At 48.9% G+C, this 117,669-nt stretch overlaps 6 protein-coding genes across 21 annotated transcripts; 3 read left to right on the plus strand and 3 right to left on the minus strand.

Annotated features, from left to right (window-relative positions):
- Positions 1–563: 563 nt before the first annotated feature.
- Positions 564–9,418, minus strand: COPE (coat protein complex I subunit epsilon). The gene is made up of 10 exons (XM_090027340.1): positions 9,228–9,418; positions 8,876–8,938; positions 7,037–7,137; positions 6,039–6,191; positions 4,572–4,625; positions 3,916–3,997; positions 2,769–2,924; positions 2,111–2,179; positions 1,507–1,581; positions 564–920 (listed from the first exon to the last, which is right to left on the minus strand). Exons 1-10 carry the CDS (start codon positions 9,354–9,356, stop codon positions 873–875), a joined length of 930 nt encoding a protein of 309 aa, XP_089883466.1. The 5' UTR covers positions 9,357–9,418; the 3' UTR covers positions 564–872.
- On the plus strand, positions 9,411–16,373 carry DDX49 (DEAD-box helicase 49). Its single transcript, XM_090027339.1, has 13 exons — positions 9,411–9,665; positions 9,743–9,866; positions 10,423–10,508; positions 10,951–11,072; positions 11,263–11,450; positions 11,598–11,738; positions 12,383–12,458; positions 12,864–12,940; positions 13,485–13,582; positions 13,998–14,072; positions 14,311–14,399; positions 14,802–14,873; positions 15,039–16,373. Exons 1-13 carry the CDS (start codon positions 9,551–9,553, stop codon positions 15,213–15,215), a joined length of 1,440 nt encoding a protein of 479 aa, XP_089883465.1. The 5' UTR covers positions 9,411–9,550; the 3' UTR covers positions 15,216–16,373.
- A 4,683-nt stretch (positions 16,374–21,056) lies between these two features.
- Positions 21,057–63,853, minus strand: HOMER3 (homer scaffold protein 3). Of its 7 annotated transcripts, XM_090027226.1 has the most exons (20): positions 62,629–63,137; positions 62,059–62,204; positions 59,990–60,049; positions 59,509–59,607; positions 58,630–58,729; positions 57,220–57,330; positions 55,634–55,785; positions 55,157–55,332; positions 52,520–52,676; positions 52,030–52,252; positions 50,861–50,976; positions 50,129–50,295; positions 31,772–31,928; positions 31,022–31,153; positions 30,648–30,755; positions 27,174–27,295; positions 26,525–26,681; positions 25,217–25,327; positions 24,060–24,140; positions 21,057–22,947 (listed from the first exon to the last, which is right to left on the minus strand). In XM_090027226.1, the coding sequence occupies exons 1-20, from the start codon at positions 62,735–62,737 to the stop codon at positions 22,759–22,761; spliced, it is 2,673 nt and encodes an 890-aa protein (XP_089883352.1). In that variant the 5' UTR covers positions 62,738–63,137; the 3' UTR covers positions 21,057–22,758. The 7 variants fall into 7 exon arrangements, with proteins under 7 accessions (XP_089883352.1, XP_089883349.1, XP_089883351.1 ...); XM_090027222.1 differs by lacking the exons at positions 21,057–22,947; positions 24,060–24,140; positions 25,217–25,327; ... (3 more) ...; positions 31,022–31,153; positions 31,772–31,928 and adding exons at positions 45,949–48,237; positions 49,914–49,966 and having other exon boundaries at positions 62,629–62,941; positions 63,013–63,138; XM_090027220.1 differs by lacking the exons at positions 21,057–22,947; positions 24,060–24,140; positions 25,217–25,327; ... (3 more) ...; positions 31,022–31,153; positions 31,772–31,928 and adding exons at positions 45,949–48,237; positions 49,914–49,966 and having other exon boundaries at positions 63,013–63,853.
- Positions 63,854–66,457: 2,604 nt separating this feature from the next.
- On the minus strand, positions 66,458–92,194 carry SUGP2 (SURP and G-patch domain containing 2). 6 transcript variants are annotated; one of them, XM_090026914.1, is made up of 12 exons: positions 92,068–92,194; positions 89,124–89,244; positions 81,971–82,086; positions 79,978–81,555; positions 79,177–79,294; positions 77,155–77,663; positions 76,840–76,951; positions 75,581–76,101; positions 74,465–74,604; positions 73,355–73,491; positions 69,863–69,983; positions 66,458–66,724 (listed from the first exon to the last, which is right to left on the minus strand). In XM_090026914.1, the coding sequence occupies exons 3-11, from the start codon at positions 82,077–82,079 to the stop codon at positions 69,863–69,865; spliced, it is 3,345 nt and encodes a 1,114-aa protein (XP_089883040.1). In that variant the 5' UTR covers positions 82,080–82,086; positions 89,124–89,244; positions 92,068–92,194; the 3' UTR covers positions 66,458–66,724. The 6 variants fall into 6 exon arrangements, with proteins under 6 accessions (XP_089883040.1, XP_089883041.1, XP_089883044.1 ...); XM_090026915.1 differs by lacking the exons at positions 89,124–89,244; positions 92,068–92,194 and adding an exon at positions 82,865–83,002; XM_090026918.1 differs by lacking the exons at positions 89,124–89,244; positions 92,068–92,194 and adding an exon at positions 82,657–82,792 and having other exon boundaries at positions 74,540–74,604.
- Positions 82,912–92,074, plus strand: ARMC6 (armadillo repeat containing 6). Of its 2 annotated transcripts, none has more exons than XM_090026920.1 (8): positions 82,912–83,262; positions 84,835–84,991; positions 85,735–85,817; positions 86,577–87,147; positions 87,704–87,849; positions 88,493–88,624; positions 89,503–89,640; positions 90,853–92,074. In XM_090026920.1, exons 2-8 carry the CDS (start codon positions 84,871–84,873, stop codon positions 91,063–91,065), a joined length of 1,404 nt encoding a protein of 467 aa, XP_089883046.1. In that variant the 5' UTR covers positions 82,912–83,262; positions 84,835–84,870; the 3' UTR covers positions 91,066–92,074. The 2 variants fall into 2 exon arrangements, with proteins under 2 accessions (XP_089883046.1, XP_089883045.1); XM_090026919.1 differs by having other exon boundaries at positions 82,964–83,099.
- Positions 92,195–95,568: 3,374 nt separating the features above from the next.
- On the plus strand, positions 95,569–117,419 carry SLC25A42 (solute carrier family 25 member 42). 4 transcript variants are annotated; one of them, XM_090027634.1, is made up of 8 exons: positions 95,569–95,629; positions 105,713–105,832; positions 108,040–108,151; positions 111,267–111,292; positions 112,123–112,289; positions 112,904–113,020; positions 113,153–113,304; positions 113,665–117,419. In XM_090027634.1, the coding sequence occupies exons 2-8, from the start codon at positions 105,749–105,751 to the stop codon at positions 113,988–113,990; spliced, it is 984 nt and encodes a 327-aa protein (XP_089883760.1). In that variant the 5' UTR covers positions 95,569–95,629; positions 105,713–105,748; the 3' UTR covers positions 113,991–117,419. The 4 variants fall into 4 exon arrangements, with proteins under 4 accessions (XP_089883760.1, XP_089883761.1, XP_089883762.1 ...); XM_090027635.1 differs by lacking the exon at positions 95,569–95,629 and adding an exon at positions 95,630–95,706; XM_090027636.1 differs by lacking the exon at positions 95,569–95,629 and adding an exon at positions 96,323–96,342.
- The last annotated feature ends 250 nt before the right edge of the window (positions 117,420–117,669 follow it).

Consider the following 117,669-nt stretch of genomic DNA (forward strand, 5'->3'; position numbering starts at 1 on the left):
CATGGTGTCACATCATACTTGTTCTCCAGTAGATCAGGTCAATGAGTGCTTTTGCTTTTTAGGAACGAACCTGAGCAAACATGCCTTTTACCCAAGCTGGCAGTCACAAGGAGTTAACAAGGGACATAGGCCAAGATGCAGTTCTGCCCTATCCCCATGTTGTAGGAGACTAGATTTTACTACCAACAGATCAACGCTGACCCACTACTATTAGGGTACTCAGGTGTGGCTATTTTTACTTGGGGGAAACTTCACTTTCCTCTCTCAGCAGCAGCATCCTGTGACGCTGCATAAGGAGCATCTCTCTTTTAGGGAAATGCAGAGGCAGGCACTGGTGTTGAAATCAAGGGAAGGGGCAGGTTCTCAGCACCATGCTCTTGGAAAGCCCCAGAGGTAAGAATTGCAAGCGTGGTGGTAACTCAGGACTCACCCACATCCCAGCGGCACTACAGAGAGAAGAATTAATCTATACACTTTATCCGAAAGGAACATCCACCTCATGTATGACCCAACTTGGGGAAGAATTACTTTCATTCCAGCAGGCAAAGTAAGAGCTACGCAGGTCCAGAAAAGGTTTTATTAGGAATGTTTAAGGTACAGTGTTGCAAACTCTTCTGCACTGTATTTTAAACAAGCAGTTCAGGTGCTAGTTAAGTCACAACACAAGCTTAAAGGCCACACATCTCCAAGCAGCTACATGACACAAGCTTGGCATCGTCTCGCTGGCTGCGCGAGACCATGCCACGCTGAGAGATGCGAGACCAACTTGCATGATGAATTCTTCACACTGCCAAAGAGGCTTTGTGCATCACCCTCAAGTTCCCAAGGTACCGCAGCCTGGATCCGCAGCCTGGGTCCCCCTCCCCGAGTCCTCATGCGCTGGGGGCATACTGCATGACCAACCGGTCAAAGTCATTCTCCTTCAAATCAATCAAGAACAAAATAGAGATGCTTGGTTTTCTGCTACTGAAGGATGAATGCCTAGTGGGCCAGAGAAGAGGCTAACACACCTGTAATGTGCAGGCAATACTAAACTTAGAGTAGCCTAAATCAGCTGTTATCAACTTTTTCTGTATAAGAAACTTCCATGCCCTTATCTTACAAAGCTTCCCTCCCATCCCATCCCCTTCCCTAGCAAGGCTCAGCCAGGATCCTCCTCCTACTCAGCCAAACAAGAAGGGCAGAGTGGGCACAACCCTCAGACTGAGAACCCTCTCTAAGCTATAGTTTGTCACAGGTCCAGGCAGGCATCCCTCCTTTGATTACTACTTTGTTCAAATATCTGCAGCTGTCTTCACAACCACAAGGGCTGGAATCTGGATTTTTACTTCTAAACAAAAAAAATGAAAGTGGAAGGATGAGCTTGATCTTCCTGAAACCTGGTTGTGACCTGCTCGAGTTATCAACACTCACAGATGGAGAACCGCTACTGTAAGCGACCTGCTGGGCTAATTCAGGCAATGCCATGACCCATGATACCACTAGATTGGGATGTGAACTGGTTACCTTTGCCTGATACTCCTTTATAAACGGGTGGTTTTTATGTGCATCTTTTAATTGTGACAGGTAGCGATTTGTAACCTAGGAGAAAGAGAAACAGATCACTTATGCACCGAGGTGGGAGGACAGAAAGCCAAGCTGAAACAACAGGCACTTTATAATTTGCTTCCAGAGAGCTTTACAACCTCTCGTTTCCCTCCCACTAACTCCAGGGTGAGTATCACCTCCAGTTCAGATCAGGATAAGATTCTCCTATGTCCTGACCACCAGGAGCCCCAGCATGAATCAAGAGGAGCTACAGATGCTCATCACCTTTGGAAAAAAAAATCAGACCTTAAATGACACGCGCAAAGTTACACTGGGTTGAAGCAAAGCTAGAGCTGGGACTCAGGAGTTGCAGGCTACTGCTCCTGCATTCCTTCACCCCAAACTTCCCTCTCAACCATATGGAAATGCTCAGGTTGAGACAAAGGTACAATACTGAGCTGATAATCTACAACGGGGTCAAAATATTCCAGTTATGAAAGGAGCCTGCAGGACCTTAAAGCCCAAGCAAGCTCACTACTCGGTATCAGGAGGACACTCACATTTAGGGGAGAACTAGCCTCACCTCTGGAGGTTTGCCCAAGTGCTGGGACAGGACAACGAAGTTGATTAAAGTCTCAGGGTGGCTGCTATCCTGAAAACAGAGAAACCAAACATTAGGCCCACCTGACCTGCCTCCCAACCATTTTAACCAGGTGCAACAGATTTCTGCAACTGGAAGCCAACCTCTCCTGAAGAAACCACAGCTCAAAGCACAGGAAGAGACAAGTTAAATGAACAGAGCCACTAAAAAGTAATATGTTCCTTAGTGAATGCAAGATGGGTAGGTGTGTTCTGAGGCAGGCAGATGAAGGCCAAAAAGTTGGCCATCCAAGGGTGGGGATTTCTCTGTAATGTGCAGCCTCATGGAATGAAATATATTATATACAATAAAGTAAGGCCCAGTCTACTCATAACTGGACAACCTGCTTGAGGCTGTCCGGAGCCTCACAGAGAATTCAGAAGGAAACAGGACTTACAAAAAATGCTATGGAAATAAAACATGTTTAGAAAGTTTCCTGGAGGCTGCAAACAAACAAGGTGGGGCACAAGAGCAGAATTTGAGATTAAACCTTTACAAAAGGGTCTTAGAAATGTATACAGGAAGTTGAACCATAAGAACTTGCTGTATCTCAGTTTTTCAATGGGAAAGATTTGAAACCACAGTTACGGTGTCATCCTACCTTGTCCAATGCCTCTTGAAGCACGCCCTCTGCATCCTCCCATTTGCTCTGAGCCATGTAGCATGCAGCTTGCCCATTGAGCAGAAGCAGGGTGGGTGAACTTTTGTCTGCCATCTCTTGGAAGATGTAATAAGCATCCTGTAATTTCTCACCACCCTAGAAAGATTGCAACAATTGATTTCATAGACATTAGGGCTGGAAGGGACCTTGGAAGATGATCGAGTCCAGCCCCCCACCCAAAGGGCAGGAAGTCAGCTGGGGTCATAGGATCCCAGCAAGATAAGCATCTAATTTGCTCTGAAGCTGTTCAATGTAGGTGCTTGAACCACCTCCGATGGCAGGCTGTTCCAGACCTTGGGGGCTCGGACAGTAAAGAAGTTCTTCCCTATGTCCAGCCTGAAACGGTCTTGTAGTAGTTTATGACCATTTGACCTCATCATCCCCTGGGGCGCTCTGGTGAACAAACATTTCCCCCAGATACTGGTGGTCACCCCTGATAAACTAATAGGTGGCCATCAGATCACCCCTGAGCCTGCGCTTTCCCAGGCTAAAGAGCCCCTTTGCTCTCAGCCTGTCATTGTAAGGTCTGCTTTCCTGACCTCTGATCATGCGTGTGGCTCTTCTCTGGACTCTCTCAAGCTTCTCCACATCCTTTTTGAATTGTGGAGCCCAAAACTGGACGCAGTACTCCAGCTGTGGCCTCACCAAGGCCGAGTACAAGGGGAGAATGACGTCCCGGGATTTGCTTGAGAAGCATCTATGGATGCAAGTCAGCATTTTGGTCGCTTTACTAGCCGCAGCATCGCATTGCAGGCTTATGTTCATCTTGTGGTCAGTGATGACCCCCATGATGATCTGTGTTACTGCTGTGCTAAACCAAGAAGAATGCATGCAGCTGTTTCAGGTGAAGGCCTGAATGCTGCAAAAGCAATGCAGCTCCACCACTCAGCTGAATCATCTCTCTTTGATCAGCAGCAGTCTGTGTACCAGACGCAGGGCAGCTGGGAAGTCCAAGATATTTGAGTAATTTACTCTAATGTAAATGAAGTATTTACATTCCTCCAATTTAGTTTGCACACCTTGGCTGAAGGATGTCTGAGGGTATTTGAGTAATACAGCAAAGCACGCTGCTGCCTATAATACTCACTATTGCTAGATTCACCCAGGCAGTAGCCAGCTGAGTGAGGGTGGCATCCTCATCTTGTTCCTGCATCTTCTTTAGCTCCTTGCTGCATGAACACAAACAGAAGTCAAAGAATGTGGAATGGACAGAGTACCGTTTGGTTCTTTAAGATACACACTTACGGCTTGAGAAAGGAGAGAGAGAAGCTTGCTGCCTTTGCATCTCAGGGATTCAGAGTGGTTTGTGACTGGTTCTGTATAGCCGTATCCTCCCCTGTCCCTGAGGCACAATGGTACTGGGCTATCTCCAGCATGTGGGAAGCACCTCAAATGTCAGCAGAAGGCAGTTCTGCCCCCCTTGTAGAAAGCAGTGACCCACTCCCTGGAAGTGCAAATCAATCTCAACCTTATTGGCCAGAGGCTGCCACATTTCTCAGATCCCAGCCAAGCAAAGGCTCCTGTCCACTACACCTATGACCATCAGCTTCAGAAGCTGTCCCATGGGCACTGAATACAGAGCAAAACTGGAACTGAACATTGCAGCCTGTGGGGCTAGGTAGATTAAATCTTCTCAAGAGGTCAGAATCAACAAGCCTGGCAAGCACACATTCTCAAAACAAAAGGAACTGAACATACAAGCTATCAGAGATGTGTGTGGCACATTGGAGAAGGCAACCTTACCGAGCTAGATCCAATCTGTCAAGCTTCAGAAGTATCTGGATCATCATGGCCATGCTGCAGGGAACAAAGGCAATCAGATCTGCAGCCTCTTGGGTACTTGGCTCTTTACATATCCCCTGTACACTGCAGCATCTAGAATCCAGGCATTGTTCCAGGAACTGTCCCCCCCAGAGGCCTGGGGCCAGCAATCATTATGACAGTGTTCCTCTTTTTGCATCAAGGATTACATTCTTAGCTGTCTCCAGTCCTACATCTATTTCTGCTCTTAGGTCTACCTGATCCCCCAGTTAATTTCCAATGAGTGCTTTATAACACATTCTTACCAAGTGCTTATTTCAATTTGTGAAGCATAAAACCAAGATCACCCCCTTTTTATTACAATGCAACCTCATTATAACAAACTCCCTTGGAACCAGGATAAGAGTTCATTAAAAAGAGGGCGTGTGCACTTTAAAAGGATTAGTCAATTTGCTGAACCCTAATAACGAAGAAGTTGGATCCTGCTGTGAGGATTATTAAAAGTGGAGGCTTCTTATACAGAGTAGTACTGTACTGTTAAATAAAAAGTTTGGATTTGCAAGAACAGATTGGTAGCATAAGAGTGATGTTGTAGCCATGACAGTCCAGAACTTACACAAGAGGCAAGGATTTTTTTAGATTGGTATCTTTTATTGGACCAACTATGTAGTTGGGATAAAAGTTAGACGAACTTTTGAATGCAAGGCATTCTTTGTCAAATCTCCGGCAGAGTCCAATAAAAGATATCGCTCTAAGAAATCCCCATCTGTCACAGCAGTAGATCAGCATTTAGTTGCAGTCAAAATTACTGAAGCAGAACAGGAAATCAGCAGACCTCTTTCCTCATTCTGAATCCTGAGGAGTGTCTTGGTGCTTAAATCTCCAATATAAAACACCTGGTCTCATTTAACTCAGTTTCTGTGGGTCAAGTATAACTCAACACTGCTGCAGCCCACAGCATCAGGACACTAAGACAGGTCTTGCCTACAGACACAGCCTGGATATTTGACCCCCCCTCAGACAGTCTGCTACTTAGGATACAGAGACAATGCCAGCAAGTTGAAACAAGCATCTTATTTTACTGTCTTTGCAACAATAAAAAAGCAGGCTGTATTATCTGGGCATGTGGCAGAAAAGTCTGCTCCCACTCACTGACTGCTCCATCACTACAGCACTGGAACTCATCTCAATAACCATGAACATCCAAGATAACAAATCTTGGGTTCCTTAATACACACTGGGCAAGGGTGTGTCTTAGTCCTGGGTGAAGCCAAATCACCCATCATTTAAAAGGTCAGCATCTCACTGAAACAGCATCTGCTCAGTGTCTCATAAGTTCCTAATAAGCTTCAACATAAGTCAACTGTTGCCCATTTGCATGGCAGTCTGTCCTCATATAATGAAGAGTGCAACTTTGTGACCATCCCCGGTTGTCTGAGCTGGACTTACCACTCCAAGCTTTCCCCTTGGTGCAGCGTGCGTAGAGCTGCATCAGGGTTTTTGTCATGAAAATAGATGGAAGCTGCCATGAGCAAGAAAGTTGTATTGGTCACATCAACACTTTTTGCCATCTTCTTGTCCAAATCAGCAACAATCGCATCCCTGGAAAGAAAAGAATAAGGGTTAGGGAATAAGTCACTGACTTGCCAAAACAAGCAAAAAACAATGACCTCAGCAGAAAGACTCCATGGGATTCTTTAAATTAAGTGTTTTGGACTAAATAAACCAACAGTGAGGAAAGAGGAGTGTTTTTCTTGCCCCCAGTACTCAAAAACAAACCACGGGAATTTTACTAAATAGGACCAACAATATAGCAAAGCTGAAGAGTTCTAGTTCAAATTGGTAAGCTTTCAGCAATATAGCCAAAGTGCCTGAAATCAGCTATTGAAAAGTAGTGATAGACATACAGATAGTCCTCTTCTACTGCCAATTAAATTGAGCTGTGCACCTTTAAAATCTCAGTTCAGCTAGCAGAAGTTAGAAGGACAGACAGATAACTAGTTGGATCAACCAGCAGGAACTGCTTAAATAAGAACTGCTCGAGTTCACTGTTATGACTTAAAGTTTGAGTGTATTTTAGTGTGTGCTGCCACTGAAAACACAAGTAGATACCTGGCTGCGGACTGTTAAAAGTGCATCAACATTTTGTTAATATGCTAAAGAATACATTGTTCAACAAACTTCAATACTTGTTTTTATGCCGCATAAATCAGTTTCAGGGCAACGATATTCTGACCCGCTGAATTTGGAGCATGAGAAAAAGAGCATAAACATGGGCCATGATCCTACATAATTTCAAACAAGGCTACATGCCATCAAAGGATTGCCCCCAGCCATATTTCATTACAGGACCAGAGCCACATACAGCAGTGACCAAGGTTATGCTCCCATTATCGAAATTAGTTTTTCCCCTAGAAACCAGATTGCTGTAACAATGTCCGACTTACCTCTGATTCTCACTCGAAAGATATTCTGCAAACATTTTCACTGCCTGGAGTTCAGGGCAAGCATTGGCTCTGATTTCATCTAGCACAACACCATATTTTCTCTGTTGAGATGAAAGGGAAAGAGTCTGTAAAATGTTATTTGGGACACAGGTGTTGAAGATACGGCCCGTGGAGCCCTCTGATTCAGCCCATGGGCCTCAAGTTGAACCAGTATGCCAGGGCGCATGCCCCACATGATGTCCATGCCAGACTGGCCCTACACAGGCACTGCATGCAGTGGGCACCCTGTGCCAGCCCCACATGCCGCATGCAGTGTGAATCCCATGCTGGGGCTGACATGTGCTGCATACAGTGTGCCGGGGGCCAATCAGGCCCACAAACTGGCCCCACAGAGCCAGCACATGGGTCCAGTCCAGTGTGGGCACCTCACAGATTGCGTGCTCCATGCACGGGCCCCAGACCAGGGCTGGCGCATGTTGCACACAGGGTTGATCCAGGGCATGCAGTGCATGTTGTGTCTGCACCAGACTGGCTCTGGTGAGTGGGGTCAGTCTATGGGTCCAGTCCAGCCCACACTCGTTATCCAGCCTATGGGGCCAGATGAGTTTGACACCCCTGATTTAGAACAAAGAAAAATAAGTAGTTGACTATAAAACAATATGGGTTAATCTTTGTCACGTGTTCTGACTTGCTCAGAATCTAAGACAGGCTAGGGAGGTAGAGCAAAGACCACCACTGCACGAGTCGCTATTAACCAGTATACTCCCTAGTGCAACCTGAGATGATTAAGCAAAGAACTTTACAAAACTCTTCCCCAATATTTAAATCACCTAGAATAGGCTGGTCATTTCCTCCCCCCCCCCCCCGTTCCTACACACTTAGGCTCAGACTGAGACACCTGAGTCACAAGAAGCCCTGCAACTTCTCACCTATTGCTCTTCACAGAAAACATGGTTTATTTTACTGCGTGTACAGATCTTTCCTGCAGCCATGAATTACACAGCATGTACTATCCGGCGCCATCCATCATTAACTAAAAACATTGACTTTTTTCTTTTAAACAGGACTGGTTTTGACACCTTCAGGTGCCTACACCACTGCAGCTCTTTGACTTTGAGCATCGCTGCCCCAGCACAGACCTAGCCCAACTAGGTTCCCCGGTACTTCCAGAAAAGGCCTCTAATAAGAATGCAAAATGCTGATTTTATACTGAACATTAACATGAATCACGTAACAAAAGATCAGCTGCACCTTGGATCTAAACAATGGCAACGACAGACTGAGCACAGGGAGGGGCTGCACTCAGGGAGAAGCACAGCAAGGGCAAGGGCAGGAGAACAGGGGGATCGCTATCCTACAATGTTGGCTCTTTGGGACCTCCTTCTTCCATCTCTGATGTAGACCCAGCTGCAATGATCATTTTCCATTTAGATGATCAGGCCAGACACTTGCACCAGGCTGCGATACCTCCATCACATTTGCAGACGGGGCATCGAGTCGTTTGACACACCACGACCAGAGTTTTGAACACCGTGGTCGTGTGTCAAGTCCCCACGTCTCCAACAGAAACGAGTCAGAGCTGCCGCAGCGGATCAAAGCCAGGGGCCTTCGGTACTGGGTCTCTCTCAGGCTGCTTATTTGGGCTCCCAAGGACCCACTGAGGACGGCAACGCCTCCAGCTCCCTCAGGCTCGGCAGGCAAAACCACACGCCCCCAACTTCAGCCGGAGCAACTCTCCACTCGCGTGTAAAGCAAGGTGCAGGCCCAGCGAGGTCAGACTGAGCCTCCCTCCCCACCCCCCACGCAGAGCTCACGACCCCCCCCAGCCCCGCTGCTCACCTGGGCGATGTAGGCGCGGTAGAGGAAGACATCCCGCTCCACCTCACGCTCTGCACTGGACAGCTGTGGGGTGGGAGGAGGGACAATCACTTCAGGGCCGGGGTGGGGGGACCTCACAGGCACAGCCTGGGGCTTGGGGCCCTAAAGTAACATTAGGGGGCGGTGCAGACCCCCATGGTGGTGGGGGCTGTTGGGGGAGGGGATGCTTGACAGGCTCAGCCCCTCCCTCCTGGGGGCGGAAGAGGCATCTGACGGAATTGAGCCCCGCCCCCCCCGGGGCTGTGGGGGGCTATAGGGGAGGGGCCGCTTGACAGGCTCAGCCCCTCACCCCTGGGGGGGGGGGGGGCCGCACCTTGACGCGCTGCGCCTCGTTGATGGCGGCCTGGAAGGCGCCGATGTAGAAGCTGTTCTTGACGTCGAAGAGCTCGTCCGCGTCCCCCGCCGAGCCCCCCCCGGCCGCCGCCGCCGCTCCTGCCGCCATGACACCTGCCCGACACGTCTCCGGAAGCCGCCGCCGCCGGGCGCGGGGGACGCCGGGAGCCGTAGTCTTCCCCCTCACAGGGAACGAGTCAATGGCAAGGCGCAGTGTCACTTCCTGAGCGCCGGAAATGGGGTGGAAGGCGGGGGAGCGGTGACGTACGCGGCGTGCGCCTGCAGCGGGCGGTGGGCGCGGGCATGGCCGGGTTCGGCGTGCTGGGGCTGGCGGCTTGGCTGGCGGAGCAGGCGCGGCGCCTCGGCCTGGTGCGCCCCAGCGCCGTGCAGGCCGCCTGCATCCCGCCCATCCTGGAGGGTGAGTGCTCCCGGGGGCGGCTGCGGGCGGGGAGCGGACCCTGGAAGGGTCTGGACTTCACGTGTCCCCTCGCGCAGGTCGCGACTGCATGGGCTGCGCCAAGACCGGCAGCGGGAAGACGGCAGCCTTCGTCCTGCCCGTCCTGCAGAAGCTCTCGGAGGACCCCTACGGCATCTTCTGCCTGGTGCTGACGCCCACCAGGTAGGGGCGGGTCGGCGGCCTGCCCCGTCACAAGTTTCGTAGTCATTTGGGGCTGGACGAGACCTCGCACATTGCCGGGGCAGGAACGAGCAGGTGACCCCGGGGAGGTCTGGGCAGGCGCTTGCTGGGTGCTGGTCCCTTGCCTGGAACTGCCCGCTTCTCCCTTTCTCTCTTCCTGGTCTGGCACGGAGGAGTAACAGAGCGGGCAGACATTTGCATCTGTTGATGGCTTGGGAGTATCGTGCTCAATGGTACTAGATCAGAGTTAAGGTTCACATGAGTCCAACATCCTGCCTCCCAAAAACTGGTTTGGATTCAGCGTTACAGCATAACTGGGCATCCCCATAAACATCCCATTTCACTTTGAATTCTACTGAGTGTTGGGCCTTGTTGATGTTGTGTGTCAATAAATTACTTTATGAGCAAAGTGGGGGGGGGGAAATCTATTGGTTCTTAGCTTCCTGGTTCCAGCTGTGATTTCCCTGTGACCCTGTCCTTTGAGGTAAGAAGACAGTCCCCATAACCTTTCTGTGCTTTCCCTCGTCCTCTCTCACAGGGAGCTGGCCTACCAGATTGCAGAGCAGTTCCGCGTTCTGGGAAAGCCGCTTGGATTGAAGGACTGCATCGTTGTCGGAGGAATGGGTAGGTGTGGGCCGCCTGTGCCTGGTTCGCTTCAGGGCTGTTTAAGGAACCGCGAGCTGAAACCATACAGTGACTTTGGGGGAATCTGTGCTTGTCCAGAAGCCGTGGCGTTCTCCCTGTTGGTAAAATCTCACATTCAGCACCAAAATGTGGCATCTCCTGGTTTCCCAGACTTGGGTCCTGGCTATCCCTTTTTAACAACCACAGCAAGAAGGGAGAACTGATCCAGATTAGGATCTGGATGGTGGTCTGCTTTGTCACTGAAACAACAGTCTGAACAAAACAATATGTTTGTGTGATTTATTGTTGATTAAAAATTATTACTTTACACATAAGCCAAGTTCAGCACATGTGGCTGCTCGTGTCTCATTGAGGGGACCCACCTTTGTGCTAGAAACGAGGGAAACATTTTACATGTAAACACTTCCTTGCTGTGTTTTAGACATGGTGACCCAGGCACTGGAGCTCTCCCGCAAGCCTCATGTTGTCATTGCAACACCTGGCCGGCTGGCCGATCATCTCCGCAGCTCCAACACCTTCAGCCTCAAGAAAATCAAGTTCTTGGTAAGGTGGTGGTTCAGCTCCTTTCCTGCCTGAAGAATTTCTCCCACATGACCTGCTGCACCTGGGCACATTAGCCTAGGTCAGAACTGGTGGTCCTGGCCCCCAGACCTGTGTTCAGCTCAGATCCTCCTGCCCTGCATTGCTGTTCTTCACAGCTGGGGTTGACGCTTGTTGTTTGCCTGTGGCTAAGGTTTTGGATGAAGCTGACCGGCTGCTGGAGCAGGGCTGTACTGATTTCACCAAGGACCTCGAGGTGATTCTAGGAGCAGTCCCAGCAAACAGGCAGACGCTGCTCTTCAGTGCCACACTGACTGACACACTTAATGAGCTGAAGAGTCTTGCCATGAACAAACCCTTCTTCTGGGAATCTCTGGCAGAGTAAGTCTCCTGCTTTGCTTCATGTTCAGTTCCCCCTGTCCTGATGTTGTCCCTTCTCTTCACCCTGCCATTCCAGCCCCAAATTTGACCCATTGTGGCATCTTGGAATAACTCCCGTGGGGCCTTTTCTCCCCATCCCCAAAACAGAGTGCGAACAGTAGACGAGCTGGATCAGCGCTACCTGCTTGTGCCAGAGAGAGTCAAGGATGCGTACCTGGTCCATTTGATCCAGACATTCCAGGATGAGCATGAGGACTGGTCCATTATGATCTTCACCAGTACCTGCAAGTGAGTTCAGTGCCTCTCACCATGGGCCAGTTCATGTTATGGCTGCTAGGGCTCATCCCCCAGCCTCCTCCTTGTTATCAGCAAAGCCAGAAAAGCATTCATTATTCTAGCCCAAGCTGAACTTAGGGCAAGTCCTTCCCTACCTCCTGAGAAGGCCCCTGCAGGGCAGGCCTTGCAGTACCTAAAAATATAACCCAGTGGAGGGGCCTGGCCTAATTGATTTGAGGGCCCTGCTTTTATCCTGACCAGCAGGGGATGGGAAAGCAGTACATCCTCCTCTCCCCTGGGAAAGAAACAGTGAAGGATTTAATGTATGACATGAAGTTAATCCAAAGTTCCATCCTTCCATATCCACATATCTCCATGGACTGGAAAAGCCTTTAGCGCTCTTCAAAAAGCTTGACCTTTCCCAAGGGCCCTTAGCCAGCATTCCCAGACTCCCAAGAACAGCCAGTGTCCACAGGAGAGTTCATGCTAACTGTGGAGCAGGCATCTGGCTTGCTCGCCCAGCCAAGATGCTGCTGGTCACGCACTGCTTTGTGGTGCTTGGAGAATGAGAGGCTCTGGACACTACCTGGTTGTGCCCTGGTTCGCCCACTCCCATGAGGGCTGTGAATATAACGAGGAAATACTTCCTCCTTCAGGGATTGTCAGATCTTGAACATGATGCTGAAGAAGTTCAACTTCCCGTCGGTGGCTTTGCATTCCATGATGAAACAGGCGAGTGACTTGGTGGGGGTGACCTTTGGGGGTGCTGGGACTGCTGTTGTTCTTCATTGTGATGGGTGCTAGGCCTGCTGAATTTCTGACCAGGGACTTCAGCTTTTCCTCACTCATCTATTGAGCCAAAGGATTTGGGAGCTCTTTGGCTTTTGACTCCTGGTCCCTTCCCTTCTTGCTTCTCATGGGAGGGACCAAGCCAAGCAGAAGGCATATAGGCCTGAGCCAGCCTCAGAAGCCCATCTCTGCTGAGGTACCTCAGCCATCACTTGCCCTCTGCTAGCCTAGCTCCAGACATGCCAATGTGGGCTTGTAGCCAGCTGTTACTTTTCGTGAGGCCGGAGAGAGCTACCCACAGCCCCTGAGGCTACAGCACTCCTAACCTGGATCCTTTTCCTCTTGCAGAAGCAGCGCTTTGCAGCCTTAGCCAAGTTCAAGTCCAGTGTTTTTAAGATCCTCATTGCCACAGATGTGGCTGCCAGGTAAGAGGAGGTGAAACTTCTCCCTCTGATGGTGAAAGTCTTGAGTGAGTTTCCACTCAAGGCAGCTGGTCCATTGTAGGTAGTAGGGGCAGGGTTGACAAATGGACAGTTTTTTGGGATCCTGCCTCTCCCTTCCTTGTCCAGTGCAGAATTCCCCATTGTAGCACAGTCCAGGTTCAGGGCATGTTGTAGAGCTCCTCGTGTAGCTGGGGCAGCTGGATCCTCTGCTCAGCTCCTGCTGTGGAGTACTCTAGCCTGCCAGTTTGCTGGGAGGCAGATTGGCTTGTGGCAGGGGCTGGCTTGCTCTCTGGGCCTGAGGAGCATAATGGGTGTCAGGCAGGTTGCAGGGGGCAGTCTGTGCCATTTTTGTGGTTGCTGGAAGCGCATGTGAAGCAATGGGTAAGTGCACGGAATCGGTTTGCCTCCTAACCGCAGGCCTGTGACTGCCTTGGAGTCTCCAAGGGCTCTCGGTGAAAGCTGAGAACAGGAAATGGGAGTGTTTGTGTTGAACTGCTGCCACACCACCCCTGTGCTTGTGCTCCAGGGGGCTGGATATTCCCACTGTGCAAGTTGTCATCAACCACAACACCCCAGGCCTGCCCAAGATCTACGTCCACCGTGTGGGTCGTACAGCCCGAGCAGGTGAGTGAGAGAAGCTTGCAAGAGGCTCATAGGTAGTGGCAGCTCTGCACAGGAACTAGGTCAGGTGTACGGAAGAACTGTTCCCTAGTTGGGTTTATGGAGGCTCCCTTGTGGCTGCGGGGCAATCTTTTCAGTGCCAGATCAGCTTCTGGCCTCCTGCCGTAGCAGTGCAGAGCACAGGTTCATTTGAACTGAAATCCTACCAGCCCATGGCAGAGGCATCTGTGCATGACCCTCCCTCTGGCTTGCTCCCCTCTGTTACCCCCCAGCCATTAAGCCAGCGCAGATGTGCTGGGCAGATGGTGCTTGGAGTAGTTTAGTCCCATCCGTCTCTTTGCTGTCCTCTTGGCTAGTGCATGGGGGGTGCTGTTGGTCAGGCTCACATGGTCACTGGTGACCCTTTGCTGTCCTCCAGGCCGGCATGGGATTGCCATTACGCTGGTGACACAGTATGACATCCATCTGGTGCATGCCATTGAGGAGCAGATCAGTAAGTGTGGAGCCTGGGTGCTGCCAGAAGGCATTAAGGATGGCCTAGCCTCCGGGGCTCTTGCACCCATGGATGCAGAGTTGGGTGAACTGATTCAAACTCTGCCTTGGGTTGGAGATTCCCACTTCAAGCCCAGATAAATGCAGGTGGCTGCACTGGCTTTGGCAGGGCTGCCTTACCTGTCTGTCCCCTGGCCTCTCCCTGATACGTGCGCTTCTCCTCCTGTGCCCTGGTTTAGAGACGAAGCTGCAGGAGTTCTCAGTGGAGGAGCGTGCTGTGCTCGACATCCTCACCCAGGTGAACGTCACCCGGCGGGAGTGTGAGATAGTAAGTGTGCGCAGCAGGGATCCACCCCTGTGTTCCTGGCTTGGGCAGGGTGTGTGGCCTTCCCCTTGGATGTGCAGTGGGGGGAGTCTGTGGAGCGGGGGGACTGCAGGACTCTCCTGTTTCTAGAGGAAGCTTGGGGGACGTTCCGAGGAGGCAGGGTTGCATCTGCTGTCTTATGCAGCCTGGGAGCACCCCAGACACAGATTGTTTCCCTGATTTGGGAGCACTTGGGGATGGGGAGGGCCTGTCAGCTGCTGAGTTTGCACAGACCTGGCACAGCTTGGGGATTCCCAGCAAATGCAGCAACCCCCCTGGCTCAAACTGCTCCATGGAGCTGGACTGCTCCCCTGGGACCTGCCGCATGCCTGGCCCTCATGGCCCCTTTGCATTTTGTTTTGGCAGAAGTTGGAGGCAGCCAACTTTGATGAGAAGAAGGAAATAAACAAACGGAAGCAGATGATCCTGGAGGGCAAAGTGAGTGCCCCCCCCACCAGCAGGCAGGGTTGGTGCGCGATGTATCCCCAGGACAGGTGCCTGGGCCCAGGCATGACAGGCACCTGGGAAGGGTGAGGCTGGCTGGCTGTGGGAGGCCAGCCTGGCCCCACTACAGAGCATTAGCTCTTGGCGTTTGCCCCTCAGGACCCAGACCTGGAGGAGAAGAGGAAGGTGGAGCTGGCTAAGATCAAAAAGAAAAACAAGCAGTTTCGTGAGAGCGTCCAGCAGGCGCTGCAGGAGCGGATGCAGCTCCAGGTGAAGAGGAAATTGCAGAAGCGAACCCGGCGGCAACAGCGCCTGGCGGCCAAGGAGGAGAAATGAGAGCCCCAGGCCAGGGCGTGGACATGGGCAAGAGCAACTGCTGGACAGCCTGACCTGGTGTGCTTCCAGCACCCTGGAGGCCCAAAACTGCTGGGGGAGGGGTCAATGGTGCTTCTGGGGTAGCCCCTCGTCCTGTTCTAGTCATCTGGAGGGGCTCCTGGAAAAGGTAGGGGAGGTGGGTCACTCAAGCTTGTTTCCCTTTTGTTCTGTTCCCTGTGAAGGGTCTGTCAGGAAACAGAAATGTTGCTGGTCACCAGGAGGCCGTCTCCTGTCTCCTACCCAGGGCTGGTGCTTGCCACTCTTGTTTATAGCTGTGGCTTCCCCCCTGAGCCAGAGTCTAAAAATACTGCGAGCAGCTCAGCTCAGCCCATCGCTGCCTGACCCGGCTCAGGGTGTCTGAAAGGGGAGGAGGGGCAGGGAAGGCTGTGAGTAAATGGGCTCTGGGCTCTTTGTGGTCACACGTGAAGCCTCTTACCTGAACTCATGGATGCTCCTCTTGGATCTGGGTCTCGACCAACGTCCTCTTAGCTCGGCCTCTCTCTGGTGATCCTTATGGATGCCCTGGGCCTCTTTTCTGAAAACAGGTTTCCCTTGCAGTGTCTTGCTTTGGTCGGTCTGAGTCGCTTCCAGCGCTCCCTGGCTCCTGATCAGCAAGGACTTGGCTTTTCTGCCATAGCGAGTCTCTTACTGTCCCGGGGTGATGTCCCCTTGGTCAGTGCCCAGTGGTGGCTCTCATCCTGCTCCCTCCATATGAGCCTGTGGCACAGACAGTGTCAATCAGCAGAGCTACTCTGGACCTGCCTTGCAAATGGGGTGCTCATGCCAGAGCAGCCCTGGACGTCCTGGGATGGGGTTTGCCTGGACGTGCCCTGCAGGGGAGAGGGGGAGTCCTCAGGGCCTGGGTCAGAGCTGAGCCCCTCTGAGGTATGTGTCTGCTTTTGTGCTTCCTTGAAGAGCTGCAAATCCCAGGGGCCCAGCCTTGCCCACGTGCCTGCATGAGGGTAGGGGTTCGGTCCCTCTCTTCTGATTTTAATAGCGAGTTTGATTCTCTGGTGCCTTATGTGCTGGTTGTAGCCCCTTGTGGGGCTCCCGGGACAGTTCTTCCACCCAAATAAATGTTCACTTGCTGTAAGTGTCTGGGTGTCCCCCACTTCTGCCCCTATTGTGGCGGCTGCTGTTTGGCTGGAAGCTGTGCCTCTTGCAGCATTTGGCATAAGGTTGGGGCTGAGCGACCTGCTGAGATGAGGCCGGAGCAACCATAAGTCAGTGCACAAGAAGGCTTTCCCAAGGTATCCCTGTGGCTGTGCCTCGGTGTTACAAGTGCAGTGTGGGGCCTGCAGGTCCAGCTAGGTGCTTTGGGCGCACCTAGAAAGGTGTGGTATGGCCTGGCAGGGAGGAGCCCTGGAGGGAGCTTGCACATGGTTGTGGCAGCTGTAGCCGTGAATGGGTTTGACTGGGTTGCTTGCTCCATGCACACAAAGCGCATGCACGGCCCCATGTGTGCTGCTGGCGAGGCAGTGACGAAACCCTCCCTGGAGCAGGAGGCTCTTGCCTTTCTGTGCTGCCTCTGAGTCTCTCGGCAGCGATCCCCGTCCCGACCAAATACTGCTGTCTGAAGTGTCTGCCGCTCTCCCTGCTGGCATTTTCTCTGTCTCCTTCCAGCATGCAGCAACAGGCGAGGGCTGCATTGTGATATCTTTTTGCTGCCTCCTGTGGCACCTGGAGCAGGTGCCTCTGCACGGGGAGGGGGCATTCTCACGTGCACTCGAGCAGAGGGTCTTGGGAGTGTCTGGGATGGCTTGGGCTGGGATGGGGCCATTGCCCACCAGCTCATGTGTTCACATCTATCCAGTCCAGGGCCCCTGTGCTGTAAATTCGTTAGGTCTCAGCCTGGCTTTTCAGTCCCTCGTTGCCTGTCAGCCCTGCTGACACACCTACCCCTGGCCCTGCAGGCCCTGCTCTTGGCTTCTGTCTGCCATGCAGGTGTTTGCATGTGTAGGGGGGAAGAAATCTGCCCCCATTTTACCGGGGCTGCTGCTGCGGGTGGGTGGCAGAACCCAGGAGTCCCGGCTCCTACACCTGGTCGTGCGCATCTGCGCCGGCCCCTGTGCAGCCATGCCCCACCCCGCCCACCCTGCCTCCCTCCCACTCCCCGCTGCTGCCCGTCTCCCACGTGCTCTGCACGCTCAATTCTTCTGCCCGGGCTCCCCTGAGCTCTTGGAGGGTTTCCCTGCTCCAGTTGCCATGGAGACATTCCAGCACAGCATCTCGGATGCTCTTGTGCAAGCCCTGCGCTGCTGCAGAGCGTGAGGCCACGGCACAGAGGGGGCATGGCCCTGCAGCACGTGGGCACGGTGCTGGAAGCTGGGATGGGGCTGCACGGTCGTGCCCCCCAGTACGACAGCTGTGGGCCCGTCGTGGCTGCCCCTGCCCCTAGAGGCTCAGCGCTGGTTCCTGGACCTTTCTTTAGTCCCATCCCCGGGCACTCATTGTCTTGCCCCTGTCCTCATCCCCGGCTCTGCCTAGTTCTGTAGAGCAGGGAGCAAAGGGAAGTTGGAGGCGGGAGTGGGTTTGGGGGCCCTGTGGCCTAAGCTGGGACAGCAAGGCCTTAGCTGGCGCCTGGTCCCTCCGGAGCAGGCGGTGCAAGGGCCAGGGGAACTCCTGCGCTCGGCTGCAAGGAGGGCAGGTGCCTGCACTAAGCCCATCCGAGAGAACCTGGCAGGACCCAGGTTTCATCTTACTGAGGCAACGGAGCCAGGTGGAGCTTTGTTCCTGCTCCAGCTCACATGGGCCTCTGTCCTGAAAGAGCCCCTTCCTGCTGCCCAGTGGTGGCTGACTCTGGCGGCAGGGTCCTCGGCTGCCCCGAGACTGAGTTCTGCAGGGAGTCCCTGGGGGCCGGCTCGCTGCTCCGTGCCTGGCCATGCCCACACCATCCCCTTGCAAGGTGCAAGCGGGGCTGGCTCCAAATTGGACCCGTCTCTCTGGTGCCACCTGTCCTGCCCTGCGTGCCATGTGGCCGGGCCAGCCAGTAGATGGCAGCTCTGGCGTGCTTTGGCAGCCGTGCCGCGGGCTCCTGCAGGCCCTGGTGGGGAGGAAGCGCAGCCCAGGGTATCTGCTGGGGCAGCCAGTTCCTTCCTCCTAAGCACTGTCAAACCAGAGGGGCAGAGCACCCCCAGCAGCTCCGTCGCTCCCTGGTGCAGTCCACCTGCCTGGACAGCCCCTTGCAGCAGCACCTTCAGCACCGGTGCTCCGGCCTTGCAGGTCACCCCTAGACGTGTGCGGGCTTGGCATGGCTGCACCTGCCCCTTGAGCCCAGCCGGCGGGACTCATCCTGGTGCCCCAAGAGGCATCCCAGGTGATGAGGCTGCTGCTCTGGCCTTCTCCCCTTTCATGTTGAGTCCCCGCTGTGGCTTAGGCCCTTTCCCCTGTCCGCAGTGATTCATGGGCCTGGCTCGTCCCTGGCTCTGTCTCTTAGAGTACTTCTTTTCCCTCCTGGTGCTGCAGCAAAGTAGCCGCTCATGGTGATGGTGCCAAAAGCAGCCTTTGCTTTCCTCATCCATCGATATCCCCAGCAGCCTGGCCCCAGTGGGTTTAATTAACAGCAGCAAGGAGTGATGTCCTTGCTGCCTCCTGCTTTTATTGCATCCTCTTGGCCTGGTGGGAAGCAAAGGGCTGCAGGGACTGGGGTCCAAGCTCCTTTCCCTTCCATTTGAGGGGCTGCATCCCCTGAGCCTGCTCCTTTCCAGTGTGGCTCTGCTTGCTGGCTTTGTGTTGAAAGGGCATCGTGGCGCTGTGAGGGTGCAGCAGGGACAGGCCAGATGCTGAGGAATAGGCCCTGTGCAAAGCTCCGGGTCCCCCGGCTCACGTTCTTCCCTTGCACTGGCTTCTCCTTGCCTTCGCAGAACCTAACGAGACTGCTAATTACCAGCAATTCTGGGAGCAGGGGGCTGAGCTTTGCTGGCGCCCGGTGTTTTATCATGTGGATACGTGAACGTCTCCACCATCCGCGTGTAATTGCGTCTCTGCCGCCTGCAGAAATGGCTGTCCATGTGGGGTGGGGGCAGGGCCAGGAGGTTTACACTGGCTGCACGCTCGCTCGAGCCATGGAGTGTAAACAGACCATCGCAGCACTAAAAATAACCGTGTCCTGCGAGCGGCTGAGCAGCTGAGCTCCTGGGGCTGGCACGGGAGCCTCCACGGGGCCCATCACCTGTTTTCCATTATTGATGCTGCTCGATTACAGATTTGCCCTGGCACTGTTCACCTAACACCCTGCCTGCCCCCACTCAGCTCAGGCCCCGGATTGAGCAGGAGCTGCTGGTGCAGGCCCCAAATGGAGCAACTGCGTGATTTGGCCTCGGTGGCGGGGCCATGAGCTGGTCCCTGGTGTTGAGGGGCTGCCCTGAGCTTCCTTGTGAGCCTCCCTGTCCCTCCCCATTTTGGCTGCCATGCGCTTCCAGCATCTCCCCAGAGAAGTTCCCAGTCTCTGTGCTTTGGGGTCTGAGTCCCAGGGGAATCCACAGGGGCTGGGCCTGACCACTGCTGGGGAATGAATCCCAGCCTGACCTGGCCTCGAAGACACTGTTGCTCTGCCACTTCCCTGGGCCCATCCTCTCCCCTCCCCGCCCCTGTGACCAGCCAGAGGACTCGCCTGAGCATCAGTTTTGGGCAGTCAGTGGAGGTCCCTGTACTGGCAGACGCTGCCTTCTTCTGCACTTTGACAGTAGCTGTGACTGGGAGAAAGGAGCAAAAATAAAAACCAGGGGATGGGGTGAGGGCCCTTGGGCACAGGAGCCAGGACAGGGTGCTGGCAGAGAGCAGTGGGTGCTGTGCAAGACCCTGCTGTGCCTCTGCAATGTTTGCTGCTCCACTGGGGCAGAACAGGGGGAGCCAGTGCCCTGCCACTGGGCAGCTGCCCATTGTGCTCCTGAGTGTGGGGTTGGGGCCAGCATGGAAGCTGGTGTTGGTGGAGTCAGCGCCAGTTTGGAAGAGAGGCACCTCCCGGGACCATCCGGCGCACAGATCCTGTCCTTGGGCAGGAGCCTTCTGGCCCTGGCCCTGGCCCTACCGCAGCTGAGTCAGCTGCTCGTGACTCAGTGGAGCAGGGACGAGGCTCGGCTACTTCCTTCCAGAGGCTGCAAGGCCGGAAAACAGCGGTGGAGGCCAATGGAAGCTCGGAGACGGAAAGGTCCTGGCTGATGCCTGGATCTGCACAAGCAGCTTGTGCATGGGAAGCTGGGGCTCTGGTCCACGCTGTGCACCCCATGAGGCAGGGGCTGGGGTGTGCTGCTGCTAGCTCTGCTTGCTGCGCTGTAATTAGTTAGAGCCACCGGCTTCCTGATGGGAGTGGCAGCATGGCCTGGGCTGGAAATTGCAGTGGAAAAGGCTTGGCACAGAGGCAGAGCTGAGTGCTACCTGCTAGGGATGAGTGTGCAAGTGAGTGTGCAGGTGTGTGGGGAGGGCATGCAGAGCCCAGCAGGGAATCGGGTGGAGTCATGTCATGGCCTCACCTGAGCTCCATGCTGGGGCTTGTGCCTGCTCTGTTCCTCCCTGGAGCCAGTCCTGCTGGGATCTGCACCAGCTCAGCTCCAGACTTCCCTGTGTTTCCCTTGGGAGCTGCCTGCCCCGATGACCTGACTCAGCTAGGGTGCGACCCAGCTGCTGCAGTCAGCTCCGATCAATTGGAAAGGCTGGAGGTGCCAGCCATGCGGTGGGTGTGGTGAGATGGGGAGCTCTGAGGACCCTGAACACATCAGCAACCAGCGTCCTCCAGGAGTTCGTAGCTGACAAAACATGCAAGCCCCCTGCTGACCCCACGCCCCACAAAGAGAGCCGGAGAGAAGGCAGCTTTCCTGGAGCTGAGCTCTATTTCCGAAGGGGAGGGAAGGGAGTTCCCGAAGCACTGGCAGGGGGTGGTACGTGTGCCCTGTGACTCTCCGTCCCTGTGCTGGCTTGTCCCCTGCCAATTCCCCTGTAGCAAATGGGAGCAATGACAGGCTCGTACCCACAACCTCGGTGGTTTCCCACCTAGATGCACCGTGGATCCTGCCCCTACTGCAGCTCTGAGGTCCTGGAGGGTATGGGCCCAACTCCCCTCACTCACGTGGGTGCAGGCCAAGGCAGAGGCTCTTCCAGAGCCCAGGGCAGCTCCACCATGCTCGGACTTGTTCCTTGGGCCTGATCCTTCCTGCCTGTCAGCTTGGTGCTGACGTTCCCTCTCCTGGCGCAAATGGGAGGAGGGCCAGGCCTGCAGAGTCACGCTGCTCTCAGCACAGGCGATTTGGCCTCTACTGCTTGCTAGCACTCTAGGAAGACTCTTCACCCCTTCTGCAGGCCCCCAGAAACCTTCATCGCTACCACTTCTGTCTACACTCGATCTACGCAGCAAAGAGAAAAGTAATAAACAAACCCAGTGACCACCCCCCACCCCATCCTGGGAGGCTGCCAGCCCCCTACATCGACACTGCTTGGGCAGCAGCACAAGACTAAGCATGCTACTAGGAGACTACAGGGTCTTCCAGCTGTGGAAGGTGGCACGGGGCTCCCCAAGCTCCTTCGGGCCCCATCAGAGCCCAGTGCCTGGACAATGTCCCTGAGCACTTGCACTTCCCCAGCATCCCACAGCCCAGCTGCATCTGCCCGGTGGGGAGACCACCGGTGTCCTGTCCAGGCTGCAGCATTGATGGACATGGGGCTGCTCTTCCCCACACATGAGAGCAATTATGATTTGCTCCATTTAATTCAAATAATCACAGCCCTCAGAGGCCTGGCGAGATGCCAGCCTGGCAATTTGGCAGGCATCCCCTGGGGATATCCCATGTCTCAAACCCCCCACCCCCTACCCAACCCTCCTTGTAGTATGGCCACTGCTCTCATCTTCAAAAAGCAGCTTTAAAAAGTAAGAATAAAACCCCGTGGCCTTAAAATTCAGCTACAGAGGTGAAGCCTGCAGCTCCTCACCCCTCTGGAGGATGATCCTGAGCAGCGGTGTAGGGATGGGGATGGGGCCAGGCCACAACCCTTCCATGCTCCCAGGCCCTGGTGCGCACAGATAGTGAACCAAAGTGATCAGATCCTGTTGAAACGTGTGGCAGGGTGGGGAAAGGGAGGACCTGCTGCTGCCCACAGTAAGATAAGCCATCTCCTCCCTGGGCAGCAGAGGCCGAGCAGCTCGTTCTACAAGAGGCAAGTGTTTTCCTACAAAAACTACTGAGAGCTGCAAAGGCAGCTCCATGGCTAGAAAAGGGGCTGTAAAAATGTAGGCAGTGCGGGAGCCAGGAAGGCCGGGGCAGCTGAGTCACTGAGCCACACAGGGAGGGCCAGGCTGTGCCGGGAGCCAGAGGAGCCTGGATGTCCCTTAGGGCTGGTCTTGTGTGGAAGCACTGGCCGCAGTGCTCTGTGTGCAGCAAGTGGCTCAAGCCAGTTTTGGCTCCGGGCAGCGGTGGCTTGTGGATAGGCCCTGCCTGGCTCCAGCTCTGTGCCCCTGACGGCAGTCTGATGGCCCCATCGGGGACCCTGCCTTCCCCACGGGCCTCCTGGCTGCTCAGTTGCTCTCCAGGAGCTTGGCCAGTCCCTGCCGGATCTCACTGAGCTCAAATATCTTGACGTCCATGAGCTCGGCTGCCTTGGTGACCTCACTCTGCATCTTCTCCCTCTCAGCCAGGGTCTCGGCCAGCGTCTGCTCAGAGAGGTGCAGGCGTCGCTCCAGCTCTGCGTTCCGGGCCTCCAGCTCCTGGAGGGGGAGGCAAGGGCCTGGTCAATGGAAGGGCAGCGACGTGGCCCCGCTGAGGTGCCCCCAGGGGCCTGCAGCCACCGCCTTCCCCCTGCCTTGTGCTGCGGCACTGGAGCATGTGCCCTGTCCCACAGCCACCCGTGCCTTCCGGCACTGGCATGTGCGTACACACCCCAGGCAGCCCACTGCCAGCCCTGCAACCCATCTACCAGCCTCTGCAAGCCCAGCAGGAAACTCTGTGCTTCAAGGGGCTGAGCTCTTGGAGCAGCCCGGGCCGCTCCATGCTGCTCCTGCCCATGCCCTGTCTCCTGGTGTTTCAGTTCTGGAGACACCGAGTGTTAGGAAAAGTCCTTTTCCCTCTGAAACCAGGCTCATGTGCCCTGTGCAGAGCCCCAGCCCCATGGGCAGAGATGGACGCAGGCAGCCTCTGAAGCACAAATGGACAGAGCACGAGTGTTTCCATCTGCATCCTTGCCCGCAGGCAGAGAGCAGCTTGCATCCATCCTCCTTGCCCGTCCTTCCTCACTGGCTGGCTGAGCTCTGCTCCTCATGGGGCAGCTGGCAAGAGACTCTGAGGCTCCCCTTCCCACAGGCTGAACATGTCCTCTGCCCAGGCCAGCCCCGCCGAGGAGCTGAGCCTTGGCCTCCCAAGGGGTGGAGGGATCCAGGGCACTCTTCTCCCTGGTCCCTGGACAGGGCAGGCTGCGGTGCAGGGCAGGTGCACAACGGTATGTATGACTGCATCTTTGGGGGCATCTCAGTCCTGCTCCAGAGCCCCCCCAAAGTGCCAGGGGTTGGTCCCCAGCCACCAGCAGCCCCCAGTAATACACAGGACAGGACAAAATCCTGTGATGGGCATCTAGGGACCGCCTCACTGGCCACCTCCACAGAAACCGGAGGTCTGTGGTGAGGAGGGCCCTGAAAGCCCAGGAGAATGAGAAGTGGTGGGACTCTTCAAGCTGCACCCTCCCACTGCTGGAGAACAAGGGGCCGGGCAGGATGGTGGAGCTGGGCAACCCTGCATCTCTGCCCACCCCAGGCAAAGGGAGACTGATCCCTCTAGGCTGAAATGGCCTCCTAGGTTGGGTCTCTCCAGGGGGCACCCCTATTACCTGCAGCTTCTGCAGCATCTCCTCGCGCTCCCCCTCGGCCTCCCACCGGCTGCACTTCTGGCTCTTCAGCATCTGAATTTCCTAAACCACAAAGAAGAAATGAACACTGAACACATCAAACCACAGAGCCACTCCCACCCCCACACAAGGTCAGCAGGGACTCCTCCCTCCACTGCCCTTTCTTCCTGCTCTCTATGGGGAAGTGCCAGCTCTTCCCTGCATCCGGGAAGGGCCTGAGGTCACAGGAGCTCTCCCTGACATTGCTTTGGAAGGGAACTGCTGTGGAGTGAAGTGCACACACCGACCCCCACAGCACGTGTCCCCCACACCCCATGCTGGGATCCTCCACCCAGCCTCTGCCAGGACACAGCCTGGATGTAAGAACATGCAATGAGCAAATACTGGACTCTACACTCCCCGCCCCCAGCCCCTGTAATTAAAGTGCTCCTTTAAATCATTAATTTAAACATTGTGAAAGTGATAGGCAATAACAGAGCTAGAGGCTAAACGCAGCCACTGCTCAGAGCGGGTTGGGGGGCATGGCCAGGCTGTCCGGCAGGAGGCGGGAAGTGGACGATAGGCAGACCCCTACCCATAGTCTTCAGTCTGGGACCCTCAGGGCTTATGCTCATTGGGCTTAGCCTTGCTCTTGGAGCCAGGGGACCCTGTGAGCCTCCCCAGTGCTGATCTGTGCATTGCCCCATGCCTTGCAACCCCAGGAGCCAGGCATTTCCTGGACAGAGCCTGGTATAGCAGCCTCCTACTGCAATGGAAACAAAGGCTGCAGGGCTGAGACACCAGCCTGGGGGACCAGGGCAGGACCTAGCTGATGGGCTGGGAATCAGCCACGTCAGTGAAGGTTGAGGGCTGACACCCTGTATCACCTGGCAGGGCCTTCTCTTATCCAGGGCATTGTCCAGGCATGAACACAGAGCTTCCCACTCCCTTGCACTGGCAATGGAAAGGCCCTGCACCGATAGAGGTGTGGCTGTGACAACATGAGCCAGGGGCTCTGGAGGCCACTGCAGGGCACAAGGCAGGTGGGTGCAGCGGCGACAGCCTGAGATGCACGGGCATCCGTGACGACCGACCCTCCAGGTTTGCCCCTGCATGTGGGGGGCCCAGCTGCTGTGCTGTGTCTGCTCTGGGGCAGTTACCTCGTCCTTTGACTTGATCAGCAGCTCCAGCTCCTCCAGCGTCTGGCTTAGGTCCTCCTTGTTGCTCTCGTTGGAGGAATCCTGAGCTCCCTGCAACTCCAGCTCAGCCACCTGCGTAGACACACACGTGGGATGGGGGATCAGGTCCTGAGCACCTTGTCCAGCCCCTAACAACTTCCCCACTATCTCCTCCCAGCAGCTCGCTGGCACTTCCTCAGCCCACCTGCAGCAACTCAGCCTCAGCTTCCCAGCACTGCAAACCCTGGAGAGCACAAAGGCAAGACCACAGCCAGTGGGTCTTGCTGAGTTAGCCCTGAATGGGGCACATCACATCCTGTCTGCAAACCACTGGAGCCATCTCCAGCAGCCTCAGCCTTCCAGACCCTCTGTGAAAGCCAGTGGAGGAAATTCAGGCAGAACTTGGCCCACGGCCCCTCTGCTTTTGAAACCTGCTGCATGGAGGCTTAAATTATTCATTGGGAGAGGATTCATTTTGAACAGCTCTGCCAATGGCCACACCAGCTGCATCCAGGCCTCAGGGCGGTGCTGACATGGTTGGGCTGGAAACCACACTCCATTGCACGTGGACAGGAGCCAGCATGGGTCATCACAGGCCCAGACCAAGGTAGCTGGGGCCCCTTCCCACCCCAGCCCCCACAGTCTCCTTCTCAGGCCCTTTGTGAACCCCTCCTGGCCACGTGACTCTCACGGCCGCAGCAGCCCCCTCAGCTGACGGCCAGCGCCCAAGCCACAAGATCCCATTCTTTCAGCTGGACAAGAGCCTGTTTGTCTGGCACCGCTGCTGCGGCTCCCACCCGTGCTGACTTCAGCCCACTGAGAGGCTTGTGTCTTGCCTGCCACCAGGCCAGACGGCTGCCCTGGCACAGCATCCAGCAATGAATGCAAAGGGAAAGCCTTAAGTAGCAGAGATGGGAGAGATGCAAGAATGCGCCAGCTTTGTGCTCCCCCTCCCCACAGTTGTGAGGCTCTGCTTTACCAGCCTGCCTGCATATGAGGAGAGGAGCTGGACCAGCCACCTCCCTAGCAACTAATGAGAGCCCCATCTCTCTGAGGGGGAGAAGGGGAGCCTAATGAGCCTTCACTCCAGGGCCAGCACCCCGATGCCTCAATCGGTTTCTGCATCAGCTGCCTTCCTGCGAGTCCCACATGATCCCCCAGACCTGCAGCCCTGTCCCCCATGGATACCTGCGTGAATGCAGGGGACTCCATAGCCCAGAGTCTGGGCCCACATGGGCTTGAGACTAGGTGTCCCCAACCCTGCTCCCTCCAGGGCCCCACTGTGCTCACCCGCTGCCGCAGCGTCTCCGTCTCCTCCTGGTACGCAGCCAGCTGCTTCTTCCACTGGTCCACACTGGCATTGGCCTCGTGCAGAGCAGCCACCAGCTTGTTGTTGTTGTCCTGGAGGGTGAAGAACTCAGCCTCCCACTGGACCTCACTCACTGAGCTGTGGGACGGGACGGAGAATGAGGGACAGAGGGCCCTGCTTGCATGGGGGTCTCAACCCTGAGGGCCTCTGTCCCTGCTGGGCAGGTCACCAAGGAGCCAATGCCCGAGTTACCATGCACTGATCAGAGCCAGCCCTGGCTGGGACCCCACTCCCACAGCCCCCCTGTGCTGTATGTGGACGTCTGTGCCCTCATGACCATTGAGGAGGGGGTCTAGACATGGTGACCAGGACATCCTGGTGGGCCCTGGACTGCCACTCAGGCTGGGAAATCTTCAAGTGGGGTCCTTGCTCCCTGCACAGGGGCAGAGGTGGCTGCGGGAGCCAGGAAGGGTAGCTGGAAGGATTGGGTGCCACTGCTGCTCCAGACAGGTGCAGAGTCAGAGCCAGGGGTCCCTGGGAAGCAATGCGTGTGCCTCCATTGCTCCAAGCCCACTTGAGCCACCAGGCTGGGACCCTGGGGGAAAAGCCCCCATCAGAGCTGCAGCTCACCCCTCGGAGAGCATCTTCTTCAGCCGCTCCTTCTCTGTCGTCATCTCGACGTCGGCACTCTGGCTCCGAAACAGCTTCTCCTCTCCTGGCCCATTGGAGCTGATGATGGGGCTCGGCAACACCTGTGGGGGAAGGTCCCAGCATGTCAGGTAGGTCTGGGCCAGGACATCCAGCACCTCCTATGGGCCAGATCGCTGGGAGGTCTGGGGGGTGGGGGACTCCGAGGTGGGGACCCTGGGGTCGACCCTGGGGTGCTGGGTTCATCTCTTGGGTGGGGAAGGAGGGGAAAGGAGCCTCTTTAACCATGACCATGCCCTCCTGTGTGGCACAGACAGGGCCTGAATGGAGAGATCTCTCCCCACTCTGGGCAGGCTGCCCTGCTGTTGGCTTCAAGGGAGACCGGAGGTGAAACTCAGGGAATCTCCATGGTTGGGGGATTGTGGGGAGAGATTCTCTGCAGGGTCTGAGTGGGACAGGGGACACCTCCTTCCCACTGTGGCTGCTTGCTTCCTTGAGAGCAGGATTGGTGCTGAGATCTGAAATGCTGGGGTTGGCATATTGGACAGGCCAGAGATGTGTTGGGACAGAGAGGAGCCATGCAGAGTGGGGGAAGGATGGGGACAGCCAGGCAGATGGACGCTTGTTTTCCAGTTGGCGAGATCCCTCCCTCCCGTTCAGCAGCTCCGCGAGCCCAGCTGTGACAGCAATCCTAGCGCGCAGGGTCTGAGCCATGCCCCGGGCTCTGTGCCTGCCACACTCATCTTCAGAGCAACGTTACTGCAGGGCCCTCCCTTTTCATTTGCATTTCTTCAAGGCAATGGATTCCTTGGCCCCAACCTCCACCCCCTTCCGTGAATGCCAAAGATGTCACGGCCCGTAACTGGAGCCCCAAGGCCAGGTACGGGGTGCCAAGGCATGGACCAGCGAGGTGCTCCAGAAGTGCAAGGCTGGCAGTCCCATTGTGGTGGCCCCTTCAATGTCCAGAACACCTGGGTTCCTGTTCCCACTCTCTGGGCTAGGAGGCGAGCCCCATGCGATGAGGAGGGGGCCCCTCAAGCCAGGAAAGGCAGGATGATGGGGTATTGTGATGCATACCGCAAGTGCACCAAACCCCAGTGGGGCACAGCCCCTACCCAAGGAGCACACACTGCTCTGCGGCATTGGATCACAGCAACACGTATCAAGATACCCTCCCTGGCTGCAATCTGGACAGAGCACGATGGAGCAACAATGAACGTACCATGGCCACAGATATGTTCTGTAGCACGCAGCACCCCGCTTCCTCCCATCAGCTGCTCCCAGCAGGGAAGGGACTTGGTGCAAAGGTCTGCAAAGACCCCCCTGGGTGCCAGGCTCCAGACCTCAAGGTGGGAACCGGCAGCCTTTTCCTGCAGGGCCACGAGACCAGTGGAGCACCAGCCACCTGATCTGTGTGACTTTCTGGGATAAGGACAGCCACCTGTCTTCAGAATCTGCTGATGCCTAAAAATAGAGGAGGCCGGGCTCCGGGCTGTGCTGGAGCCACCGGCTCTGCGGAAACCCCAGTAGGAAGGTAAAAGGGCAACCTGCAGCATACACCCCACCTCTCCCACAGCATGACTCACCACCCACTTCGTAGACGGGGGCACTGAGGCAGAAAAAGGGTGTGGGAGGGAGGGAGCTCTGCACCTGGGGAAATGGGCAGACTCATCCCTGGGTTCAGGTGCTGAGCATTAGGAGCCCTGATTTGACTGGGGGGTGTGGGGGGGTGGAGAGGCTGAAGAGGATGTGCTGGGCTGATGGGTGCAAGTGGGAGGAGAGACCCCAGCTTCCCACAGTGTGAAGCCAGAGGAGGCCAAGGCTGAAGGGGAGGCAGAGAATCGGGGAGGCCTGGCATGATTCCAGGAGACTGAGCTGCTCTGTGCTCGCCCACAAACAGCAATGTTATCAATTATTTAAGAACGAGGCTCGGGTGTGAAGTGCTGCTAGTGTATGACCCAGGCAAGATGGGCAAAGAGGGAGCACTTGTGTGTGTGTGCGCGCACGTGCAGGCTGGCGGTGGGTGTCAGATGGAGTGTGTGTATGCAAGCCAGTCGGGGAGCGTGTGTGTGCGCGTGTTGTGTGCATGCAACAAGCAAAGCAGTGGGTGCTGGCTGGCGCTGGGCTGTCTGGATGGCGGTCTGCATCTATACAAGCTGGCGGGGGGTTGCTAGGACAGCGCAGCAACTCCTGGAGCAGCCTCTCCAGCTGAGAAGTGCTCTTAAGGCCCTTCACAGCTCACGAAAACTCCTTAGTGGCCCCCCAGCTGAAATAACTGCTCACCCGTCTTAACCACAGCTGTGTTAACCCCCTGCATGCTGGTACGTGGAGGCCCATTCTGCCCCAGTACCCGGCCTCCACTCCACTCAGTGCGCCAGTAGCTCAGGTGAGGTGGACTCTGGAGCACCCATTGCAGCCGGTCACCGATTGCTCTCCCGGGCACAATCGCTGACCACAGATTTGTTCTGCTGCAGCGGATGCTGGCGCAGCCTGCCTCCGCTGCCCACGCTCCGCTCCCTTCCCTGCTCCCCAAGCCTTCGGATGGGGCAGGCAGAGTCAAGGGGAGCCAAGCTGGACAGATTGTTCCCTTTGCTCCGCCATGCCGGGCTCTGCGTGCCTGGAAATGCCACCGCCTCCTCCTCCCCCTCTTCCTGCAGGCCAAGGTACTGTTTGCACTCCCTCCTCCTCCTCCTCGGCTGCTGCTCCATCTGTACTCAGCCGGGGGAACGCAGTGTCCTCCAGCCTCCGGCTCCCCTCCTGTTGCCAGGAGATGGGGGAGATGCACAGCCACCTCTGTCCCTATGCTGAGTGCAGAGGCGACTTCCATGCTCCATGACCTGGGATGCTCAAACTCCCCATAATAACCCTGGGCAACCCCCTCCTGGGTGCCAGCCACTGCAGAAGGGCAATGCTGTGCCCATCTCTTTGGCTGGCAGATGGGCTGTGAAACAGCCTGAGCTGGGACCTCTCCAGGGACAGCCCGCTCTGCAGAAGAAAGCCTCGCACCCAGCAGGGATGAACCAGGACCAGAGGCATGCCAATCTGGGCTCTGCCATGGCCATGGAGAGACAGAAGGCAGTGCACCTCTTCTCCAGAGCTTCCCGTGGGAGAGTTAGTTTATCCAGCAGTCGGTGCTCATCACTGTCCCCCCTTCAGGTGCTGGCAGAAGGCTGGAGGCACATGGCCCTTCAGCCCAGCTTCCCCTGGACCAGGTACGGGCTGCTGCATCCCCTGTTTGGCCCATGACCATGAACAACTTGAAAGGAACATGATCTCTCTTGCATGACCAGGCAGAGCTGGAAACCAATGGTTCTTCTGCTAGCTGAGCCCCCTCCCTCCTGGCCAAAAACCCTTGGGGTGCCTGGAAGGAGGGGCTCCAACCTGCACACACAAGTGCTGTCACAGGATGATGGTGTAGCACCTGCTCCCCTGCACCTGCTGGGGCCCGTCAGGTACCTGGTGAGAAGTGATGTTCAGGGCAGGATTGGTCAGCTCCGTCTTATCCTGTGACTTCTCCCTCGCCAAACGGGCGGCTTCCTTCACCTCCTGGAACTTCTCTGCGAACTGGCGTGTGGAATTTGGAGCAAAAGGGAGAAAGTCACTGTACTGTCACATTTAAGCAGGTAGAAAATACCGCTCCCCTCCTTTCTCTGCCCCCCTGGCACTCCAACAGCCCAGTGTTTTCCTTCCTCTTATAGCTATGCACCATCCCAGAGCCCTTTCCCCCAAGCTGACACTGCTTTGGGATCTCTGGAGGCTTCAGGGGTGCTGCGTTCCCTTCCCCTAGCACCCCCAGGTGGGTCAGCTTGCCACCAGCATCCTGATGTTACCTGGGAGAGATGCTGCTCTGAAGCGAAGCCCAGCCCATACACTGTGTTGGCCCGGCTGTCTGCCCATTGTCCAAACTTCTGGGAGGTCTTTGTGAAGGTCATGTTGGGGGTGATGGTGCTGTTGATGATGGCCTGCAAGTGGGGGGAAAGGATTCAGTCTAGTCTGTGGGATGGGCTTCATTTTCTGCTGTGTGGCAGTGTTGGCTGGCTCAGAGGGCTCATTCCCATTGTTAACTCACCCACCCCTAGGATCTCCCAAGCTTGCCATGAAGCACGAAGGGTTTTACCTGTTGCACTTCAGCTCTAGTTAGCAGTGACCAAAAGCCATTCTGATGTGAGGAACCCCATGACAAGAAGGCATCTCATACCCAGAGCCTGTGCTAGCATCTTGTACCCAGTGCTACCCTGCAACTAGGTCCAGTGGGCCCCCGTCACTGACTGAAAGGCCCAGGACTAGTGGGGCTGTGGAGGCTGACCAGGCTGAGAGTGCCCACAGAGGTCTCCCCAGCAAGGGATGAGGGCTCGCCGGTGGAAGCTCGCACCATGCAGGCTCTGGGCAGAGAGGCCATCAATGTCCTGGCTGCCGCTTCCTGGCACTAAGATCTCAAGTGCACATAAACACTCTGGGTGGCAGCATGGGTGGTATCGCACCCCACTTCCCACCAGCCAGGGATCTGAGCGCAGCAGGAGGTGTGAAATGACTGCCGAGCCCTTGCTCTGGCTAGCAAATGGCCTGGGCCAGCTCCTCACCTTGGTGCCGCCCACACTGATGATGCGGTAGACGTTGCGTGTGGCATCGTAGAAGTAGGAGACGGTCAGGGCGTGCTTGCTGGCCGGGATCCAGTTCCGTTTGGTGGCCGGGTCAATCTGGAATACGTGGGCCCTGGTGCTGAAAATGGGCTGCTCCCTGCAAGGGATGTCAGTAGAGCTGTCAGGGCAGGGGCTGCTGTGCGGCGTCTGCAGAGCGACATGGCATCTGCACCCCCTTCTGCTGAGCGGGTGGCATCTCTGCTACCTCCACCTAGCCTGTAAAGTGCTGAGTGACTCGAGCCCTGTGGGAGGCAGGGAGGAATCTTTCCCTGATACAAGTGCCTGGGTGCAGCAGGGCTGAGAGACTTTACCTGGCTTTGCTTTGAAACCTCAAACTCTTGCCACTGCTGCAGCCATGCGCCGGGGGTGTGTGAAATCTCATTACAATGCAACCTAGGCCCCAAGGCAGGAGAGACCCCTGTTCCAGCTGCAGCCTGGCAGGGTGTGCATCCCTGGGATCTGGAGACTTGTGTTTCTGCTCCAACTTAAGGCCACCTACCCTTTGGTTACTGAGGGCTGAGCCTGGCACCCTGAGGAGATCATCCCCATGGCTCAAGAGGACGCTACTCCCTGCTGCAGCTTTTGCACCCAACATGTAGATGACTTAGCCGGCTTGTACAGAGGCCTTCTCTGATAATCCTGGAGTCCCGGCCGGCTCCTTCCAAAGGCAGTTTGGACAGTTTGCTCACTGCAGATTTATTTTCATAACGAAACTCAAAGGTCACTGGGCTCTACTCCTACATGGTGCACTTTGTACATGGCTGCCCAACGGGGCTAGGAGCCCCAACCCTATCTCCCCACTTGGACACACAACTTCCACCGGCAGCAAGAAATGACTGCTCTTGCACCTGAAGCCCCAAGTTCAGGGTGGGGTCAAAGAACAGAGAGGGGGGACATTACCTAGCTGTTGACATTGATTAGCAGTGGTTAGACAGACTGTTAGGCAGCGAAGGTAGCATGCGTCTCGCCTCCAGCAGCTTCCTTCTCAGGGCTCCTAGCGGGGCTGAGGCTCCCTTTCAGTTTGGCTTCCACAGGGATTCATTTCCTAGCAATGGAAGAGTGAGCTGTTATTGATCACAGGAGGCACAGAGGGAGCATTCAGCCGGGCAGTGCTTAGAAGCCTTGTCTGGTCCCTCCCTCATAGCCCGTCACTTGCAGGTTCCTCCTCGGACAAGATGCCTTGCTCACCCGTGGAGGGAGGAGGGAAGCTCTACAACTGGGGGCAACATGGGCATTAGGCCCAGACTGGTTTTATATAGTGAAGGACTCTGCCCACAGAGCTTTTTCCCTGGTGACTCCAGTTCCACATGCCTGAGCACAGCAAAGGGCGCAGAATGGATCCCCTGGGGCGCCTGTGCTCTCATGTGCTGCAGTATGGTGCCTGATCATTTCTAACAGGAGTAGCTCCCTCTTGCCCCCTTAGCAGCTTTGTGTCCCCGGCCCATCAGTGCGAACTGGATTCCAAGCGTACTACAGTGAAAGTGGTCTGCTGGTTTGAATCAGTGCTGGCCCAGGCCCACCTGCTCCTTCCTCAGCCCCAGGTGCTGCGAATGCTGTCCCTGCACCCAGCTGCCTTCCAGCATCGCTGCTCCAGAATTAACACCCTAGGTTGTTCCCTGAAGCCTCCCAACTTCATGCTAAGGAGGAAGCCTCTGTCCCCCCAGGGGCAGTAAAGGTCACAAAGTCCTACAAACTGGAATTTCTTTACTATTCGTTCCATCCAGGAAGAGCACAGACCAACTGCAGATGCTTCCTCAGCCTGACAAAGGGTATTTGCACCTGAAAGCCTGCAAGGAAGAATTTTTCCAACTATTTGAGTTGATCTAATAAAAGATATCAGACTTACTCAATGAACCTTGTCTGCCTATGTCCTTAGACCAAAACAGCTACAACCCACGCCCCTACAAACAGGATGGGCATCAATGACGCCTGCTGTTCCTCATTCAGCTCAGTTTGACTGTGCATTTACGTGCTACAGGGGGAGGTGATCTCGAAGCTCATGCTCTTGGCCCCAGCCCTATGCTCCAAGACCCTGCTGGGACCAAAGCTGCAGAGAGCTGCATGCCTGTCAGGAAGAGAGATGCTTCAGCAATTCTGTCCCTCTGCAGGCCCCTTATGTAGCGATGGTGCAACAGAAAAGGGGGCATTTTCCTCTTCCTAGCAAAAGAGCAGCTAAAGGACTGAAATGTTTGAGGCTGGTGCCTGGTGCAGGAGACCTGCTCCCAGCTTTCACTTACTTGTCTGACAAGCTCAGAAGCCAGAGCACAGAAGCATGAGCCTTGTCAAGGATGGATCAGAGGAACACAGCAGCAAGACAAAGGACAGAGAGAGAAAGGAGGCAGCATCTCCAGAAAAGAAACTGAAAGGGAGAGGAGGCAAAAGAGGAATAGTAACTGAAAACACGTTGCTGGGAGATACCAGCTTTGGGAGGCCTTGGTGATACAGCCCCAGACTCTGAAAACTCAGACTCCGTGGCTTGCAAGGTGTAACCGGTGCATGGGCTCACCTCACCCTGTCTAGTCACTCATCAAGCTCTTTGGCCAGCAGATCATCAGCGCAGCAGATATGCCACAGTCGAAGAGCAAGATGGGGGTTGGAGGCCAGGACTGAGGGGGACAGCCAGGACTGGAAGAGAACAGGCACCGCGTGTCAGAGCAGAGCACGGGACTGGCATAGGTTGCCCAGCACCTGCCTGCTGTCTGTTTGCCTCTGGCTCTCACTCCCAGGAACACTACTCGCTCCCTTGGTAAAATAGGCTCACATGCCTGGGACTGGAGCTGTCAGGTTTTCTCCCTCTCTCAGCAGCCCCCTCCCTCTTCTCCCGTCTAAGCGTTTGAAGTGCGTGCATCCGGATGCTCCACACATTGATAAATGCTGACAATTCCTTTCTGGCTCCCAGCCGGGGCTCCCTGTGACAAGACCGGCGCGGCAGTGGAAAGGGCACGTGTAAATAAATCCCACTCACACCCCCCATGGCTGATTCCCTGCTAATAATTAAGAAAAGGGAAGCAAATGAGTGAAAGGACAAAGATCTGGCTCAGACAGAGACATGATCAGCAAGTGCTTGATGGCAGCTGGAAAGGATTCAGCTCTCGTCTCTGCTTGCATTCGTTCCCAGCCTGAGGGGGAAGGGCAGAGCTCTGCTACTACGTGCCCTGCTGCTGGTTCGGGATGACCTGCTGTCTGATGCCTGCGCTCTGCCACCATGGTGCTAGGGAATCCAGCTAGCTGCCCCCCGAGGGAGAGCAGCCCTGGTTCACAAGGGACATGGGTGATCCAGATCAGGGCGAAATCTTAACGGGCTCCTCCTCATCATGGCAGTAAGGCAGCTTCTCGCTGCTGCCTAAGGGCTGCCAGGCTTTTTGAGAGGGGAGGGGAGGGGAGGGGACTGGACAAGCAGATAGGAACTCAGCCTCGAGCAAGTCAGTGGTTTGAATTATGGTCAACCTGTCTAGCGGTCTCCTTTTGCTCCACTTAGTTCTTAAATGGCTTCTGTCACTGCCGTGTCTGCACCCATTTCCTGACAGACTGATCCTGCTGCCAGGATGGTAATATGCTGGTTCCCTTCGCTGACGGGCTTGGCAGAGGCCCCGAGAGCCAAGTGGGCCAGAGAGACCGAATGTCCTTCCAGCCAGGAACCCACATTGTAGCTGTATTGGTTTGGAGGAAAAGGCAATCAGAACTCATAGTAGAGATGATATCTTTTATGAGACCAACAAGATTTTTGCAAAAAAACCCCCAAAAAACTTTAATTGCTTTAATTTAATTTTCTAAAATAAAGATTTTTTTTTTTGCAAAAATCTTGTTGGTCTTATAAAAGATATCATCTCTTTTAGGAGTCCTGATTACCTCTTCCAGGCAGGACACACAGCGGGGCACTGCAGGGCAGTGCGACCTGGGTGGTGCCATCCCGGGAATAACCAGACAATATTTGTTTTCAAGACTGTCAGTTCAGCACCTTTCATCTGACCATGGGCAGATAAGGTGATGCAGCCTGAAAAGGGTTAAAAAGCCAGTACCTTCTTCTCTATCCCAAGGTGGAGGCAGGAGTGAGAACTGGCTCCCTGGTCTGCCTTGAGTTCCCTCCACCGTTTCCTTTGACAGACTCCTCTAGAGGCTCATTTTAAGCACCCGCTGGTGTCTTTTAAAATAACCCGATGTTGTCCACACTCAGAACACAACTGATGTGCCCTGATGCTGGGGAAAAGGGGAGGAACCATCTCCAAGCGTGGACCCCTCTGCCCCGTGCCTCCTTAGGGGACGAGCTGGACTGCTGAGCAGACAGATTGAATCCAAACCCAGCCAGAGCCCATGAGGTCTCAGCATCACTTGGAGCTCCCTTTCCGATCCTCCTGACCCAGGCATGCACCAAGGTATCTGCCAGGCATCTCTCTGAGCCGGCCCGGGGGACATCCATGAGAATGCACCTGCACAGGCGTGCTCCCATGGGTCAACAGACACATGCGCATCGCAGGGATACTGGTTCACTGGGCTCTGCTGAAGCAATGCTTGCGCAGACCACAAGAAGTATCCTCAAAGCCACTGCAGAGCTCAGCTCCTGAGTCCTCTCCTGACTCTCAGCCCCTCGCTCACCTCCGCCCAGTGAAGGGGTCACCTGAGCCAGCACCTGCAGCCTGGCCAGCTTCATGCCCAGCACACCTGCCTTCAAACCCTAGCTAAGGATCCCTCTCACTGGGGGATTTCACAGGGCACCTTCATCTGTGCTCACACGGCAGACCTGCCTTATAAGTGGGGAACCTGTGGTTCAAAGAGGGATGGGACTTGCTCACGGCCGCAGCAGTCATGGGACAGCTCAGCCTGGACGCTCTCCCCTGCTAGTCCACCCTGTCCTCAAGCAGGCGGTGCCGAATCCTGGAAAGAAAGGCTTCCCCATCTTCAAGAAGGAACCAAGCCAGACAGGGATGTCGTTTCAAAGGCTTGCTCAGCCACACGGCCCCCTCTCGTTGCCTTTCTCTCCGGTGCTTTGCAACCGGCTGGTTTCTCAGCTCCCTGTGCACACAGCAGGCTGCCCTGCCCCGCAGGTCCCTGGGGTGAGTGCTTTTCTATTCACTCTGGTGCTCCCCAGGGATGCTCTTGCTGTGAGTAGCAGCGCTCCAGGGAGTTCCTGCCTGACATGGGCAAATGCTCTCTTCAACTTTTTCCACAGCTGCTGTTCGAACCATGAGGACAACTGCTAAAATGCAGCCTCCTGACAGGACTCTGGAGCGTGGGGGAGGAAGCCACGCTCCTTACTGGTCTCTCCATCCCAACCAATGGGTCTCGGTGATGGGTGGGTTCGGAGAGGAGGGTGAAGGGAGCTGTTCCTGCTCCTCGTGTCTCTTAACAGCTGCTTGTGGCTTGGGCTTTGTCCCTGCTATTTCCGCTCCTTCCATTTTTCTTCCCTCCCTTTCCCTGGCTGTCGCATGCTCCAGAGGGAGCGTTCCTCATGGACGGTCTTTTGTTCTTTGCCATTGTTAAGCCCTGCCCTGTGATCTTGCAATGCCAGTTGGGGGCAAACTAATTCAGCTCATTGAAGTGCTCGGCGCGTCCTGCTCCCCCTCCCTGCTTGCCTTCGCTCGAAAGAAGCGTTCTTTTGATCTTTGCCTCGGCGGAGATCTTTCCGTCTGTCCCTGCCACAACAGACACAGATGCTTTGTGTCCTGTCGCACGTTCCTGAGTGTCGGGAAGAGACAGTGTCTGCCCAAGACAGAGCTATCTGCTAGGGATTCCTGACAGGTAGATTTGCTCTGGTGGGTCCCAGGGTGAGTTTTCCATCCAGGACCAGTGGCTCTTGATAGCATAGGGCATTAAGAATGAGGTCCTTTACCATGTCAACAGCAGAGGGAGGCAGCTGGGGGGGCTCTGACCTGCTTCTGCTGCACCATGCCCTCATTCCAGGATGCATCACCTACATTCACCTTCCCTGGTCCTTCTCCTTGGCGGCGGCAGAGGCCAAGTGGCAATCGATCCCCAACGACAGAACAATCTGCCCCTCTTGCCCGGGGTGCACCAGGGCAGGGCTCAATCCCATCAGTGCAGGGCTGGTGTACATGAGGAGCTTGTCCCAAGGGTACTGGCTTTGTCTGGATACATAGGTGGACTTTGCCATCTCCCCTGCCAGGCAGGCAGTATTTGCAGGAGGTTGGTGCAATGCTTGTAAGTTCCCCAAAACACGGGCCCCCAAAAAACCCACAACACACAAATCTTGTTGTAAGCTGAAGAGAATCAGATCAGCAGAATCATCTGCCCAGAAGAAACCTGGGTAGCCCTGCCGTGGATTTCTCCAGGACTCCCAGCAGGAGAGAGTGGGAGCGCAGCAAGGAGCTCCTCTGCATCGCAGCCTGCAGCAGCTAGATCTGGGCGGGGTGGCCTGGAAGACGTGCGAGCTCCAAAGGCAGAGGCAGCCGTCTGATAAACCCAGACCACTGGCCGCAGGGCGGTTCAACTTGGGTGTGCGAGACCAAAGGGTTCCCAGGGGTGCACATGGCTTCTGGTCAGGCTCCAGGCCTTTCAGAGATGGAGGGAAGCCACTGCGGAGACCTCGGTGGATGCCAGCCTGTGAAAGGCACGGTCACATTCTGCTCACATGGGATTGTGCAGGTGATCTGGAAAACATCTGCTTTTTGGGGCCGTTTCCATTTGTCACTCACTGACCCTTCTGTCTGTACGCCTTGCTGCTGGCTCCTGGGCAGTGCTCAGCGCAGCAGCTCCAAGGGCTGCAGAAAGGGCTGGGAGAGACCGTGCGCGAGAGAGAGCTGGCTCTTTCCTGGACCTCAGCCTGCTGCTGCGCTGAGTCAGCAGGGATGCGGTGCTGGAAGTGCCAGGGCCAGGGCTCTCCCTCCCGCCAGCGCACAGGACCAGGAGACGGTCCGCTGGGAAGGAGCATGGGTGCAAGACTGCGCCAGAGAGAGCATTCGACTGGGACGGAATGGTATTCTGGGATGGATCTGATGGAAAACCCAGAGTCTCCACGGCCTAGCAAACTGCAGTGGCAGGGAGCGTACGAACTAATCCTCCCCTCTCCTCCTTCCCTGGCGTACCCTTGGCTTCCTGGTGAGAGATTAACCTAGGAGAGCTTAGTACAATAGCAGCTCCCCCCCAGCCTATTTGCTGCTAAAGGGCACCAGGGGAATTGCACTCGTCGGATTAGTCGTGGGGGGTGGAATGAGAGTGCAAGCATGCAAGTGCAGACCCAGGGAAAGGAGGACCTGGGCTTTAAAGGCCCAGCACCGTTATGAAGCATTGCTTTTCTTGGAGACCTCTCGCCACCAGGCCTGCATCCCAGGTGACAAGGATGGCTCTGCTTCTGGGTGCGCAGCACGTGCCTGGAACAGTCCTCGTGCGGGGATGGCTGTCTCCACTGGCTCCCCTGGTGCCACACGCGGACTGAAGCCTTATCTGCACAGTGCTGGGAAGTCTTGAACACAGGGGAAGCAGAGTGCATTTAAGTAGTCCCTTGCCTAACCCAGAAAGCCAGAGTCTGGGCAGAGCTGCTGACAGCTCACCCTCGTCCCTCCAGTGCTGGGCTTCCTGTGCAGTCCTTCCAGTGCCCCCCTGTAATAACCATCTACGCGTACCCTGCTGTGCTCTGTGCACGTTTCTGCCTGCGTGCAATAATTTTAACCACAACGTCCTTAGCCCTTCCAGACATGGATGCCTGCTCAGTTCAGTGAGTGCAGCTCCATTGTCCTCTGTTGCCATTTTGGTCCTGCCCCTGAACAGCGTGGCCAGGGCTCCTGAAGTATGACCAGAAGCCTCTCCTCTCCAGTGCCCATCCTAGTTCTCCCTACAGCGGAGACTGCTGTGTTGTCTGCTAGGTGGAAGTGTGGACGAACGCTCACTGCAGGCACACCCGGGAGGTAAATGCATTTGCTCCCCTCATGAGCCAAGCAACATTTGCAGCTGGACTCTTCCAAAGGAGAAGAGCCAGCACTTTAAAACCTACTGTGCAACAGGGATACATTAGAGTCCAGGAACAGGCTGTTTGGGAAAGCCACCCAGAGATACCAGAATGAACATCAGGAGGACATACAATAGGCAAGATTTAAGAGTCACTGGTGAGGGGTAAGGACTGAATCCTTACTTCAAAATGAGCTTGCTTAAATCAACCGGTGGAAAATGATTCAAAAGGGGATGCTCTGTTACTGCCTTGGGAATCCAGAGAAATCTAATGTCTGCAGATGGCTGCTCAACATTTCCATGTGAACGATACACAAGCACAAAGGCATTTCAGTTCAGAAGGTCTATGCAACTAAAAACAGGGGATTTGGGATAGAAGCACCACCTCCACGGTAACAGCAGCGCTGCTGCTGCTGCTGCAACCCTGTAATTAGAGCGAGATCTAAGAAAATATCAGGATGACATCGAATCAACCTTTTCTGTGGGAACTGGCAGGCCTCTAAAGAAAACGCAGAGCTGCTGGGTGTAGTCATGATGACTCCAAGAAGGATTCATCTAATACACCTGGAAAATAAGGTGCCAGGCCCAACCTATGCACCTGAAACACCCTTCCTGGCAATCCTCAGGCTGAAGTTTTGGATTCAAGGAAGGATCACAAAGACACGGGGTAGTTTCAGATTTCGAGTGGGACCAGTGTAAGCCCCACAGGCTTCAGTGGATTTGCTCCAGATTCATACTGGTTTAACTGAGACCTGGTTCTGTGCCTCTGCCCCTTCTGCCACCCCCATCTATATTTCACTCTGTCCAGTAATTCTTCCTGGATTGCCTAAAACAAAAATCAGAAACTCAGCAAAAGAAACACAAGCCACTGAACTTGCCCTCTAGTATTGCACTGACAGCTTGGAGGAATGGCAGGACTCCTCCCGGCCCAACTTGTTTCTGAGTGGCCCAGAAGAGTTCATTACAAAGCAACTCGCTCAGAGCAACGTCAGGCTCTTAAAATTACACGGTTGGGGTTTATTACCAGCACATAAATTAAACACCAGGCTACAATCTCTTTTCCATGCCCGTGCCTTCTAGCCACTTAGGCACAACATATTTCACCCATGGAAGATTTTAGGGGGTCATAAACTTAAACTCACATTGGAGATTTCCAATCAGGCTCCTCACCCGCTCAGAAATGCAAGCAGTCCCAATTACTGAGCATCAAGATCACAAGGGAAAAATAAAACCTGTCCTTTTTAACTTGGGGAAGGTCACCAAGGGCTCTTCCTGATTCCCACTCTGGATCGCACGCAGGGCATGGACCCCAGGGCCCCTTCCCTGTATCCTGGTACCTGTCAAGAAGTTGCCGAGGTTTGCAGTTGTCTACTTTGTGAACCCTAAACTTTAGGGCTGCTTTGTACTCTTAAACTGGCATTTCTTTCTTTATGGCAACCTGACGCCCTCATCCCCTCGGCTCAGATATATCTTAAAAAACATGTTGGGTTATTTAAACTAGTACTAAAACAAAAGATACATGAGTAATAATCAAAATGCCTGGCTCACCCCATCTCCGCCTGGGTGTCAGCTTCTTTCTTCTTGGGCTTCTCTTTGGCCGCCTTAGCTCCTCTCCACGTTTGATTTATTTTTCCCTTCCTCTTTCTTTCTCTCTTTCTCCGGATCCGGATGCTCTTTAAATTTCCTCCGGAATTTCACTTTGAAATCCGCTAGTTTTGTTGCTTATTCAAAATGACCTATAATCCCAGAGGGCGTGGGGGAGGAGGCTGGGTGAGGTCCCAAACACCCTCCCGAGGTGGGGGTCTTCCCCACCGAGAGCGGCAGCCCAGGGGATCTTGGCCAAGAACTTTGGAGCACACTTTGCTGCTGAGATGTTGCAGCCTCCGGCAGGCAGTGTCCTCCTCTCTCCTGCTCGCAGGATCCCTTCCTCCCTTCAGCATGGGGAGGAGAGCAGCAGCAGCAGCAGCAGGATTATTCACTGCTTTTGCAATCTCTTTAAACAATGCTGCCCACTCCTTTCTACTCTAGGCGACTGATAAACCTTAGAAGTTTTTTCCACAGGCCAAAAAGTAAAGCTACCTCTTCAGTTTATCCCTCTTGATTGCGATTTCTTTGTTCTCTCTTTTTATCCGCTTCCTTCCTCTGCCAACTGCCCCATCTCGGTCACATTTCTCTTTTCTTTCTCCTCACTTTATTTCCAATGGGTTCCAACTGGCTCAGAGGCACCACCTGCCGGGCACAGTTCACATCTACACCCGCTGAAAAGCCAGGCTGCTAAATAAGATCAGCCCAGCTCCAAGATATCCCAACACACCTCCTTTCCCAGGGCTTCGCCCTTATATTGTAATCTCATACATACTACGGGTCTAAGCTTTGACCAAAGACATCTGAGCAGCTACTGCATGCTCCAATACAGCCTGCCCCTCCTACCCCAGGTATCTGAAATGTGCTAGCTAATACTTTAAAAAAACACCACGTCCTTTTTATTCCAGTCTAGGGAGTGGTTTCCCTCACCTCCCTCCATGGGCCAAATTCTCCATTCCTTTGTATTCTGGGTGGACGTTTACACCTGTGCAAAGCGAGGCTGAGATGCTATTACATTTTTAAGGGATTGGGGGAAGGGAAGTTTCTGGGAAGCAGAGAGAGAAAACACTTGAGGAATGGGGTGGGAAATCAGCTGAATGTGACCTGCCAATGTGACACAATGTCAATCCTTGGATGTACAAACAGGGACATATGGACAGACTATATTTCCCCTGTATTTGGCACTGCAGCAACCACTTTCTGGAATGATGCATCTAGCTCTGGTGCATACAGTTCATGAAGACAAGGTTCCTTGGATAAATCCAATAGACCTTATCTGCCTATGTCCTGAGACCAACACGGCTACCACCTACACCCCCCTGAAACATGGAAGATACAGTTCAAAAAGGAAGTTCAAAAATTGCAGAGGGTTCAGGGAAGGATGATTTAAAAAATTGGAAACTGTGCCTGCCCAGTAAAAGATTATAAGAATTCTAAGAACTCAATCTGCTCCTAAAGTTGCAAGTCTTTAGACTTGATCACAGCCCATAAACCTGGACAGGTTTAGGTTAGAAATGAGGTGCAGCACTTTAGCAGTGAGAGTTATTAACCAACTGAACTGCGCATCTAGGGATGGTGGAGACTTCATCCCTGGGAGATGTTGAATCAAGGTCAGGTGTCTTAGTAAAGGATATGTTCTAGTTCAAAGAAGAATTAATTCCAAGAAGGCCTGTGTTACACAGCTGGCTTTTAAATCTGTGACCTGGGGTCTTTTGCACCTACTCTGCACAGATATAAATAACAGAACTGAAAATGGAGACTGGAGAACTGGTCCCATGGCAAAAATGTATAAATCAAGGGACGGTTGGGCGGACAGCTAGATAGACATATTCGACTCTAGGGATAGAGATAGGCAGCCCAAAATAAGCACTAGGGATGGAAATAGATTAGATGGTATTAAAGAAAACATATGTTCCTGCACCTAATAGGTACTTTAGGAGTACCAGCAAATATCTCATGATTGTGTTAATTCTCACTTGTTGTACAGCCACAACAGGCCAGCTCCTCCCCTGCTGTAAATCCATTGACTCCACCAGCCTAACACTGGGAATGAATTTGGCCCCAAATAGTTTGATGCCTTTGTCCTCAGTTTGTGGATGCCACGCAGCTTCCATGAGCTGCACCAGTGTGAAATGCAGCCAGGTGAAATGGGCAGCACTTTATACTCACTTGTCACTGATAGAAGTGACTATGGCCAGCGCAGGATAAGAGAATTGGGGCCTTTAGGTCTGTTTCCCAGACATCAATATAAGATACCATATTGAATCAGATAATGGGACGAAATCATCCCCTTGAGTGGGAAAATACCTATGAAACTACATCCGCACTTTAAAGGAGGTGCCACTACATTTGAAGCAGTGATTGCTGCCTGACCTCGGGGATCACTTTGGGGGCTGAAATTTCAACTGCACCTACCCTGGCTCACCTGGGTGTTCAATTCTACAGCTGTCCCCTCCTCCTCACCCTGCTGTCTTGCTACTAGGAGACCTCTCTATCTACCTAAAGAGTGTCTAGAGCACCTCCCTCTCAGGTGTTTACAAGCTAAATACAGGTAAAGTCTCAATTCTGCCTCTCAGCAAGGCATCACAATGGAGTTGACTCTTCACACTGACCCTGCCGCACCTGCAGCCTAACCTGCAGAGAAAAGAAGGCAGGAAACAGGACTTGCTGTTGCTCTTCTACTGGGCTTTCTGCATTATCTCCAGCAGGCTGCCAGTGGGGTTTCTGCATAAAGCAGCTGCTCTCTGGTACCATTTTCCTTCTGTTCCAACCCAGCCTCCAAACCTGCAGCATCACAACCACGCAGCTGCTTCCATCCGCTCAGAAGCAGTATAGTGGACAAAACACAGCTGTAGACTTGGGTCCTGCTGTGAACAGCCCTGTCTTATGTGTTATGGCCAAAGGAAAAAAAAATCACATTTTTCCTCTGACATCAATGGCTGCATTAGAAGAGAAAAAAATGTTCTGTCTGTATTCAATTCTGGCACCTCTTTTTGCAACCAGGTCCAAGTGTAAGAGCACATGCACATGCACATGCTTAGCATTTGCTAAAGCAGGCAACAGTTGTGCAAGCTTCTCATATTCACACGTCTAGTGATGTCCTTAAACCTTGGCTCCTGGTAGGGAACTATTCCCGATTTTCCCTCCAAACGCAGCACTGCCAATGCACTCGAGTCATGATCAAAAACAGTGCTGTTTTCTGAGCTTTCATAGTGCCTCAATCCTGACCTAAAACTTCCCACTAAAACTAAGGCCAGGCCTCTCGTGAACAGACTGCCAATAGTGCTGAACTGTGTGGCGATTGGAGGAGTCCAATCCCATTTTTGCTTGTGATTTATTAGGTTGCCTACTTTAATAAGGAATTTCCCCAAGAGAGTTTTCGTTAATCTCTGCCAGTTCTGCACATTAATTTCTCCATGCCTTAATAGCTTCAAGACAATGCTGTTGCTTTCACCAAAATAGTAAGTTATGTCCAAGCAGTTTTACAAGGTAATGTGGGTGTAATAGCCGTTCTTCCAGCCCTATTCACACTGAAGCCTTTGAGCACTAGGACTACCTGAGCTAAGACTGTAAGCATTTTGGGGCAAGGGACTGACTTTTTGTTGCACTTTTATGCTGACTAGCAAGACGAGGCCGATACGATACCTGATCTAAATAGTATGTACCAAAAAGAACAGCAACAATTCCTTCACTCCTCACCTTCCTTCCTTTGCCACAGTATCCCTCCCACCCATATTTCCCAGGATTTATATGAGGGAAGTTTATCTAGAGAGTTGTCATCTTTTTGATGCTGGGGGGCCCAATGCTGAGAGGCTGTGGGCTGCTGCCAGTGTTTTAAGTAGTGTCAGCTAGGCTGATCTGATCAAGGTCAGATTTTATGGTGCTTGGAACAGCCTGCAGCCTTCAGCGCTGATACTGGGGAAGCTGAATCAGAGGAGGAAAAGATGGGAAAATGCTGAAGGTTTCTTAGTGCACATGAAGCCACAGCCAGAAAGGTCTTGGCAACTGGGGGACAAGTGAGGGCAGTCTGGGTGCTGCTCTCATCAGCTGTACTCCAGGACTGACTCCTCTCACAGCGCCAGGGCTGAGTTCAATGCCAGCACAGGACTGAATCGTGCCCTTTCTGCTTTTGCTCCATTTTCTCTGTCCTTCTCCTGCACAACATGGCCACCAATGACAAAAGGACTAAAATAAACTGCACTGAAGACACCACTGAAAGTAGGGCACAATATCTTTCATATTGACCTGCTAACAGTGGGTTATCTATGGCTGTTCTTAGAAGCTAATTATTTTTACACATTTAAATTAGGATAATTAGATCAGCAGGAAGTGAACTGAAATCAAATGTTAGTAGCCTTATGAGGATTTTCTTTAACAGGGTTTTGTGCTCTATCTGTCCCTCCTTCTAGTGAGGAGGGGCAGGAGAAGTGTCCCCTGACCTGAAGAAGAGAAAAGAAATGAGATGAGATATTTTGATTACCACCCATGTCATTAATTACATGGCCTTTGTCAAGTCTGCACCATTAATCTTAATAGAGCTCTTTACATAAAGCCATTCAGAATACAGCCAAGAGCACACACCACCAAAAGATAAACCAAATTATTTTCAAATCACTGGCCAAGGTACACACCTTTGGTCTAGCTTTTTGCATTTTACCGATATGTTGGGTGACTGCAGTCAGACAGTCCTCAGTAGTATGGTTTGGAAGCAGCTGTTCAACTTCCTCATTTTCAGCTGTCCATTTTTACATGCAATTCTCATGTCCTTACCATGCTCCATGTGACTTAGTCTTACCCAAAAGGCTGAGAGTATTCCCACCTTTATATCCTTCCAAGAAAAGTGCCAATATTATTAATGCATTAATTTGCATCTGAAAAAAATGCCAGACATAAGAGATCTGGGAAGGGAACTGAACAGTGCTCGCAGCTTTTAGAAAGTTTCAAGAGCTGGCCCCTGTTTCTGTGGTATTTGCATGTAACAGTATACATCATAAAGCCTTGTATAACGCACATCTGTTTTAAAGACAGTCTGATCCACGGGAATAAGAATACATGAAAAGAGAGATATTCTAACTCTCCATGTAAAAACACTTCAATCCAGTTGTGTTATATAGTCAGAAGGGTACATTAAATGACATTTACTTGGGCTCTTTTTTTCTATTTGGCTATAATGCATGCACCAAATTGGTTTCCAAGCATCCTTTTCAATTAATTTGAAAGTGGGTCTGATGGTACAGCAGGGCAGTACTTCAGCATGCTTTCCAGATGGACTTCAGCTTCCAGGGCTACTTGAGAACAGAGAAAACAAGCTGTGCATGTTTGGGAGTGCAGAACCAGCCTTACACTTTGTCTCTGGTGTGTGAGAGAGACGGAAAGAGCACAGCCTTTTGTTCGGGGATTTCAGTGCTGGAGATCCCAGATTATCCTCCAAACATGAAGACATTAGAAGCATTAATAAAAAAAACTGGTTCAACCAAATATGCTCAGCAGCCAAGGGTTATGGTACCTGAATTCTGGCCATGCTCCAAGGCAAATCAATTCACAGTAGCTATGTGGTACACAAACTGGGTCACAAGGCTTTTTGGGGTTGGGAGAGAGATATTGTCAAAGTCATTAAAAATTAATCAGCAACTTAAATTTAAAGCATGTAAAGTGCTTTGAAAAGCTGATAAAGTAAAGGGTTGGTGGTCAATGGTAGGATCATACAAAATGAGCTAGGAACTCTTTTTATCCACAGCTTTGACACTGATTCTCTCTGTGCCCATGGACAAGTTGTTTAACCTCATCAGTATAATGAAGATAATAACTACGTCACAGGGGCATTAGGAGACTTAATTAGTTACTATTTGTAGATTACATAGATAAACTCTGAAGGTGAAGGCACTTTTTGAGCGCTAAGTATTATTATTAGATTCCGAAGTGTTAATTTCTATAATGGTGTAGGAGAACACAACAGTAAAGGCTCCATAACAACTGCAGAAATGTTTATTCTTGCAATGCCACCATGTCAAAAGGGTACTGGAAATGGATTTGATGGGGTTTTTTCCAAAAGCAGTAACTGGAAATGTGCTTCTGTCATGTACAATATTGCTCATCTCAATGGATTTGGGGCTCCTGACTCCAACCCAAACTTTACAACCCAGATTCCTTAGTAGGAAATGCCATGTCATCTTGAACCAAACGGTTCTGTGAGCTGCAACTTCCAGTTACCCTTTTTGTGAGACTTGTGTTGTGCTCTACATTTGTCCTGCATTTATCTTCTGAGAGGGAGTACACAAGTGGGATCGATTCATTAGAAGCGGAAGTATTAGTTTGTATGGCCAGATTTTTCCTCGCAGCGCCTGACCCATCTGTTGCCAATGCTGGATCTGCTGAACAATTGGCATCCACTGTTTTTGAGCTTCTTTCTCGGCCCTTCCACGGCAAACGTAAATGCCCCTTGCAAAAGTTCCAAACTAGCAAGCAAAAAAAAAGAAGTGCAAAACCTGCTCCCAAGATTTTTACAACAAGGTCCTCTTTTTGGTCTTCCAGAGCTTTCAGTTTTGCTGGATCCTTCTGCAAAGATGATGAGACCAAAGGCTTAGTATTCATGATTGTTGTTTTATCATTTAGTTGGTTTGTTGTATAACTTTTAGGAAGAACGAAAGTGCTCTCTTGCTGGCTATAAAGGACATAGCTAGCCACAGTAATAGGGAATTGTTTCCCGTTGGCTGTCTCTACAGACTGACACGCGTAGAATCCAGCATCAGCTCCTGTCACATTAAATATAATTATTCCTCCATCGTAAAGCAGGTATTTAGAATCTTCTGCCTGAAGTCTACTCCCATTGAACTTCCACACTGTGCTAGCCAGGTTGGACAGGGTAACACATTTAAGATTAACATGGCTTCCAAGGATAACTGGATACTTTCTGACATTGTTTCCTGAAATTGTGAATGTTACTTTAATTAAACACAACCAAGTCTTAATTTAACTTGCAAAGCTGAACATATGCTTGGAATGACATCAACTTTAAACAGCACAACAAGGAGGACTGTTTTAAGGTATAGGAATGGAAAAAAGGAAATCCACAGCTCTGTCTCCTACACTTCTGCCAGAGAGCAAAATAGCAGAATGTGAATCTTGCTGGCCCTATTCCAGTTGTAATTAATAGACTGAATATGTGCCTGGAATTCAGAAACTTCCAGGTTTTAATTCTGACTTTGCCACACAATAATGTGATATCTAGTCTTGGGCATGTGTTAGTGTCAACCCCAGTAAAGTGATATAGCTCCATAGAAGTGTTATTAGATTTAGACTGTACTTGTGCAATGCTTTAGGGATATAAAGAGATATATAAGCACTCTTTGACTAGTACTGTATACTACTGTCCCACAATATGCATTAGCTATGAGTTTTCAATGTAAAGTTTACAAAATCAGGGCCTGAAAGAAAGCACTAAGGATTTTCATCTTGGATTCTCTCTGTAAATCTGGAATCCTTAATCCTTTTGCAGTTTAAAGGCTTTATTACACTTTAATATTCCCCTTTCAACGTCCACAGCCAAACTAAAACTTGTGACATTCTTGCAATTTCAATATGATCACCATGCACTGACAAAACTGAAGTCAAATGAACATGAATTAAAGAAAAAAAAAAGAAAAGCAACAACACTTCAAAGTTCATGTATTACTTGATTATAGTAGTGGTTCATGGGCTGAAGAACTTGGCCTTTGCCTGAGGACTAAGAATACATTCAAAATTTGGCTTTATTCCAGAACAACAAATGCTCTGCTGAAATCTAATCATCACCTAATGCATACCAATAGTATGTCATCTTTCAAGCACAAGGCTACAGGCCACTCTTGTATCTAGGTTTGAAAACTTCGTTAAGGAAGCTGGGAGAGTTGCAAAGTGGAGAAGGCAACAGTGAGCTTTACGTAATTAAAACAGCAGCTCCTGGCAGCCAGAAAGGCCCGTTAACTTATTAACATACAATCCTTTCATTTCCTCTAAAACATTGAACTGCTATTTGCAAACGGAAACAAAATTAAACATTCTACAGAAGTCACTGGAAAAAGTTAAGTCAGATCTGTTTTCACAGTAAGACTAACTTGTTTTCTAATCTCTCTTTAAAAATTAATTATAAATGAATCCTTTACATCTCTCCCTTCACTGCTGTTTCTAAAAAATGTTGATTATTTGAATGTTATTTCTGCCAAGCCATACCAAGTGCTAGTCACCATGATAGTTAACAACACATCTTATATTCCATACATCACTTTGCAGCTTGAGGGGGGGAATACCAACCAGCTCTAAAATCACAGGCCATGTTTACACTTCCCCTGAGATGAATGGTTTCATTATGAACTAAAATATTTTGATCTCAAGTTCAAAGGGGTTAAGAACAGGCAGGAGGCAGCAACTCAGTTGTTTTTTTTTTGCCTTTCCTGGTTCAAAAAGCCCACTCACTTTTAACCTCGGGCTGTTTGAAATATAATTTAGCTAAGATATCAAACATTTCAATGACCATAGATATATGATGTATAGAGCAGATTACTTATTTTCATTTTGTACAGTGTTCCAAAAGTGTTTTCTTAAAAGGTAAATATTTACGTACCTAAACTAGGACATTTGGAAACATCCCCATATTTAATGCTCTGGATTAAATTCCTGAAAGAGAGATTAATAAGAAATACATTATGAGGGTTTAAAAACTTTCATTTTGTAAGCTCTCGGGTTTGGCCCGGTTTTGCCTTATAGACTGTTGGAGCAGTATTTTGAAAGCAAGATAAGTCTCAGCTCTACTATAAAGCTGAAGTAAAATATACTTACTGAATGTCACCAATCTGATTAGCCACAGGAACACAAGCAGCAGAAGCCTGAGACCACGCACAGTAGGGATCCCTCGCCAACACACAATCCAAGCAATGTTTATATTGGTGGCAGAGTGAAACTGGAACCTGAACCACTTGGGATGGAGACCCCACATACAGCAGGCCCTACAAATGCAGGATATTGAGTGCTTACTTATGTTATAACACTGCTTTAGGTTTTAAATGTTTGTTAAACACATGGTGACCATTTCTGATTTTTAATCATAAATTAATTATATCTTTTGCAAGAACAGATTATGACATTGTTAAATAAAGATTGTGTGAATATACACAGAGCTCTACAGAACGCATGAAAAGACAAGAGTTCCTGACCTGACCAGACTCATGTCTATGAATACTCTGGGAACTGCTGATGAATATATGAATGCTTGTTTCTGTTGTTTCAATATACACGAGTCTTATTGTCACAGACAAAACCTTGGCTTTTTGTGATTATTTGGACAGGTAGCTGGCTGGGGTCATCTGACCCCAGCATCTTTCCTACCCAGGCAGGGGGTCAGATTCGATGATCTGTTGAGGTCCCTTCTGACCCAAGCATCTATGAATCTATGGTTCAGTGCAGGAGTAGAGCTTTTTACAGAACATGGGGAAGTCAAATGACAAGTGTAAAAAATGTCTGAGGCATCTCAAAACAGCACAAACTTTGCATAGGCACCAACAGAAGTTTTACCTTCCTGGAAGAGAGTTTGAGAGACTGTACAGGCTCAGGAGACCGGAACAGCTGTCTCTCTTCCACAATGAACATCTCTCCATTGCAGTTAAGACCTTTATGCAAATATCCATTATCTGTGTAAAAGGAAATGCACTTTTAAGGACAAATGTGTGCAAAAATAACATAACAATATCTTCAATTTTAAAATTAATTAGTCTTATATATTGCTTTAGGCAAGCCTTGGGCTAGGAAAGTTCCAAGTTATTCTAGATCACTTTTTTTTTTTTTTGCTCATCTTTCTGTAAAGAAGTAGCGATGATTTATCTCAGAAAAGCAGGATTTTGATTTTGGAAGATTTCATTACATTCCTCTAAATATGGAAAATTTCCAGAGACCTCTTACTATCTAATACTTCATCCAGGAGCAGGATGGAAATTCCAGACTAGCAAGTCAGCTTCTATACACCAAGCACTTAAGCAAAAATCTCATCCTTTCCTCCAAAAAATTCCTAGCTCTTATACCCTTAACTAGAGGTCCCCTCATCCCGAGTGAGATTCACATGTGCTGGGAGACAGCACAAGGCCTATACGCAGCTACTGTCCTATGTAAGACCTTTTGAGAGCCTGACCACATTTCTATTACAAATCTTTTGAAAGTACTGAAATAAATGCCACCTTCTTATAAATTATACCTTAGAAAAGTTTAAGAAGAAAATGGCACCATATTGAAGGCTTCCTGACAGGAACAAAACAGTGCAAAGAAAAAAATAAGTCTTAAATAATGCTAATAACAAGGAAGGAAGGACAAGGGAACATCATTCAAATGCCACAATAACTATAAGCAATGGCCACAGTTCAAAGCACTTAAGTCCCACTGCCTTTAAGCATTAAGTGTTTTGCTGAACAAGACAAATTTTGCCCTCACAAAACAGAGACTATCTAGCACTAGGGAAGTAAAGCAAATTAGACAAGTAATTAGAGAAGAGAGATGTAATACATAAAATTTCCCGTTGTCTTGCTATTTGATGTATTACTGTATGGTAAATTAAGATGAAGAACTTGTGATGCATGAATAAGGGCTGGTGGGATCCTTGTACTTTTTAAAAGCTCAGGAATAAATTCTAAAACAAAATAGGTTTTAGACCTATAAAAAATTCAGTTTCTTGTTTCTAAAATAAAACCACTTACCTGTTCCTATAAACATAACGTCGTATGCTTTTTTATCTAGGCCAACAATTCTTTCTACTACAATCTTGGTATAATTTGAACCTCTTTTCAGTAGCACTGGCCAATTACCAACTGGATTTACAACATTATCCATTAGAGGGTGGTCTCTAGCAAACTGCAGAATCTTGTCGGGCAAATCAAGTGAAATGTTGTATCCAAAACTTCGGGCGAAATTATCAATACACTAGAAACAACATACAACAAAGTTGATTACAAACATTTTGTAATTAACCAATGTACAAGACAACTTATGCTCTAAACTTTTGTCTCTAGAGTGACATTCATCCAGGTGCTGAGAACCAGCTTTTACACCCTGTTGTGGTGTGAAGTAGGGAAAACGGCATATCAGAGGGACTGATGTGCACCCAGGCCTGGGTTGGGGGGTAAATTAGACTACAATGAGACAAACCAAAAGAATTTCCTTTAAACAGAAAAATAAAGTAGTATTTACAGCCCCAGGACGTGGAATTGGCACTTCGCCCCCGTACACCACCCATTTGACATGGGAATGCTCCATAGTTACTGGTCCTTTGTAGTTTCCTTTGGAGAAAACTTCCTGAATCGTTTCCATACTGTATGCACACACAGATGAAATGTCCAGTCTTCCCCTTGGAAGGTAAAAAGAAAAAAGTGTGTTATGTGACCTTTTATTGTGTAAAGGAAGGCTGTAAAACACAAATCGCTTTTCACACTATTTTCTCATCAGATTTACTGAAAACATATCTGTGAACAAAAACATCTTTCTTGTTCTTGGGATTCACAAAGAAGAGCCTAGAACGAGGGTAGTTTGTACAGGATTTTGCTATTATCCTTCATTATTATTATCCTTTCATTGCTTTCCGCCAAATCAATCCAAATAGCCTAGGAGGAGTTCTTTGCACTGATAACGACCAGTGACAGCAGCCAGACAGGCCTAAGGATCATGGCTGGGCAGCATTTACTGGGCCTTCTCCCTTCTGGCTAGCTGCTATTCATACAGAAAATTCCCCCCCCTCTCCTTTCAGTCCTTGTATCCAATTTTAGTATTTTCAAAGCTCTGGAACTGCTTCAGTCACACCGGTGTAAATCAAGCAAGTCAACAGAGTTACCCTAGAGTTACAAATATTAACTGAACGCAACATGTGCTCCAATCCCTGATCCTTGCAGAAAATGCTTGCAGCAGCTCTGGTCCTGAGAAACCAGGCTATATAAATAAGAAGATTTGTTGAACCGTATTCAACAATGCTGAGTGTTTATTTCTACAAGCTAAAGGAGAATATTCTGTGATTTTTACCATGACTCCCATGCAGATTTGTATACATAAGCACATGCTGGCATAGACCCTGCAGTGAGATAAATAGGGGTGGTGTAAGTTACAGAGGATAGATATCGACCTGGAAATAGGAGAGCGGTAAACACACATCAGTCTAGATAACATCCATTTCAGACGTCTGAAGTCATCAGAAGCCACCAAAGCTATCCCCTCGTGCTTACTTTGTGACTTGTGGCCATTGATCAGCACAATCTGACTGCTCACATACACTGCTTATGTCCCTTCATACACACACACACACATACATATATATAAGTGAAATCAAGCAAACCTCGACATATTTTACGTGTAACAACATATCCGGGAGGCCTGTTTTTATTTTCACAAAACACTATCATAGACAGTAGGCCTTGACAGATGCTGCTTTTGGAATAAGGGTACTTCAGATGGCAGTGGTTTCCTTTCCGTAGGGCACCGCTTATCATGTACCTTAGAGTGCCAGCTGTTTCATTTAGTAAAGGAAGCAGCAGTAGAAATGGAGGCTTCGATCTAAGTGCTAAATGATGTCATTTTCATTTTCTCCACCAACTGGAAGGAGCAAGCATAACCCCGAGTGTCTGAACTAGGATTAGCCTTCCACTAAAAGCTTTGGCCCCAAAATCACAAACATCTAGCTTCCTAAGATGGTAATGGCTCAGCTGGACGGAACTGTAAATGAAAAGAAGTGCAGTCTACTGAAATATGTGGAATGGCTGATCAATTCTTACTCTTAGTCACAGACAAATGGTTGCAATCAGGCCAATAACACTAAAGAGCCCATTACTCCATCTTGAGTGGCATCTACACCCACAGGAGACAGCCACAACTGGAAGGAAGGAAGTAAACATATAGTCTTCCTATTCAAAATAGTTCCTGGAACTGCTAGGCCGCTTGCTGGAAGCAATAGATCCAAACCTATGACCCAAATGACTAGGAGGAAGTAAAAAAGCTATGCACACAAATCCTTTTACCCAAGGTCTCAGGCCTCACAAACAAACAAACACACAGGGGCGGTCCCAACCCCAGTGACAGCATGTTGTTCACCTTTACAGTAACCAGACTCCTTTGAGATCTGGTATCCATATATATATGTGTATATTATACACCCACTTATGTGCACACACCATCACTGGTGCTCCAGTGCTTGCTATCAGTCTTTCAGCCAAAATGTACCCTTTGGGAATACTGATATCTTATCACTCTGTGACATGCTGTGCTAGCTATGTGTGCTCTAGCTCCTGAACCAGAAACAATACACCACAGTGCCTGGGCCAATAAACCCTGCTAAGAAGCTTTGCACAAGTATTGCACTAACATGACTGTAAAGCTTCTGGTTTGGAAGCCAGTGCTCACCAACCTGCCTTGTGTCATACAGACGTACTTCGAATGTCTTGCACTGCTTGCTCAACACACACACTTCGCCAGACACTAAAATATAAATTAGGTAAAAGGAATGCTTCAGGGCACAGACATGGGGGAGCTCCATCTTATAACTATGGGGTAACTGGGCCCACCCTGCCCAGGCTGAGGACAATCAAAGTGTTCTTGGTCCCAAGCGACACTACTGGCCAAGATGTTAATCTTTAGTGCACTGAAAATGAAATATTTATGAAAAAATGCCTGAGGGAGAGTTTTCTTTGGGAAGAAGCAGTTTGATGCAATAGCAATTAGAGTGCCAGAACACTTTTACATTTGAGTTTACAACAATTCTGAAACAAATCCAAGTACATAGAAGCAACATCTATTTTGAAAAACTGCTTCAAAATATCAGTTATAGATGCATTTCTTGTATCTTACCATTGTTGAGTAAATATCCCATAAAAATTTGTTTCTTGCCAGCCTGCTGTCTTAAGTAAAAAGACATCCTGAAGAATATTAAACTGGAAATTTAATTCTGGAACAGAACAGACAAGTCTGGATTTTAAAAATGTTGTCCATCTTTTTTGTAATATACGTTTTCCTCCAAGATCACCCTGTATAAAGGAAAGATACCAACACTGTAGACAAACATCATTTCACTCCCACAAACAGGCTGGATAGTACTAACACAGCCAAGGGTTTGACCAGCCAGCCTCTATAAACCTCAGTGTTCAAGGCCAGTGAAGAGAGTTTTGAATATCTTGGAGATTTGAAAATCTGTTTCAGAGGAGACAGTCAAAAGTGAACAAAGTTCAGTAATAGAAGGTGGATGGTACAATTTGCTCACTTTGGTTTGAGGAGTCATCTAAAATATTTGTATACTTAAAAACAAATGACCTAACCACCAAGACTTACCTTGCAAACACGAGCAATTCTTGACACAAGAGGCTTGTCATAGAATTCAAATTCAACAGCAGTTTCAGTGAAGAACACATAAATTTTATCATCATCTCCATTTGAATTCGATTCACTTTCCTTCACTATATCCATATGGACAAAACTGGGCTCTGAAATATTTGAACACATAACGCTATCATTTTTTTTTCTAATGTAGAAAGCAACATGACTATCAAACATTATTACAAATGGAGTAAAATAATGGTTTTTTTGGAACAGTAGACAAGGAAAATACTGGAAATAACCTATAAGATCTCAGACAATATTTATTATAGATCCTATCAAAAGATTAAAAAAGGTACGTCTGCATGAGTGAAAATGGACTGTGGATTGCCTTTCTACATTAATCCTTAAGTGATACTGTATTAAGTAGTCCTTCTTTTAACAACTGATCTCTGTTTAGAAGCTCAAATTTTCTACCCAGAGAGAAATCTGCAGGCATTAATTTCATGAAGCAAGAAGTATGCTGAAACTCACATTAATTTATTTTTATTTTTTTACCAAAGAGGAAATGTATTAACGCTAATGCTACATGAGAACTTTTTTGTTTCTTCAAGTAAAGGTTTATCCATTAATCTGATTCTCTTATATTTCTTTCCCAGTGTTATGAAGCAAGGGCTGCATAAAATAAAGTGCTTTTGTGAAAAATAGCAAAGCTAAAATACTAGAAATGCCACTCCACAAAAGTGTGCATGTGCCTAGAATGGGTGTAGGTTTTGATGTCTAGAGAGTTTATAATATACTTTTGCAAGATGAAGTGAGTTAAAAATAAGAGCAATAATCTCAAACCACAGGCAAACTGGTAAAAGCAAGGAATTCAATATCAACATTTGATTTATTTATTTTTTTAGCAGTTTAGTCTTTTCTTAAATTTAGGACACACAAAAGTTTATGTGCTAAACTGTATCAGCTTCCACAAAGGTGGCTTGCGAACTTACGTGTTGAACAAGCATCACAATCCATTCTGACATGTGCCTACTTGCAGTTTGTTTGCTTGTACTCTTAAGTAGTAGAAGTTAGTATGCTTTGCCAGTTTGTCTCAGCAGATTACTGTGAAACAGCGCTGAGTTACTACAGTATAGCTTCTACATAGCAGGTGATTTGTGGTAAACCCCAGGCCTTTTTACTCCATGGTAAACCACTTGTTATGAAATCTCATTACAATTTCTGCCTTGCTGCGATACTTATTTAATGACCAGAAAAACTTTGCTTTTTAATATCTTTCGTATCAATAAATACATTTTAAACTGGTATTGAACAAGACCGAATGCAATTATGATTCAGTATTTGGTTAGTATACTCCCAGAATCATAACCTATATCACTTTTTGACAAATATCTCAAGAATGGCAGCTGTATTTATAGTAAGTTTTAAATGATGTTCCAGTTTATAAATGACAGCAACAAACACTGCACATCATCATTCTGCATTGTGACAAAAAATGCATGTAGTTCTATTTTTGTCTATTTTTTTAAAAAAAAAAGGTCAAGCAAAGTAGAAATTTGTACTCTGGAAGGGCTAAATCACACACAAAAACTTCTTACCATTTAGCCATGATGTTTTAAAGTCTGTCCGCAAATGATTTCTCAAACTGCGTCGTATGATAGGCTCAGTACCCAAGAAATTGTTCGAAGTAGCTGAATACAATTCATCATCTGTAAATTTAGTCAAAAAGTGCATAGAATCCTTACTTTCATCATCAGTTAAAATGAGTATATTACATGCAAATGTAAACTGAAGAGTGCATGTGACCAAATTTTTCTCCTGATAAGTCCTGTGAAGTGCCCTGAACTCCAAATGCCTTTATCAGGAATTGTGGGTACTCAGAAGCATGCAAGATTAGGTCCTGAAGACTGTAAGAAGTTAAGCAGTTGCTTTGTTTTCTCACCTTTCTAGACATTTGTATTAAATGAACTGAAGGGCAGCTTGCTGGAAATTTTGAGCTGCTTGATTGTAACTGAAGTGCTCTGAATATGTAACTTCTATACATAGTCACTGTTCAGAATATCTGTGTATTCCTAAGGTAGGTATTGAGAGCTTTAAAAGGAAAATGCAAAAAGCTATTGCTCTGGCAGTTCTCTATTCATCCACATTACTACTTGACATCAGTAATAATTTATGGTGAACCACATACACAAAACAGCATCCCCCTTAGACAGCTTCATATATAAAAAGAAATAACCCAAGTATCTCCAAACATACCAAGAATGCTCTCTTCTATCGCTGCTCAAAGATCACCTCTTTCAAGTAACTGATTTTTGTCAGTCCCATGACCAATCACTTGAACAGGTTTCAGGGTGTACTGTGCATGGGCCCAAGAGATGATAGCATGGATAAGAGCCAATGTAAGATTTAAAATCCTAGCAAGATCAAAAGGTAAATATTTGAAAGCACTTAAAAACATAGGGAACAAAGGGCAAAATGTTCAATGAACGGTGACAGCCAGTAATGGCTAGGAACAGTCTCAAAGAAGTGACTGAGGGAATCCATCTGGTAATTCCAAATGTTGCTAAGAGACACTGACTCCGGTTTCAAAAATGGTTTTTATCCACGAAAGAAAATCTCTTCCATGTGGCTTTCTGATGATCCCATCTGAAACATTTCACATTGGCTTTATGACCTTGAAATTCATTTGAAATCTTAGGAATTCAGAAGTAAGCAGTTAGATTAAAGAAAGTCAGATATGGCCAAAAGATTCATACTGAGAAAATCAGCAATGCATCCTTCTGGAAACCCCCCGATATCAATGAGCCAATGGGGCCAACAAGCAAATGCATATTTAACTGTATTAAAATAATTCTGTTTAGTTTTGCAAATGACGATGTCATCTGTGTCCTACTCTCAGTCTTAGAGAACAAATGAGGTGATAGCATTTTATAAATAAGAAAAAGTAGAATAAGGATTAGTATCTGACAGATGTGGCTGACTAGCTTGCATGGCAGTCCCAAACATACCGACTAGTAGAGAAGCATACTTCAGAGTTGGTTCAAAAGGACACTTTCCTTTGCTTTCTTCAGCTTTCCCTTGCAGGTGAGCATCTGTATTGTTGAATACCTGTTGTAAAAAGCCATTACCACAGAATTAAACTCTATCTCATCAAATGAAATGATTGATACAATTTCTATTAAAATAGAAAAATCATGGTATGAATAGGTCAATGTGAATATTTGTACAAAAATGTACTTTGTTAATATTTTCCAGTGAAGAATTCAATAATGAATTATGAAAGCTCCTTATCACCAGTTGGCTATCCCTTTAAGGGGACTCAGGGCCTAGTCTCCCAGTGATGAGGATAACATATTTCATCTGGGTATACATGCTCTTCTAGGCAGCAAGGAGCAAAATTCATATCTGGTGCAAGTGAAGCTCTCAGTCTTTACAAGTAGCCTGCTATTGCCTTATTGCTAATGAAATATATTCAAACAAAAAGTTAATCTTTATAGATGCTTTTGACACAGAAATGGCATACAACCAATTTACAGCTTATTGTTAACATCTTACTATTCGTGCAGTGTCAGCTATGCTGTAGACACTCAACTGATATGTAATCCCATATATGTGTACACAGATAAGGCTACAGCACAAGAAATGGCCATGACTGTTTGCAGAAGTGAATGTTTCTGCTAAGATGACAGCAGATACACAAGCCATGAGGCAAACATGTAATGCGGTTACTAAACTTGTTTCAGAATGACCAAACGTGCAGCAAAATAATTACTACTAATTTTCAGGTGGGACATTATTTGGAAATATTCTTTAAAATTGCCTTTCTATTCAAACAATTTTATAAATCTGCAGTTAAAACCTGTACTTAAGTCAATCAAAAGGCTCACCATGTAATCACAAGCTGGGTGAAATGCATTGGTTCCACAAACATATAAGTTGGTATCATTTATCTTATGGAGGAGGAGGATATAGTTTTGGCATTCCAACTGAAACAGCAACAAAAAAAAAGAAAGAAAAAAAAGAAAGAGTAAACTTAAGATATTTTAGCAGCCTGTGCATGAATGTCCCAGGGGTCTTAATAAAAAGCAAAATGTACAGAGTATGTCCAAATCTACCAGAGTTGAATTCAACAGATAAAAAGCAACAAAGAGGTATTATATTATAAAATATTTAAAAATATTAAAAAATATAAACAGTATTTCCCTCAATGATGAATTGATATAGTACTGTAAGTGCCTGACTCAAAAAAGCACATAAGAACTGCTCATTGCTCATGAGCATGAGCAATCCTATTCATTTCAATAGTACTCAGTCTGATAGCTAATACTAACTCAATAACTCATTCATGAAAACAAACACTTTACCTACTTTGCCCTTTCCTCTGCGAATGCAGTCCTGCTGTCTATCTTGTGAAGTGAACCAGTATACCTGAAATCCAAAAAATATACCACATTTGGTACACTGCATTTTTGGGTCTAAAATTCCAAGTATGAAATGAAAACAAAATACATTTGAAATTTAATTTTGTTGAGGGAGAAAAAAACTGATTCTGTAGATGTTCTGTGGAAACTTCTCTGTGGATGTTGCCCTTGCAACAGAACTGGGGTCATTCTGCTATATAAGGAGAGCAGACTAGAGTTAGTGACCACAGAAAGAAATGTATTTGGTAGTCAGTACTACCTGCAAATAAACACACGATGAAGCCCACACAGAGCGAGGCGCATTAGCTGTGGTTTTGGTAAAAGAATAGATACTTCAGAATCAGATATGTAAGTACTTGCTTCAGATTCTCGGACCACTTTCAAAAGAACAGAAAGGTCCAGTTAGTGACGACCCCCCTGCTTGGGCTGGCTCTGGCCTTTATGGAAACTCTGAGAGCTCTCACAAGTGGACATGGACGGCTACAAACACATTTTATAAATTAATTGCATATGATGACACCGCTTGAACCATGCAGGGATATCGTAAAGAGCAGTTTCCCCCCATAGATCCTGCAAAATACTCAAATGCTGTCATCAGCTGCTCTGTGTTGACAGGCTGCCCGCACACTTTCAGAGTCCTACAGATGATGAAGCGAGTGTCGCCACACTCATATGCTGGAAGCACGAGGACCAGAAAGCCAACGACAGGTAGAGTGGTCAATGTCAATAAGACCTCGGGTGCCCAAAGGAGGGCTGTATGGGCATTCAGAGATGATGATGAGAGTCCTGCTGGCCCACTGCAGGTCTGCAGAGGCACCTACAGCCACATGCTGTTCCATCTAATTAGGCACCTAAGTATAATCCAGTTCCACACTGAGTTTCTAAAAAAGAGCGAATGCAAATGTAGATGAGTCCTCCTTCTGCTTGCTGTGACTTTATCTTAAAGCTGAATTAGTGGCATGATACAAAAGTAAGCACTTTCATGTTTTCTCAGGAATTTGAATAGGGGGGAAACAGGATCACATATCTCAGAAACCTTGCAGCTTGCACAATGTCCTCATTAGAAGGCATGTCCTTCACAACTCATACATATTTACACCCTCTCATAATGTTTTTTATTCTTTCATTTCTACTCTTGTAAATAATTTACATAAAAATGCCAAATCATGAAATGTGTTTCATGAGAGAGGATGCTAAAAACAAAAAGCATTAAATCCTTTTTGTTTCAAGTCAGTGGAGCTGTGGGTGCTCAGTACCTCTAAACATTAAGCTATTAAGTCTACAGCACAAATCAGTACTACACACAGCTGCACAACAGGAAAAAATAGTGTTGCCCAACAGAGCAAAGACAGAGCAGGCTGAAGCCTTTATCACTGTGAATGCTTTGTGGAACAGCTATGTCATGGTTTTTACAAAGAGACATGAAGAAGGGCTAAGCAGGCACCGAGTGATACATAATACTATCTTGAACAGACGTAGTGGTTTACTCTGGGCTTCAGAAAACATTTAAATAATATATTGTGTTATTTTAGGACTTTCTTCCATACGTAGGCTCTGGTAGGTTGCGAGATACTCTACAGTAAAGAGATCGCTCAGGGGTTAAGCGATAGCACTGTGCTTCTAACAATGGCATGGAGACTGTAACCTTTTATCACCAAGTAAGATGATTTGGGGCCTGACCCTACAAAAAGGGAAACCAGTCTAGAGAGGCTCTGAGAGACGAAGTGATGCCAACAGCACTCTACACTTTGCGTGGTCGAGGTGGCAAGCAAACACAAGGGTCTTTTTCAAACAAGTCCACATGCATTTCGTTTGTTGGTCTCAATTCTGCAATTCTGACTCGTATGAGCAATCATGAGTTAGCCCACTATCAGGATTGGATGTCTTGCTCCTACTAACAGTTTTAAGATGTGAAATAGTGATGCTTTGATATATTTAAGATGAAAAATTAGATGATGCCAAATCAACGTAACTCTGAGCAGAATATTTTTTAGAGAAGCAAATTGTTTAGCTTACGCTGGCTTTCTCTATGGAGATGTCCTCTAAATCAAGAGCCAGTACAGCATCTCTGGCTCCCACAAATAAGGTACCAGTTTCTTCATTCACCAAGAGAGTGGAAAAATTGGACAATCCATGTTTCATAAAAGTTTTGATGTTTCCATCTAAAAAGAAAGAAATGTAAAGGTTATTTTCAACGCTATTTAATGCTAGAATACCATTGCTATCACATCCTAAGTAGCAACGAGAAAAAGGCTTTACAAGCTTTCCTGGATTGTGCTTTAAATCATTTTCAGTTGTGTACCAATGTTGCATTCCCCATGTTACATAGGACAATAAACAACACAAATCCATTATTGGGTACATGCTGATCCCTACCCACTAGGTTTAACCACAAAAATGCACAGCAATTTGTGCAAGAGTACAGTGGTATCAAACTATTTCTCTTCAGAAAGATCATAAAAGGTCTATATATAAAGGGAAATTCTTCTTTCTGTGTCAGGTTTCCCAAGTTTAGCAGGTGTGTAACGTGTTAGTATTTGGATGAAGAAATTGTCCATTTTTACCTGCAAATATTATCACACTTACTTTGGTATTTTACTGTTTTTCTGGGAATGCAGTTTGGGATAGATGTTTCTGTCTCTTGCATTAATCCATAAAAAAGATAAAGACAAAGGAGAGCAGAGGTCCCGCTCATCTTGAGAAATCCAATTAGACTACAAGGTATCTCCACTTTTAATTCCTTTGATATTTAAATGTATTGAGTCAGCATTTTCTTTGTGGTTCTTGAAAACCTCTTGTTAAAAGGTCTCCAAAGTAGATATTCGTTGACTTTCACTAGTTAGTGCAATTCTAAGTAGCATTTCAAATTTTCATTGCCACAAACTCCAGTAGAAGTGCCCTAAAATGAAAAACTGTCTGAGATTAATTCAGTGGGGTTTTTTTAACCTTAATTTTCACAAGAGAACTTACACTTTTTTCTTCTTAGGTTTTTACAGCTATGGCCTAAATAGACAGCCAGCCCCAGATGGCACAACCCAACAACGCTTGCTTTCCGTATGTTTTTTTCTTGTAAACCAGATTGATTGCTTCCTGCAACGTTCCTGTGCAATGGCACTACACCAGCAACTCTGTCCACAGCCCTCACTCCAGCGCGTCCCGGCGGATGCAACTTTCTCATGAAATCAAGGGGCCTCTACACAACTGTCTGAAGTGTCTGTCAGGAGAAGCAAACCATGGATCGTCTCCTGAGACGCCCTGGAGCACCGCAATGCACCCCCCAAGATCTGGCAACACCAACGCCGGAAGCGGTGCAGAAGATTGGGAACAGGCCATATAGGAAGGTTGGACTGGAAACACGACAAAGATGATGGCTCCAGCTTTCTCAGCTTTGTTTTAGGTCTTTGTTTCAGATTGAAAGGCACGTTTCAGATTTTCTCCAGGCCAGCAGGGCACCATGTCACAAGAAACTTTTGGCAGCAGGCGTTGTCCTCAAAGCCTGTGCTTCGGGACTGGAAAACGCTTTTTTTTTATAGCTAGATAAGCATGTTTACTTCTGCTAACAAGAAACGTCAGTTATTCAAACGACACAAGCACCCGCTTGTTACTAGCTTAGCACCCGCAAAAACCAGGCAATCGTCCTCCAAGACTGGCAGCCGGGCTGTGGCTATACACATACATCAGAAGAGAAAGGGCCGAGGGTTCCCCGTTCCCGAGGCGCCGAGCTGGCGGGGCGGGGAAGGACGCTAACGCGGACCAAGGCCAGGCGCGGCGAGAGGCAGCCGGCCCCGCGCGGGCTGGAGCCCGCTGGCGGCGGGACGGTTGGGCAGGAGCCCGCGCGGGGCGGGAGCCGCGCGGCGCCGCCTGCTGCCCCGGCGGAGCTCTGCCCCAGCTCCCTGCGCCGCCCTCGCCAGAGGGGCAAGCGCCCCAGCAGCCGCCTCCGCCCCCGGCTCTGCCCCCGCCGCTCCCTAGAACTCCTGGTTCGGAGGCCATACTTCGTATTAGACCAGCTGAGACATTTCACCGATAACGGTGTTTTCCTGCAAGCTTTCGGCCTTCATCAGGCTCAGGGAAAGCTCAAGATGCTATATGAGGGCGATCTTGAACTTTCCCTGAGCCCAAAAACTTGCAGGAAAAAAAAAAAAAAAGGTTTTGCAATGTGTCAGTTGGTGGAATAAAAGGCATCATCTCTGACCCAAGAAGTCTAGATTTTTGCAAGTCTCTTGGGACGCTTAGCAACATCCCCCCAAACCCGCTGTACGGCAGGGTGTTGGTCTAAGGACACAGGCAGACAAGGATCTTTGGGTAAACCTGGTCTTTTATTAGATCCACTCACCAAGAAGAAAAACCTAGAGCTCGTCTTGCTTAATGCACCATTTCCCCCCCACATGCAGTTCATTCTTTTGGTGTTTTATCTTTAAGCCTTCTGGGACAGTGTTTTTTCTCTTTGTCACACAGGTCTAGTCATGTTTTGAACAAAGTTTTCTTGTTAATTGTATCCCATCACCTCAAATTGCACGAATTTCCTGGTATTTAGATCCTTTCCCCATTTATAGTAAAGAGTCATAGAAATGACAAGACCACCCGGGCACATTAGAAATGCCAAGGAGCACTAAAAACAGGGCAGAATATAGGTGGAAGTTGCTCACCAGGTAGTACAGATAAGGTTTCAAAAGCTAAACTGGTGAATCTTGTCCTACCATACTCCATCACCACCCCAGTGAAACTTGAACTTTTAAAAAATACTTCCTACTTTCCTTGGAAAAACATCTCTCAATTTTTGAACTAGGTCCTGCAAGTCCTTCAAATGCTGTGTGCTAGCTGACTGCACCTGCAGAAGCCTTATTTACAATGAGCTACTGCTCATGCTGGTCCTCTTTTGCTCCCCCCACAAAGCCACATAGGCAAAGTGACAGATGCTTTGCCTTCTGTGTGTCCTTTTACATCTACTTTATTAAATATCCAAAAAGCACACAGATACTGTTTTCCCTTTAACAGTGAGCCTTTCGGAGGCAAAAACTCTTCCTTTGGATAACTACTATATATGGATAATAGCAAAACTGTTGAAAGACATTCATTTGGCACAAAAGGCTCCAAAGAAGACTCCATGTTAGTGCTTTCTTAAGCAGTAGTGACTTCAGATACCAAGAACACAAACATCTTCTTCAGCTCCTGTAATTTAGCATTTTACCTACTAATCCAGGATCACAAAAGCCAAAATACTCCGCTGTCCTTAATCATACTCTTCTCAGGAGGTGACCACTGCTCAACCCTGCCATTTTGGCAGGGGCCAGGTCTCTCAGTCGTGAGATGTGCTGAATGAATGATGGAACAGAATCTTCCTGAATTTTTACAGGAATAGAAAATGCTGGGAAATTGAAATGTTTCAATGTTCACATAAATCCAGACTTAGTTTGGACAAAATGTACTGCAACTGCCTTCCATCTGTACTAGAACAGAATATTATTCCAATAAAGATAACGGATGCTTAATCTGAGAAACTTGCTACCTCAGTCTAGACAAAGCATTTAAGCATGTTATAGACTTTTTTTTGCGCATAGATGTCTACAATAAATAGGCAAGAAGTGACCAGCACCTAAATTGGACCATAAAAGTGTGAACAACTTTATTTATTAGTCCAACATCTATTTCTGTGCAATTCCCTTGCACCTTTCAAACAATAGATGCCATCTATTTCCCTGAATGATGCATCTTCCAGGAGCAGCAAATAGGTTTTCTTTTTTCCCCAAATGAGATCCTTGCATACACAACTTCTCGAAGGAAAGGAAAAATATGGCCCAGTGTCAGCTAGTGTCTAAGTTCCAGGAGCTACCAGTAAGGGAGGAAGGGAAAGATTTTAGATCTTGGCTTTCATCTTTTATCAAATACACACAAAGAATAAGTTTTACGTCTCAGATAAGATTTGTACAGCAACCCACTACAGATAAACTTCAGTTTTCTGTGGTTTGTCCCTCTTACATTAATGCATGGAGCATATGAAGATAATTGTGTGCTTTGTTTGAAACCACTCAGTGCCCCAGAAGAATAAAAGCAATTTCTGGCTCCTAGTTTTTGGGACCAGAGCAGCACTCATTCTGGTTAAGAAACAATGGTACTGGCATTCAAGCCAAAAGGTTTTTGGCTTGAATGCCAGTGTGGTGCTGTTGGCTCCTGTGGTGTTGTTGCTGAATGCATTGCAACCCTAGGAAAAAGTAAATACCTCTGAAATAATCCAATGAATAGCCTCGCAAAGGGATAATTTAATAGTAAAGAGGGGCGTCCATCCCTTGGCCACTCTAAAATCCTATTTCGCAGTAGTACGACACTGCATAATTCAAGTTTGATTTGTTATAGCCAAAGGAGTGATGCATATCTCCCACAAACAGTTCAGAAGTAAAAATATTACCAAAACCAGACATTGTTTATTTCTAACATTTATTGCAGATATTAAAGGTTTAACAATCTTAACATGTTTACTTCTACTAAAAAGAAATTTCAGTTATTCAAATGACATAAGCATCCACTTGTTACTAGCTTAGCACTACTGCTGATTTGCACAAACAAAAACTAGCAAATTGTTCTACAAGATTAACAGTAAAAACAACCAAAAGACAGCAGACACACCACTGAAGTTAGTTAAAATGTTCACTGATGCTTGTAGTCTTCATGGAAGAGAGCCTGGAAACTAAAATAACAGAGAATAAACTAGTAAACTTTAACAAGGCAATGTATCTGCATAACAATGTTTCACATGTACACGTACTTAAATTTTCAAAAATATCAGGGAAGCCCGCAAAAGCAGGTCAAAATAAAGGGGAATTTCCTTTTGCAAAAGGAGAGCAAGGTCATCACTTGATAAAACAAGATCAAAGTGATACACAGAAACCCACTGGAGAGCAACACTGGAATCTTAGCACCAGTGGTGCTCTACTGATATCTTGTCCAAAATTAAATTTGGCACAAGAAAGACTGACCATAGTCTAGTTATCCAGGGCAGCAGATTAAGATTTACCCCAAGAACTACTGTTCACATTATTTTCAAGAGTGCATTATACTCTAAACTGAGTTGAAATCAACAAGGAACGTGTATTATTTTCCAATCTGGATGCTGACAATTTCCCTAGACTGGATAAGCAGGTGTTCAGCAAAAGTACCACAAATGGTACTATAATCATCAGCTCAGAATGCTGATCAGGGTCTGAGAAAGTGGATCCCAGCCTAGAATGGAACCACGCTTTGAGTTGCGTCTTCCCATAAATGGCACAGCACATAGTCTAGAGAGTGCTTCCAAAAATGCAAATGTGAAAGAAGAGAACTGGAAGCATAATGGGGGAAAAAAAACTTATATCGTATACTGCAATAATGGCATCTTCATTGGTGAAACTACAAGAAAAGTGAAACCCAAACAAGCGGGTCTGAGAAATAACTCCGGGGCCAACAGCATTGGTTCCAGAGTGTCTTCCAAAAATAGACAACGACTACCAGAACGGCTTTTTAAGAAACTCAGTTTTTTCATTAATTGTTATGGCTAATTAAGTGCAGGCAAGGGAAAAGGAGCAGTGGAGAACACATCCAAATAGTGTAATGTTGTCAAACACTCTAACCAGCTGAAATGAAATGCAGCCTCTGTCCAACACGTTTAAAATCATAAATATTTCCAAGCCTAAAGGAAATCTCGGTAACATCAAATATCAAATGATGAAAAAAGTAAACTTTTTGAATAGACATTTGTATTTACAGTCTTGATGCTTCAACCTCCTGAGAGGTATAGGTGGGAAAGCACAGAAAAATATAACTCTTGGTATAACAATTTATATATTTATCTAGTGCTGGCATGCTTTAAAGCTATTAAAAAAGTGACCAGAACGTTATGCTGTGGCACAATATTGTAGCTTTTCGGTTTCACAGACACACAAAGCAAAGAAAAATCTTACATTCATAAACTAAATAAATTGGTTAATTTATGAATGCAAAGTTCTTGTGGGGAAAGGAAAGGTTTTTGCTGTTACAAAATGAAAGTGAAGAATTCCCTCTTTCAAATCAGCATTTTTTTTCCATTTTTGAGATAGGAAGGATGACTTTGGCACAGCAGGCACATGCAAGTTGATAACTGCAGATTAAGTTTTCTTATTTATCTGTATTTAGGCACTCAATGTGCTGCTATTTTACTGTATGGTATTCTACTGAGTGTACCACTAGTTCTTGCATTACAAGAAGAGCAATGCCAGATGAAAACATCAATAAGGCTGCACTCGCTTCTCATAAGGGAAACATGCATCCACTCAAGACACATTTTCTTTCAAGAGGACCGCAGTGAAGTAGCCTTTGCCATTACAATAAAAAAGTGAAGGCTCTTGACTAGATTTAGAAGTGAAATGATGGAGAAAAAAGAGCAAGTTAAAAAGCACAGTACTAAATTCTGTCACTTTAAGTAATCTAGTCATGGATTATTTATTGACATGCAAATCTGGAGAAGAATGAATGATCAACTAGACCATGAACATTTATTGTAGTCATGATGTAAAGTCTTCCATTTTTTAAGGACTGCTCTATCAAGAAGTTACAATGCAATCCTATAGTTTATTATTAGAGCAGACTACTAATTTAGTACCATCTTTGATTTAAATAATAATAAAAGGAAGTAATGGAATACAAAGTCCTTAAAATGTCAAGTTTTCTTCACATTTCCTGGGGGTCTTTCAGTAAGAGGACTTCTGAAGATCAGCATTTCAACAAAAGCAGAAGCAAACCAACTCCCTAAACTGATGGTTTTACAAAACAGATGTTCCACTTCCAGATGATCTTGACCATTTGACTTTCAACATTTTAAAGTATGGTATTTTCTGCAAACATGAACAACACCTTGTTTGTGGCTTTATTTCTTTGAGCAGGAAAGAGACTGTGCAAGATTTCCTTGAGCAACAACTAAAAATTCACATAAAAACAAAAAGAACACTTAAAATAGGTACTGCTTGTTTGTCACAGTGAATGTCCCAGCAGCTGAGGTTTGTTAGGCAAGAGTTTAGTGTTTTCACTTGCACACAGATTTAGTATGTCAGTTTGATACATGTAAACATAGATTCCTACAAACCTGCATGCTTAAAGGTTTTGTTCTTAAAAATTGTTTTATAAATGGGGGAGAAGGGGGTGTGGGGGGAGGAGAATAATCAAGATCTGCTTTATCCAGACTACAGAGGCAGCTCAAAAGATTTAGCCATTCAAAAAGTGTAAAACTGAACATCTGGTATGGTGGAAAGCTGCTTTTCAATAAGATATGAATTGAGAAATTTCCCAGCCTCATACAGGAATAGGGCCAAAGCAGACTGCTTCCTTAGCTCGCGTTTTTAATTTTGCTTAAAACTTTTGAAGCAAGACATTTTGTCACATAGTAAGCATCCTTGGCCAAGGAAAAAGGTAAACAGGTTTTTCTGTGTGCAGATCAATTATTTCTTCCTTCAGAGAGGCCACCCAAGTTGTTAGGTTGCACACTTAAGTACAAGACTAATTTTACTCTTGGAAAGTGTTTTGGCATATTAGTCCACTACTACAGAACAAAGTATTCTTCATATTGACAGCGTGTGCTGAAGACCTTTCATGCAGCAGCCTTTGTACATCCACGTTTTCTAGCAAGTGAGTCGCTTATATCAAACCTAGAATGTAAGATGTTGGTAATTCAGCAGTCCAAAGCAGCTCTGGATTTTCATTAAATGTTATAAATCCAGACACACTTGTGGAAACATTAACATTTTCATTTTCTGGCAAAAGGAAGGCTTTTTTAAAACCCAGTATTTTAATACTTGCCGGACTTGTCTATTGCACATACCTATTTACTCGCTCTTTTCTGCCTGTACATTTGTATCATTCTTTGACGGAAAACATCAAATGTATCTTCTTTATTTTCTTCCCCTGCAACACCCAAGCCCTCCCCTGCAGAGGTAGTACCCCTAGGGAGTAAAATGGATAGTTAGCACAGTTTGTTTCAGTAACATCTGACAAAGTGCAGAAAAGATCTAGAACAACAATAGCTTCCAATATAGACACGATTCAAATAAAAACCTAACTCAGGTTGTCAATGTCCCATATGATGCAGCTCACCTGGCATATTAATCCCCCATGCACTCAACAATGAGAAGCAAAGCTCTCGTGATACAACTGGCTGAAGACTATCATCTAGTAAATCAGTTTCTTGCATGAACTCCTCAGAGTTGATCACCTGATCCATGTTATGCAAGGTCCCTATTATAGATCACAACACCCCATGGTTGCTTTGCTACTTATTGATCTAGATGACCTTGAGAAATGAAGTACAGGGAAACCTACCCAAATTCGTAGTGCATATCAAATCTTTACTGAAAGACTTTGATAGTGTCTATTGATAATTTCTAACATCCAGCAAGCTGAAGCCTCCTGAGACCTATTCCTTATCAAAACTTCGGAGTGCATCTTCAAGAAGGAAGAGTGTCATTAATCCCAATTTCTTTCCACAGACGAGCCAATGGAAGGAGAAAGGTCTAGGCAATTTAAGATCAGCTTCTTACTGTGGATAGAGCTGGACCGGATGAGCTACGAGAATTTAAACTGGTTAAAAGCATCACCTCTCTAGGCCACATGGGTAAAAAAAAAATCTATGTCCCAAAATGTAGGTTTATGAAAGCTTCTCTGCCAAAAGGAACGACCCTCTGTGTTCAGGATGAAACTTCTGCAATCACAGGGCCTGATGAGTTGGAATTGGGATTGCTGTGCCACAAAGGAAGCTCTGAGAGCATGAGTGGCAACAATGAGGAAACCAGCCCTATTTAAATTTCTCGAAGTCCATGGTCACCACATAAACCAAGTAGAGGCTGTACAGCCCTGGAATACCCGAGGACTGAGTCCAATTCATCTTTGTAGTCCACAAGACATTTAGGACTGCAACCCAGTTCCAAGGAGGACGGGTTTTCCTTGTGAAGCCTGCAATATTAGAATCTGCCTTGGGGGCTGCAAGACCAATTTAAACCATCTTTAGGAAGAACATAAAGGCACCTAATAACCCTGTGGCTTCCTGTCAGGGATAGGCCAGTGCTCAAAGTATGCTTTACTTTGCATTAAGTCACCATTTTCTCAATACCAAAGTCCTCCCCAAAGACACTCCTGCAATGCCAACAAATAGCAAACAAGTATGTAACTTCCTGTAATCGTCGCCCCTCTGGACTGCCCAATGCACTTCTTCCATTTAATATTTTACAGTAAATTCTTTTCTTTGCAGCAGGCATAGTCTTCATTTTGTGATGTAGAGTGAACCACTGGTCCCCAAGTTTGTGACTCAAAAAGACTTCATGGTATTTCCTACAATACAGACCCCCCTGCTTCTGGGATGATTCGGAGTAAGAACTTAAGCAGCCTTTTAGAAAAGCTAGATGATAACTCAATGAGTTTATATAAAATGTCCCCCCTTCAGATTTTCCCTTCCCTCAGTTCAGCTTCAGAATTGGCCAAATTCAGAGCTGAAGCAGATTAATTCTCTGAAGAGAAAAGGAAATGCCCCTACAACTTCTAGAGCCCTTAGCTCCACAAGGAAACATTATGTTTCACAAAGGAAGTGTAGAAGACTACAAGGAAGAAGGCATCCAGAAGGAAACGTGAGTTTTACTCCCAGCATTCCCAAGGCTAGTTCTGATCTTTCTGTACTGGATGGCAAGTTTTCAAGATTTTGCCTTATCATCACATGAAGACTGGCAGGCCTGTGTGCAGTAATCCCAGAGGCAAGCCCTACTACTGCTATATCAGAATGATAAAAAGTTATTCAATTTGATGTTGGACTGCTTCCAAACCAACACGCTCCACTTCACTCCCTTCTCTTTGAAAAGAGAGTATTGGATAACTTGTGGGCCTTTTAACTACAAATCATATTAGTATTTGACAGACAAGGGGCTAGTAGTTCCAAAGGGGAGAAAAACCAAAGAACATGGATCCTTCCAAGTGAATAAAACCTGAACTATCCATCTATCCATCAAGGCCATTAGAGAGAGACACACAAAGACAAACTGCATACTGTAGATTGGCTTCAGTCTCATTAGGACCATCTGAATTTGGGTTCAAAGTACATGTCTGGAGGGAAAGGAAAGAGCAGTGGATGCCAACAGAACATCTAGTGCTTCCATTATTTAAGGTAGGCAACAGCAGATAAATTAAATAAAAAAATAAAATACAATAAACATAATTTACTTTCTTGTTGAGACGGTCTAAACCTCCTTTAGAATCTAGCAAGCTAACTGCTAAACTGGCCAGACAGAATTAAGTGCTCAACTACTGGCTGCATGCTGAGATGTTTCAGGAGCTGTTAAAAGCAAAGGCCTATGAATGCTATTGGCTCCACCAAGTTTTGGAGTGAAGACCTCTAGACACCCAAACCCATGATCCTATAAACAGGTGGACAACAGAAAGCTCTAGAAAAACAGGCATGACCAAAGGCCCTGATCAACAAAATGATTTCTGTCAAAGATAAGGACAGGGGAAGAGTTTCCCCCCCCGAAGAAAGAAAACAGTAAACCCATGCATTACTTCAGCCAGCCAGAGAGCTCTCTGTACAGGTAAGGGAGCAAGATTAGAAATATTTTGCACCCTTTGTTTACATCCGTAGGTGAAAGGAGCTGTTACCATCAGGGTTGGCTGTAGAGGACACTGGAGGAAGAAAAATATTAACATGCAGAACTGAGATTTAAAAACAAGATTATGCATTTCAAGAAACAAAATGCTTACCTTCTGGCAACGCACTTACCTCTTTGTAGGATGCAGGAGAAAGAATCTTTTGTTTAGTGTAGATTGTGTGCTACCTTAACCCAGAGGTACTGTGTGTGAGTGCAACTCCTGTGAAGTCTATTTATATATGCAATGCACCTATCACGGTAATATCCAGGCACTTATGAAAACTCTACATGCAGGCTTGCAAGTTAAACCCCAATGTGTATTTTTTTCTTCTAACAAAGTGCACCCGTATACAATTACAAGGCTTCCACATGCACCAGGGTGCCTTCCAAGGTTTACATGGGCTAAAGGGCATCAGGAAACTATTTCTCCCAGTCTTCAGTAATGTCCATTCAGATGGAAAGGAAAGAGCCTCCCTTTAGAACACCAGGTCCCACCCAATCTGATTAGTAGAGGCATGAGGCCTCCACTCTCAGCTTTGATCAGCTTAGGGAGCAGAAAGAAGATCAGGAATGGAAATGACATACTGAACTGATCCCCTCAGGGCAGGCCAGGTTACCCACGTTGCTATTAGGAACACAGCGCTTTCCACATGCATCTAATATTTCTGCAGTTTGTTCTCATTACATACACTTTCACAGGCTCTTTGATTCCTTTTCCTCGTGTACCAAGACCATGTCCCTCTTGCCAGCCCATCTTCTGAAGCATCTGGAAACCCACATTCTTGTTTGTCAATTTCTTGTGTGAAAATTCTAAGTCTTTTGGTTTCTGCAGAGAGAAAAACAGCAAACATCCTAGTTTCTGGTACAGTAACTAGCCACAAATTTGAACTCTCCAGCAGAAAGCTCCTGCAAACTGAATCTACCAGGGTCCTGAAAGTACAGAAATAATTTTTAAAGTACATTCTTAAGTGGTGTTTCTTTATCTGCAGGGAAAAGGTCTGATAAAATGCTTAGGTGGCCAATTTAATATGGGATGAATGCATCTGTAAACTTGTTTAACCAGACACTCAAAAACAGTAGTTAGCACCTGCTTCTGTACCATAAAGGTAGTTGCGTTTCCCAACAAATACAAAAGAAGGGGGTTTTTTTGTCAGTAACTGGGTCTCTATTACAAAATGTAATGCCATTTCAGCATGCTTACATCAGCCTCCCAAATTTGTCAAAATGTTAGCTAGTCAAAAATCATTGCCCCTCGTTTTCATAGCGAAAACTTTGCATTTGTTGGGTCCATTAGGAAATTTCACCTCAGCCATACAAGATTTCATAAAAATGATTTACAGGGGTTCTCAAACTGTGGTCTGCGAGCTCCATTCAGGTGGTCTGCAGAAAGGTTGCAGCACAATCAAGAATATCTGTACTTGTAAGGTAAGACTACTGATATTAAAATATGAGTTGTGTGCTTTGATTTGCAGAACAAAAAAAGTATAAGTGGTCTGCCGAGACCCTCAGCAATTTTCAAGTGGTTCGCGAAAAAAAAGAGTTTGAGAACCACTGATCTACATGGTACATTGCTACATGTTAAAGAGTTTCCACCATGTAATGGAATATGCAGACTTGATTCCATTTTTACTACAGAGATTAACAAGCAACTTTTCAATATGGCATCAGATCCCATGAGGTGTTCAACTTTGAAACCGATGGCAGCTGACAGCACTTATCTCCCCCCAAATTACATCCAACCCCTTGCATGATTAGGCCCTTAGGTTCTAACTAATTTAATAGCAATAGCATGCACTTACAGGAACTGTGAAAGAGCTGTTTTCACCATAGAGAGACACTGTGCGTGCAGAGTCGTGAACAAAAAGTTCCCTCACCTTCTTCTTCTTTGTAACAGGACGACCACGAGGCCTGTCATAAGCGATTCTGACAGGTTCATGAACTAAAAGTCAAATCAGAGACAAAAGGTCAACCATAAAGATAATCAATTGTAACAGAACCAGCAAAATACTTATCTGTGACAACTTCCATGGAAAGCCTTACTTCATTACCACTCAGAAAATTAAAGTACGTAAGAAAGAAAAGAATACTTTTCAAAAGGCAAAATAGGAGGTGAGTGCATAATTCTCATTTGCTTTCAGAGTAAAATGCAACAAAACTGCTCTTTTGCCTTTGAAAGTTCTCCATGAAAGGAATATACTCTGAGGATCAAAATTTACAGCTACAGGTCACATAACTCTACCAACTTCAATAACTGTTTGATGAAACCAGTTCATAGTGTCTTGTTTCCATAATACGCATGTCATCATTTGCTCCTATACTATTCTTATCTATGCAGGTAAAGAACACTTGTTAAAAGTACAGTAGTCCTTTTTCAGTATAGGCTTCTGAACTGTTAGATTGATTTTCCTGTAATGTGGCCATGATGCCAACTACTTGACAAACTATCAAATAAATATGAAGAAAATACCAAGACCAAAATACTTCTGTATAAACATTTTTATGATATAAAACATTCACCCTTATTAGTCTTTTTAAGGCTGTCTGCTGTCAGATTTTAATCAGTGCTCCACCTGAAAAACATTGTGACCCCCCTCCAAAAGAGCTCTCCTGCACTTTGTTTAAACCAAAGAGAAAGACCTGTAGGCAATTGATACATACATGGATTGAGCCTGTGTATACAACATTTGCACTACTATGTCAATGAAGCTAGGAGCAAGTTGTATTATTACACCAGAATGGAATACCCGTCTATCACTTTATTGGTGCCCATGACAAATGAATGGGCCTTTAAAATAAATATTTTATAATTCATTGGATGAAAACGAACATAGCATTTCATGGAGCAGCAACTAAAACCATAGGATTTCAGGGACTTCTGACCAGGAGGTACAACACAGCCTTGAAGTGGTACTTACCCTTTGGTTCCTCAATGAGGCACACTCTTTTAGATGCAGGAATCATGCCAACTTTCAGAGACTTGCTGCTAATTCTTTTGCGAGGAAAAGGAGTACCAGGAGTTGGAACTGGTGCCTGTGCTGACAGATTTGACGCAGTGCTATCAGAAGTTGAAGCTGGCTGAATTTCCCCCATTGGAGGTACTTCTCCTGTTTTGGAGAGCAACTCTTCAGGTGGGATCTCTTCAGTCCCAGCTGCTGAAATGTTTTCTTCTTCTCCCTCTCCTGTTCGCTCCATTTCCACTCCAGTTTTTTCCAATGGTTGGGAGATCTCTTCAAGTTCAGCTTCTTCCTCTTCCTCCTCATTATCTTCTTCCTCTTCCTCCTCCTCTTCTGAATTATCCAGATTTTTTCCTCCAGGTTTAGCACTTCCCCCAGGTACAGTTGTTTCTGATACAGCACTGAAGTTGATAGATGGGCATAATTCATAGACTTTCATTCGGTAAAATCTGAAAGCAGAACTGTTTTGATCCTGTAGGAACCTGAACAAAGATTTAAATACTTTTAATGTAATTTAAAAAAACCGACAGGGACTTCCCTTAAACTAACATAAAATTAGATATTAAAAAGCATTACTTAAAAAAGTGTTAACATTCTTATTTGAGTGGTATTTTTATACTACTATGAAATACTGTGGGAATCCTCTACCTACCATGTAATATTATAATCTTGAATGCTTATACAGTATTTTATAGCAATAAATCACAGCATGCTTTACAAAAGGAGCCAGTCTTTTTTTTTTTTTTTTTTAAATAGATGGGGAAATGATGGCAAAGAGAAAAGAAGCAACTTGCCCAAGGTCTGCTCAGACCACTTGCAGCTCAAATTATTTAGCAGGTGAAATTTACACTGCTTCAGATGCAAACTGAGCATTTACAGGTGTGAAACAAAACTGCACCTTCATTGACTAGATAATTGTGCAGTGATTTTATCCTGCTCCAAAGCTTCATATATTCACCATGAATATCAGTATCAAAACCAACAAGACGGATCAGTTATCTGGTCTGGTCCTAAAGCCCAAATCCTGAAGAAGTCCTAGATATACTTATATGCAACATCAACCACGAAACAATTATATTCAGCAGAGCTGTGTAACTTAATGGTAACAATAAACAAAACTCTCTTTGGTGGTCTAATTCTATGGGGAAGGATTTGCACTGTAATTTCTCTGAGGCACATTTACACCTACATTTGCATAGATGGTGATCCATGTTACTCACCAAAGATCTGGGTTATCTGCACTGTTATCTATACTGAACTGCTCGATTTCTGGTCCCACTTGAGCAACGAACTTGGCAAACTTCTCAGCAGTTTCCATTGTTCTAGCATCCACTGCAAGTGACAAAAAGATCATTTTCTACATGCTTGTACAATGCCTAAAACAATGTGGCCCCAACATGGCTGAGGACTCTAGGCTTTATGTCAATACCAAGTCTTAAAATAAAAATTCCAGGTAGAACATTTTTTGATGTCTGAATACAAGCCTTCTTCATAGTAAGTTAGCATCTATGAACTAATCTTAAATATTCACCTACCATCAGGGAACTGAGACAACAGTATCTGGGAATGTCCAGGTGAGGCTGATAAATTCTCAGTGTCACCAACTGCTCCCAGCGGCAGTGAAACTTCTGGCGTGGTGGCACACCGTGAAGATTCAGCTGCATCCAAGGATGAGTCTCTCTCAGAAAGGCTGGTTTCTGATACAGAAGGCTTCGCCTGAATGGAGCCTTGGGTATGTTTGTCTTGATGTTTTAGCATCGTACCAGCTGACAGCACGGTCTGCGTCCCTATGGTTGTTTTTCTCACTTTCCTGCCTCGAACTCCACGCCGTGCAATAATGCCAGGTCTTTTCCTTTTAAAGAGTCTTTTCTTAATACTTGCTACTTTCTTTGCATACAACATGGCCCTCACTGATTCCGTTGCACATTCTTCTGGCGTTCTCCCCTCTCCATCTCCCCCCTTTGTAGATGAAGTCAACCGCTGCATCTCTGATAACTTCAGTCTGTAATATTTGTATTCTAGACTATTTTCTTCAGACAAGAACCTACATCAGAAAAGAAAAATGAATGCACATGTAACAAAATCATATGCCAAAAGCAAGACTAGTACTCTCAATGTCTCACATTAGATTTTTCATGGTAACTGACCATAAAATTGAGAAACATATACTCTAACCAAGCCTGAAGGTATGAGCCTTTCTAGAACAAGAGGTAGTTCAATTTCTTAAGAAGTAGACAAAATGAAGTTATGCCACACTAATAAAGCTTAAACAGCTTTCATATAACAGGAGTAGCAAGCAATCATTCAGCTATACTGCAATTCAAAAAGATGCTGTCACTTTGAATTTTAAGTGGTCTAATTTGAAACAATTTTGCTTAGGAAAATAAGTGACCTGTATTGTGTCCCAATTACCACCCAAATATCACTCTTCTTTTCAGCAAGAAGAGAAAACTTACTATTTGTACAGGACAACAGCTAATAAAACTGACTACACACTAAGGCCCTCATTTAGAAAGGTGCTTTAGCATATGACAAGTACTGCACTGACAATAAGATTATTCATATGCTTAAAGTTAACAAGGTGTTTGGGTACATTCAAGAACTGGGGACCAATTATTGTCCACATAATTTGGTGCTTACCTTTTCAATTATAGTAATCCTAACTTATTATTTCTGTAATGACAGAAGTCATATATAAACATGTCCTACACACTACCAATGTTAAAAATGACTTGGTTGGAGTAATTCCTGAACATTATTTTTGCCTGCCTGAAACTGAAATCAGGGTTAAATTCAGGTCTTTACAAACCTGCTGTAAATTAAATCACAAGTTTACTAGAAACTTTATGTAGGCAGATACCTGTCCCTGCCTGGAGCCATGAGGCTGAGTGTGGACAAAGGGATCTGCCCCAAGAAAGGTCAGTACAGGCTAGTCAGAAGACAGGGAGGTCTCTTTTTTTCCTTTTTGAAATAAACGATTCATGTGAAAATCCAAATTAAATCAGTGTCAGATAACAGCACTGCACCCAGCAACAGGCTTTCACAGACCATTATGTAACTTTTCATTTTCAGTTTACTGTAACCTACAATTTAAATTTTACACAAAAAAAAACAAAACACCATCAGTACAAAATGAATTGTACTTGAAAAAAAATTAAGACTATACAATACTTGAAATCAAGTGTCTCAGCTTGTAAAGAATTAAACACATTATTCACGAGTACACCTGTTAAAGCTGCAATTCTCATGGATTTGTACCCAAATGTTTTTTTGCCATCTTGTATTTGGATTGACAGATCCAAAGTCTAGTTTACGAGAGAGTAGAGGACTAAAAAATCAGAATGTCAGGGAAGGTACCACTTACTTTCCAGGTATGTCAAGGGGCTCAATTACCATTTGTAAATGCTGTCACATATTGAGATGAAATACTTTACAGATTTAATCCTGTACCCAACAAAGTCAAAGTTAAAGCTCCCATTTACTTAATAGAGTAGAATCAAACATAAGAGAGAAGCAAAGTAGTTTTACACTATGTTTAGCTTCATCAAAACACCTACCAATAGTCAAGGGAGCCCTTTTGAGCATTTTTTTCTTTTGCAGACAAAGTACCCGAAACAATGCTGTTTACTAGCTTCTCAATTGTCTCTACAACTCTCCGATCAGCACGCTGAGGGACTGTAACAAAAATAAAGCATGGTCATAGTATTATTATTATTATCATCATCATCAGTAGGATGGCAAGATATCTAGTCAAGTTTATAACAATTTTTCAAGAATAAGCCAGCTACTTTTCAATTGCTATGCTGTTATAACAGTGTTGTAACAAGGGGAAATAATTAAAATGGTGGAGGGTTGGAAGTACAGCTGTTATGTTAGAAAACAAATACAATGAATATGATCCTGGCAATTACAAGCTGGTGAATCTAATTTCAATTCCTAGTCAACCAATGGAAGAAATGGAAGGAGACATTACAAGGTAAATTGTAATAAGTAACAGTATATAGATACAGATATCTCTGTATCTATATATAAATGACCTGTTATCCTAGGAATTAAATTTTTGGTTTCAAATTTTAATGTGTAACTCCAAAAAAGTCAGAATTGTAAAATTATTTCAAGTTGGTATTAACAGGAATTAATCCGAAAATTGGATGAAAAACCATAAAAAGGTCAAATAATAAATTGGCAAGTATGTACTAGGATATTGCAAGCGCTGATGGTTAGATCTCATTTCAAGTAAAATGTAACACTGGTCAAATTTAAAAAAAAAGTTGTAAGTAAATTCAGCTACTGTATCTGCCTTTGACTCTACCATCCCACTTTTGTCATACATTTTGTGACACTTTACTTGCTCTTACTTTTAGCCTTTGTGTCAGGAGAAGTTGCCTTAAGCTGTATAGTGGATTCTGGTTCTATTTTCTTCATCTGAAGTGGATACCCACTTTTCTCAAGCCAAGCTTTCAAGTTCTCTATGTACTCTCTTCCAAACAATGTCGAATCATCAAAATTTGGAAATGAAGTTGGTGCTGGAGCCATCTCCTGGAGACCAACAGCCTCGAGTATTTTTTCTTGCCTGAAAACAGAAGCTAATGCAAAAGTTTGGCCCAGAAGTGCTAGAGACTTACGACACAGAGAAATGGTGGTCTCAAAAGCATTTGCCATTTCTGTGAGATTACTGAAACCACTTGTCTTTATGCTTAGCTCATAGGCATTGCAGGCCATAAGCAGAGGTGTGACGCACTTTAGAAGACGATCTTGGAGTCTCATCACATATTTATCAAAAGGTTTTATTATTTCAAAGAAGCAGTTCTTTGTCTTCACAGCACCTTTGTCCAACAGCATGTTTAAGAACTCATTGTCTACTTTGGGTGTCTTCAGTGCAGTGTGTTGTAAACCCTTGATCGTGAAGAAACAGTAATCCCTGTGTTCTGGCTTTAGCGGGCACTTGAAAGAAGCAAGCATTTTTGCACATGTTTCCGTCTCCAGCCTAAAGAGGGCTCTAAAGAGCCGTGAGAATTCTGCATCATTTTTTATTGTGTGAAATCCAGCCCATTTAATTATTTCTATTCCAAATGTTGAAAAAATGTCAGATTTGTCCACAAGGTCAAAGTTCAGTTCTCTGAAAACATGCGCAGGCTTAGCAAGCCGGAGAACAGGCCTCTGGGCTGACACAGCTAGCCTCTGATTAGGTCGTGGAGCTGGTTGCTGAGCAGCTGCTGTCCTCTGGTTAGGTCGTTCTGTAGATTCTGGCATCTGATCAGGTTCTAGAGTTGACTTTTGATCAGCTACTGGTGATGGTTTTTTAGTGTTCCATTTCTTTAGAGGAGCTGTGACATCTCCTTTAAATACTTTAGTTTTAATAGTGCCTCTTGTAATATGTTTTCCTCGCAGAACCCTTCCCCTGGCAATACTGCCTCTCCGTACTGGAGGTCCAAACTCAGCCTCAGACTGAAGCCCATATTCCAGGTCATATTCCTCACTTTCCATGTTCCCATACTCGTCCATGAGTCCTGGAGATCTAAAATCACCCAAGAGGTCAGAAGGGCCAAAATCAGCATCATGGGGCCTTGAGGATTCCCAAGGATGTGGATGGTCATAGTCCCGGTCCCGAGAGGCTGGGCGGACATAATCCCGGTCCCGAGAGGCTGGGCGGACATAATCCCGGTCCCGAGAGGCTGGGCGGACATAATCCCGGTCCCGAGAGGCTGGGCGGACATAATCCCGGTCCCGAGAGGCTGGGCGGACATAGTGGTCATGGTAGTAGTCATCTTTCCTCATGAGAGGACTATTAGATCTATAGGAAGGCCCTGGATAATCCTCCCTAGGATCTTCTCTCCAGTCGTCATGAGGAAGATGTTGGGGACCATCATGTGAATATCTGCTGTCGTCATGGAAACTGTCTTCATACCTGGGTCTTGGGATAGGTCTTGAATGAGCTACAAGGGACAGAATGGACAGAAGAAATGAATGTTACTTGCAACACATGGATATGACAAGAAAAATTCAAATTCACACATTTAGACACCTGAGCAGCCTGTACTCCACAACATTGAGAATTAGCATCTATGTCTAATTCTGAGAAATGTAAAAATTGTCTCCAACTGTTTATCAAAATACTTCAGAAAAGCTTTGAAAACACTGAGGATTGTCGCTGAACAGATACAAGCTGTCTGTGATGCTGTCAATCGTAGCATATGCCTATTCTTTTCGACAAAGGAACAAAGAGTAAAACTATGCTGAAGGAAGCATGCAGTAACACATTTTTAGATGCAGAGTTATCGAAAAATTCAACGCTATGTTTTCCGCATAACCCAGCATCAAGTCATGCTCAGGGCTTGCTCGTGACATTACCTTTAAACCGATGGACTGTTTCCTCCATAGCATCGCTTCGGTCCATCCGATACCTTTTATCTTGCACCACGGCGTCAAAAGCTTCCCGCGTGATTCTTCTGGAGGCCATTTATACCCTGCAAAGAAAGGGGCACAGTTGCATTTCACAGACCTGAAAGCAGTTTAGAGCTGCTGCTAGATTTGATCCTTATGAGCAGGCACGAATGGCCTCCGCCGACTGAGGGAGTGTTTACGGTGACACTCATGCTCTCGCACCAGAGGAGTCTCCGTTAGGGGTACACCTTTCAGTTTAGAGTCGAATGAGGGGCAGAGCAACCTTCCTGGAGTGTTTTCCCTGTGAGACACAAGAGTCCAGTTGCCAGGTGGCCACGCAGCGAGCCCCAGCATGCAGGTGACACTACAGGGAAACGTAACTTTTGGCCTCCAGGGAAGACACGAGAGCCCTTCACTCCACTGCACCTGCTGCTTCCCCTCTCCCCAGTCCTTGTCTCTGGTGGGCTGAGGTGGCTCCCCACGAGGTGCAGAGGGAGGGGAGGGGATGAAGATGAGGATAACGATGGTGCCCGTTTCCCCTGGGGGCCCCAAGCCGCCCCCGGTGTCTCCAGGCCGGGCTCCAACTCTCTTTCTCTCCCCCACACGCCAGCCTCGCCAACACTGCGGGTCCTCCCTGCCCGCCCGGCCCTCACCTCAGCCAGGCCGGAAGTCCCCCAGCCCCACACCCGCCGCTCTCAGCCACGCCGGAAGCTCCCACAACCTCTCGCGCGACGCCACCCGCGACGCATGCGCAGCGGCTGTCCTAGGAGCGCCACAAGGCGTCCTCAGACTCTCCAGAGAGAACGGCTCAGGTGGCGCCTGCGCACGGGGTGCAGCCAGCTTTACAGTGCGCATGCGTACCCTGTGCGCAAGCGCCTTCATCGCTCTCTGGGCTCTTTTTCGTGCTGTGCCTGAGCGCCCGCGACCTCTCTCATGCGGGGCCGGCTAATGCGCAAGCACAGCAGGCGTCTGGGGAGCGCGTATGGCGGCCGAGGGGGGTTATCCCATCTGCAGCCACCGCCTTTTCGCAGCGCCTCTCACTCCTTGTCGTCTGGGACGGAACGTCCGCAGCTACGGCGAGCCGTGAAGGACAAAGGTCAGGCGGGGAGCGACCGTGCTGGAGCCTATCCCGGCTGGAGTTGCCCACGTCTGCGCCTGGGCCCAGCTGCTTGGCTCTTTTTATACCTGGGCGGGCGTATTTCTGGCGTGATAGTTACCCTGCACGTGTGGCCAGTGTTACATTTATCACGCGATTCGTGGTGAGTTGCATGATGTATGTAACATGCTCTGCTTCCTCTGCTCGTGTCCCCAGAGCATGCGGCACTTACTAAGCACATAGACTGCTCCAGACATGCTTCTTTGTGTAGATGTGAGATCTTTGATTAGATCAACTAAATCGTTGGGAGAACTGTTTTTTGCAAGCTTTCAGGCACAAATACCCATCTTTTCTTGTGCCCAAAAGCTCGCAAAGAACAATTTTTCCAACAATTTAGCCGGTCTAATAAAAGATCTCACATGTACTTGAAGCACCTTGTCTGCCTGTGTCCTTAGACCAGCGCAGCTACAACCAACGACCCTAAAGCACAGGCTGCTCTGGGGCAGGGGCTCTCGGCACCCCTTCTCTACCCCGCCGGGTGCCGCAAACGTGATTCACCGGGAAGAGAGAGGTGGTGAGTCCTGAGTCTGCAGTCGGTCACCAGCCAGGGCAGAGACACCCCCTTATAGACTCGCTAAATAAAATCGACAGAGACAGCATGAGCTTTCGTGAACCCGGATTTGCTTCAGCCTCTGATGAAGCAGATGTAGGTTTGTGACAGCTTGTTACCTCTGTGCCTGTATTATTTAGCTAGGCTCTAAAGCTGCACCGCTACTCTGCCTTCTCGTAAAATGAACCCAGAGAGCAATCCAGAGCATTAAAAGTGTTCTGCTTCCTGAGTTCTTTGCAACAGAAATTCTACTCCATTATTTTGCCATAATCAAAAAAAGAGTGAAAACTAAAAGCTTGGAATTTTCCAAGGTGTGTCTCGCATTTAACTAAGGGTGCCTTGTATCTCAGTGAGGGTGCCTCTAGTCTAGAAGGGCTCTGCTCTTTTCTCTTACCTAATCCTACATAATGTGCATAATGGGGGATGCTGACTTGGAGCCATCGATTTCATGGCTTCTTCAGCAGCTGAACTGATTGGGTCCTGTGGAATTCAAGGCTGCTATTAGAGGTATAAGGCACGCTGAGAAACAAGCTAAGGAGCCTTGTATTTAATGAATGTTGTTTATATTGAATTTGTTAGTGCATGCTTGGACTAAGTGCTTATCCTTTTCCAGTCCCAATGCTATCCACTTAAATGGGGTGCTCTCTACTGTGTTTTTTTGTTTGCTGGACTCTGGTTCAATCCCTGAATGACATTTAGAAGTAAATATCATTGATGAGGTAGCAAGCTACAGAGATGATCTTGGAATCCCTAAAAGAGACAGATAGACAGACCCTTGGATTCTTAATTTCAGGCAGTGCATACAGAAACTGTCTTGCATTGATTAAGTCACTTCTCTTGCCTTGGTTTCTGTAAATTCTGTGCTTTAAATGGAGCACCGATGACCTAAAAACAGCTTTGTGTTTGTTTCATTTATTGGTGTGAAAACTATTATTCTTCAACAGCAAGAGATTTTGTAACTTGGTGACTCATCTATGGGGGATAGTTTCTACTCTTTTTTGATTTAGCCATGTTCATGTCCTGGGCTTTCATTCTGGCAAACAGCTGGTTACCTGGTTTCTTGTTAGTTCTCAAAGTTTTAGATTATTTTGGAACAAATCTAATTTTGGTCTTTCCCAATGGCAGGTCAGGAAATTGTTCAGCCCTCTTTTAACAATAAAAATGGCCTCCAAACGAGTTACACAGGAAACATTTGATGAAGTGGTGCAAGAAAACATCATAGAATTTGACATGGATCCAGAACAAGCTGTGAGAGAAGCTGTGGAGCAGTTTGAATCTCAAGGTACTGCAAATGAATTTTGCTCTGCAGCTGTTGGGTAAGACAGATTTGTTTGAATGGTTTAGTCATGTTGCAAACTGGGGATCTGTGCTGAGCTTTTGGGTACCCTTCAGACATGTCAGCTTACTTCTCAGCAGAGGCCAGTTGGAGGTGTTAGAATCCCTGGATGTGTATTTAGCTGTTCTTCTGGCTGGAGACTGACTGACAAAAATGGACAGCATTTTTCTGTCCTTTGTGATTTCCTTTCAGTCTGAAAGATCCCAGAGCTCTTCAGAGGAATTGGCTTGTAGATCAAAGGCCCGTATTGATATGCAGAATCTGTTCCAACAATGGTTCTCAGCCTTTCTGGCATGCAGGGTGGATAAGTGGGGTGCAGCCAGTCCATGGGCTGGATCCAGAGTGTGGGGCCAGGTCTCATGGGCTGTACCTTCAGCATCACTGATTTACAATAAACATCAGGGTTTTACAGGGGGGCCAGGATGGAAATACCTTCCTTAATTGGCATGTCAAAGGGGGATTTAGAGAGGCACCACAAACTTTCCTCAGGTTAGACTTAGCCAGAGGTGACCAGGTTTTTAACAAAGGTACTCTTTTGGCTTCCTTTCCCTTCCAGAGGGTAGGGGGACATCCTAAGTCATTGATCTGTGCTCTGTTTTAGTCTGTCTCCACGTTTTGCTGAGGGTTGCCTTATGCTGTTCCCCAGTGGAGCCAGAATTAATGCACCTTGTTTCACTCTTCCCTTTTAGGTGTTGATCTGAGTACCATTGTAAAAGCTGCACCGAGACCTGCCTCTGAAAACGGCGAGGGGCAAAAGCACGAGATTTTGCAGGTAGGAAAAAATGAAGTGAGTGTTGCCCCCCAGGGTTAGCAGCATGATTCAGTGCTTTGAATATGGTGCCAGGAATCAGCAGGTTTGCCTCCCCTTCCAGTTCTGCTGATGCCTCCCAGGAACAGACTTATCCCCCTGCACTTCTAGCTTCCTTACCTGCCAAATGAGGGGGTGCCTGTGCTGTGTCAGCTCCTGGAGCAACTCAGAGTGGGGGGGCAACATAAGTGCAGAGTACTACATCCTGGCTGGCGGCAGCAGCAGGGAGTGCTCTGAATGGCCTCTGAGCAGCCTCTTCTCTGGCTGCAAAGAAGGGGCAGCCTGCTTTAATGAGCTCTGCCACTGTAGTCGGTGGCTGTTGTGAGGATTGGTGACATGCTATGGAGCTTTTCATCTCCACTCCTCCCTCCCAGTCCAGCCTGGGTTAGCAGAGAGTATCAGTTGACACATGCCTCAGTCTGAGTCTAATGCATGTGCTGGTCCATGACACACAAGCCATCTTCAGATCAGGTGCTTCCATAGGGACAGAGGGTTGAGTGGGACATGTTGGCAGGGAAGCCTGTTCTGCCTCTGACTCTGTTCTGTGCACAAAGACAGAACATTACTCTCCATAGCTGGCTGGCTGGTGTTCCTTGGTGCCAGACTGATTTTGATTTAAGAGGGGAGGGAGAAGATAATTGGAAAGGAGCAAATCTGATTGTGCAGTGGGTCATTTTTCCCATGTGATCTGGGAGGACAGTAACCATTATTCTCTTCCTTTAGACATTGGATTTGCTCAGGAAATCCATCGCTGACTCTGAACTCAGTGTAGCTGGTGAGCACCTAGCAAGCTTGAGCAAGCAGTGCAAAATGCAGCTGGCTTCTCGCTACCTGGCTGGGCAGAAAGGTGCCTATCCTGTGGTGCTCTCTGCCTGTAGGCTTGCTTCAAGAGATGAAGGCACTATGCTCCAGGCCCTCCAGGCTCTGTCTGCCCTCATGGAGGGGCAGCCTGACCTGCTTGACTCTGCTGGCCAGAAGATGCTGCTGCAAACTCTGAAGGAAAAAGCAGATGACATTGAAATGATGCTTGCGGGAATTCGATGTGTCCGGCATGCCTGTCTGAAACATGAGCAGAACCGCCAGGACCTGGTGAAAGGTGGCCTCCTGCCACTGCTGACCAGTGCTATTGTCCAGCATGGTAACCATGCGAGCCTGGTGCGAGAGGCTTGTTCGGCACTCCGGATCATGACCTTTGATGATGACATCCGTGTGCCCTTTGGCCATGCCCATGATCATGCCAGGATGATTGTGGCAGAGAACAATGGCTTAAAGATCCTCATAGAGGCTGCCAAAGGTAGGAGTAATTCCTCTGCTGCCAACCTTTTTCAGCTCTTCCTTGCTCCCTTAGCTCAAGAATGTGCTGCATAATTCCAGATGTTCCTGTTTTGTGCTGGGGTAATTGGCACAGCAGGGCACTAAATCAGGAGTCCTAGCTTCTGTTCCCCAGTGACCATGCAAGACTTTCAGCAAACCTTGTCACCTCTCTGGGATGTCTGTTTCCAGAGCTGGAGGCTTGCCTGGTTGGAGAGCAGCAGTTAACCTCAGGATGGTTGTTCAGGTTTATCCTGTGCGTTGGTCCAGACAACATGTCTCAGGCTTGGGCTTCGTTGAGTAAAAGGTGCGTTCAGGCTCCATGGCTCATTCAACCCACAGTGTTTCTAGAGATGGGTGCCAGCCAGTGTTGGGGCGTGGGGAACCCTGGAATGCAAGCGCTTGCCCTTTCACATCTGGACTGAAACCCACTGAAGAATCCTGCTTGATTCTTTTTCTAAAAGGCATGTGATACTCCCTAGCCAACCCTGTCTTTTGCCCCCTGTTTATTTCCCTGGCTTATCTCTTTCCCTCTGCAGCATTCCCAGGGGACTCCAGTGTTCTCACTGAGCTGTGTGCAACCCTCTCGCGTCTTTCTGTCCGGAATGAGTTTTGTCAAGAGATTGTGGACCTCGGAGGCTTGAATTTCATGGTGTCTCTGCTGGCTGACTGCATTGACCAAAAGGTATGGTCCCCCTCTGGTGCAGGAGCTGCCTGTCTCAGAGCACCCTGGGGATGGTGGCTATGCAGCATTACATTCATGTAGTATTTTTCCTGCTTCATAGTATTTTCCAGATGAGAGCAAACATTAGGCATGCTGGTCACCAGTGAGGCCTGACCCTCATGTTATTGGTGATTATCCTGGTACCTATCACAGACACTGTTACCTAGCATGAGGTTGCATGTGCTGCTTTAGTCAAGCAGGGAGCTCAGATACCCTCCCAAATGTGCAAATAAGCTGCCTTATTCCTAGAGGAACCAGAGGTCTCTTCTTCATAGCAGCTATCTGAGTCCCACGTAATTTGAATGGGACTTGGGTGCTCAATTCCTCTGGACATCAATGAAAGCCTCTGCCATTGTAAGCAGGGCAATTTCGATCTCCGTTCCAAAGCTACACGAAAACTGCTTCTCACCTGTGAAGGGTGGGAGTTCTGAACACAACATGGCTCATCAGGCAGTTGCATCCTCCAGGCAGGGGTGCAGAATTTCTCAGGGGTGTTGCCATTCAGGTTGCATAGCTGTGATCCACTTGTGTAGCTGTGATCCTGCAGAAGGCGCATGTAGTATGCATTCCTCCCTGGGCTGTACTTTGTTCTTGTTGGATGCAGGAGCTGGTGAAACAGGTGCTGAGTGCAGTGCGGGCCATCGCAGGCAATGACGATGTGAAAGATGCCATCATCAGCGCTGGAGGAACAGATCTCATTGTGCTGGCTATGAACCATCACCTTGCCACCCCCCAGGTATGCTAAAGCATGTGTGCTGATGGTTACTGGGCCTGGGGCCCTGTGCCCAGGCATGAAGATCAGGTTTTAAGTTCACTTTTTCTCCTCTAGGTAGTATCACTTTAAACCCCAAAATGACTTTTGACTTAGAATAAAGCCTGTACACGCTGGGAGCAGAGCAGCGCTAGCTGCACTTGCATTGCTGTCTCACAAGAAGTAGAATTCTGCTCCCAGCATGGGCAGCATAACAAGCCACTTGCCAGATCCCTGAATATTCACGTGCTCTCAACTAATGAAAGGCATGCGGTGACTGGCAATGATTAACTGTTTTATTCTGTACTAGGATGTCAGGTAGCCAAAATGACTGGAAACTGGATACAGGGCTTTCACCTTCCAACTCAGCAATTTAAATCCAGCTGTTACTGAAAATCATTCTGATTTGATGGCTGTTTAAAACAAACATCTGTGTAAAACCAACACCTGAGACTTGGCTTTGTTAATGGCAGAACAGTCTTACCATCAGTTCCCCTTTCGCTTAAGCTGGTCAGCCCTCTTATGGGTGAGTGGACTCCTGAGTACAGTGGACCCTTCCTCATCAGCTGGTGGGAGTGGTGTGAGGAGATGGCAGCCATGCTGTTCTGTCGGTACACAAAGGGCATTGTTATCTAGGCTGATTATTTGGATGCATCTCACCAGCAGCCCAGTGTAACACCATTGGAAAATTGGCTTTGCTGCATCCATGGGGGCCTGCCCACCGGGCACTCAGCTTTGCCCCTCATTGCCTGTGGAGTTCCCTGAGGTCAGAGTGGGGAGGGGCAACAGGGTTCTGCCTCTGACTTCTTTTTCCAACAGTAGCTTTATCAGCCACTGACACCTGTTTCCTTTTGGACTCCCAGATCTGCGAGCAGGGATGTGCAGCCCTGTGCATGCTGGCCTTGCGTAAGCCAGAGAACTGTAAAGTCATCATGGAGGGTGGAGGAGCCCTGGCAGCTCTGCAAGCCATGAAGGCGCATCCAAGAGAAGTGACTGTGCAGGTATCTCAATTACTGGGGCTCTCAATTACTAATCCAGAACCAGGGTTTTTCTGAGTTCACTTTTTCACTGGGTTTTTTTGTGCCTCCCCTGGCAGCTCTGTTAGGAGGCTGATGAAAGACTTGGTGATAGATGATGGCTCTACAGCTCTTTGAGAAGCATCCGCTTATCTCTCCAAGCTGCTCAGCTGCAGATTCTTGCTAGTCACTGTCCAAGGATTGTAGTCAGTCCTAGTGACTTGCTTGTTGCATTTGTATCCTTCACTGACACTACCTCCTAGACCAAGCTGGTCTGAGCTCAGCTGGGGCCTCCGCACACTTTCAGCTACTTTAAAGTTTCATGTCCTTTAAGGCAGAGACAGCTGAGGGGTGTGGAGGGAGCCTCTTTCCAGAGCCGGGCAGCACTGCTCTGGAGTTGGTCTCTGGAGAGATGAGCTGCTGCCTGTCCCCTAAGGCTGAGTCAGGCATGTGCATAGCAAATAATCAGCTCCAGCTCTCCCTCGACAAGCCCTGTGGGAGCCTGAGCTTGCTCTGCAGCTCTCCTAAGTATTTTACCTATTTAACACGTTCTAAATAAAACTTGTCTGTGCCAGAGGGTGTTAACTCTTCCCACGCCAAAAGTCTACCCTCAAGCCCTGCATGAATTGAGGGGGGGAGGGGGGGTTGATCATTCCCTGCTGAGGTGGTGCAGACTAATTGAGTAGCTACTCATGGCTGTAGAGTAGGACTGGTGGGTTCAATGTCCTCAGACAGCTTGGTGTCCCTTGTCTGAGGGCTGCTGCTCTGGAGTTCTGACACTGTGCTGGGTCACTTGGGTTCTGTGCTGGGGTGGCATCGGTGGGCTGCTCTAAACAGGAGTTAACCCTTTGGGTAAATCTCTATGCCTTTGTCCTGCCTCTTGTATCTGCCCTTGCAGAAGAGGAAAATGATGGGGCTCCCTAGGGAAGCAGCCCCAGAATCCTGGGCAGCTGTGTGGCATTCCTGCTGATCTGGGTTTGAAGGGTGAGCTTCAGGACAGAGCGACTGCTTTTCTTGTGTCCAAGGCTGGCATGCACTGGGACCTGAGCTTTTGCTATGAAAAGCACTTTAGAGCCTATGGTATTGGAAGAGTGCTTCAGAACCCAGGCCTTCTGTATATGCCCTTGGATACCCCATGGGCAGCCTCACGCCCCTCGGAGAGAGGCTGATGTCTCTCCCCTTTGCTTCTCTCCTCAGAAACAGGCTTGCATGCTGATCCGGAACCTGGTCTCCCGGAGCCAGGACTTCTCTCAGCCCATCCTGGAGATGGGCGCAGAGAGCCTGATCACAGAGGCTCTTGCAGCACACCAAGACTGTGGTGATGTGGCCAAAGCTGCCTTGAGGGACCTTGGCTGCAAAGTGGAGCTTCGGGAGCTGTGGACAGGCCAGAAGGGAAGCCTGGCTCAGTAAGGCACTTTCCCAGGGAACCCTGGTGGTTCTGGGCATCTATGTAGGCACAGCCTGCCAGGCAAAGTGGCTTGGAACAAACTGCATTGGCCTCCTTGAGCCGCTGAAGAAACCTCTTGGCCTGTGAGGCTGTAGTGAGCTGGTACAGGAGATGCCTTTGTCTACAGACACTTTGGCTGCTGATCCATTCAGTGTGATACTCTACTCTCCCAAATTGATGCCAGGGAAAGACCTACTTTCCTCCACTGCTGTGTGTTACCCATTTCCAGACAGGGGCTATTCCCTTATGTATTTATTCCATGCCACGTGACCCCAACTCACTGTTATTGGCCTTGCCCTGATCCCTGCGCTGTGCCCCTGTTACCTAGAAGTCCCAAACACTATGTAGAATGAATGTGCCCTGTCCTGTCTCAGTGCTGTCCTCCTAGTATGGTGTTTGGTGTTCCAGGATATTGGCTGTATCCACTTTCATTCTATGGGAATGTTTCAAACCAGTATGTGATATCGACTGGAGATGGCATGGACTAGTGTTTTACTTTATAATCTCACTGTTTATATTGGAAATAGATGTCATATGATGTTGTTCCAGAAGTGAGTAACTGATGGGTTGGTATGTGAGGGGGATCCTAGTGGTCCTTTTGTCTGTGAGCCTTTTTTTGCTGTTTTCCAACAAGGGAGGGGAGAATATCTAATTGTTTATCAGATGGAACAAATCCGACTAACTGGCCCTCATTAAAAACAATCTCCCTAAAGAGGATGAGTACTCATCATGATTATATAAATGCTCACACACTCTTACATATGTGTGTATGTGCAATAAGACATCGTTGGTAAAGCTGTTATTTTCACAGAGAATATTCATATGGGATTTTGAGTACCTAATTCTCATAAAAAGTGTACTTTTAAGTTTCAGCATAAAATTTGCTATTCCTAGTTTTCTAGATTTCTTTCCTGTGTACCTGGTTCAGGCTGAATGTAATGCAGACCGAACAAATGTACACTCACCATCTATCCTGCCATGTCTTTAAGGTAGAGAGGAACTCAGGCTCAAAATGGTACAACTCCAAGGAAGGTCCTTGTGAGTCCAGATCGTCGCTCGTTCTTTGTAGTAGCCAACTGCCGAATTCCACCTACAAGACAGAAATCAGTCTTTCATTGCCCTCTAGGTAAATGGTCTCTTGCCTTCTCTCCAACTGGTAGAGGGCACCTGAGAGAACACTTTCATGTACTGCCTAGAAGCTCTGACAGCATTTCAAGGCAGGGATGCAGCAAACCAAATTCAAGCAAGTACAAACGGCCTAAAATGTGGGGATGTGCCAGATTTGGGGCTTTGGTTTAGTCTGAACTGGGGTTAGGGACCACTTCTGAAATGTATATCTGAAGGTCAGTAATTTAGGCTTGACTTGGTCAGGGAACTGGTGCATTTTCAGAGGTGGGGCCTCTGAGAACAGCCACATCATCTGTCTGCTTCACTCAGGAATCATGCAGGTTTGTAACAAATACATTGTCAATCGAACACTTGTGTTACTGTGGAAATGTGTAGCTCCCTCAGGGTGGGAACACAGCTGTTCTTATGTACCAGCCCAGCATGAAAAGCAGAGTCTGCACATCCGTCTCAGTATTCTAGTCAAAGGCCCTCTAGAAATCCAATAGCAGGGAAAAGAGGAATTTTTCCCTGGCATATCCGGGGATGGGGGGAGGGGGTCTCAGTCCATGTGTTAAGGGACTGGACTTCATGCCACAATAAAAAATGCCAGCAGCACAACTGGATCACCTCTCACTGGCAGTTTCTACAAAGAAATCAAGGAGTGGCTAGACGGGAGAGAGAGACCTTCTCCTCATGTGGTGCCTTGGTCCTGGGGAGTTGTTGGTGTGCAAGCCCTAGTTGTGGTAGCACTGGGGAAGGCTGTAGCACAGTGGGGACATCAGATTTTTTTACAACTTGTCTTGATGAACCCCTGGCAGGGAGGAATTCAGATGGGGCCTGCTTTGCTGGCACGTGTGTGGGTAAACAGCAGGTTGGGCTCTGGTTCTATTAGGCCAGCATCTTGTACCAGCCACCACATTAATTCCAAAGTCAGTGAGTCAAAGGACAGGACAGCCGAGGGAGGGGGTGGGAGGAGCATGGAGCAAGATATGGCATTGCAACCACTCAACCTTTCACCCGGCTGGACCTGTGCCTGTACTCTAGGGCAGCACTGCAGGAATCCCGCCCTCCCATCACTGTCCAGCCCTTCTGCGAAGGACTTTTACCCCTTCCATTCTAAAAGCCTTGCTGGATGATGGCAAGTTTATTCCATCTGGAAGCTCCATGGCTATTCTTATAGCACATGGATGTGCAAAAGAAGCTACCGTCTCATATTCCCCAGCTGGGAGGAAGGAAATAGAAGCAGCTTTCAGACCCTGGGAATGTGGAAAGTTAAATTTATCACCTGTGAAATCAGCTAGGCTTAGGACCACTGGCAGAGATGGGAGAGATGAGGGAAGGGGCATGATGTTGCTTGTCTTGGTGATCCTCAAAGTGAGACAATCATCTGATGAATTATGGGCAAAAAGGGATTGGGTTTGTCATCATAGGGTATGAAAGAACCCTGGTTTTATGGGGACGGAGGCTGAAGTAAGTTTCTAGCTCTCCTAGTTGCGGAGAAAAGCTTGGAGTTATGACTCTGAAAGGCCCCAGTGAAAGAGGGGAAATCAGTAGGCCCCAAAAAGTGTTGTTTTAAAATTTCATGATGTTCAAGCCAGTCTTGGGCTTGTGGGGGTGGGTTTGGCTTATGATTTGGGAATTCTCCAGTCCTCTTGGCTGCAAACTCCTGTCTCAGCATGGGCTCTGGTTTACGGGCCTGAGTTAAGCTGGACAGGAGGCAGGGGGCTCTTCTGAGAAAACAGCCACAGGCTGGCAAACCAGTATGGCCCCCTATAATGGCTGCCTAAGCTCTGTCCTGATGTCCCTACAGCCTTAGTTCTAAATCTTGGCTCCGACTGTTAATAAATGACTTGGTGATAGTAGGTAAATAAAGATGCCTAAGGGCTGGCCTTTGCAGCCCGGTAGCCTCCAGCTTGGCTGTCTCCTTGGCTCTGATTACAAGTTTGGCTCAAACAGGGAGTCTCCGAAGGCACTCTTGAGTGGAAATGCAAACAGGAGCTATGACCCTCAGACACAGCGCTCTTATCTTGGGTGCAGGAACCAAGGGAGCCATTACCAGCCTCCTGGCTGAACTCCAGCTCTGTTCTCCCTCTGCAGCTGCAGCATTTCTCCCCCGTGTCCTGAGCTGTTCTACCCCAGAGGTGGCTGCATTGCGGGAGTGGGCTGAAAATGAAAAACAGTCTGGGACCCTTCAGAAAGTCATACAGAAGTGGCAGCAATTCTGCCCTTGCAGCATTGCTTGACAGAAGCACCAAACTCCAGACTGCCCCTAGCAATTTGCTGATTCGGACCTGGCACCTGGTTTTGTCTTTAGCTCCCAGGCCTGGGCTTTGAAAGCGTTTTGCTTTCCCCATGAAGCTGTTTGCTCTCCAGCCCCGCCATTCACCTTTTATTCTTTTCTGGTTGGGAGAATGCAACGAAGCCAAACCTCCTGGCACAGCAGGGAGGCTGGCACATCTGCTGGCTTTGGGATCGTTCATCAAACGTGGGGTGCGTTGCAGTCTGTTGTCAGCAGCTGGCTGCTCCTGGGCCAGCATCACGACACCCTCATGAGAATGGGTCATCGGCACCTTTCCCGGGATACAGAAGTGCTTTTCTGTCCCTGTGAGCCTGTAATGTCCATGAGGGTGGAAGGGACCTCAGGGGCCCCGTCTAGTCCAAGCCCCTGCTCCAAGCAGGACCAGCCCCAGCTACATCATCCCAGTCATGGCTTGGTCGTTAAAAACTCCAGGATGGAGACTCCACCACCTCTCTGGGCAGCTTGTCCCAGTGCTTCACCACCCTCCTCCGGAGAAATTCTTCCTAATATCGAACCTCAACTTCCCTTGCTGCAACGTCTACGACCTTGGTAGGGTCGTCGTCTCTGAAGCGACTCTGGGAGGTTTCTAGACCCCCGACGGGCCGTTGACACACCACGCCAATGTGCCGTTGACACATGACGTCAACGTGCTCATGACATGACACCAACGTGCTGCAGACACACGATGCCAGTGTGCCACGGACACATGTCAACGTGCCCATGACACATGACGTCAACGTGCCCATGACACGACGCCGCGAGTGGGTGCCCGTGAGCGAGGCCGTACCTCAGCGATGCCGGGATGTTGTTGCCTGCGCGACCCGTCCCGTCCGGGCACGGCACTGCGCGGGTGGCGCTCCCCACCGGGCGCTGCTGTCCGGGCTGCGGGCGCCGCCAGCGCCTGAGGGGACCGAGCCGCGCCCCGTGGCCCCGCCCCGCCCCGCGAGGACTGGCCAGTGCCGCCGCCCGTCTCCGCACCGCCGCCACTCAGTGGGCGACCTCCGACCCCGCCCCCCGCCGCGCCGCCGCTGATTGGCCGGCGGGCTTGCAGCCCCGCCCCCATGTACCGTGCGGGGCGGCGGCGGGAGGGGACACGGCGGCGGCGGAGGGTTCCGGCGGCGGTGAGTGAGTGGGGTGGTCACCTTCGCCGCCCGCGTGTCCCGGGGTGTGGGGCCTCGCGGCCTCCCTGCCTCTGCCGGTGGGGGCTGCAAAGCTGGCGTCTCCCCTTGCCCGGGGTGGGAAACTGGGAGGCCTGCTGTCTGGGGGGGGGGGGTTGCAAAGCCGGGGGGCCTGCTGTCCGGGGGACGGGGGGTTTGTAAAGGGGCCTGGTACCCGGGGGGGGTTTGCAGAGGTGGGGGCCCTGGTGTTCAAGGTTGCACCCAGTGCCTGGAGTAGCAGAAGCCGGGGGCCCTGCTGTCCTGGGGTTGCAAAAGGTCTTGGTGTCCGAGGTCACAAAGCTGGGGACCCTGGTGTTGGGGGAGGGGGAGGGTAGCAGAGCTGGGGGCCCCGGAGTCTGAGGCTGCACCCGGTGCCCAGGGTTGCAAAGCTGGGGCCCTCGGTGTCTGAGGCTGCAAAGCTGGGAACCCTGGTGTCCTGGGGAGCTTGCAGAGGTGGGGGCTTTGGTGTCCAAGGTATCACCTGGTGCTTGGGGTTGCAAAGCTGGGGGCCTTGGTGTCCTGGGGGGTGGGGAGCAGCCCCTAGGAGTGATTTTTCTAGCACCGTGTTATCCAGGGCACAGATGAGGTCCGCAGCGGTCCCCCTCGCATGCCCTTGTCCCGCATGCTCAGCCAGCCAGATGCCCTACAGCCATCTCTGGAAGAGGGTCCGTTTCCCAGTGAGTTTCACTTTCCAGGCAAATGAGAAAGCAGGATCTTGGTGTTTTCTGAGTTATACAGTGCTCCGGGCTTCTCTTCCCTCCATTGACTTTGATCAGGGGCTGGCATTCGAGTCCAGCATGGGGTCAAGCCCAGCGTGCCTCCTGCCGACTGGGGGTGTTTTCATTCAGCCGCCCTAAATGTGGGAGGCAGGTAGGGTTTTATGTTGCTGCTTGGGTAACCAGACAGCTAGCAAGTCACTTGTGCTGCTAGCCCGAGGCGAAGGGTACGTGGGGTCCCAAGGGCCCTGGCTCCCTGCGGCAGGAGGCTGGGCTGTCATACGTCCGTCCTCTTATGCAAAATAAAAGTTGGCGCCTATGCTGCTAGCTTCGATTCCAGTCGCTCTTCCCAAGCCTCGTGTAAGCAAAACGTTACTGACCAAAGGCCGCTGGCCTTCACTCGGCCTCTGAATGTGGAAGAGGAGAAACCCAGCTTGAGCTTGTCGTAAAGGTGGGACAACAACAGGAGCTCAAAACGCCTAGAAAATGCTGGAAACGATAACGGAGGGGAAGCCATGCAGCCGGTCTTTCCAAGCTCCACCCGACTATGCTGCCTGCTGTCCCGAAGGCATAGCAGGTCCTGCCCTGATTAAAATGCTAAGCTTCTGCAGAGCAAAGTTGCTCCTGGAGATAGGACCGAAGAGTTAAAAATGTAACTGCACTTTGTTGATGATCATTTTCTGGTTAGCTATTAAGCTCGCTACTAGCTGTGAAGTGTGGGTTTGCTGTCTACCCTTGCTTGGAAGAGACAGTTTCATCCTTATGCTTTGCAACTTCTCTCGAATGAATGAGCCAGGCTTTTGCTGGCGAGGCTGCCCTGGGGAGGTTTGTGTGGCTGGGAGGTTGGAATGTTTTGGAAATATGCTCGTGTGGCTTTTCTGTCTTAAATGGTTCAAGTTGTGAAAGAAACGGGAGGTGTCGGTGGCCTGTGGGTACAGCGGAATAAATGAGGGAAGAGAGCTTTTATTGTGAAGGTTGCTGGAGGGCCGGGGGGGCTGACCAACAGTCGAAAAGTGAATGCACTTAAAATAACCTGAGGTTGGCTGACCCTGGAGTCAGGTCTGTGTTTTCCAAAGCAGCCGCTGGACTCATGTGTTTGGTTTGAACCCGTGGGAGGAGGGGTGTCCTCACGGAGGGGCTGAGCATCCGCGTGTCTCATTGACATCTCGGGGAGCAGCAGATGCACCATTGTTTTTCTGCAAATCAGTCTTGCGCAGCATGCCCCCACCTGAAATTTTGTCTGTGCTGTAGTGCTCCATCTCCACTGGACCTCGCAGTGCTTTCCCCATAACATCAGCACGAGCCGTGCACAGAGTGGCAGCAGAGCTGGTGCACGGGGGAGAAGGAGAGCTGGCTTGATGCAGCATTGCTCGTGTCTGGCCCCAGGCCAGTGATTGTGGCATGGTGTTGTGAAAACCTTTTACACCTCAGCAGCTCTGTGATCGATGTGCTGATTGAGGCCAGTCCACCTGGATGCCTGGGAGGTGACTGTTTCAGATGTACCTGGTATGTTGAGCTGGGCTAAGGGAGGCACCAGAGCTGACTTGAGCGCAGGATTACTTGTTGAAGCAGACTGCTGTGGGCTTGGTACAGGACAAACAAGTTTTAGGCCAGAAAAGGTCCCTTTCCTATAGCAATTCTGCTACAAAACATGCAGGATCCTGTAGGCTGGTTGCTCTGCCACGTTGAACTGGCATGGGTGACCAGACGTCAGCGTTGGAAACACTGTATAAATACTTGTTGTTGCAACTCTCCAGGGAAGGGAGGACACTTATCCCCCTTTCACAGAGAGGGTGAACTGGAGCATAAACAGCTTGTTCCAGGTCATAAGATAAGTCAGCCTGGAGGTTGGGGTTAGAACGCAGGAGTTCGTTGTTCCCAGGTCTTCCACTAATCCCTCCTGTCACACAGGAGGCTAGAAGTTGATGTGCCATCATGTTGAGATTTTGGGTCGAGCCAGCTCTGATTAGTCAGGAGGGATACTTAAGGTCACAGGAAAAGCTTACCCGGTGCCAGATGGGCGATGGAACAAGAAACCAAATGGTGAAATGATTAGATGCTTCAAGTCCTTAAATTCAGAAAAGCCCAGGGAGGCTGCTGGGGGGTATGAGAAAAATAATGTTTTGCAGGGCTGTGTGCGTATGGGCTAGGGTTTAATGAGGAACAACCAAGTTAATGTTTTATCTTTTTAGACTCTGATGCACTTAACAAATGTCAGCTTCAGGACAGACATGGTCATGTTTCCAGGTCTTCTGTTAGAAGAGGTCTGGATGAAGGCAGCCGTGCAAGCCGTTGCCAGTCAGAACAGGGGCGGCCTGTAACGGTATATAACAAGGGCCAGGGGGGAGAGACTTTGGTCGTTCTGTTTCACAGGCCTATCACTGGACCTCCTCTTTGATTTGGACATCTCTCTGGCAAGGTCCCCTCTTCCAGACCCACTCTAAACCTCGCCTGTTCTTTCTGCACCGTGGGCCCAAGGTGCAGCCTTCCTGTCCATCTGTGCTGCTTGAACCCTTGTCATCTTGATTACTGCACCTCGCTTTCCCCGACCATGGCAAAGGTGATCTTATCCTGCTTGTAGGCACTCAGGATGTTGGGCACTTGGATGTAGGTACTTTTGAGCCTGCCCCATCTTTGTGCATGTCTCCCCTGCATCTTCTCTGTGGCGTCAGATGCTGGTCATCCCTAAAACATTTTGTTGCAGACCCCTTTGAATTGTAAGTGTAGGTATTGTATTCACATGCTTTTGTTTGATCACAGTCTTCTTTCCCGGACCCCTTAGACATAGTCTGCGGACTCGCAGAGGTCTGCAAACCATGGGTTGAAGATCAGTGGCCTACAAGAAACGGGATAGTTGTTAGGGTGCTAATGTGTTTCAGTGACCTCCGTGGACTGGGCTGGATAGTGCAGAGGGCTGTCTGCTCTGCTCTCAGTAGCTGCTTGGGCTGTCCTGTTTGGAGCCCCAGTCCATGGATAGTGCAGTAGTCCCACTTGGGAAGACGCACCCCTTTTCTGCAGAGATTTAAATTCAAAACAATACCTCAAATAAGGGATAAACATCCACCTTGTCGGGCAGGCCTGGGGTTGTGAGGCAGGGGAGTTGGGTCATGGACCAGACTGGATTAACATGGCCGTCCGTGGAGGATTCTGGCCTTGCATGTTTCATTAGCCTCCCTCTTTTACACCAGAGCTTCTGCAGAAATGCCTTTTAAGAGATGGGCATCTTGATGAGAAGGAGACTGGCTTCATCTCCTCATCCTGCCATAGCTGTCTGATGAAGGCTGGGTCTGAAAAGAACTAGGTGTGCTCCTCATCAGTTAACTTTCCCTGGGCCCTGTTTGCCAAAGTTACAATCTGTCCTGCTGCTAGGAACTGGCCTTCAGTCTGGTTGTGGAGGAGCTCCCAGCTGCAGTCTCCTTTTAGAAACAAGAGAATCAGCTGTAGTCCCGGCTGCCAAGATTTTCTATTCTGTGGAAAGTGCATTCCAAGCTCTGTTCAAAATGTGGGTCTCCTGGACTGTGCTGAATAACACACTTGGCTTTGCTACCAGGCTTTTTGAAAAGCCATTTTCCAGTGCTCAGTGTCTGGCTCCAATTGAGCATAATTTAGAATCATGCAAGGACTTTGCAGCATTCTTCTCCTAAGTTATTATGCTGCTTGGGAAGGAAGGAGTTGTCTCTGCTTGTTGAGTGGGGGGAGTTGCATTTGCCTTGTACTTTGAAATTAAGAAAACCTGTTGAACTTCAAGGTGCTTCTACTAGTGAAAATGCCTATTACGTGAAACATTGATGCTGTCTTCAGCGTTTGGTTAAAACTGCATGTACAAAAAACAAGCAAACATCTCTACAGATCTCATGAGCATTAAAAATGCCATGGACTCTTTAGGCATAATGCCTTGGGGTTTAAAATCCTGACTGCGATCTCATTGGGGAATTGCTTTGGTTCAAGTGCATGGATTCTTCTTTGCCTGAGGAAGGGTACAGGAGCCCGAAAGCCTGCAAATACAGGATTTTTTTGCACCTATTTGGTTGGTCTAATAAAAGATATTGCCTCTACCAGGAGTTCTGGATTGGTCAAGCCTTTTTGAAAATCTTCCTGGGGAAAGCGATGATGTTTGCCCCAAAAAGTGAACTTCAGCTTCTGGGATTTCAGTTCTCGTCATATCTTTCTCTCCATCAGGTTCAGTTATTACTCGGTTTTCTTCTGGGGGCAAACTGAGATTTCTTAGCTTCAGTTGATTGTTCCCCGTATCTGTGATGTAAGGCAATGTCTGTTAGTGATGTGATGATGAACAAACCAAAAAAACAGAACCAAATGGAACCAACTCGCTATGGAGCCATGTGGGAGGCTGGCTCTTCTTGGTGGAGACACAAGAGTGTTTTTTCTTTCCTGACATCAGACTGTTCTGCCACAGGGGTAATCTGCTTTATCTAATGTTTCCCTAACAAATGTACCTCCAGGCTCTTCTCAGGAATGGAGCTCTGTTTGTACTCCCTGTTTGTACAGTCACAAGGAACTGCTCTTCTCTGCCGGAGCAGCTCCTAGTCTAAGAAACTTCTGATGAGGGATGGGAGAAGAGATATAGCCTGTGCTTGGTTTTCTTGGAGGAGACTCAGGAGAGGTGCTGCTCCCTGGTGGTGGTTCAAACAGATCTCATGGTGTTTGTCCTAGCCAAATTTTAGACAATTATATCCCACCTCCAAAATCCCTCTTCAACTTCAGCTGACTGCAAGGTTGGAGACTTCCTTTGCAGCTCTGAATTGCGCTGTGTTGCTGGTAGCTCTGCTTGCGGGGTAGTTGAAGCCCCCTGTATAAGGATATGGGGAGGGGAGGTGTGTTACGGATGTCAGTTGTTTGAGCAACTCCACTTGACATTGCAGACCTGGCATCGGCTGCCTTCCTGTCTTCACCGTCTATGGGCCTCTGTGCTTCAGTCCCAGAGCAAAGTGCACCCCCCCAGTCCCTAAGTCTCCTTGCCATGTACTGGGTCAGACACTGGGTCCATCTTGCCCAGTCTCGTGTCCAAAAGGGGCAGAGGCTGAAAGGGAAAGTGAACTGGTTCTGACCAGGGTTTTTCCCCTGGTCCTCTCCCACTTGCAGCCTCCACCATTTAAGGTCCAGATAGCTCTGATTCGGAGGCCATGCCCCTCAGTCCCGTGCTTAATAGCTACTGATGCCCCTTTCCTCCAAGAATGTGTCCAATTCTGTTTTTTAATCTGGTTAAACTCTTGACGGCTAGAAAACTGGAACAGCAAACTGGAGATATGGTGCTTGTTTTACTGCCACAAATCAAGCTTGTCCATTAATATATGGAGAGCGGACATGTTCCTTTAGCAGCCAGAGTCATGCGGTCGTGCTGTTGCCTGTCAGATCGTTGTGCCTGGCGTTGCAAAATGCTTTCATCATTGCCACCGGCGTGAAGTGGAAGGTAAATACATGTGAGAAAATTGCTGTGCTTGGCAAGCAGCTCGCTGACACTGCTGGGTATTTGCATTGCAATGGCTTTGCCATTTGCTGTGGAGCAACTGGCAGTCTTTTAGAAACTTTGCTGTCTTGCACAGGTCTAAAGAGACATAAAGAGAATACAGTGTCAGGCAAACATGTTTCAGTCATGACAAGCCACCAGCTAGTATATTGGCTGGATGCCTCCGCCTGCTGTATGTTAACCAAAGTAGTCAGTGTAAGAATGGGAATGGCTAGGTTTGCTCTGTTTTGCACCTTGTTGCTGACTAACGATGAAGAATCCCCTCAAGGGGTTAACTGCATTTCCTCCTTAGCCTAGAATATGAGAAAATGCTCCTTTCTACCCTTTTCAAAGATTGGAGTCACTTTTCTAGGACTTAAACTTGGCAGATATAATGAACGCTTTGTACTTTCCAGCCAGTGGGCTGGAGTCCTGTTACAGAGGCTCAGTGTGTGTTACTGACTAAACTTGTTTAATCTTTGAAGCCCACCATGGCCAAAAGTTTTGCTTTCGCCCTGGTAAGTCTCTTGGGCAGGGAAGTCATCTCACCACCTGTTTATCCAGTGCCTAGCATAATGAACCCCTTGCCCGTGTGTGTGAGCTATGGGGGTGGAGGGTGCAGGAGCAATATGAATGACCTGCGGGCATACAGTAGAAAGTAAAACCCATTTGCGATCCCTGTCCTCTATCCCCCAACTTACCTGGGCCTCGTGTTTAAGCATAGGCAGTTCCCAGGTGCTGAGAGATGAAGGGTCTCTGTAAATATTGGGCTGCTCCCTGCCACATTTCTCCTGATGGCTTGAGGATCAAATCTGATTGATTTACGAATGAACTGAGGTTTGTTTCCTAATTGTCAGGCCCTGCCAGCTCACTCTGGATCCTTAAAGAGAAACTGGGTTCCTTTTGCTAATGCATCATTAGGGCTCTTGTTACAAGTCAGCTGATGCACAAGCCAGAGTAGCATGCAGTTCCCCTGTCGAGAGCCGTGCTGTTCTGGAGAAAGAAAATGTGGAAAGAAACATGGTTCCTGCTCTCTTCCTTAGGCCCTGAACCTGCAGGGACCTCCATGGTGCTGAATGGAGGTATGCATGTAGAGTAGGTGAAGCTCTGGTACTGCTGGTGTGTAAGGGGGAGCTCAGGATACGTCTTTGCAGAATCAGTGCCTTAGCTCCTGAAGTCACATGCATCTCTGACCACATTAACGGAGAAGATCATTGAATAAGCTGATGCCATCCTTAGTGGATGCACTTCTGCTAAAACCCTCCCAGGTTTACTAATTTCCTTTTCTGTACAGAAAAATCTGTCTTAACTTAAAAATAATTTGGACTAGCTCCCTTCAAGTTGCAATCGCTTGCAAACACTGTCACAGGGTGATGCTGTGGACACAAGCACGGATGTCATTGATGCCATTCCTTGCTTGGGGGAAAATGGGGGTTGCTGCTTTGGTCTGCGTTGCTGAGGCAGGGCCTGAGATGGTGAAAGGTGCTACTTTTTGCTTGTGGCTTTCACTTTCACTTAAATGCACTCTTCTCTGATGGAGTCTTTAGGGAAATGGGATGAGGAGGAGACCAGCAGCTGTGACAGGCAGTTGGAAAATCAATAGAGTATTTTACAAAGTGACATTGGTTTAATAACATCATCCCTCGTGAGGTATGCTGTCTTGTTCTCTTAGTCCTGTGATCTTTATGACTCAGAGTTTCCATCTGAAGTGGCCATGCTGTATCCCATGTCTCTCTCTGCAGGCTTTTCGGGGCATACATTGCTATTGTTCATTGGTCAGGTCTGCTTTGGTGTTAAGTCTCTTCTTTCTTTACCATTTGAATTGTTAGCCTCTGGGTGTCCTGCTCTGAACATCTGGGGAGCGGTGAATGTGAGCTCTAGCAAACAAGGGCGGTGTCTGGCATTCAAGATACTGCTGCCCGTTTGCTGTCCTTCAGAGCCAGCACATGGGTCATGCATGGCTCTGGGATCTTCATCACACAGGTCGTGCATGAACGCAGACAGAGAGGATTTGTCTCTTGGATTACATGAATATCAGCCCAATGACGGGGGATCTGGGAAGAGAATACTAGCACTGATTTATGGCAGCAGTATGATAAAATAGGTCAGCAGGAGTGGAAAGCACTGACAACCACATGGTTATCTGGAGAAGTCTTAAATGAGGTACTGGCCTTCCAGAAATGTTCCTAGGTGAGCTGGCTGTTGTGCCTCAGTTTCCCCACCTGTGGAGTAAGGACTGACATGAGGAATTTGCTTGAGAATGGGACTGAGGAAAGCAAGCTCCCAGTTCCTCACTGGTCCTTATTCCCCCCCCTTCCCCTCCCCTTTTCCCAAAATATGGGGTGTTTTCAGGTCCCAAGATCTCGTGTTGTTCTAGCATCTGGCATTTGAGCCGTAACACCGAGGGGAAACTCTGACCTCGGCAGCTGTTTTATTCTCAAATGGTCTGATGTAATCTGCCGCTTGGGGAAAAGCTCCTGAGTCTCTCACAACTTTTACCTAAATATTTTGAAAGGAACTTATTTTCTCTGTCATGGGAGGGATCAGAAATAGACAAACCTGAGGAGCTAAACGGATGGTGGCAGGATAGGGGCTGCAGCTGCCACTCGTTGCATTTGAAGTCCTTTTCCCCTGTGACTGTAACACGGTAGTGAAGAGTGGGGTGACCCTTTCCAGAGACTGCTGAGAGCATGTGTCCCAGTGAGAAACTTCCAGACACCCACTGCCAGCAGCAGCTCAGCCGTGCTTGAAACTGGTATGGCTAAAAGGAACCTGACGTGACTTACCGTGCTGTGCTGTCACATCACTGGCATCATCAAAATAGTCTGTGTGGCAGAGATGAGGCATTGGCTGTTTATTTTAGGAAGCTGATGGATCCGGTTGCTCATGCCACCCTCCTTGAAGGGATTGCTGGGACTAGTTTTTACTCTTTCCCTACCCAGCGGTACAAGCCCTGTGTGCCTTGTCCTGGGGCAACTGGAGGTTGAACAAGCAGAGAGAGAGGCAGCCGGGACCCTTCCCCACAAGCACTGGGGAGGGCAGAGCAGCATTTAATTCTTAGCTCCTGAAAATTATGTGCATTTTAATCTTGCCCTGAAGAGCTGGGGTGTTAGAAAACCATAGTCACAGCAAAGAAATGTGCCAGGAGGGAAGCAATCGACTATTTTTAAGCCTCCCTGCCAGGGGTGATATAATTTGCTGCTAAAATCCCTGTGGGCAGAAATGGAATGGAAACAGATTGAGGATGGTCCTAAATAGTACCAATTTCAGATTGCAAGGGAGGGAGCAGGATGGGAGGAGGGAGCAGATTTAGATACCCCCGTTTTGAAGTCTGGCGGGACCCCTTTCAGGGCCTCAGACTGGTTGAGATCCCACTGTGTCTGTCTGAGAGCCTGTCCTTGGGGCCAGCGGCATTAGTGGCAATCTTAATTGCAAAACAACTCAGTACGTGACTTTAGGAAGCTTCCTTGCTGATGCTGCTTTTTTTCCTATTTAAACTATGAAGCTGGGAACATTGAGTTTTTGCTGCATAAGATCCAGGATCTCTGCAGCATCCTGGACCCGAGATCTCTCCCAGGTCCAAAGCATACCCATGAAGGCACAGGAAAGGGTAAAACCACTTCCAGGAGTAGTAAGCCATGTGTTTTCACTAGCAGAGAACTGCCCCATAGATGGTGCCTCTGCAGTTGGTTGCCATGAGGGAGAGCTGCTGTGCTGGAGGCCTTGGCACACACTGCCTCAAAGCAGGTCTGCCTGTGAGAAGGGGCCTGCAGTGCAGGTTATGCTGTGCTCCAGGGCAAGCACGAGTACCTGAAGGTTTGCTCCTGGCTCTTGCTTAACTGCTGCTTTGTTTTGTGTTCAATTTAGGAGCTATAACTCTTCTGCCTAGCAAGCACGCCTGGTATGGGTAATGGTGTGAAGGAAGGGCGAGTGGGTCTCAAACAGAACAATGTGGAGCCGATTGTGGCCGCCCGTCTCCTACCTGAGGTAAGAGTGGAGGGGCAGGTGGGGGGGGTTGTAGTGGATTTGTGGGCAGCTAGCTTCTCTGCAAAAGAGAACTGAGTGTCAGCAGACCTGGGCATCCAGCAGGAGCTGCAGCAAACGTGCTATTATTGCACCCTTCCAGTATGAGCACTTGTGAAGCTGCTGTTAGCAAAAAGGTTGAAGACACTCTAGGCGTGAAGGTGGGGGCAGCTGGTGGGATTCTAATGACAAACATAATGTGCAAGCCTGAGTCACCTCCTGACTGGTGTCAGGAGAAGGGGGAGAAGGGATCGTCTCTGGCAGATTATCTGAATAAATGCAGTTGTCACAATGAGCTGGCAGAAGAGGCACAAGTGTGGAGTGGGAGTTTGCAAATGACAAATGCACCATCTGTGTGAAGCTAGTCTGGGGGACTTGTCTGTCCCTTCCTGATCCTGGGCTAACTTACCTCACTAAGGGACATGAGTGTCCACCTCACTGTGCCTGTAGGATAAGCCAAGCTGGAGGACAGTGGTCTGGACAGTAACGGAGACAAGCTGGGGATCCAGTGTTTGGCACTTGTGATGCTACAGCCTTGCCAACAGCTCAGTCCGGTTGTCTCAAAGAGCTGTCCTCTGCGAATGGCTGCATACAGCAGAGCCAAGGCAACTGGAACCTGTTCTTCTCCTGACTTGTGCCTTATGTCTGCCCTTGGTTGCCTGACCCTGTCTGGCCAAAATGCTTCCTGCAGTTCAGGCAGGGCTTGCAGAAGCTTGGAGTTGCCTTTTGCCTCCCTTTAGCTGAGAAGAGGGGGAGAGCCCAAGCTGATGGACCCTGAGAGTGACTCCTGCCTGCCTGCCTGCATTGCAGTTATTCTCACTAATGAGATGTGCTTGGCCCACTCTGCCATGACCTAACCAGCCAAGTAAGCAGCAGTCTGTTCCCTGCTTCATGCAAGTCTGAACTGTGCCACTAGAAGCTAAGGTGGCCAGGACACACCTGGACTTTGCTGACAGCACAGCTCACTGCCTTCTTAGTGTCAGGTGTCCCAAGCTTTCCCTGGCTCTGCCTGCGTGTTCTGAAGAAAGCTGCCCTGGAACATGTGACAGGAGTACAAATGCTGATAACCCTTCTACCCGTCACCCTCGTGGAACCTCGACACCTTGCCCTGAGGACCCTGAGACCAGTTAATGTGGCTGGGGCATCAGTGGAAGTGCATGTTTAAAAGAACTAAGTGCCAGGCTGGGAGTCCGTGGCTCCAGCCTGGTGAGTGCAGCACCCAGCTCATCCTGCAAGCATGGAAGGGACAGACCCCACCAGTGTGAAAGGTGCCCGACTTTGTACCCTGCCAGACTCATTTAGTCTTTGCCCTTGGGCTCCAACCTGGAGCTATGTTTCTGCTTGGGAGTCTCTGACATTTGGGAAGTGGGATTCCATTTTGTGGGGCCTTGGCCTCAGTTTCTGATCTTCCTAAATCCCTTTTGATCAGGGGATTTAATCCAGGGAATTCTAGGCAGCAAAGACCTGCCAGTTGTCCTTACCCCAGGAAGGGAGAATATTCCAGTAGGGCCCCAGAGATGGCTTTTTGCCTCCCTGATCTCAGCTAGAAAAGACCCTGGGCATGGCTCTGCTGCAGAGATTGCTGGGATTCCCACCCAGGCTAGCCCCCCCAGGTAGGTTAGTGTCTGTGTAGATTAGATCATGCCAGTTCTGTAGCTTCCTTCTCATGGTGGCAAGCTGCAGTGGAAAAGCCCCTCGCTCCTGTCTGTCTCTAGTTTCAGAAATGGGTGTTCCATCAATGCCAACAGCTGGATGAGGTTGCATATGCATGCTGGCCTTGTGCCTTGGCAGCAGCCAAAACACAGGCTGCCAGCGGAAGTGATGTGCACAGAACCCACAGTGCTTCGATTAATTGAGTTGGCAGGTTGGGAGCATAGGGTTCAGGAGACCCAGACACATTCTTCCATTGTGCATTGCAAAGCAATTCACAGGCCAAGGCAGGAAATGTAGAGCGCACCTCCACAAAGTGTAGCACTAACCCTGGTTACTGTAGCCCCAGGACTGGGATGGGGAGTGGTCTCACAAGGGTGATTGAGTCTGGCTTGACCACATGGGAGCTCAGAACGTGGGTAAAGCTGGCCTGTGTCTGTGCAGCAAAGTTGTGCCCTTTGCAGACATGCATAGTGGTTGCCTGACCTTGCTGAATGCTGAGACGTGCTTTGTTGTTCCAGGGGGGTCCAGAGAAGAAGAACGTGCTCAATTCCCTGATGTCCGGCGCCTTGGCTGGCGCTGTGGCCAAAACGGCTGTTGCCCCACTGGACAGGACAAAAATCATGTTTCAAGGTGAGTGCTGCTGCACCCAGGACAGAGCAGAGCCCCCATCTTCTGTTCTGCAGAGCCCTGGCTGGCTTTGGCAGTGGTGGGGCCACAGGGATCAGTGCAAGGCCAGAACCTGCATGAAGCAGAGCAGACTTGGTCTTTTCTTCCTGTTTGGGATCATAGTGCCCGATCCTGAGGCCAGGAAGGGTCAGGTTTAGCAGCTTGGATCCTGCTCCCATTTGACCTCCAGTAGAAGAGGGGACCCTTTGGGTCCCAGGGGACAATGAAGGCAGCAGGGGCACATAGGCATTGTATGCTCTTCCTGTCTGTCTTTGGGGGAAGGTTCATAGACATTAGGGCTGGAAGGGACCTTGAAAGATCATCAAGTCCAGCCCCCATCCAGGGGGCAAGAAGTCAGGTGGATCCCAGCAAGATAAGCATCCAATTTGCCCTTGAAGGTGTTCAGTGTAGGTGCTTGAACCACCTCCAATGGCAGGCTGTTCCAGACCTTAGGGGCTCGGACAGTAAAGAAATTCTTCCTTATGTCCAGCCTGAAACGGTCTTGCAGGAGTTTGTGACCGTTCGACCTCGTCATCCCTTGGGGCGCTCTGGTGAACAAACATTCCCCCAGATCCTGGTGGTCACCCTTGATAAACTTATAGGTGGCCATCAGGTCACCCCTGAGCCTGTGCTTTTCCAAGCTAAAGAGCCCCGTGGCTCTCAGCCTGTCGTCATAAGGTCTGTTTTCCTGACCTCTGATCATGTGCGTGGCTCTCCTCTGGACTCTCTCAAGCTTCTCCACATCCTTTTTGAATTGCAGGGCCCAAAACTGGACACAGTACTCCAGCTGCGGCCTCACCAAGGCCGAGTACAACGGAAGAATGACATTCTGGGATTTACTTGAGAAGCATCTGTGGATGCAAGCCGGTGTTTTAGTCGCCTTACTAGCTGCAGCATCGCATTGCAGGCTCATGTTCATCTTGTGGTCAGTGGTGACCCCCAAGTCTCTTTCTTCCGTAGTGCTAGCCAGAGCTGCCGAGCCTATAAGGATGCTCCAAGTTTTTCTTCCCAAGGTGGAGAACCTTGCATTTTTTGGTGTTAAACACCACCAGGTTCTCGTCCAACCATTTGCTGAGCCTGTCCAGGGCAGCCTGGATCACCTGCCTGTCTTCTGGTGTGGATGATTTGCCCCAAAGTTTGGTGTCATCAGCGAACTTGGCCAGTCTGCTTCTGACTCCAATGTCCACACCGTCTGTCTTTGGGGGAAGGTTTTTAAAGTATGTAGCAACTGTGCTAGAGACTGTTGCAAGGCAAACCAAAGGGGTGCATGATGCCATATGGACTGCTTGCATTTCTGTGCCCTGAGAAATGCCCCAAAATGTCTGCGAGGAAGTAGGAACAGGGGACACTGGGAAAATCAACTTCTGAGCTGTCCTGCTGCAGAATGGGTGGCAGGGTTGTACATCTTGCTGTACATCATTCTGTCTTGTTACAGATTAGTAACATCTAGGTTGAGCCAGCTCTGTTTGCTGTTTAAATTGGTCACACTGAGTGCTTCCAGAGGCAATGGAGCAGGGGGAAAAATGTCTGGCTTCGCTTGGCATGGTCCTTTTGGACCCTGTACTCTAAAAGTGACCACCTGACAACACCATCAGCTGTTTTGAATAGCAAATTCTCCTGCCCTCAGTGGGAATTAGGACTTGGTCCAGGGCTCATCATCTGCCAGATTGTGGGTATAATCCAATAAATCCCTATGCAACAGCAGGAACCACTAGGAAGTACTGTACCCTGCAAGAGGGGGTGGGTGTGACAGACTAATGCCTTTGACTTCTACGGAAGCAGCAGATTTAAGCTGACCTGGCACTGTGGATGAAGTGAGCTTGAATCAAGTCTGATCCTTGGCAGCAATCCTGTTCGAGGTGATTGGGCTCAATCATTCTCTGCTTAGCGGAGGCCCACATCTGGTGCAGCAGGGGACAGTGGTGCAGGCTGGAGCTGGGGGAGGGGGAGCTAAGAGCTAGCACAGTTGCAGGGAGCTGAGGTCAGGGCTGAGATGCATCTGCAGAGCTGTGCATGGTATTGCACCTGCTCATGTTAAGCGTTGCAGCTCATGGAAGATGTTGAGCCGCAGCCGAGGGCACATGGGTTGTAATGGATCCTGGTAGCAGAGGAAGGCAGCAGCAGTCTGCGCATCGCTGCAGAAGTGCCCTGAGCCACGTCTGGTAGACAGATGGGGTACACGGCCAGCTTGTTTGACCTGCTGAACTGACCCGGGAGGTCACTTGTCTGATTACAAGCAGCCACTTCTAATTTCAATATTCCAGGGAGTTCCCTGTCTCTCACTGCTGGGAAGGTTTTGTCCTGGGAGTGGCTTGCTCTCAAGGAAGGGGAAGTGACTGTGGGCTATGTGGCCTATAAAAGTTATCTCAGAGTGAGTAGCTGGGTGGGCCTCAGTGGGCAGGGCAGCAGCATGTTGAACGCAGCTCCCAACTGCCGGAGGGGCTTGAGGGAGCAGCAGAAAAAATAGGATTGCACAGTACTGTTGTGTAGACAAGAGAGTTACAAACCACAAGGAATTTGAAAGCAGCTGAAGAGGAGGCTGGGTCAAAACCATGCGTCATTAGCAGGGGTGTTCTGCTGGGGGAATTAAATACCAGAGAAATCTCCCTTCCGCTTGCTGTGCATGTCCTGTAGCCAGAGGGGAGCTGTCCAAGCTTTGAAAGGACACTGGAAAACCAGTGCCCTGATCTGGGTAGTGAGCTGTGTGTGGGGAAAGCCTCCCTGTCGTGGGGAGTCCAAGGGAGCCTTCACCCTTTACAAAATGTGAGCTTAACTCTGTAACTTGTGTGCAGGTGTCTGTTAAATATGCATCACTCTTAACACGCAGAACTGGCTTATGCACCCCAGGTCTATTCACCTCCCCAAAGTAACCTGCCAGTGCTGGCAGAGGACGGACCTCTGCCTGCTGGGAGATGGCCTGGAGACTTGGAACTGGGGGAAAGGCCCATAGAAACAATCTCAGTTGCTGGTGGGGCTGTTTTTTTCTGTTTGCTGAGCAGAATGCTTATCTGATCTTTGCCACTGCTGTGTGCAGCAAGTCCCAGCCCTCACCACTACCTTCTTTTTTTTTTTTTCCTAGTGTCTTCAAAAAGATTTTCTGCCAAGGTGAGGCTCTGTGTGCGTCTCCTGGTGACCGGAAATGTTTGATTAACGGCAGCAATAGTAATAAAAGGGCTCTCTGTTGTATTTAACTGTCCTGCCTGAGTTTTATTAGCAGTGTTTAAAGGGAAAGAGCACTGAGGAAAAGCCTTGTAAAGATATTATGAAGGTTATTTATAATACTCCTTAGGACAGAAGCTATCTGGGCATGCCTGTGCCCATCTCACTGTTCATAGGGGTCCCAGTCCTCAACTCATGCCTCTGTCTTGCAGAGGCACCTAAATAACATGGTGGGAGTTCCTTGGGCTCTGTCGGGTAGGCCCAGTCCCCGATGCCTGTCCTTCCTCCCCCAGCTGACTGGGATTGGTTCAGAGACTGCAAGTGTGACTTTGGGCAGGTGCTTTCCAACAGGCTTGCAAAGTGCTGTGTGTGCCCAGTGCAGCTTGCTAATGTCCATCAACCAAAGTTTGCTTTTTGACCCCAGTTTGCCCCAAGAATATTGACTGAGGGCTGTGAGCTGCACAGATCTCAGGGCAGCCTTGTCTTGAGGGGCTGAGTCAAAAGACCTGCCATCTCCAGCTTTTCTTTTCCTTTTCAGCATGTATTGTAGGAAAAGTGCAGCTGGCTTTTGTGTCCTAAACTGATGCTGTCATGTGACTCTGAGCACAACTGGGGGAGCAAGGGGAAATGGCTAACATCTTCCCACATCGCTCTGGGGTTGGGCCTAGGGGCATTGTTTTGCTGGGACTTGCTATTCCCTGTAGAAGATGCTCTAGCTCCTTCCCAGGTGAAATGTTATGGTCATGCAAACCCCTCTCACTTTCCATTGTGTGCAGGAAGCCTACAGGTTCATCTACCGCAGCTACCTCCATGAAGGCATCTGGAGCCTGTGGCGCGGGAACTCAGCCACTATGGTCCGGGTCATCCCATACGCTGCCATCCAGTTCTGTGCACACGAAGAGTACAAGCATCTCCTGGGCAGCTACTATGGTTTCCATGGAAAGTAAGGCCCTGTAGGGCTGATCCTGGCACAGCAGTGCCAGAGGACTGGGTTTGGCAGTGCCAGGTGGGGAGAGCTTGAGGCCTGGGGGAGTGAGGATGCCCCACATGGCTCAGCAGAGAGCACTGCTGCCAGGAGAGCCCAGTAACACACTGAGACGGAGGGCAGGGCTGCGCAGAGCACAAAGGCGTGTCCCTGCTGCCCCCATCCTGGCTTTAGGGCCCTGGATAGACTCCCCCTGGCTGGCTGTTTCCAGAGGGTGAGTGTGAGGCCTGTGGGGCTAGGAGGTTCCTGGGTGCCAGAAGGATGTGGGGCAAAACCAAGCATCATTCTGCTGCGAGAGAAGCAACAGGCTGGGGTGCCTGAAGAGCTGCCACCCAGCCCCTGTGCCCCAGCCCAGGTCCTGGCCTCTCACTTGCCTCTGCCTGCATGGGCAGGTGGCATCTGTCCCTAATGCAGGGTTCCCTGTGCCTCTGACCCTGCCATTGCAGCAGCCTGCAGACTGTCCCTAGTACCAGCTCCAGGAGGATTTGGTGTCGCAGTGGAGGGAGCCTAAATTAAAAGCAGGTGTGACTATGCACACATGAACTGTTCATTCTCCTCTCCCCTCATTGCAGAGCACTACCTCCCTTCCCGAGATTCATCGCCGGATCACTGGCAGGCATGACAGCAACCATGCTGACTTACCCTCTGGACATGGTCCGGGCACGGATGGCAGTCACACCAAAGGAGATGTAAGTGCCTCACAAGGATATGTGGCTCGCCTGTGAGAGCTGGTGAGGTCTGAGTATCATCTGATGGAGCTGGTGCAGAGTCACCCCGGGGCTTTGTGCAGACGCTAACCCTCTGCTTCTGTCTTGGGGCAGGTACAGCAACATCATTCACGTCTTCATCCGCATCTCTCAGGAGGAAGGGTTGAAGACCTTGTACAGGGGTTTCACACCCACCATCATTGGTGTGATCCCATATGCTGGCCTCAGCTTCTTCACCTATGAGTCACTGAAGAAACTTCATGCAGGTAAAGGCTGCAGCAGTGCCCTTTGCATTGGCACAACTGTCTCCTATCCTTGCAGTGGCAGGATGCTGGCAGTGCCTCATACCCCTGCTTTCCCTGAGGCAGACTAAAGAGTGTGTTTGCGGCCTCAGGCATTGTGCCTGGATTTTTAATGGAGGTTTTAAGAGCAGGGGAGACAAACATCTGTTCAGGGGTGCTTCAGACAAGGATGATCCTGCCTGGGACAGGGGGCTGAACTAGATGTGATCCCCTGAGGGCCCTGCCAGCCCTATATTCTGTAAGCCAGAGGTTTGGAATTGGGTCACAGAGTCCTGGCTGGGCTTACAGCTGCTTACACCCTCTGCCTCTCCCCTCCATTCTCAGATCACAGCGGGCGCTTGCAGCCATACCCCGTGGAGCGGCTCCTGTTTGGGGCCTGTGCGGGCCTGATTGGCCAGTCAGCCTCCTACCCCCTGGACGTGGTGCGTCGGCGCATGCAGACAGCCGGGGTCACAGGGCACACGTACAGCTCCATCCTCCTCACCATGCAGGAGATCATCCGTGAGGAGGGACTGGTCCGAGGCCTGTACAAAGGGTTGAGCATGAACTGGGTCAAAGGTCCCATCGCCGTGGGAATCAGTTTCATGACCTTTGACCTGACACAGATCCTACTCCGGAAGCTGCAGCACCGCATGGACGTCCAGAGGTAGTTTCTGTCCCGAGCATTGGGAGAGGGGGGCTGCAGTGCCTGTGGAGAGGCAGGAAACACCATCATGTCCCGCCACTGCTGAGGTTTGACATGGTGATTTTCTTGTTGTAATGAGCCTCTGAGTTATCTGGAATTAACCCTTCCCCAGGTGAACACCCCTGCCCCTCCTGGTTTGGGTAGGCTGCCACCTCCTTGTGTTTAACATTTCGATGCCAGGAGCAGAGCCCATCACACACAGCAAGCTGAAGGTGGGCTCCTGGCTTGTAGAAGAGGAGGTGCCCCTCCCTGGATCCTGCCAGCAATCTCTGCCTGGCAGGCAGGCCTTGGCCGCGCCATGCTGTGGGTCTGAGGTGAGTGCCTGGCCGGGTTGACTGGAGCAGTTGGATCTCCTCTGAAACAGATGGGGCTGTGCTGAATGCCTCCTGCACCAAAAGGCCCTGTGTACACCCACCACCCCTATTCCTTTCCATTTCTGTTGTGGTCTCATTGTTGCCTGTCTAACACCCCACATCTGAGCCCGTCTAGAGCCAGCAGAGGCTGCGGCTGGCATGGAAAGAGCTAAGAACACCAACTTGGAGCTCCTGTGCCTGTCCTCAGCTGAGGCTGGGATCAAATCAGAATGTGAACTGGGGGCAAAAGCAGGCCATCTCTATAAGCCTTCTCCTTTGTCCCTAAAGGCAGCGTTTCCCAAGGGTTTGAGCAGATCCCAATATTAGGACTTGAGAGAGGTAAGAGGGGGTGCTGCCTGCTCAAAGCACCCCCTGCTGCCCCCACACACAGTATTATCAGGCCTGCTTTATCAGCACTGCAAGAACAAACATCTTGTAGGGGTGTGCATGCACATGCATGGTGCAGACCTGTCGCTGTCCTCTGTGGTGGCTGCGTGAATGGGATTGACCTAACATTTACCTCCTGCTGCAGAGCCGCCCTGCTGTGTGGCTGGGCACTGCCTGAGCTTGGGCAGCCCAGCGGGTTCACTTGGGCTCTGGCAGTTTTCCCCTGGAGTTCTGTGTGGCCAGCTCGGCCCTGGGAAGTCCTGCGCGGGCTGCTGTGGCCCTGTGCTGGGCTGAGCTGGGAGTGTGAAATGGATCCCAAATCATGTCTGAATGTGACTGGGAGGAGGGCTCTGTGAAGTGGTGCTTTGAGGGGCTGCTGCACACTCTTATACCCACCTCTGTCCTCCAGGCAGCTGAGGCCCAGGGGGAGGTCTCTCAGTCTGGCAAGGGTGCTGCTTGTGGGGGGGGAAGGTGGAGGGGATGAAGCTGGAGGCAGGCAGACTCCAGCAGGATCCCTGCCGCCCCCAGGCATGATATTCTGTTGTCCTTGCGTTGCTCTGGCTGGCTTAGGTCTCTGTGCTTGCTCCTGGAGCAGGCTCTACTTCCAGTGCCAAATGTTTTCCAGCATGAGTACATGCGACAGGTGCCTGCTTGATCCCCTGTGGTGCGGTAGGCCAAGTTGCTAACTTGCCTGTTGCCCTCAGTGTTACCTCCACAGCAGCGCACAGGTGAGGTGAGGCCTCAGTGGGGTCTGCCTGTGAGCGTCAGCCAGGGTGATCCCTGTCCCACTCACTGCCTTGTCTTAGAAGTAAATTGCTGTCACCAGGCATTTGTGCTGTCATGTGGCTGCACAGGCCACAGGTCTGTGGCAGGAGACAGAGGCCAGGCTTTTGCTGATGCCTCCATGCAGGCGAAGCTCCACTTGTCCCTCTGCAGGGACTTGAGCCATTCCCTGTTCCTGCAGAGACACTGCTCTTGTTCCTAGTCAATTGGGACCCTCAGGGGCAGCACTGTACGGTGACAAGAGATGCAGAGGAGCAGCTGGGGCTCTGCAGAGCTGTCTTGGCATGGCTAGGCAGCTGTCAAGTTCATCCAATCCCTCTGGGCTCCTCTTGGGGCCTGCTGTGCTATAGCCGCTGCTCCTGGGAGCGAAGCAGCACCGAGTGGGCGCAGGAGGTGGCTGTGTGGTTGCCCCTCCACCCCAGGTAGTGCCATTCTGAAAGGGCCCTGGAGCAGAGGAGCCTGGTGGGACATGGCCTTTGGCTGGGGAACCTGGGGATGTGTGGGGCAACTGAGACCTCCACACCAAACCTCCGTGCCCCAGGGTGAGCCTGAAGGTGAGTCCAGGTCTGTTGGTGCCTGGCCCCAGGGAGCCTCCTTCCCAGCTGCAGCTGATTCTATCTTAAACTCTAGTTTCAGCCTAATATTTTCCCTGACTTTCAGGCCCGTGTTAGCTGAGAAACAGGCCGTTTCCTGTCAGTCATGGCAACGTCGGTGTTCTTCCATTGCTTACATAAGTGTTCTTGGAGAGACCGTGCGTGTGTGTGTGTGTGTGTACGCGTGTGTGTAAAGGTGTGTGTGCGCGTGTGTGTAAAGGAATGGACATGGTGGGGGGGGGGGGCGTGTACTGAAACATCCTTGAACTTTTTATCAAGTGCCATTCGCTCACTTTCTCCCCTAAATGCCTGCATCCTTTCCTGTCAGAGCCTTGCACGCAACACCCCTCGGCTCTGTGCAGCTATCCCCTCCCTGGCTGGTGAAGGTGCGTGATCTTCCAGGAGTTTGGAGGGTCGAATGAAAGAGACCCAGGCAGGAAATACAGGGAGGGGCTGATCCATTGGAGGCAAGCCCCTGGCTCTTGCATATGCCCCAGAGGCCTCTCCATGGGCTCTCTGGGAGCACAGGGCTTGGGTGAGGCAGCTGGCCACAGGGTAGGGTGGTCAGGCCTGCAGCAATGGCAAGGTGGGCAGCAGGTCTGGGTGCATGGAGAGCTTACTGGAAGGCAGGGGGCCCTGTAGCAGCTGGGAGCAAGGGGTGGAAGCGCGGCGAGGCGTGCAGCGAAGGCATGTTTGCTGGTGCCGTGGCAGTCGTTCTTACAAGCGCAGTTGGGCTGCGTGGCTGTGCAGAGTGGTATAGGCCTGTCATTTAACTCGGGCAGCTCTCGTCTCGGCCAGGCTGGCACCAGACAGGTGCAGCATCTCCCTGGGAGCAGCGGTTTGAGTGAATTCTGGCACTGGGGAGCAGAGCTGGCAAAGGCAGGGAAGCAACATTGCACTGGCAGAGGGAACTGCCTGGTGCGGTTCCTTCCATCCCGCTCGGGGCCAAGACGGCACGTTATGGCCTGGCCCGGCTGGGACCAGGGAAGGGAAGTTGTGAATAAAATCAGTCCCGTCTTCGCAGCATCCCGTTCTCCCTTCCTCCTCCCTGCACCCTGCCTGTGTGGTCTATGCATCGAGCACAAACCCTATCCAATGCCTTTGGTTCAGATGTGTCCCTGCCACGCGTAGGTGCCTGTGTGTGCAGGCAGACGGACGGCCTTCCTGGGAGCCAGAGCTCTATTTTGATGCCGTGAAGACACTTTGTTACAGAATGTTTATATCTATTTTATGATTTGTGCCAAGAGAGGATGTATATTTAATAAAAAACAAAACCCGCCTCACTTGCTCTGTGCTCCTCTGCTGGCCTGGCCTGATGCAGGGAGATCGGGCCCTGCTCTTATGGTACCAGGGGCGAGAGGCCTCTTCCCAGGGCTGTGGGCTTCCCCTGGGCCAGGGATGAATGCAGGGAGCTGAGCGCTGCTGGCTGCTCTTGTGAAGGGAGGGTTTCACTCAGCCTCGTCCTCTTGTAACCCAGTGGGAAACGCTGCCCTGCAGCTGCTTCTGCCAGTAGCAAGCACCCTGGAAG

This window comes from Crocodylus siamensis, chromosome 14 (assembly GCF_052110815.1).
Source record: "Crocodylus siamensis isolate JL-2025a chromosome 14, ASM5211081v1, whole genome shotgun sequence".
In the NCBI taxonomy this organism is placed as follows: Eukaryota; Metazoa; Chordata; order Crocodylia; family Crocodylidae; genus Crocodylus; species Crocodylus siamensis.

Excerpts from the sequence above, each read along its gene's own strand:
- COPE (XM_090027340.1), bottom strand. The coding sequence starts at position 9,356 with ATGGCGGCAGGAGCGGCGGCGGCGGCCGGGGGGGGCTCGGCGGGGGAC. Across the intron at positions 4,626-6,038 it reads CAAGGGGAAAGCTTGGAGTG|CATGGCCATGATGATCCAGA; the intron begins GTAAGTCCAGCT and ends TGTTCCCTGCAG. Across the intron at positions 1,582-2,110 it reads ACTTGGGCAAACCTCCAGAG|GTTACAAATCGCTACCTGTC; the intron begins GTGAGGCTAGTT and ends TCTTTCTCCTAG.
- DDX49 (XM_090027339.1), top strand. The coding sequence starts at position 9,551 with ATGGCCGGGTTCGGCGTGCTGGGGCTGGCGGCTTGGCTGGCGGAGCAG. Across the intron at positions 9,666-9,742 it reads CATCCCGCCCATCCTGGAGG|GTCGCGACTGCATGGGCTGC; the intron begins GTGAGTGCTCCC and ends CCCCTCGCGCAG. Across the intron at positions 11,073-11,262 it reads TCAAGAAAATCAAGTTCTTG|GTTTTGGATGAAGCTGACCG; the intron begins GTAAGGTGGTGG and ends CCTGTGGCTAAG.
- HOMER3 (XM_090027226.1), bottom strand. The coding sequence starts at position 62,737 with ATGAGCGGGACCTCTGCTCTCCTTTGTCTTTATCTTTTTTATGGATTA. Across the intron at positions 60,050-62,058 it reads TCTCCATAGAGAAAGCCAGC|GTATACTGGTTCACTTCACA; the intron begins GTAAGCTAAACA and ends TTTGGATTTCAG. Across the intron at positions 57,331-58,629 it reads GTATGCTTCTCTACTAGTCG|ATGATGAATTGTATTCAGCT; the intron begins GTATGTTTGGGA and ends CTAAATTTACAG.
- SUGP2 (XM_090026914.1), bottom strand. The coding sequence starts at position 82,079 with ATGGCCTCCAGAAGAATCACGCGGGAAGCTTTTGACGCCGTGGTGCAA. Across the intron at positions 81,556-81,970 it reads AACAGTCCATCGGTTTAAAG|CTCATTCAAGACCTATCCCA; the intron begins GTAATGTCACGA and ends TGTCCCTTGTAG. Across the intron at positions 76,102-76,839 it reads GCAGATAACCCAGATCTTTG|GTTCCTACAGGATCAAAACA; the intron begins GTGAGTAACATG and ends ATCTTTGTTCAG.
- ARMC6 (XM_090026920.1), top strand. The coding sequence starts at position 84,871 with ATGGCCTCCAAACGAGTTACACAGGAAACATTTGATGAAGTGGTGCAA. Across the intron at positions 85,818-86,576 it reads AAAAGCACGAGATTTTGCAG|ACATTGGATTTGCTCAGGAA; the intron begins GTAGGAAAAAAT and ends CTCTTCCTTTAG. Across the intron at positions 89,641-90,852 it reads CAAGAGAAGTGACTGTGCAG|AAACAGGCTTGCATGCTGAT; the intron begins GTATCTCAATTA and ends TTCTCTCCTCAG.
- SLC25A42 (XM_090027634.1), top strand. The coding sequence starts at position 105,749 with ATGGGTAATGGTGTGAAGGAAGGGCGAGTGGGTCTCAAACAGAACAAT. Across the intron at positions 108,152-111,266 it reads GACAAAAATCATGTTTCAAG|TGTCTTCAAAAAGATTTTCT; the intron begins GTGAGTGCTGCT and ends TTTTTTTCCTAG. Across the intron at positions 112,290-112,903 it reads TACTATGGTTTCCATGGAAA|AGCACTACCTCCCTTCCCGA; the intron begins GTAAGGCCCTGT and ends CCCTCATTGCAG.